Here is a 144,179-nt window from a genome sequence, read left to right as displayed (position 1 = left end):
TCACCATCTCCCGGAGTTCACTCAAATTCATGTCCGTCGAGTTGGTGATGGCATCCAGCCATCTTATCCTCTGCCGTTCCCTTTTCCTCCTGTCCCCAATCCCTCCCAGCATCAGAGTTTTTTCCAATGAGTCAACTCTTCGCATGAGGTGGCCAAAGTACTGGAGTTTCAGCTTTAGCATCAGTACTTCCAAAGAACACCCAGGACTGATTTCCCTTAGAATGGACTGGTTGGCTCTCCTTGCAGTCCAAGGGACTCTCAAGAGTCTTCTCCAACACCACAGTTCAAAAGCATCAATTCTTCAGTGCTCAGCTTTCTTCACAGTCCAACTCTCACATCCATACATGACCACTGGAGAAACCATAGCCTTGACTAGATGGACCTTTGTTGGGAAAGTAATGTCTCTGCTTTTCAATATGCTATCTAGGTTGGTCATAACTTTTCTTCCAAGGAGTAAGCATCTTTTAATTTCATGGCTGCAGTCACCATCTGCAGTGATTTTGGAGCCCAAAAAGATAAAGTCTGACACTGTTTCCACTGTTTCCCATCTATTTCCCATGAAGTGATGGGACCAGATGCCATCATCTTCGTTTTTTGAATGTTGAGCTTTAAGCCAACATTTTCACTCTCCTCTTTCACTTTTATCAAGAGGCTTTTTAGTTCCTCTTCACTTTCTGCCATACAGGTGGTATCATCTGCATATCTGAGGTTATTGCTATTTCTCCCAGCAATCTTGATTCCAGCTTGTGCTTCTTCCAGCCCAGTGTTTCTCATGATGTACTCTGCAAATAAGTTAAATAAGCAGGGTGATAATATACAGCCTTGATGTAGTCCTTTTCCTATTTGGAACCAGTCTGTTGTTCCATGTCCAGTTCTAACTGTTGCTTCCTGACCTGCATATAGGTTTCTCAAGAGGCATGGTCTGGTATTCCCATCTCTTTCAGAATTTTCCATAGTTTATTGTGATCCACACAGTCAAAGGCTTTGGCATAGTCAATAAAGCAGAAATAGATGTTTTTCTGGAACTCTCTTGCTTTTTCGACGATCCAGTGGATGTTGACAATTTGATCTCTGGTTCCTCTGCCTTTTCTAAAACCAGCTTGAACATCTGGAAGTTCATGGTTCACGTATTGCTAAAGCCTGGCTTGGAGAATTTTGTGCATTACTTTACTAGCATGTGAGATGAGTGCAATTGTGCAGTAGTTTGAGCATTCTTTGGCATTGCCTTTCTTTGGGATTAGAATGAAAACTGACCTTTTCCAGTCCTGTGGCCACTGCTGAGTTTTCCAAATTTGCTGGCAGATTGAGCACTTTCACAGCATCATCTTTCAGGATTTGAAAGAGCTCAACACCTCATGCGAAGAGTTGACTCATTGGAAAAGACTCTGGTGCTGGGAGGGATTGGGGTCAGGAGGAGAAGGGGATGACAGAGGATGAGATGGCTGGATGGCATCACTGACTCGATGGACGTGAATCTGAGTGAACTCTAGGAGTTGGTGATGGACAGGGAGGCCTGGTGTGCTGTGATTCATGGGGTCGCAAAGAGTTGGACACGACTGAGCGACTGAACTGAACTGAACTGGAATTCCATCACCTCCACTAGCTTTGTTCGTAGTGGTGGTTTCTAAGGCCCACTTGACTTCACATTCCAGGATGTCTGGCTCTAGATGAGTGATTATACCATCATGATTATCTTGGTCATGAAGATCTTTTCTGTACAGTTCTTCTGTGTATTCTTGCCACCTCTGCTTCTGTTAGGTGCATACCATTTCTGTCCTTTATCAAGCTTATCTTTGCATGAAATGTTCCCTTGCTTTCTCTAATTTGGCTTCATCTAAATCTAATTACCTTCTTACTCATCTCCAAATGCCATTACATTCAGGATTAGAGCTTCAGTATACCAGGGCTTCCCTGGTGGCTCAGCTGGTAAAGAATCTGCCTGCAATGCATGAGACCTGGGTCTGATCCCTGGGTTTGGAAGATCTCCTGGAGAAAGGAACAGCTACTCACTCCAGTATTCTGGCCTGGAGAACTCCATCGACTGTATGATCCATGGAGTCGCAAAGAATTGGACACAACTGAGCAACTTTCAATTTCATATGAATTTTCAGGGAACACAATTTAGTTCATAGCAGAAATATATATCTTGCTAGGATGTACTTTTCCAAACTCATCAAAAGCTCAGCTTTGTCTTGACTCTTTGTGACCCCATGGACTGTAGCTTACCATGCTCCATCCATGGGATTTTCCAGGCAAGAGTACTGGAGTGGGTTGCCATTTCCTTCTGCAGAGGATCTTCCCAACCCAGGGATCAAACCTGGGTCTGCCACATTTTAGGCAGACGGTTTACCATCTGAGCCACCAGGGAAGCATATACTTAATACATATGTACTTAACCAATAATAAACTTCAATATGACAAAATTATATATTCAACATTCGTATATATGCATTCACAATTATATGTGCACATATATACATTCCAAATTATACATTCAGCATTAAATTTCTGTAAAATATATGTATTCAGCATCCACATAAGATATAGTCAATGAATAAACAGAATAAAACTCTATAGCTGAAAGAAGTCACTTATCTTTATTTTGAAAAAACAACAACAACAACAACAACAACAACAAAACACCAAATGTAAACAGAATGGGCTAAATTAGCCTATACATCTACATGTATCTTGACCGTAGTTCAAAATTATAAGGGCAAGGAGACAATTCTAAAAGTTCCCAAAGAAAATCAGATTGACATCAGACATATTGACAAAGCTGCTGCTGCTGCTGCTGCTGCTGCTAAGTCGCTTCAGTCGTGTCCGACTCTGTGCTACCCCATAGACGGCAGCCCAACAGGCTCCTCTGTCCCTGGGATTCTCCAGGCAAGAACACTGGAGTGGGTTGCCATTTCCTTCTCCAATGCAGGAAAGTGAAAAGTGAAAGTGAAGTCACTCAGTCGTGTCAGACTCTTAGCGACCCCATGGACTGCAGCCTACCAGGCTTTTCCACCCATGGGACTTTCCAAGCAAGAGTACTCGAGTGGGGTGCCATTGCCTTCTCTGATTAACAATGCTAGATAGTGGTAAAGCTAGAATTCTAATCCTAGACAAACTAACATTCAAGTGTGTATGAAGAATAAAAATACTCTGAGATGTCCAAGGATTTGTAAATTTTACCATCCACAAACTAATTCTAAAAGGATTATTCAGGGTAATCTGCTGCACAAAAGTAAACACATTAACAACAACAACAACAAAGAGCGCACAAAAAGCCAAGACCTAGAAAGGCTACCTAGAAAGTGTAAGGAGAAAAGTAAAACCCAGAAATACTTGTTAATGTAAGTGGTTGGTTGTATATCTGGAAAATCAAAGGAAGTCCTTAAGAGCATTCAATATAAGGCTGATAACAATGTCGATATCCAACAAAGCCAATGCTTTTCTTACATATCAGCAATAACCACCTAGAAAACAAAATGAAGAATACTCTTTTTACAATGAAAACAGCAAATACATAGAAATAAACTTAAAACATGTACAGAGATTATATGAGGAAAACTGTAATGCAACTGAGGATCATGAATAATAACTTGAATAAATAGAAACATCATTTTCTTGTATAAGAAGAATCAACATTATCAGAATGCACCTGTACCCTAAATTAACCAATAAGTTCTACAATTTTAAAATAAAAATCCCAGTGACATAATGTTTTGGAAACTTGACTAATTTGTCCTGATACTCATATGGCAAAATAAGCATAGGCTGTGTAGAAAAATTCTTCAGAAGAATAAGTTAGCAAAATGACTTACCCCATCAAATATTAGAATAAAAAACTATAGTCATTGAAAGAGTGTACTTTTGCTAAGGAGATAGGCATGCTAGTCAAAGGAACAAGACTTGTTTATTATAAATTGCTTGATGTCATGAATTTTGTGTCCCTAGAAAATTCATATGTTGAAATATTTACTACCCTCCAGCACCTCAGAATGTGACCTTATTTGGAAATAGGGTCATTGCATATATAATTAGTTAAGATGAGATCATATTGCAGAGGTGCACCCATGGATTTACATACAGGATATTTGTTTCTAATTTTGAAAATTAGGAATCACCAGAATAAGGAACAACATTTATTGCATTAAAATATGCTATGTCCAAGGGCAAAATACTATGCAGCCAAAAATATAATGTAGAAAATACTATATACTGAATGATTGCAATTTGTGGGAAAACATATATACATGTACAAATACTTAGAAAAATTGACAAGCAAATAACAGAATGTTATGTTTTTATTTCTGAAATATAGAGTCACATTATTGATATTTCTTTATAATTCTTTATAATTTGTATATAATACAATTAAAATATATATAGTATGGGTAGACTTTTGCTATTATTCTCAAACAATGAGTCACACATACAATCTATATGTATTATGGAAAAACACAAATTTGAGATAAATTTTTCTTTTTTTCTTCCCTTGTCAAACCCATCTTCCTTTTGCCACATGTTGCTCATCTTGAAGCAGTCCTTTCTGGTGCTCCTTTACCCAGAGCTCAGTAAGAAGGCTCTGTACACAACAGGAATCAAAGTGTACCATCTGGGAGACAGATAACCCTTTCCGAGAAAAGCTCTATTTTCATCCTTCCTTGCCCCTCCCCCTGCTCTTGTTCTGATACTTTTGGAGATTAGAGATTTTAACTGTATGACTTGTGAAATGCCATTTTTCTTCCAACAGCTGTGTTTATGATATATAATCTATTAGCTGCCCATATGCCAGCATTTAAAAGCATTCTGATGGATAATACTCAGCAAGGGATTAATCTTTTCCAGCATCACCCTCTTGACCTGCAAATGTACATTAGTGGGGGGTATAATGCCTGCTCTGACATTTGTTTGCAATGTATCCAAATACATTCTGGAATGCACGTTCAGGTTTCCTGGCATTGAGACAGACAGGCGAGTCAGCACTGAGACATATAGTTCCCATATGCCAGGGTTAAGGGAACTAGGACTTGTTGAGTCTTTTCACTGAGCTTTGCACTGTGTACTTTCATGGCGTCCTCCCTTCAGTTTTACTCTGCTGCACATTAACCATGCCAGCTAAAGTACAATGAGGTCATGTGGCAAAAAAGATGCATTACCGGGTTTGGGCCTTCTTATGTGTTCTCGGTGGATCATGTGACCAGGAAACCCTGCAATATAGGCCTTTGGAGACCTCCCTACTTTTCCACCAGCTTCTCTTGTGAGATCTGAAATTCAGTTTCACATCCTGGTTTTGCCATCTGCTATCTGTGTGAACTTGAGTTAGATTACCTAGTGTTTCAAGGCTCTGTGATGGGAATAATATTATCTATATCACAGAGGTTGGGAGAAAATAGAATAAATCATGTAGGTGAACCAGTGTAGACCTGAAACATATGAATTATGTATTACATGTTTGTGAAAACAAAATAACATTTTATGTTTTAAGACTGATTATTTTGAGTCATAAAGTAACATGTTGTTGTTCATGATTTCTCTATTGAGATAAAACTCTTTTTAGGAGAAGTAGTACTATATGCTGGAAATAGTTAACAATTCAGGTTAATTGACAGCTTCTTGAAACTAATAAGACCCACTGGAGAAGGATCACAAAATTAATTTTGAGGGGATCAAAGGAGCAAAGTCTTTAGTTAGTGGATCTGGTCTTCTGCCATCAGTTAATATCTTTATTTTGAGTAATTTCCCTTCTAAAGTTTCTGCTATATATAAGCAATGAGTTTTCTCTGAAAAAACAGCTTATATAATCTTATTTACATGGATCTAGTATTACATCTTGAGTATTTTTCACTTCCTTTTATTAAACAATTCAAAAGGAGAATATCATTTGAATATTTAATATTCAAATATTATAATATAATATTGAAATGTAAATATTAATAAAATTGTAGGTTGAGCCATAATAATATTTCCTACTCTTAGTCAGCTTTGAAGTTTGAACTTGACTTTCCTAGTTATGAAACAGAAAAGGAGAGTAGAATTATCATAAACCTTGAGATTATTCATTATATTGGGTGATAATTTGGGGCAAACTGCCTGATTTCTCCAGTCTCAATTTCCCTGTTAAGTGGGATAATAATATCTATTTTTGAAGGTTGTAATAGGGTTTGATGAGATCAGATATGGGGAAACACATCTATCACAGAGTTTGATGTGTTGGCAAGCAAAACTGGTAGCATTATAATTATTTTATTATTTTGCTAGTTACTATCACATTGTTCATATTCTCGACTGAAATGCTTTGAGAGGGACAAGAGACCAATATGGGTTAGAGTGTGAGGACAACTCTGAAATTGTGGTCTGTTTCAAAGTTTTAATTGGTTTACTGGATGGACTAAAGTGAGATTACAATTGTAAATAATTACAAATGGTTTAAATAAATATTATTTTTCTGGTTAGGGAGAATTTCAAGTTTTGATTCATTTTTGAGACGGACCATTAAACCCAATTACTGCAATATGTCAATTCCCTCAAGCCAAGGAGTAGAAGCACACCTCTCATTAAACATGGTTCCGTTTATTGGCTTATTACAATGAGGGAGAACACACTATGGACCTCTAAGAATGAAGGTGTTAGGCACGACTTCTGGGATTTTCCTGGAGAAGGGAATGGCAACCCACTCCGGTACTCTTGCCTGGAAAATCCCACGGATGGAGAAGCCTGATAGGCTATAGTCCATGGGGTCACAAAGAGTCGGACAGGACTGAGAGACTTCACTTTCACTTTCTGGGCTTTAAGCTTGTGGTAGACCTGGGACAGGCTTAAGGAAGTGAAGCTTTGCATGGGATTGAATGCTCTTAGGAAGCATGGGTAAATCTATGCTGGAGTATTTTCATAAATCTTAGCTGGATGATGGACAGAATAAAGCGAGGCTAAAGGAACAGTCACTCACATCAGCCAGAATGGGGATATTCTTGGTCATTTCTGTGGGTTTAGTCTTTTGTCTTGATCCATTGTGGTCACAGAATGGCTGGCCTTTTCCCATGCTGGTATTTTGTGAAATTGTTTATGTTCAATTTCTGTTTATACCCCTGCCTGCCTAAGAGTGCCAGGCCAGTTCCCAGTTTTCAGTTCCTTTCTAAGTTTCCTATTTTCAAAGAATAACATTTACAGGTCAAGGAGGCATCCCTAACTATTTATTTTGAGTTTAAGTTCTGACAAAAATGAACCAACACCAAGGTTTCCCCAGTTTTATCCAGTACCATATTATATAATTATCACTCAGTATTGTTAACCAGTTCCATTGCAAATTAAATGAATATTTTACAAAGAAACTTTATGTCATTTCTGTAAATAGGCATTAATATTTAGTGACTCGTAATAAGAGCTAAATATAAAAGAAAATACAATGTAATAAATTCTAGCTGGATGATTTTTCCCGCTAAAGATTTTGAGGCTAAAGCCTGCTCTCATTTCATTAAAAAAATTTTTTTTGAACTTGAAGAGAGGTTTAAAATTATCAGCATATTGAGATTTTTCACTTGGTATGATTTTAAGAATTGAAAAATAAGCACAAATTAAACTTATTACTATGATCATCATCAGTATTTGATACCAAGTTTGAATGCTATCTAAAACAATCATACCCATTCTTATTTTTACCGTGTTTGTATGCCTCTCACGTATTAAAAAAAACACTCACCTATACATTCTATATATATGTTTAGCTTTCTGAGTCTGAAATATCCAGAAGATAATTTTTGCATTTGGTGATCTATTACAGCTGTTTTATTGAAAACAGAGTGCTTCCATAAGAAAGAAAATTGCTCTAATTCATTTTATTAACTCTTTGACATAGCTTGTTTTGCCCGTAGAAGGAAAGTCTTTGTACACTGCATAGGGATTTACATAGGATCTAATTTCCAGTACACACCATCTGCAAGTGCTCTTTCTTTGTTTACAGTTATCCTCGCTTCCATTAATTTTTAAGCAGCAAGATGAAATAGCACATAAGAAAGAAAACTAAGCCAAACCACAGGACACTTGGGCCTCCTTCTTTCAAAAGCTATCACTATAACATTGGGCATATCACTTGCTTCATTTTTCTCATCTCTGAAGTCTTAACCCAATTCATGTATTTGTCGTAAGAATGAAATGAAGTGATAAGCTGAATGATAATATGACTATTTACTAATAAGAAGCAAAATTCTTCTACTTAGGCAGCTTGTGTTGTACCCATAGGTTTACAGCCTTAGCAAGCTTTTTTTTCAGTGAAAGACTTCACATAGCAGTTTTGATCACAGAGGGTTAATCTTAAGCCTGTAACTTTTCATGATCATCTAAACTTTAGTTGTGGATTGAATGCTAAGTTGTTTTCGTTTCTTTTGAACTTGGAAGGCCTTCTTCCAGATGGTGTCATGCGGCACAGTGTTCGTGTTGTAGTTCCTGATGACTTTGAAAGCTCATTCCATCAGAGATGCCTCACCACCTCACTAGGGACCCAGAATAGCCAGCCTTACCATATGTTTCTCCATCCCTGCCCTCCAAGTTCTTTTGCTGCTTTGCCTGCATGACAAATATAAATATGGCTCTGGACCTAGATTTCTCCCAGATGAGCAGACTTCAAAGTAAGTGTGAGGTCTCCAGGAGAAGACTTTTCCTTTGTCCATCTGTGTGCCCATTGCCAACTACGTGTCTGGTTTTCTTAGCGATAGAGTGATTAAAGGAGGTGACAAAAGTAGGGAGACAGAAAAGAGCCCAAAGTGGTTTGTGATTATCCAGAGCTGGAAGTGAATGGGGGAAATCAGATAAAATTAAATTTTCCATCTGGAACAACACATTACATTGAGAATGACAAATTTAGTGCAAGTAGCAGGTTAGCAGTGACATGGCATCAACACATACACTGTAACTTTGCATGTCATTATTTAACATGCTAATATATCACTATTATATGCTCATTACTGGCAGCAGCATCACGCTGCCCAAGAGATCATTATTTACTCGAGGGCCATGTCAGTGACTGATGAGGATCGTATAATGCAGCAGCTACCCTAGGTTTTTCATAATGGAAATGAAATAAGACTTGTGGGTAAGTCAAACTACAGATATGGTGGAGTGAAGTAGAATGGCCTTCCAGTTCTTTCTGGGGACTTGACTATCATTCCCAATCTGAGTATATAACGTTCATCTGCAAACTCTTAGACTAACACTTTTTCACTTTTTCTTTCTGCTTTCTTTTCTTTATCTTTCTCTTCTTTTGAAAGTGTTTGCCATGTTTTGCTTTCTTGCTTCTTTATCTTTTGCAGTCTCTTCCTCTTGGGCCGAGGAATAGTTCCCTATAAATGCTGTATTTCTTTCTATTCTTAACGTACAAGTATTTATGGAGTAGGCTCTCAGTGCTTCCCAGTTGTGAGGTTCTGTTCATAGTTGTTGAACTTCACTTCCTTCCTCTCAGAGCACTGCATATTATGAAATCATGGAATGCCTGGCTTGCTTTAATATAATGGTGCCTCTTGGCAGGAGGTATGACAAAGGCCAAAACGTTGGTACCAGTACAAGAAAATGTTCATCAGACTATGAACTTACATGCAGGGGACATTAGATCTTTCATATTGTACCATGTTGTGGGCAAGATGCCTGACATACTGGAAATACTCAGTAAATAATGCTTTCAGAAAAAGAGACATTCATCTTCATGGTGGATGTTGACTAACGTTTTACAGAATGAATAGATGAATAGAGTGAATAAATGAATGCTGTTTATTCAGTTTTATTTTCCTACCCTTGTTTAAATCTAGATAGCTTTTTCATCACATTAGGTAATTGTGAAAAGAGTTAAGGAAATTTGGTATTAATTATTTCAATGCATTTTTCTCTTACTACAAACCCTTATGGGGCTCTTTTATCGCGTTTGAGGAGTGAAATGACTAAGGATAATATTTTAGTAATAATTTAATTATCACCACAATCTTGGGAAATTTCATCATCCCCTTTTTGATTCTTCATCTTTTTTTACATTTTTAATTTTTTAATATAAATTTATTTATTTTAATTGGAGGTTAATTACTTTATAATATTGAATATTATATACTGAATATATTATAATATATTATATATATTATAAAGTAATATTATATTACTTTATAATATTGAATATTGAACCTGGACTGGCAATTTGTTTCACACATGATATTATACATGTTTCAGTGTCATTCTCCCAAATCATCCCACCCTCTCCCTCTCTCACAGAGTCCAAAAGACTGTTCTATACATCTGTGTCTCTTTTGCTGTCTCACATACAGGGTTATCATTACCATCTTTCTAAATTCCACATATATGCATTAGTATACTGTATTGGTGTTTTTCTGGCTTACTTCACTCTGTATAATAGGCTCCAGTTTCATCCACCTCATTAGAACTGATTCAAATGTATTCTTTTTAATGGCTGAGTAATACTCCATTGTGTATATGTACCACAGCTTTCTTATCCATTCATCTGCTGATGGACATCTAGGTTGTTTCCATGTCCTGGCTATTATAAACAGTGCTGCAATGAACACTGGGATACACATGTCTCCTTCAATTCTGGTTTCCTCGGTGTGTATGCCCAGCAGTGGGATTGCCAGGTCATAAGGCAGTTCTATTTCCAGTTTTTTAAGGAATCTCCACACTTTCTCCATAGTGGCTGTACTAGTTTGCATTCCCAGCAACAGTGTAAGAGGGTTCCCTTTTCTCCACACCCTCTCCAGCATTTATTGCTTGCAGAGTTTTGGATTGCAGCCATTCTGACTGGTGTGAAATGGTAACTCATTGTGGTTTTGATTTGCATTTCTCTGATAATGAGTGATGTTGAGTATATTTTCATGTGTTTGTTGGCCATCTGTATGTCTTCTTTGGAGAAATGTCTATTAGGTTCTTTGGCCCGTTTTTTGATAGGGTCGTTTATTTTTCTGGAAGTGAGCTGCAGGAGTTGCTTGTATATTTTTGAGATTAGTTGTTTGTCAGTTGCTTCATTTGCTATTATTTTCTCCCATTCTGAAGGCTATCTTTTCACCTTGCTTATAGTTTCCTTTGTTGTGCAGAAGCTTTTAAGTTTAATTAGGTCCCATTTGTTTATTTTTGCTTTTATTTCCAATATTCTGGGAGGTGGATCATAGAGGATCCTGCTGTGATGTGTGTCGGAGAGTGTTTTGCCTATGTTCTCCTCTAGGAGTTTTATAGTTTCTGGTCTTATGTTTAGATCTTTAATCCATTTTGAGTTTATTTTTGTGTATGGTGTTAGAAAGTGTTCTAGTTTCATTCTTTTACAAGTGGTTGACCAGTTTTCCATTCTTCATCTTCTTTACCATAATCAGTGATGAGAAAAATAGACCTGTCTAGAAAAACATATTTTCCAGGACAATATTTCTTTTTCCAGTTCTCATATTATCACAGATTTGCTGCTTGAACCAAAGTCCTGGTAGGGCTGGTTATAGGACCACCAGGACCATTTGGGGATATATGCTCAAAATCAAAATCTAGGAAATCCCTTGTCAATCTTTATCTAATAATTCCTGTTAGATCATTTAATTTCAGAATTTGCTTTAAGAAACTCCCCTAGAAAAATTAAATATGACACAGAAAGTTGACATCAACATGAAATATTAACTGCTTTATAATTTTTCCTTTTGTTGATCATTTTCCTTTAATGTATTTGCAATTTAATTTTGATGTGTAACCATTTCTTTATTGCTTATTTTTCTGACCTCATTATCAAGCTCATCCCCATAGTAAGATTTTTCAGTATTCATTAAATGTTTATTGATATTATTGCTATCAAATCTTAAAGGAAAAATTTTGTTGTCATTTGAAAAAGCAATGCATCAAAAAGCAGATGACTAATGATTTTTCAAAAGGTTAAAGAAATACATTGTTCATTTTGAAAAATGTAAATCTTAAATCATTTTCTATGAATGTACTAACAAAACTTCCTCCTAAAAATTGTAGTACTGGAATAAAAACATTTTCTGTTGTTCTTAGGAACTTGGTAAACATTTTTTTATATTGAAAATAACTATACTTATTAAAAATAAAATATAAAACTCATTTTCACTAAGTGATGAAGCAATATGCATTTCTTAAGCTACCTGGCCAAACAAGGTAGCTTCATTAACAAGGACATGTTAATTCATATCACGATACATAGACACACCAAGAACAGAGCCAAAGTTTAATGCTGCCAGCAGTAATGTAGCCCTGCTAGTGAGGTAGACTTCATGCCTCTGCTGTGGACTCCTTGCCAGTAGACTGTATCTGATAGATGATCTACACTGCTCATTACTTGGTTTATTCTTTTCAAGGATGATGGGAAGAATAAGTCTATAGTAGCCATGTTTTTCCTTCATTTCTCAGACTGTCTGAAATGTAAAGAGAACACAGTCCATACATTTTTGTTTTTATTTACCCTTCATTCATCTATATACTATTTTGTAAATATAAGTTAATAACCAGAAACTTGTTGGAGTCTTCATTTCTAAATATAGAAGAAATCCCCCTTTGTCACAAATAAACTAACTTGTCGCTAGGGAGTTTAGTTTTTATTCCAAATTAAAAAATAAAAATTATAACAGGTTACAACTATAGAAGGACTTTATTATAATATTTCAATATATAACAAGTACTAAAAAGAGATCATCTATCAGATAGATGCAAAGCACCAGGCAAAGATGACTTGGTTAATGTAAGTACCTTAGAGCTCTCTCTGTAGGTAAATATGCATATGTATATGTATGAGTGTGTAGTCTGTTGCCAAAAAAAAGGGTCGTTGCTCAGGCAACTCATATAGCTCTCACAAGCAAATCAGAAACATCGGAGCTCCTTCCCTCATCCTCCTGTCTTAAAACCCTTCCTTGTGCATCTGGGTGCTTATGCTCAGTTGTGTTTGACTATTTGCGACCTATGGACTGTAGCCTGCCAGGCTCCTCTCCTCTAGGCAAGAATGCTGGAGTGGGTAGCCATTTCCTACTCCAGGGGATCTTCCTGACCCATGGATCAAAACTGCATCTCCTGCTTCTCCGGCATTGGCAGATGGATTCTTTACCACTGCACCACCCAGGAAACTCATCTTAAGTGCCTCTTATTAACAAAATTAACAAGAAATACAGTTTGTAGAGTCCCAGTCACAGCCACAAAAAGCAGAGGAGAGAATTGGGGCTGAAAATAGAATAACTGAAACAGAAAGCAAGCATCCAAACAGCCTCAGCTGTAGATCCACTTTGTACTGCAAATAACCACTCTTCATGAATGTCTTATGTTAATTTATTTGTTTTAATACAATGTTTTGTTAGAGCCTCACAAAAGCTACTATCTTAGGGGTAAGCACAGAACCCTAACTCCATGTAACTGCCTTTTGTTCCCTTGCTGTTTCCTGCAGACTCTTCTCATCCAAGACATACATTCCTATTAGCACATAGCTCCTAGTTTGATCATAGAAATAAAAGCACAGTGTTAGCCAAACTCATTCTCAGTAAGATTCAAACGTATTTTCAGCCCTCAGTAGCTGAAGCATGAGCTAAGAAATGCAAAGCTTGGGCTTCCCAACAAAATCTGGTCCTTTAGGATTTTCAGTAACTTACAAAGCATGGTTTGCCAACCTGGATGCCCCATGGTGTTAGCTGAGAGGCATCTCAACGTTCATCATATTCTCCCTCCTCAGCCTCTGAGTGTTTTGAGAAGTGCTTCATTTGTTCTGAAATGAATGCCTTGCCACTTCTTTCCTGTATGTTTGCATGATATTTTACATATACTTAATCCATTTTATGTATTTAGTTAGATAAAATAAATTTGCCTTGTAAATAGTTAAAGGTTCCTCAAGATAATAAAAATATCAAATTCTGATCTGGTAAATGTATGTTCTTTGGAAGTGAAAATTTACAGATATGAGGGCAAAATGATAGGTTAAAAATTGAAGTGCACAGAGAATATGGCAAATGCTGCAAGTGAATCATGAGGGTAGATGGTTAGGCTTGAAAAAAAAAAGATTTTTGAAAATAGTATGCTCAAGTAGAAACCCTAATTCTGGCACTAATTGGCCATAAGCTCTTGGTCAAGATTCTTGACCTAACTGGGACTCAGTTTCCTCATTAGGAATACTGTTAGTATTTCTGTTATTGTTGTTCAGTTGCTTAGTCATGTCTGACTCTTTGTACCCCATGGACTGCAGCACCTCAGGCTTCCCTGTCCTTCACCATCTCCCGGAGCTTGCTCAAACTCATGTCCATTGAGTTGGTGATGCCATCCAACCATCTCATCCTCTGTTGTCCCCTTCTTCTCCTGCCTTCAATCTTTCCCAGCATCAGGGTATTTTCTAAGGAGTCAGCTTTTTGCATCAGGTGGCCATAAATACTGCTAGTATTTACTTCATAAAATTATTGTGAAGTTGGAATGAGATTGTCTATGTAAAGAATTTAATCTAGAACCTGGAATGCAGTAAATACTCAAAAAATGCTTGAGGGTGAGAAAAATTCCAGGCCCATGTAAATATAGTTTTTTAAATTAAATGTGATGAAATTCCTCGTTTCTTCCTTTCAGTCTATGTAAAACATGTAAGAACTAAAATTCAGACTTGTTTCTGCTATGTTTACAAACTGATTGCTCTTATTCCTTACAAATTTGTCTTTTTATTTTTAATGCTTTTAAAATTATTTTAAAGGCATTTTAGAGAATATTACTGTCTCTATATTTGTCCCTTTTAACAGAAGTTTAGGAGAGATTGATGCTGGCAAGAGAGAAATATGGAAGACAGTGGGCTAAAATCCCCAGGGCCCTTTTGGCTTCTCTATGCCTATCCATATTACATGATATCCAACATGCATCCTCTGATCACAATGCAGTGAGATACTGGGTAAGAACAAACCCAGTTGACTTCAGGAGGCCAGATGCAATTTAGTCTAACCTACCTGTCCCCTTACTTGTTCACTGAACAACAAGTCATTCTGGATACTGTAAAAACAGATGAAAACACACTGCCATTAATATTTCTTGCTTTATCCTCCTCTTTGTTCCTTTTGGAAACGGAAGGTTTTTGTTGGCTGCTAAGATTTAAAAGTTAGGATATGATCTAAAAGTTGGCTGATTTGGAATTTTGTGTGATCTCTGTTCCAGTTGTATTTCTCCGGGTATAATCAAGTAGAGGCTGATGCAGAAGAGCCTCACCTTCTCATAGGTCCATGGAACTGTGTACAACCATCAGTTGCACCCTCAGCAATTTTTAAGCCATTCTTTTAAATTCTGCTCAAAAGTCTCCCAGGATTGTAACCCCGATGCCTCTCCTCATGTGTAGATCTGTCTCACGTTCATGGGACCACTTCTTTCCTGTCTGCTTCCTTACTAGACCATAATCAACCTGAACTCAGGACTAAGCCTTATTGAATTTGCACTTCTGGACCTAACTGTACCTTGCACATAGTGGGCATTCAATAAAATATAAATATTAATAAATATATATTAATATGTATTCAATACAGGATATGCTAATAAATTGATGAACACAGTTCAGTAAAGGTTACATTAATAAATAGATGAGGATATTTCAAATGGCTGAATGTGGCGTAAAGTCTGAGAAGGAATTGGCAAATGGGGATAACATGGAGTATCGAAACTGACAAGGATATTACTTGACTGGATAAAAAGAGCCATAAATCTAAGTGGGGTTTAAATGGAGATAGAGATGAGAACACTTGTGAAGATAAGTTAATAGACTTTCTGTTTTTATTTATAAACATATTATTCTGGTTATAGTAACATTTGGTGCTCAAATAAAGGTCAAGGTAATTACTGAATTATTCTAATAGATCATGAAGGAAGTAGAATGTTATTCAGAGTGGTAATTAAGTAACTTCCAAGTTTGACCACACTTTGCTGATTAAACTCTCTTCGAAAATAGCAGTGAAGTAAATAAAAGCATAAATGAATCATATGTTGTGCACCTGAAACTAATATGATGTTGTATGTCAATTATAACTCTAAAAATAAAAAAAAATACTTTTAAAAAGTACACATTTATATCATATGCAACTTATAAAGTACTTGTAGCATCAGAAGATTTAGTGTGTTGAATATAGTGATGGAATTGTCAAAGCTTTATATATGGAATGAAGCAGTTTGGAAAAGAAATTTTTTATAAAATTTCACATTGGTTTTAGGAATGCAAAGTCCTTTGCAATGTGCCTATTCCAACCTCAACCCTATGTATCTCTACAACCTCATTTCTTCCCAGTTTCTTCCAGACCTCAGTGGAAGTGTCACCATTCAATTCTAGTCTTTTGCATACGTGTCTTCCTCCATTCCATCCTTTAGAATCTGCTCAAATTCCAGCTGTTCTTTGGAGTCTACCCCGACTCCATCAGTTTGGGCAATTCCAGCGTCTGTGCTTCAGCAGTTAACTATATCACTTAACTTACGCCTCTGTCTCCGCCACGCCAGAGGGTGTGTCCTGAAAATCAGGGGCCATGTTATATTTGTATTTATGCTTTTACCACCTAGCACCCTGCCTGCTATAGAGTGTCCTTGTCATTGTTTAGTTGTTAAGTCATGTCTGACTTGTTTGCAACCCCATGGACTGTCGACCACCACGTTTCTCTATCCATGGGATTTCCCAGGCAAGAATACTGGAGTGGGTCACCATTTCCTTCTCCAGGGATCTTCCTGACCCAGGGATTGAACCCATGTCTCCTGCATTGGCAGGCGGATTCTTTGCCAGTGAGCCACCTGGGAAGCTCGTTATAGAGTGTGTATGTGATGAATAAATCAATGCTAAGTGAGACTTTAGGACCTCATGATTTATTTATTTATTTTTCTCTTTGGCCAGGCGGGGTCCTTATTGCTGCCCGGGCTTTTCTCCAGTGGTGCATGAGCTTCTCATTGCGGTAGCTTCTCTTACTGCAGAGCACGGGCTCTAGGGCGTATGGGCTTCAGTACTTGCAGCACATGGCTCAGTAGTACTCCCAGGCTCCAGAGTACAGGTTCAGTGTTTGGCTCATGGGCTTAGTTGTTCCATGGCGTGTAGAGTCTCCCCAGATCAGGGACTGAACCTGTGTCTCCTGTAATGGAAGGCAGGTTATTTACCACTGAGCCACCAGGGAAGCCCTCAGGAATTTGGAATGAAAAAAAAAAAAATCTAATTGAATTAAGTGAAGAGTTGACTCATTGGAAAAGACCCTGATGCTGGGAGGGATTGGGGGCAGGAGGAGAAGGGACAACAGAGGATGAGATGGCTGGATGGCATCACCGACTTGATGGGCATGAGTTTACATGAACTCCGGGAGTTGGTGATGGACAGGGAGGCCTGGCATGCAGCAATTCATGGGGCTGCAAAGAGTTGGACACGACTGAGCGACTGAACTGAACTGAACTGAACTGATGATAATGCTTCTATATTTGGATGTGATGTGTTATATTAATTGTGGGGAAAAGTAATTTGGGAAAAAAGGAGAGGAAAAAAATAGGCCCAGCAAATAGCTGGAGCCTCAGAATCAGAGGGCAGGCCTGGGCTACACTGCAGTTTTTGCCACAGTATAAATCTTACTTGGTTTTAAACCCAAGAAGATGTACAGCCGAGCTTTCACAAATCAACATTTTCTAGGTATATGAAAGATCCATTTGGAGTTCAGGCCTACCAGTTCAATACCTTTTCCCTCAATGACCATAGCAAGCAGAAGGTATTTAACTTCATGAATTATAAAATGACAAGAAACATTTCTGTATTGGTTGTGGATTCAATCCCACAACAGGTTCAAAAGTTCAGAAGCAGCTAATACCTGAATTTATCATAGTAAAGGTTACTACATGAGCAGCACTTTTAAATAATATATACTTTAAATTATTGAAGGTAAGCAGCAACAGGTAAGAACATAGTCTTTTTAAGTATCTCTTGTTTCCTAAAATGCTTCAGTGCTTTTCCAGTATTCCTTAGGGTAATAAATTATAGAACTATGTACATTTTATTATTAGCAGAAAACTGCTTAGAATATTTTATTATAAATAGATATTTTAAGTCTCATTTTCTCCAGATGTACTAATTATAATGGAACACGTATTGAATGTTCTGTGCCTGGCACTACAAAAACATTTCATAGACATTAACTCATTTAACAATCTTATAAAGTGATTTCTATTATCAACCCCATTGTACAGATGAAAAAACTATAGCTGAGAGAGCACCAGAAACAATCTTTTCTTACTTTTATCTCCAAAGTTTTGCTAATTCTATTGCCTTTGCCCAGAAAGTTTCCTCTCTCTCAATCCTCTATTCTAGTTTCTCTTCAAGGCTAATTTAAAATTTCTTTCATGCACTTTCCTTCAATCTTCCCAAAGTTTTCTGGACTACTGTGGCTTCCTTTATACAATTATTCATTAATTCATTCATCCATCCATTGTCCATCCACCCATCCATTCACTTTTATTAGATATTATTGTGGGAAAGGTGTGGGAATTCTCTGGTGATCCTGCATTCATTTATATGTTGACTTGTGCTTTTGCTTCGCATGGTAGGCTTGTCTCCCTAATGAGGTCAGAAACTGCTGGAGGGCAAGCATATCTGAAGCTTCTTTTAAATGAACTCAGAACCTGCATACTTTGTGTTAGGAGGTTCAAAAGAAACCAGAGTAGGAGAAAGAAGTGGTCAGAGAATGTGCAGAACCAGGAGAATGTTCAGTACTATTTAGATCTTCAGAGTGGTTTATAAAGATGACAAACAACCAAAAAGACAACTGTGTTTAGATATAGTTGGGGGCAAAGTTTCTATTCTTGACACTCAGTGCTTCTACTACTTGAAAAGAGACCCTTGGTGCCTAGAAAGTGGTGTTAGTCTTGGGGCTGAGAGCCAGATATCAGAGAATTTAGGAGGTTAATGAGGAAGTGAAGAAAGTAGCTTTAGGTCTCTCATTCAAGTATTTGACAGAAAATGGAAAGCAAATGAAATTCTAATTATGAAAAGGCCAAAGAATGAGAATTTTAACATACAAGAACCTATACCTGCTAGAAAGCAAACACTTACAGAGAAATGGTTGAAGAATTTCCATGACTGACATGAAATTGTCCCCCACCCCTTCTAAGGGAAAAGAGAAGATAATCCAGTTCATTCCTCTGACCCTTGCAAGTGCCAGCTAACCCTCTGGGCTATTGAGATCTGTCCTTCATTCCTAACTGTCAGACAGAGCAGTTCCTTTCCCTGCCTAAAAGGCTGTCTGACAGATATTGACCAAATATAGCTGCTTTTTTCTTTCATCACCATTCAATTTGCTTAAATAAAAAGTCCAATGAAAAATGACTTCCTCGAATATATCTATACTGCATCCATCCTCTCCCGTTATTTTTGGATGTCTCTCTGGAGTGATTTGGTTATATGCATGTAACTCCCCATTCACCAAGTCTAATATGCAAGTCTTAAATTTTTAAAATTGCCTGGGCGGTCTATGGACAGTACAGAAACAGTGCAGGTCGTCCGTTTGTGACTTGAAATCTGATACTCTGAATCCAAAGGAATTACCTACCATATCCATCTCTATTGCATTTCGTGTCTCCTTTTCCTCCCCGTCGTTCACCAGACAGTAATGTTCTCAGATCAAATATCCTCTATAAATTGAGAGGACATTTAGCTGATTTATGGGGCTTTTAGCTATTATATACTTACCTATTCAATAAAAGTAAGTACTTACATCACATGACACATATGCTACCTTCACAATGTAAGATCTTTCCTTCAAGGGATTCAGGCATCAAATTGTAATGAGATTTCTTGTAGCTAATACATCACTTAAGGGCAAACTGACATTCTGAATCTATTTCTTTCTTTCTTTTTTTTTTCTCAATGGAATTCTGAACACAGCATTCTTCATAAGATCCTTAACATTATTAAAATTTTTATTTTCTTTTTTAAACAGAATGTAAACCTGTTGCATAAAGAAACTAGGAGCAGGAATATTGGTTTTGCACATAAAATCAGAAAAGGAATATTGCCTTGGTCTTTTATATAACATTGCCAATTTCCAGAGCCAGAAGCAGAGTAAATGCTGTCTTAGCATCTACGCTGTAGGAAAACCTTGAGGGTAAATACATCTATGTGGGATCTTATTTCAGTGTATCAATCAACCCATCAACAAGAAATGAACAAATATTTACTCCACAAAGTATCTGAGTATATAAAGAAGCGTAAGACATATCCCAATAGAGTAAATTGCTTGAAAGTCACTGTAAATTCAGGCTTTCTCAGCATTGGCTCTATTGACATTTTGGGCCAGATGGCACTTTGTCGTGGGTGGCCATCCTGTGCATTGTAGATAGTTTAGCAAAAATCTACCAGCTGGAAGCTAGTAGCACCCCTCCCCCAATTGTGAAAACTAAAAAAAAAAAGTCTCGAGACCTTGCTAGTGGTCTCCTGGAGGACAACATCACCCTCAGTTGAAAAACTCTGCTCTGACCATACCTACCAAGTGAATATGATTATTGCAAAATTCCAGTCTGTTTGGATTTACTACTGCAAAACCATGTTATGACTCTGGGAATATTGGAAATGTTACCTCTTTTATTCCCCGTTATTATGCTTCTTGGTGCTGTGAATGTTAATTAATTAGTAAATGTGATGGGCTTTCCTGGAGGCTCACTAAAGAATCCACCTGCCAAGCAGGAGATGTGGGTTCAATTCCTGGGTTGGGAAGATCCCCTAGAGAAGGAAATGGCAACCCACTCCCCAATATTCTTGCCTGGGAAATCCCCTGCACAGAAGAGCCTGGCAGACCACAGTCCATGGGGTCACAAAAGAGTCAGGCATGGCTTAGCAACTAAACAACAACAAGCATGGTGATAAACACTTTCAAGAGACAGGTTTTAGTAAACCTGTTTGCTATATTGTGGTTTAGGGAGGCTCAGAAATTAAAGCAGATCTGAATCACAATTATGGAGTAAGAGAAGGTGGTTGCTGGTACTCATCCCATAGTATTGTTCATTGGAGTGACCTAAAACCTACTTCTGGCTAGAGATTCCTCTATTTCAGACCTACGCAATATTCGTTACTCATCATCTCATTGTAACTCAAACTGATATTGCCTAAAAGTGAATTTAACATCCTGCTGTATGCTGAAGGTTGATTTCCCTCCCAAACTTGCAGGTCACAACAAGAAGATGGCCATTTATGAACAAGAAAATGGGTTCTTATTAGACACTAAATCTGCCAACAACTTGATCTTGGACTTCCCAGTTTCCAAAACTGTGAGTAATAAATTTCTGTTGTTTATAGGCCACCTCATTTATGATATTCTGTTATAGCATCCTGAACAGACTAAAACAAATCCCGTTGCAAAAATTAGTCTGCTTCCCAATCAGCCTATTTCTGTTTATGGGGTCAGTATTCTCTAAAGGTCTTATCCAACCTGTCCATATCCTTCCCCATATTCCAGAAGCTTCCAGGTCCTACTGGATCTTCCTCTTCAGTGTCATTTCAGTTGAACACTAACCTCTCTTGTTTCTGAGGATCAGCATCCTCACAGTCACCTGGCTGAGTCATTGCCACACTTCCAAGGGCTCCTAGCCTCAATGTCCCCCTTCCTCAGACCCTCTTGCATGTGCTCTCAGACTTTAAATACCATCTGCCACCCACTTCAGGGAACTGTATCATGTAACTCTAACTTTTTGAAACAAATACAGATTTCTTAGCATGCTGTTCTGAGTTGTTCCTCTGTTTATTTCATTTTTCCATCTCAACAGTTTTTGTTTGTTTTGTTTTGTTTGCAGGTCTGACTAGATCTTCCCAATTCATATTCACATTCTAATCACCCCAATCTCTGTAGTTTATGTTTCCTAATCCAGTATGTTCTTTCCTCCCTGCTGCTAACCCAACTTTATACTTGGAATAAAGATAATTACTATTTATTGAAAACCTAAGTCTAAACAGGTACAGGGCTAAGTGTTTACCTATGTTACATCAGGTACTCTTAGCCCTACTTGTCAAGCTCTGAGAAGTTAAGTACTGTGTCCAACTTCACACAGCTAGGATATGGCAGGATAAGTATTTGAATCTCATTCCATCTGGCTGCCACACCCAAGTTCTTAACCATTAAGTGCAGTGTGTTACACAATCCCTTATGGGTTTACATGTTTGGTGTTAAGTGAAAGATGGGTAAACACAGAATAAGAAGAGTTTCTTTCCTGAAATGACCTGTCTTCCAAGGAGGATCTCTGGAAGTTTACTCTTTTCAGGAGTAAGTCTGACAATCCATGGGCTCTTCAGTTGTAAAGAGAAACAATAGACTTTGACGAAAGAGTAGCTGGAAATTTGCATGCTGTGGAACTAAGATTATAAAACCCATGCATGACAGCATTTGGCTAGTAAATACACCCAGTGGGCACCTTAGGTATCCACCACTAGTCAGTTAGGTCAAGAATATAACTCAAGAAGAAGGCAAAAAATAAAAAGGAGTGGAAGAAAGTAGATTAGATCTAACACTGAGAATCTAAGAGTGACTGGAAGAGGGAAATCTTTTTCTAGTGAGGAAAAATTTATGATAGAATGAGCTCTCTACCTATATTAGAGAGAATTAATTGGGTATATACATTTTCTTTACTTGAGTTTAATAAATTTTAATAGGAAAAATTATTTGTTATATTGGTTCATCTAAGCTAAACTTGTTTCTATTTAATTAAAATCTATGGTCTTATTTAAGGTATTGTACAATTGTAATGTAAGAGAATATAAGCATTTGAAAGGTATTATCTAAATGTACAAGATAGGATTCCTTTTGATTGATTCTTTTAGGTTATCTGTTACATAATAAGCTCTTACACAGTCTCAAAAGAGGACAGAGTTTGCTTATTGTCTAATTAATAATATTATATTAGGCACCTTGGGTAAACCAAAAATTATTATAACACAATTCCCAGTCACCAAGGAACTTAAAATCTAGCAGGGTAATTAAGACAAACTCACAAAGAGGTATAACATAATGCAGAAGGTAATACATGCTATAAATATTCTAAAACAGACTTCAGAGATTTCTGGAAAAGGAAACATTTGAGGTGGTTCTTAAAGGCATGGTTTGGAAGATATAAAAAGGAGATGAAGGAAAAGAAGGGGTTTTACATACAGGAAATCTTATGATTCACTCATATCACATCACATAAAGATTTGAGGGTAAGGGTGGGTGCTGGGGTCTTGTTCCATCAACAGCTATAGGTAGTATGAGAAATTTCAACTAATTTTCCTGAACAGTACTTGTATTCCCGGCAAGCTGGATAAAGCCCAGGTCTGATCTTATGGACTGGAAGAAGCCACTTGAGTATATAACTTGGGGAACTTTGAATCTGACATTAGAGACAAATTTGTACAATACACAGTCTTTTAACATTTTAGATAGGAACCCATTTGCAATATGTAAAAAGAAATTACTTTTTACACAGATCTCATAGGCAGATGAATATAGGAACCTAGTCAGGTTTATGAGATTATTATATGCTCCAGGAATAAGATAATGCAAGAATGGAAAACAGACTTATAAATGAGAATTATAACAAGAGAGGTGATCAAAATTTAGCAATTGATTTGTTGAAATGCATGTGTTGGCAACAATTTATCTCTTGCAGTGTCACAAACTAAGTTTATTTGCTCTTCTAAACATGGGAAAATCTGATTAAATAATTTTTATTACTGTGTATATATACAATTAAAAAAGAGTTGATGAGAACTTCAATGAGTGTATTAATATTTTGAGAGTAGTTTGGCTAGTTTTATCTTTGGCTTCAGAAGAGATCTGAAGAATTAAAAAATTTCTCAAAATTCAAAAAAATTTTTGAAGGTGATAGATTTTTTAAAGGTCAGAAACAAAATTAAGACCAAAAAAGAAAAGGAAATTCAAAAGCCTGGTTTATCTAGACTAGCTACATTCCAGAAATTGAGTTGGTAGTATTGATAAAATTTATCTTCAACATCCCCATCTTTACTTTAAACAGGACTTAATAAAAAACAATAAACAGCTATGACTTTTTAAAACTAAAACTGAAATATTATAAAGGGAAAATTAGCTTGGGATTTACCCAAGGGATTTACCCTGGCATATCACATCCGTTGATTGTAAGTATCAAGGCATTTTTATTTTTTCTTCTAACGGTATAAAAATAAACAAAAGCTGCATTCTTAATAGCTACATTTAAAAAATGGGAAGGACAGCACTCATGATGCCAATACAAATACTGCATCAATACACTACAAGCATACAACATGCCAGCCAGCTTGGCAAAAAATCCTTTCAGTAGTGTTCTCAAGCCCACTGCCATCTCAACCCCTATTGGAGCTAAGGTTGAAAGGATAAAAACACACCCTTGTCTACAATTCTGTCTGTCAGGGTCAAAGGGAACAAGAATTGAATTAACACTCTGAAAGGTTTCCTATTGCAGGTGATAAACCCAAAAGGTATATATAAAATCACCGCAAAGGAGAAATCTGTTGTCACTTGTTTTGTCTGGTGATACAAATGGGAAACTAAGAGGCTGCTAGTTTCTAAATAACATCTCTTCGCAGATAAGATAGATGCTGCCTAAAGAATCGGTCAACCCAGGGAAACAACTGATCTTACCTGAGCTTGGGATCATGTAGATTAAATAGTGGGTAGACTTTTCTCCCTAGATTTTATCTGGTTTGTATAGTGTACTATAGTCTAGTGAAAACATCATTGGGCCATGACCAAATCATATTCAGCAGTCAGAGTGATGTCTAGGAGAATGTTGGAGGTGTCTACCCATGAAAACAGTGTCTATCCATGAAAACTTGAATTTGGTCTAAAGTCTTTTCCTTGTTCTTAGTGGATCTTCATCTGGGCAACATAAGAAACTTACCTGAATATTCGTTTTGATTTCTTTTTCTTTTCTTTACTGGGAGGAATAGTTATAAAGCCAGTGTCATTTTATTTTTAACAGAAAATTTTCTAAGGGAGATTCCTAGAGGCACAATATAACACTTAATGTTAGATTTGTGTTAGAGAATTAAATGCAGATCTCAGATTTATAATTGCAAAATAAAGGCATAGAAAACTTTGGATTTTGAGAATCTCACCATGTGTTAGAATAAAAGGACCCATGGTGGTCCTTCTGTAGAATAGTTTGGTTAAAAGCACACAAATGAAAACATGACAATAATCATTTTTAGAAACTTGAAAATAAATTTTGACTGATGAGCTAAACTATTTCTCCCTCCTCTGGAGACAGAAAAAAGATGAAATGTTTTTACTCTAAGTGAGAGAAATTAAAGTAAGCTATAATAAACTTCTGGACCAGAACTATCCAGTAAAACTTTCTTCAGTGAAATAGAACTGCATCTGTGCTATCCAGTATGTTAGCCACTTGCCATATGTTGCTAATGGATATTTGAAATGGGGCTGATGTGACTAAGGAACTAAAATTTTAATAAATACTCACATGCGGGTAGTGGCTCCTGGATTGGACCAGGTGGGTCCAGAAAAAGGGAGTTGTTAAACATCAGACATGAGGACCTCAGTGAAGTAGGAGAGTATCAGCAATTTCACAAGGCCCTTTGCTGGTCTCCTTTTACTTCAAGTTGGGCCCCCTCTACCACAGCCTGACTTTGTCTCATTTATCTAATGAGGATTCCAAAAGTTAGAATAAATCCTGAATTTGAAAATCTGAAATAGCTGAATAGAGGCCTCATTTTTAAAACATTTAATTATTTATTTGTCTGCTCCTGGTCTTAGTTGTGGCCTGTGGGATCTAGTTCCCTGACCAGGGATTGAACTCAGGCCAGCTGCTGGGAGCATGGAGTCTTGGCCACTGAACTACCAGAGAAGTCCTGAGACCTCATTTTTAAATATTAAGAAGCATAAGTTATATTTAAAAGGCCATGAAGATACTCAGTTATCATTTGGCTAGGGGAAGAGCTTAAGATATATTATTATTCAAAATATATCTCTTGAGAAGACCACAGATGGTAATATGATATACTATCCATGTTACAGATGATGTCCAATATAAAATGAGTTTGTGTTTCAAAAGTTCATGTGTATATATAGTAAAATAGAATGTGTAAGTAGCAAACAGAACTCAGAATGTATTTTCCCACTGAAAACTTAAAATTAGATTACAAAGTAACCAAAGTAGAAAACAAATCACTCAATAGTATTACAGCATAATACCAGGGCTGCTATTCAGTGGTATGAACTGACATAGCTTTACTAATAACTACAACCTTGCAGTATTTTTATATACTTGTTAAATAGCTGCTACTTTATTCTACCCCTTCACAACCACAACCCCTTAAGACTCTCTGACCTTCCTCAATCCAGACTTAGGAGCTGAAGCCTGGATCAGCAAGGGGACTCCTGGACCCTCCTGCAGTTGGCAGTTTTTTACAATCAGTCAGTGTCTAAGCTGTAGTAGTTGCTGAATAATTTCCCTGCCATCTTCAGCATGTTCTTCCTAGAGTACTTCTATAACACATGGTACTGTGATTTCTGGGCTTCCTAGGTGGCTCAGTGGTAAAGAATCCGCCTGACAATACAGGAGACTTGAGTTTGATCCCTGGGTTGGGAAGATGCCCCAGAGAAGGGAATGGGAACCCACTCCAGTATTCTTGCCTGGGAAATCCCATCAACAGAGGAGCCTGAAGGGCTACAGTCCATGGGGTCACAAAGGCAACTAAACAACAAAAACAAAACTGTGATTTCTGGAAAATCGCATGCTTTTAAAACTGAGTATTGAGGGCTTGGACTGTATGGAAATTATCTGTTTCCTCACAGATTCTAAGTCCTGTGCAGAAGCATACCTAACTGCCATGTTTTGTGTTCAGGCACAGGTGTATGCTGTCTAAAGCCCTTCTTCGCATTGCTGTCACCCACCAATAAGTCTCTTTGCCTACTATCTGTGGGTAGGGTGGAATCCCTCTCCAGCTATGTTCCTATTTGGTAGAGCTTGCCACTGGGAAGAGCCTAAGGTGCAGTGAATCATGAAGAACAATTTAAAAATGGAACAGTATATTCTCTTGAGACCTGCTTTCTAAGTAGCATTTTTTTGGTATGGTATTAAATACTTTGGATAGTTACTTGAAGATGAAAATGTTTTTAAAATTTTTAATTCTGAAGAACTGGGGAAAGGGTAATCATTGAGAAGAAAATGAATCCATTCAAAGCATTTTTTCCCCTTCCTTCAATGCCCTTGCATATTTCTTTCTTTCTTTTTTTTATTTCACCAAATTCGAAAATTCTTAGTAGTGTGTGAATAAGCCAACTATAACATTATTTCTGAATAAGCCTATGATCAGTGACTTGAAAAAGTCATGAAACCTCTGCCTCACTTCTGATAATTATAAATTAGGAACTGTATTCCCTGTTCTTAATTACTTTTCAAGGGTATTTATATAAATTAGATCATCCAACTAAAATGTTTTGAGAATTTAAGCTACTCCTTTGTTCTTCTGCTCCCTTGAAAACTATAAAGCAATCATATTTTGTAATTTCATTTTAACATTTTATATATTTATGACATATATTTACTTGACAACTGTTTATCTAGAATTTCACCACTACAGAAAGGGTTAGGAGTTAATATAGTTTATATATTAAATGGGCTTTCCTGGTAGCTCAGATATTAAATAGCTGTTGTCTCAAGAAATGAATGGTGTTCACATTTTCCATTATAGTTAATGCTTTCACTTGTCTCAAGAGCCCATGTAGATTCTGAGAGTCTGGTTTAAAATTAATTACTATGATTTCAATAAATATTTTCAAAGGAAAAATAATGAACACCACTATTAACACCCAAACCACTATTGGAGGGGTTTCCACTGGGATACTATGGAATTTTATTTTTTGGCCCTAAAAAGATGTATTTTTTTTTCAATTCAAAAGAAATTTGGAGTCCTAAGTAAACAGGGAGGATACTGGATACAATATCTATCTTTTTCTTTTCTTTCCTTCTTACTTTCAAGTAATTACTTTGCTTTATGCTCTTGCCAGCTGGACCAGAACCAAGCTTCTTACACAGTCAGTCAAAACTAATCCATCTTGTCTATTGGAAAGGGTGATAGACTGCCCCCATCCAATACTCTTTCAGAAGGCAAACACATACGGAAAAGCCTCTTTCAAAAGACCACCAGTTAGAAAACTGGTACCTCTCAAAGAGCCATTCCATTTAATACCACTCATCTAAAAGAATAGGTCAATTTTCATTACCTGTTGTCAGTGGTCTATAACACAGCCACTACTGCAACACAAGAGATTATTCCCTTGCTTCACATTTGTGAACAAAACCAGCAGACAGCAAATATATGGCAAAGCAGAACTTCTCAGCACATCAAATTCCTAACATACATGTTGACTATCCTCTATCAGACACAAAGACATTTTGAAAATAAAACAGAATTAACAAAACTGTCTCATTGCTTGGAATTCTTTAGGTAAATGTTGCATCTCCAAGCTTAGGAAGACCACCTGAAGTTGTAATAGCAATCACACAAAGTGTGGACTGAAGTTTGGTAGAAACTGAATTTGGAGGTTCCAAATGGGAAGACATCATGGAATTAAAGGCCCTGGATTTTAGGTCCACAGTCATCACTAACTAGAAGCAAGAGGTAAGCGTTTCATTTCCTTAAGTCTAACTTTCTGTATCTGCTAAAAAGAACAAGAATATCACTTACTCATCCATATAAAGGCTATTATGAAGTCTGGAGGAATTTTTGCAGCTGCCTGACCCTCAAATGGGCTCCCCATCCTTCTGGGAAGCATATAGCAGTGGTGACAGGTCCTTAAAACCACAGAATAAAAACACTGCATCTTCCCAGGGCATCAGTTTTGTTATAAGATTTTGTAGAATAGGTTAACTTGTTTTGATTTGGACCTTTAATTAAAATAAACACAGTTATGTCATGAATTTTTGCATGAACTTTTGAGATGAAATGTAAGATTTCAAAGAATTTTCTTACTTTTGAGGACCTACTTTGGTCTGTACTCCTGGATCTTCAGTGTTAACCATTAATTTTTGTCTGCTGTTTATGCTTCTTTACTAAAAAAGTTTGATAATCCCAGTGAAGGAAAGCATCTTTCACAACTTAAAAGCTCTCTATTAATGCATGCTCTTGGTTGTTGTCTCTTTAGTAACCATGTCAAGGAAGGGAGTATTCTCAAAAACATTTTTTTACTTTTTAATATAAACTATCTTTGTTTTTATTTAAATTTTTTCATTGAAGAATAGTTGATTTACAATATTATATTAGTTTCAGGTGTATGTACAATGGAGTAATTCAATATTCTTACAGATTATCTCCATTCAAAGTTATTATAAAATAATGGCTATATTTCTCTGAACTGAACAATATTTCCTAGTTGCTTATTTATTTTATACATAGTAATTAGAATCTCTTAGTCCCCTAATGCTATCTTGTCCTCCACCCTTCCCTCTCTCCACTGGTAACCATTAGTTTGTTCTCTGCTTCTATGTGTGTTTTCCTGTCTTATTAAACACCTTCGATTTATTTTTTAGATTCCACATATAAATGATAACGTACAGTGTTTGTCTTTCCCTGTCTGACATATTTCACTAAGCATAATACCTTCTAAGTCCATTTACATCATTGCAAACAGCAAAAATTCCATTCCTTTACGGTTGAATAAGAAAGAGTCGGACATGAACTGAAGCCATTTGGCACACATTCACACAACGTTACACTGTAGGCTTCCCAGGTGGGACTGGTGGTAAAGAACCTGCTTGCTAATGCAGGAGACCTGAGAGATGTGGGTTTGATCCCTGGGTCAGGAAGATCCCCTGGAGAAGGGAATGGCAACCCACTCCAGTATTGTTGCCTGGAGAATTCCATGGGTGGAGGAGCCTGATGGGCTACAGTCCACGGGGTCGCAAAGAGTTGGACATGACTGAATTCTCCCAGCCAGGCTTCAGCAATACGTGAACTGTGAACTTCCTGATGTTCAAGCTGGTTTTAGAAAAGGCAGAGGAACCAGAGATCAAATTGCCAACATCCACTGTATCATGGAAAAAGCAAGAGTTCCAGAAGAACATCTATTTCTGCTTTATTGATTATGCCAAAGCCTTTGACTGTGTGGATCACAATAAACTGTGGAAAATTCTGAAAGAGATGGGAATACCAGACCGCCTGCCTGCCTCTTGAGAAATCTGTATGCAGGCCAGGAAGCAACAGTTAGAACTGTACATGGAACAACAGACTGGTTCCAAATAGGAAAAGGAGTACGTCAAGGCTGTATACTGTCACCCTGCTTATTTAACTTAAATGCAGAGTACATCATGAGAAATGCTGGACTGGAAGAAACACAAGCTAGAATCAAGATTGCCAGGAGAAATATCAATAACCTCAGATATGCAGATGACACCACCCTTATGGCAGAAAGTGAAGAGGAACTAAAAGCCTCTTGATGAAAGTGAAAGAGGAGAGCGACAAAATTGGCTTAAAACTCAACATTCAGAAAATGAAGATCATGGCATCTGGTTCCATCGCTTCATGGGAAATAGATGGGAAACAGTGGAAACAGTGTCAGACTTTATTTTTGGGGGCTCCAAAATCACTGCAGATGGTGATTGCAGCCATGAAATTAAAAGACGCTTACTCCTTGGAAGAAAAGTTATGACCAACCTAGATAGTATATTCAAAAGCAGAGACATTACTTTGCCGACTAAGGTCCGTCTAGTCAAGGCTATGGTTTTTCCAGTAGTCATGTATGGATGTGAGAACTGGACTGTGAAGAAGGCTGAGCACCGAAGAATTGATGCTTTTGAACTGTGGTGTTGGAGAAGACTCTTGAGAGTCCCTTGGACTGTAAGGAGATCCAACCAGTCCATTCTGAAGGAGATTAGTCCTGGGATTTCTTTGAAAGGAATGATGCTAAAGCTGAAACTCCAGTACTTTGGCCACCTCATGCGAAGAATTGACTCATTGGAAAAGACTCTGATGCTGGGAGGGATTGGGGGCAGGAGAAGAAAGGGACGACAGAGGATGAGATGGCTGGATGGCATCACTGACTCGATGGACGCGAGTCTGAGTGAACTCCGGGAGTTAGTGATGGACAGGGAGGCCTGGCGTGCTGCGATTCATGGGGTTGCAGAGTCGGACATGACTGAGTGACTGAACTGAACTGAACTGAAGTGACTTAGCATGCAAGCATACACAGTATTGTGTGTGTGTGTGTGTGTGTGTGTGTGTGTGTATGTGTGGTATCACATATTCTTTATCCAGTCATCTGTTGATAGATGCTTAGGTTGCTTCCATATCTTGGCTATTGTAAATAATGTTGCTATGAACATTGGGGGTGCATGTATCTTTTTGAATTAGTTTTTATTTTTTAGAGTGGCTATTTTCCATAGCAACTGTACTAGTTTATAGTCCCAGCAATATGTACAAGGGTTCCCTTTTCTCCATATCCTCCCCAATACTTATTTGTAGACTCAAAATTATTTTCATCTGACTTCTACTCTCTTTTACACAGAAGTGACCTTTTTTACTCTGTTTGGAATGTTGACTTTATCATCATCTATATCTACTTACTTTTTAAAAATTAGGCTCATTGCCCAGTGAACAAGTAGATCTGAGAAACCAAACTAAGCAGTCCTTGGAAATGAAAGAACTGACCAATAAATGCTGGCCACACTGGCCCTCATGTCCATGGGGCAGAGCTGAGCAGAAGATGGGGGTGTACGCTTTCCAGCTAGCCAAGCTCCATCTCCTCTCCCTGTTTCTGGCCATCTCAGACTGCAACTGTTCTACATGCAGTCTCATTTTTCTAAAGGATGCAGAATATTTTTAATTAAGCATTATAAAATTTTAACCAAATAGAAAGTCTGTAGACTATATTCTGTGTCAGAAGGTAGTGATATTTGCTTTGGAGCTTCCAATATGAAAACAAACTCTAGTGATACTGAACATACGAGAGGCAAGAATAACTCTGGGTAGCTCAAATCTAGCTGCCTTGTTCCATTGTAATGCAAGCTCAAAATAAAACCTGTGGTCCTCCTCTAGCCAGCATAGAAAGAAAGCTTTCCAAAAAGCACGCCATAAATTAATTTCGCTTTTTGTTTTGTTTATGTCTTTTTACTCTGATTTTTTCTTTACCCCAATTTCATCGTCATTCGAAGTATTTACTTTGTTGTGTGTGTGGGCATGCATGTGCGTGTGTGTGTACTTGGTACCAACCTTGAATAGTGTAGCCCTCTGTGTTTGTGACTTCCACATCTGCAGATTCAACCAACTGTGGATTGGAAATATTCAGAAAAAAAAAATTCCTGCAAGCTCCAAAAAGCAAAACTTGAATTTGCCAGACTGGCAACTATTTACATAGCATTTACATCGTATTTACAACTATTTACATAACATTTACATTGTTTAGGTATTATAAGTAATCTAGAGATGATTTAAAGTATACATAGGATGTATATAGGTTATATGTAAATACTATGCCATTTTGTATAAGGGAAATGAATATTTTCAAATTTGCATATCCCACGGGTCCTAGAACAGACACCCTACTGGTACCTGAAGGATGATTGTATAAGTAAATATTGTATTTTTCTTTTTTTTTTCACTCTTTTGCTTGTACAGTCTGTAACATGATTGGAGAAGATGAGGAACAATGGTACTGTGAAATTATTTATAGCAAGCTTTTCCATGTCATATATGTGTGTGTTGGTCTCTCAGTCATGTCCAACTCTTTGCGACCCCATGGATTGTAGTGCACCAGGCTCCTCTGTCCATGGGATTCTCCAGGCAAGAATATTGGGGTGGGTTGCCTTTCTCTTCTCCAGAAGATCTTCCTGACCCTGGGATAGAACCCAGGTCTCCTGCATTATAGGCAGATTCTTTATCGTCTGAGATACAGGGAAGGCCTAAAATATGACAGAGTTCTTATGTTTTAGCCTTCTTTTTTCCATGTCTACATTACACACTCACACATGATTAGAAGTTACTGAAGGGCTTTCCTGGTGTCTCAGTGGTAAAGAATCTGTCTGCCAATATAGGAGATGAGTGTTCGATCCCTGGGTTGGGAAGATCCCCTGGAGGAGGGCATAGCAAACCACTCCAGTATTCCTGCCTGGGAAATTCCATGGACAGAGGAGGCTGGCAGGTTATGTATGGCCCAGGGGCTCTCAAAGAGTCAGACACAGCTTAGCAACTTAACGACAACAGAATTTACTGAAACTGAGTCTCCCTAAAATTGAGTTGCTCCGCAAAGTTCATGATTAACCACTCTATTCAAAACGTTATTCCCTTTCTCATCCCATACCTGTTCTCCCTCAAGATTGAGGAGTATCAAAACATGGGGGATTGTAACCAAGCAGGACCCCATGACGCCTTCCTGGACAGATCCCTCCATGTCCTCTGCATGCCTCTTGTTTGTAGAAAAACTGTACCCTCCTAGACCTTTTGCAATCCCAAAGAGCAAATTTAATCACAGAAGTGAGGAAATACAGACACAAAGGAAAAGAGTCAAGCAAGACAAAATAGTAATAGTTTAGCCATTCAACAAAGTCAAGCATTTTAGTTCTTCCTCAAAGACTATAGATAATATCCTGAGCCATACCCTTGAGCTGTTTTGCAGATACTAAAAGCCTCACCAGGTGGGAGAAATTAAACATATGAGGTTGATGATGTTGACTCCCAATTACTTCATCTCCAGCCAATCAGAAGGATGTTGATTAGCTGATCACATACCTTGAAACCCTCTCCCTCATCCTGTCTTTAAAAACCTGAAACCTGTTGGGGAGTTTGAGTCTTTTGAGCATGAGCTGCGCTTACTGCTTGCCGGGCCTTGTACTAAACGCTACACCTTCCTTCACCACAGCCTTCAATAAATTGGCTTCACTGCGTGCCAGTGAGTGGACCCAAGCTTGGTTTGGTTACATTACCTTGTAGAAAACCTTGCTGCAATACTTTTATTGGTCTGCTAAGTACTACGATGAAACAGGAATTGTACTAGGTATTTTTACTTAGGGTCTTCCCTGGTAGCTCAGACGGTCGATTATTTTGTGGAATTCTTGTGTAGTCTTTGGTAGTCTTCGGTGCCTGCGTGTTTCTTAGCATCTCATTCCCTGATGCTCCCCTCTCCCCAGCCCGTCCTCCAGTGTCCTGTGCCCCTGTCCTCACCCAGCCCACGCATTTGAGGTCTCCTTCAACCACCAAAGGTGAGTCACATGACCAGAGCTTTGGGGGAGTGAGAGACTGTCGGGAGGTGCGGGAGAATGTGAGGAGAGGGATGTTGGGGTGGGAGAGGGTAGAGGGGTCAGAAAATAGGGTAAATGGAGCTGACAGTCTGCTAAATTTTTCTTGTTTGGGGTTTTAATGTTGTTTAATGTATTTTTTAGTGTAATTATTATATATACTTTCTCTTCAAATTGTTCCTTTTTGTTAACAAGGGGAGGATGGGGATGGAGGACATAAATATCTAACCCCAGGAACTTGCAGGACAGGAGTGGGTTGATGCCTTCTAAGGACATTTTTTACCTTGTTTAAACTTTTTACAAAGAACAGACAATGTGGGTCTCTCTCTCACACAAACAAAAGTGCAACTTTTTTTTTTTTAAATTTAAGGTGCTTTATCTTCAGTCTTAAAACAATAACATCTTCAAAGTTATATTCAATTCAGTTCAGTTCAGTCGCTCAGTTGTGTCCGACTCTTTGCGACCCCATGACTCACAGCACGCCACGCCTCCCTGTCCATCACCAACTCCCGGAGTTCACTCAGACTCTCATCCATCGAGTCAGTGATGCCATCCAGCCATCTCATCCTCTGTTGTCCCCTTCTCCTCCTGCCCCCGATCCCTCCCAGCATCAGAGTCTTTTCCAATGAGTCAACTCTTTGCGTGAGGTGGCCAAAGTACTGGAGTTTCAGCTTTAGCATCATTCCTTCCAAAGAACACCTAGGGCTGATCTCCTTTAGAATGGACTGGTTGGATCTCCTTGCAGTCCCAGGGACTCAAAGTTATATGGGGGTGGGGGTGGAAAATAGTGATATAGGCATAGATTCTAAAGAAATGGAAGCATTCAAAAGGTTCCAGGTAAGGAGGCACATAGGCAGGAACAGCTGAAAGTGGACCCCAGGAATGTTCCCAGCTGTAGACATTTGGGTCATCAGTGGCCTCTGGAAACCAAATAAAGGATTTCCTTCTCCTCTGACCCTCTCAGCTACTTGGTGGAGGGGCTGGTGCTGATAAATATCAACCCCAATGGCAAAGGTTGGATCTGCTGGGCTGCCACCAAGGTGAGTGTGGTCTAACTCTTCAGCTAGGGAAGGGTGTGGGGCCATTCTCATGAGGGAGCAGGGGCTGCTGGGCTGGGCATCTCTAGGAGCTCTCTTCATTTTAGAGAAAAGAAAATGGAATTGCTTTCACTTTAAGGCCCCTTAGTTACAGTCAGAATTCTCTGAAGCACTGTATTGTCACCAGAAAATTTTAAAAAAATGCCATTTTAAGACTAATATCAATAACAGTCCTTCTTGACTACATGCCAGCAGCAGGCATAGCGCTGGTCTTGCCAGAGCTGCTATTTTACTTAATCCTTTCAGCAGACTTTGAGATGGGGCTTACTCATTTTATAGCTGAAGATTCTTGGGTAAAATAAGGTTCTATGACTTCCCTAAGACCACCCAACTACTAAACATTAGAACCAAATTGATACCAGGCCTGCCTGTTCTATTGCCAGGGACAACATTGTTTAGTTATAGCTGCTAACTGTTCACTGTCCATAGGTTGCGGGCAGGGTGTCACTCTGAGCACTGATTTCCTAAGTTATTTTCCTGGTTGGAAATGAGTTTCCTAAGATATATCCTGCCCCCATGATGAAAGAAAAAAAAAAAACAAAAAAACAATAATTCAAAATAAGAGAGAAGAAGAAATAGAGAGTATAAATGAATTTAAAAGAAGGAATTTGGCTGGGAAACTTGGCTGGGATTCCTGTTTGTTGGTTGATAACTCACCTTTGTGAAGTGACCATATGTTCTGTCCTTACTAACTGGCAATAATGAGAAGAGCATGCTGCTCCCATGCCTCTTGGCTGGGGTGCTTCTCATTGCAGTCCTCTTCAGTCTAGAGGCATCACTTACTTAACAGCTGTAATCATGCTATTAAAAGCAGTATATATAGTTTAAAAAACAAAATCCTAGATACATGTATCTACTGTCATTGCTGGCTCATACAGCTCAATGTTGTGTTGAGAGGAGCCATATTGGCTGGGGAAAAAAGTTGCTCTCTACCACTGCAGTTTCTGCAGCCCATCATTATATACATGTCTACCAAGGCAATGGCACCCCACTCCAGTACTCTTGCCTGCACAATCCCATGGATTTTGGGATTTGGGGATCCCATAAAAAAATCTCAGTCATGTCCCACTCTTTGTGACCCCATGGACTGTAGCCTACCAGGCTCCTCCGTCCATGGGATCGCTAGGAGTCGGACTCGACTGAGCGACTTCACTTTCACTTTTCACTTTCATGCATTGGAGAAGGAAATGGCAACCCACTCCAGTGTTCTTGCCTGGAGAATCCCAAGGATGGGGGAGCCTGGTGGGCTGCCGTCTATGGGGTCACACAGAGTTGGACACGACTGAAGCGACTTAGCAGCAGCAGCAGCAGCAGCACCATCCCAGGTGGCTCAGATGGTAATGAATCTGCCCGCAATGCGGGAAACCTGGGTTTGATCCCTGGGTTGGGAAGATCCCCTTGAGGAGGGCATGGCAACCCATTCCAGTATTCTTGCCTGGAGAGCCCATGGACAGAGGCGCCTGGCAGGCACAGTCCATGGGGTCACAAAGAGTGGGACATGACTGAGATTGTTTCATACACACATACATACCATTGAATGTAGACAAAAGGACTGGTGAGCAGCTGTGAGCAAGAATCTGAGTTACTTGGGATTTCAAACTCTGGCGATCCCTGTGATCTTAGCCCATCCTTAGTGTGTGCAGTGTGAGGAATCCTTATGTCTGTAGGGGATTTGTGCATTCCCACTGGTTGGTTATTTCTGATATTACTTTGAATTCTGCTCTTCAGTTTTAGTGTATTATCCTTTATCTTTCCTCTTCGCTAGCAGTAGTTAACCTAACATGTCCTGACTTAACCCACCAGGCAAAGTGAGAGCTGGGAAATGAGGATTTGCTTGTAGAACAGACCACTTTTAATCAGTTCGAAATCATCCAAGAATAAAGAACTGAGGTAAGAGTATTTTCACAACTTTACCGCATTCAGATATTTACCATGGCTTAACTAGAACAAATGTATGTACCAAATTTCTCTGTAAAGAGAAGTTCCAGTGAGTAGAATGAGGTATTAGACCTGAATCACGCAGGTTTTCCTTGTCTTATTTTCCATTTGTTTCCCATGTCTTTTCTCATCAGTAAGTTTGGAGGTAAGTGGAAGGTAGGGGCTGTTATTTACTATCCACCATCCATGGGACTTTGAGATAGCTTAATAAACTTTTCTGAATTGAGGTATAATTGAAATATTATACATTAGTTTTAAAGTGAAGTCGCTCAGTCATGTCCGACTCTGTGCAACCCCATGGACAGTAGCCTACCAGGCTCTGCCATCCATGGGATTTTCCAGGCAAGAATACTGGAGCGGGCTGCCATTTAGGTGCATATTATATTAGGTATATATACATGTATTGATTCACTATTTGCATATATTGTGAAATAATACCATAATAAATCTAGTTAACATCCATGATAAATCTAGTTAACATCCAACACCATGCATAGTTAGAAAAATTTTTTTTCTGGAGGTGAGAATGTTTAAGATCTATTCTCATAGCAACTGTGAAATACACAATACAAGTTTTATTGAGTATAGTCAGCATGCTGTATTTGCACCTCCTGACTTATTACATCTCCCTGAGAAAGATCAGTCTCCATTATCAATGAGCTCTATTGTTGTGGGAGTGGTGGTGATGATTGTGACTTGTGTTTTAGATCCCACCCATAAGTGAGATCATACAATATTTGTCTTTCTCTGTCTGTTTCATTTAGCATAATTCCCTCAAGTTTTATCCATGTTGCTGTAAATGGCAAGATTTCTTGCTTTATTATGGCTGAATAATAAATGTGTGTATCCCCCATTTTCTTTATCCATTCCTGCATTCATAGACACATGTGGCTTCCATATCTTGTCTATCATAAATAACGGTGCAGTGAATGTAGGGGTGCATATCTTTTTGAGCTAGTATTTTCATTTTCTTTGGCTAAATATCCAGAAGTTGATCATACAGTAGTTCTATTTTTATTTTCTGAGGAATTTCCATATTGTTTTCCATAGTGGCTGCATCAGTTTACATTTCTACCAGTGCTTGAGGGTTCCCTTCCTGGCACATCCTTGCCAACATGTGTTATTACTTGACTTTTTGATAATAACCATTCTAGGTTGTAAGGTGATATCTCACCATGGTTTTGATTTGCATTTCCCTGGTGATGTTGAGCATCTTTTCATGTACATTTTGGCCATCTGTATATCTTCTTGGGAAAAATGCCAATTCAGATCCTGTGTCCATTTTTTAACTGGATTGTTTCTGCTATTGAGTTGTACACATTACATTTTGGATATTAAACTCTCATCAGATATAAGATTTGCAAATATTCTCTCCCATTCCATATTTACCTTTTCATTTTGTTGATGGTTTTGTTTTCTGTGAAGAACTTTTTAATTTGAAGTTGTCCCACTTATCTACTTTTGCATTTGTTGTCTTTGATGTCAAACCTAAAATATCCTTGCAGAAACCAATGTCAAGAAGCTTACCACTTTTGTTTTCTTCTAGGAATTTTATGATTTCAGGTTTTACACTCAAGTCTTTAATCCACTTTTTGTATATATTTGGTGTGAGGTAGTAGTGAAGTTTCATTTCTTGTATGTAGTTGTCCAATATTCCCAGCTTTAATTGGAGATGCTGTCCTTTCTGCATTTTATGTTTTTGATTCCTTTGTTATAAACTGATTATGTGTGTGGGGGGGTTATTTCTGAATATATTCTTAATAAAAAGTTAAATTTTTATTTAACATTTAAGTTAAGCTTTTAAATTTCAAACTCCCTAAGTACGGATAGTTCTTAAAACAGCTTGTAAGTATGGTTCTTAGGAAGTGCTATGCCTGCTTTACAAAAAAGTAGACACAGCAAATGTCTGGGCTTCTGAAACTTTTATCTGCAGATCATATTTAATATCAAGTTTCATTACATAATCAACAGTAGGAAGTTCTAAAATCAGTAACCAAATTGTGCTTTTTGTTCTTTTGACAAGGTACAGAAAGTGCTGCAAGCTGAATAAAAAATTGGTGGAGGGTGGTGCCCAGTAATCAGGCAGAATTGTATCTGAGTCCTGGAGTGTGTATGCCTTTGCTCTCCCTGCAGAGTCCGCCATACTACCTGGTGAGGTCTGGCTATCTGGTTTCTTCTTTTAGTCCTGATCTCACTGCACTCTGGCTCTACTATGGCCTAAATGTTTTTCTCTCCCCCAGAGTCATAAGTTGAAATCCTGAAGTCCAATGGGATGATATTAAAAGGTGGGTCCTTTGAGAGGTTCTTCAATCATGAGAGTGGATCCCTCCTGAAGTGGGATTATTGCTTTTATAAGGAGACCCCATGTCACTCCCATCCCTATTTTTCCCACATGAGGTCACAGAGAAGTTGAGAAGTTGGTAGTATGCAACCTGGAAAAGGGCCTTCACCAGAATATGACTATGCTGGAAATCTGATGTAGACTTCCAGCCTCCAGAACTATGGGAAATAAATTTCTGTTGTTCATAAACCACCCAGACTGTAGCATTTGGGTGTAGCAGCCTGAACAGAATTAAAAAGTCTCACAATTCTAGCCATCCCCAGTTTAGATAGCTGCCAATCTTGACACTCAGTTACTGGGCTCTTGGGCACAGGCTTTCCAAGTGTTAACCTGTATCTGTTCTCAGCTGGAACAAATGCATTCCTCTCCTATCAATACAAGCTAAGACACTTAAGTAGGCAACAAGGCAAATCTTGTATAAAGCAATACTAACTGGTCATTTTATTCTATTATAATACATTTAAAATTCTAAAAGTTTGGAAATTGTAAAAGTCTGAAGGAGTCGACTTTAGAATCAGAACCATTTAACATCACTGTTACCTAAAATGCAACTTCTTTGAGCACAGAGACTATGGATATTCTGCAAGGTATGTATAGAAACATAAATTAACTGGAACTTATAAGTGTTTTTTAATGCTTATGATAATATATGATCAAGAGCTGAGTAGTAAATTTCAAAACTAGTAACTAGAAAGTAAAAAATTAAAGATTTGCATTTATAGCTTAAAAATATATATCAAAGGAAAAAGAATGAAATCTTTAAGCCTCTGAGGTCTTCACTTCTAGTATTTATATGGGATTTTAGTCATACATTTCCTTAACTGTGTCCCCTATTAAAAAAGTTAATGAGAGTGTGGATTTGTGTCATATTTGTATCTGTATTGCTAGAACATAGTGCAGCATCTAGAACACCAAAAGCGAGATTAAAAATAAAGCCATAAAAATGAAAGTATGTATGGATTAAAGAATCGGTCAGTCAATAAACATATTACTAAGAAATAGGAAAGCTCAGGATGGAGATGAGTAACCAATAGTGATCTCCTTCTGTGTTCATTGCTCAGCCATGTCCAATCCTTTGTGACCCCATGGACTGCAACATGCCAGGCTTCCCTGTCCCTCACCATCACCTGGAGCTTTCTCAAAACTAATGTGCATTGAGTCGGTCTTGCCGTCCAACCATCTCATCCTCTGTTATTCCCTTCTCTTCCTGCTATCGATCTTTCCCAGCATCAGGGTCATTTCCAATGAGTTGGTTCTTTGCATCTGGGTTAGCCAAAATATTGGAGTTTCAACTTCATCATCAGTCCTTCCAATGAATATTCAGGACTGATTCCCTTTAGGACTGACTGGTTTGATCTCCTTGAAATCCAAAGGAGTCTCAAGAGTCTTCTCCAACACCACAGTTTGAAAGCATCAGTTGTTGGGTGCTCAGCCTTCTTTATGGTCCAACTCTCACATCCATACATGATTACTGGAAAAACTATAGCTTTGACTGTGTGGATGTCTGTTGGCAAAGTAATGTCTCTGCTTTTTAATACACTGTCTAGGTTTGTCATAGCTTTTCTTCCAAGGAGCAAGCATCTTTTTTCATGGCTGCAGTCACCATCCACAGTGATTTTGGAGCCTAAGAAAATAAAGTTTGTCACTGTTTCCACTTTTTCCTCTTCTATTTGCTATAAAGTGATAGGACCAGATGCCATGATCTTAGATTTTTGAATGTTGAGTTTTAAACCAGAATTTTCACTCTCCTCTATCACTTTTATCAAGAGGCTTTTTAGTTCCTCTTCACTTTCTGCCATAAGCATGGTATTATCTGCATATCTGAGGTTGATATTTCTCCTGGCAATCTTGATTCCAACTTGTGCTTCATCCATTCCAGTATTTCACATGATGTACTCTGCATATAAGTTAAATAAGCAGGGTGACAGTATACAGCCTTGACATACTCCTTTCCCAATTTGGAACCAGTCTATTGTTCCATTTTTGGTTCTAACTGTTGCTTCTTGACCTACATACTGGTTTCTCAGGAGACAGGTAAGGTGGTCTGGTATTCCCATCTCTTTTAAGAATTTTCCACAGTTTGTTGCAATCCACACAGTCAAAGGCTTTAAAGTAGTCAATGAAGCAGATGTTTTTCTGTAATTATCTTTCTTTTTTATGATCCAGCGGATGTTGGCAATTTGACCTCTGGCTCCTCTGCCTTTTCTAAATCCAGCTTGTACATTTGGAAATGCCCGGTTCATGTACTTAAGCCTAACTTGGGTTTTGAGCATAACCTTGCTAGCATGAGAAATGAATGCAATTGTTTGGTAGTTTGAACATTCTTTGTCATTGCTCCCTAATTAATCTTAAATTTGTCCTGTACATCTGTAAGCTGGTTGTCCATAACATGCCATAATGACCTACACCAATTCTAACTTGCTTTCTCATTGGTTAGCATAAAACTTATTGGCCTCAACAAAGATAATTATTTAGATATCAGATCTAGGTTTTAGGAGAATATTTTTTAGTGCAGGTAGAATTGATGTACAATATTATGTAAATTTGAAGTGTACAACATAGTGATTCCCAATATTTAAACATTATACTCCATTTATAGTTATAAAATATTGGTATGTTCCTTGTACCTTATAATATATTCATGCAGTTTATTTTATATGTAGTGAAAGTGAGTGAAGTCACTCAGTCGTGTCCAACTCTTTGCGACCCGTGCACTGTAGCCCACCAAGCTCCTCCATCCACTGGATTCTCCAGGCAAGAATACTGGAGTGGGTTGCCATTTCCTTCTCCAGGGGATCTTGCTGACCCAGGGATTGATCCCAGGTCTCCCACATTGCAGGCAGACACTTTAACCTCTGCACCACCAGGGAAGCCTACTACTTTGTATGTAGTTCAGTTCAATTTAGTCACTCAGTCGTGTCCGACTCTTTGCGACCCCATGGACCAGAGCACACCAGGTTTCCCTGTCCATCACCAACTCCCGGAGTTTACTCAAACTCATGTCCATTAAGTCAGTGATGCCATCCAACCATCTCATCCTCTGTCATCCCCTTCTCCTCCTGCCTTCAATCTTTCCCAGCATCAGGGTCTTTTCAAATGAATCAGTTCTTTGCATCAGGTGGCCAAAGTATTGGAGTTTCAGATTCAACGTAAGTTCTTCCAGTGAATATTTAGGACTGATTTCCTTTAAGATGGACTGGTTGGATCTCCTTGCAAAGAGTCTTCTCCAACACAACAGTTCAAAAGCATCAATTCTTCGGCGTTCAGCTTTCTTTATAGTCCAACTCTCACATCCATACATGACTACTGGAAATACCATAGCCTTGACTAGACAGACCTTTGTTGGCAAAGTAACATCTCTGCTCTTTAATATGCTGTCTAGGTTGGTCATAACTTTTCTTCCAAGGAGCAAGCATCTTTTAATTTCCTGGCTGCAGTCACCATCTGCAGTGAGTTTATACTATAATCTCTTGTCCCTATCTTGCCTATCTCTTGTTCTCTATATCTGTGAGTCTGTTTCTTTCTGTGAAGTTTGCTAGTTTAATTTTTTTAGTTCCACATGTGATATCATGCAGTGTTTTTCTCTGTCTGACTCATTTCACTAAGCATAATACCTTCTGAGTCAATTAATGTCTTTGTAACTATTAATTTTATTCTATTTTATGTCTGAGTAGTATTTCAATTATTATTATTTCAATTCCAATTATTAAGGAATCAGATCTAGGTCTTAGAAAAATTTTAAAAAGCTATACAATCAGTAATATCCTTTTCTAAAAGTGCTTTTAGTATGTATACCAGAACTCATAACATTGAAAAATAGCATTGCAACAGAACTAAATATACATTATGATTTTAGTTACTATATACTATAAATTAAATCTGTAAGATTTAACCAAAAGAAATTATGTAATGTATAGTTGTTCCCTAGCTGTGTGCTGTGCTTAATCGCTCAGTCATGTCCAACTCTTTGCGACCCCGTGGATTGTATCCCGCCAGGCTCCTCTGTCCCTGGGAATTTTCCAGGAAAGACTACTAGACTGGGTTGCCATGCCCTCCTCCAGGGAATCTTCCAAATCCATGGATCAAATCCAGGTCCCCTGCATAGCAGGCAGATTCTTTACCATCTGAGCCACCAGGGATGTCCAGGGTAGCCTATCCCTTTTCCAGAGGATCTTCCTGACCCAGGATTTGATAGAATTGAGTATATACAAAAACTTAATGCACATATATAGGAAAGTAAAAGAAAAAACAATACACTAAGCTACTAACAGTGATTGCTCTGAGATGATGGAGTTATGGATAATTTCTAGGCTTTCAACACTAAGCATATATTCTTCATAATCAGTTTAAAACTTAATTTTAAGAAAAATTTTGAAAATGCAATGTTACATAAAGTTCTGATTAGCCTGGTGTCTGCTGACCACAGGAAAACTGGCTTCGAAAATAAAGCAAGGATGAAAATGATAGATTTTAGTCTGCACAAATGAGAGACTTCTAGTGGAAGTGAGTTCATGCCTAAATGAGAAGGCAAGAGGGCCCTTCAGTATGCACCAGAGTTCCTGGCTAGATTCACTCCCTTGACTTATGGTCATGCTGGTATGTGTATTTGCTCTGTATAACATGGACCAGTTCAAGCAAGTTATTTGAATTTGGTCTCACATTTCAAGCTTGTGAGATGCCATACAGAAAATAAAAATCACGTTTCTTGTTTCTCTTGAAAATCGAATACATTGCAATACTTAATCCATATTTGTGCATGGCAATAACTTTGAGCTCTTATGTAACATGAGTTGCTCACTCTTTCTTCATTTTGGTTTTCCCTCTTCATCTAGCTCACTTCACCCTTTTATTTAGCCTGCCTGAGGCCTGGAGAGGTATCTGAGGATATGACTTTATTCTACTTCTTTTTCCTTTTCAAATGAAAAAACTAAACTTTGGGGAAAAATATAGATTGATTTTGCCTTTCTTTCTTTATATGGTTTCTTTTCTGAGTTTTATGTGAAGACTGGGAATGAGAAGAGAGGATGTTGATCTTTAAGATTTAATCAAAATATGTATAGTTGTTTCCTTAAAATTGAGTATGTATAAAAACTTGAAATTCCACATCATAGACTTTGTAAGTGGCTGAAATTTTAGCAAAGAGATAATTTTTTTGAAACTAATTCCAAATTTGCCTTTTTTGGAAATTAATGTTCTAAAGCAAAAGTGACAAATTTGAGGGATGATTTCTGAAATGACTGATTGTATTTAGAGGTCCTTTTGGGCCAAGATGGGTTAAATATGACTGTTAAAGACAGACATTTAAATTATGTCAGATTAGAAAATTGAGGCATCCTTCTCAATGGAAAAGATGAATTTACCAGGGAGTAATCTGAACTTTACCTGGGCACACTCAAAAATAACTCTCTCTCCAGGAGAGTGGGAGTGGAGGAGGAGAGGGAAAAGACTGAGCAAAATTAATGGCCTCTGGAGCTCCCAGATGTGTATGACTCAGTTTTCTTTAATATTTGGAGAAGGACAAATACAGGTGAGATGAAAATAGCCAACATATGTGCCTCTTCTCTCTGAGGGTATTCTTCTCTCATGACCCTCCAAAGATGCTGGCACTGCTCATGTGCAGCTGGAGCCCCTGCCTGAGTTGCCGTGAGAATCTAACTCAAACCTTATGATGGGTGTTTCTGATCAAAAGCAAGGTAGCTACATTCTAACTGGCCTCCATCCTCAAACACAGTGATAGAGAAAAGTAAAATCTTTTCTTATTTTTAACATCATGTAATGTTCAAAGGGTTTTTTCTTTCCATTTTCCAATTATGTTTAACTCGCATTTTATTTTTTTCTTATCTCCTTAGTCTATGTCATGATCATTAGGTCTCCTCCCATGTATAAATCTGACACATCAGACCGCAATTTGCACTGTCAGCTCCTATGAGTGAAATCTATTGCCCTTGCCGAGCTGTCCCGCTTTTGCCTTTGTAGCAACTTTTAGACCACAATAACCATCATCAGTTTAAAGCAAGCAGATCCATTACATTTCCTCTGTTCCTACAGCCCCACATTAAGCTAATATTATCTATTTCCCAAGTGAAAAGAGTCCTTCCAGTCGTATCAATTATTAATTCCTTGCTTGCAGCTAATGTTTTCTTTGAATTATTTAAATGCATCTTCATTTATCAATAAACATAAAATGTTAAACAAAGAATACTGATGAAGGGCATTATTTAAGCTATAACATTTTATGAGATTATTTCAAGCGCCTTTTCTGATTTATTAACACAATATGTTTTATAATTATTTTTCCATTTCTTAAAAAATTGTTCTGGGTATTATCCAGAGATTTGGAAATTTTGTGAGTGCTCTCTTCAACTTCTATTGTGATTTTGACAAGTTTCTTTTAAAATATTCTCAGTGTATATATGTGTCTGTGTGCCTCTCTCTCTCTCTATATATATATATGTACATATATATACACACACCACATACAAATGTGTATATGTAGAAGTACAGGAGTATTTTTGTTTACTAATATGCAAGTTCATTATCCCTGATATTGTTCTCAAAGTAGTAGAGACACCATTATGTCTAAATATTCTGTTGTGAATTCCTATAGCATTATATTCAGCAAAGCATATTTACAGCTTTTACCAGAACATACACACATACATGTATTAGGCAAGTAGACAAAGAACAATGGCTTTTTAAAGATAAAACCTTAGGTATGAAACAAAAAACCTTAGGTAGGACAACAAAATTGCCTATTTTATTGGCTATTATTTTTCTTTTAAAATCTTGGCAGTAACACCCAAATGTGCACACACACACAAAAATCAATCCTATTTACCAATGTTCTTTTTCTTTTCCAAAATTTGTAACCCAAAATAAATTGCAGGCTATTGAGAAATCCAGCTTTAATAGGAATATACTTTATTCTGTCATCTTCTGAGATAGAGTAAAACTGAGTATTCTGAAGTAAATATTCCAAGTACAACAAGCTAAAAAATATTTTCTATTTTTCAGTGTGTATACTTGAAAAATAAAAAAAAAAGCAATTAATGTAACTATAATATAATCCAATCCATACCACTCTTTGGCCCTTCTCACTGACATTTATTTTTAAAAAAATGATATTCTTCAGACTTTATGGAGGTGGTATCAGTGGATCCAGTCTTTCTCCAATTTTGAGAGCTCAGAATTTTCTGCTGATACAAATTATCCAAAAAAGAAAATATCTCCATAAGCTTGTAATAATGCTCTGTGATAAAACACAGATGTATTTTAATGATCGTTATAAAATTAAATATTCAACAATATGCTTCAAAATATCCAAGATTAATTCATAATCCTCAAGAATTCAAATAATTCATCATATATTATCCCAGCAATTCATTTTGAAAGCAGAAAAAGATCTTGGAAGTCATATAATCCAAGCCTTGCTCTATAAAAATGAAGAAACAGAGATCTAGAAATGTTATGGACTTGCCCATAGTCGTAAACCTAGTTACACTCAACTGCTGAAGTTCAGAGATACATGTTAAGTTTTAAAGAAAAACTGTATATTTCAAATGGCGTTTATGGTCTATCAAATTTGTTTTAGGTTGAGAGTCATACATTTTTTAAAAAAGTTGATGGCAAGAATTACCTCTCAATAGATAAGGTTGTAATTTTGTGAACAAATACTTGCCTAGGAAAGGGTATGAAAGTTCAGGTATTGTTGCCAAATCATGGACTTCATTGTGATCATTCACAAGTTTTAAAATTGTATGTAGCATAAGGGTCTATAAATTATTAAGGGACATAAACTCAGAATGAGCCCTAGGCAGAATGTGAACTAAAGAATGTACAGTAGTTCTTTTATGCCCTAGTCTCTTTTTAAATAGTGACAGGTCTCTAAGGCAATCGCTGATGATTGTTTACACTTGTTACCTCGCATTTAAGGTATTTTAAAAACTAGATATCATTTACTATCCTAGACACTTTAAATACAATGTTATAATTACTTATAACAATCATTTCAGCCAGACATTATGTCTGCTCTACAGATGGGAGAACCCATACTCAAAGAAGTGAAAGTGATTTAGCTGGTAGGAAAACCTTAAAGCCCATTTTTTTCCCCCACTAAAAACCTTGCATTTTATCACATGAGAAGTATGGAGAGCCATTGGAGAGGTTTTTGTAATTTTTTTGAACGGCTTTATTAAGGTTATTAGTGACTTGTAAAGAAGTGAAGTGAAAGTCACTCAGTCGTGTCCAACTCTGCGGCCCTGTGGACTACACAGGCCATGGAATTCTCCAGGCCGGAAGGCTGGAGTGGGTAGCCTATCCCTTCTCCAGGCGATCTTCTTGACCCAGAAATTGGACTGGAGTCTCCTGCATTGCAGGTAGATTCTTTACCAGCTGAGCTACCAGGGAAGCCCTTGTAAAGAAGTTTCACAAATTTAAAGTGTATATTTTGACAGATGCATGTTCATGACGTGGGTATCCTTGTCAAAGGCAAGTTAGAATAGTCATGACTGTCTAGATAATCTGTGGATCAGTTTGGGGAGATTTGATATCTTGGTGAGATTACATTTTCCTATCCATAAGCAAGGTAAATTTCTCTAATTAATTACATCACCTTTACTTTCTGTCAGTGACATTTTATAATTTTCAGGCTACAGATTGTGCACATTTTTGGTTGAATTATCCTTACATATTTTATATTTTTGATGCTATTGTAAATGGTAGTTTACAAAATTTAATTTCCAATTGTTTGTTCTTAATACCTAAAAATAAAATTGATACTTGAATATTGATCTTGTAAACTATCACTTTGCTCTACTCAATGGTTCTAGTAGCCTTCTTATAGATTCCAGTGGATTTTTTACATAGGAAATCATGTCATCTGTGAATAAAGCCAGTGTTACTGCTCCCTTTCCAATCTAGATGCCTTTTCTTTCCTTGTTATATTAGCTAGAACCTCTAAGAGAATGTTGAATAAAGTTGAAAAAGACATTCTCGTCTTGTTCCTAAGTTAAGTGGGAAAGCACAGTTTCCTACCACTAAGTGGTATGTTGGTGGTAGCAGTGAAGTGAAAGTCGCTACGTCATGTCTGACTCTTTGTCACCCTATGGACTATACAGTCCATGGAATTCTCCAGGACAGAATACTGGAGTGGGTAGTCTTTCCCTTCTCCAGAGGATCTTCCCAACTCAGGGATCGAACCTAGGTTTCCCACATTGCAGGCAGATTCTTTACCAGCTGAGCCACAAGGGAAATTTTTTTCAATGCTTTTTCTATGCCTAATAAGAAGATCATAGTAGTTTTTCACGTTTAGCCTGTTAATACAGTAGATTATGTTGATATTTTTTTTGAGTGTTAAACCACACTTGCATTCCTGAAATAAACCCTGCCTTTCATGATTCATTTTATCCCCTTTATACTTTTTTTGGATTTGAATTGCTTAATTTGTGTTTAGAATATTTTTATATCTTTGTAATTTTCAGTTCAGTTCAGTCACTCAGTCTTGTCCGACTCTTTGCGACCCCATGAATCAGAGCATGCCAGGCCTCCCTGTCCATCACCAACTCCCAGAGTTCACTCAGACTCACATCCATCGAGTCAGTGATGCCATCCAGCCATCTCATCCTCTGTCGTCCCCTTCTCCTGCCCCCAATCCCTCCCAGCATCAGAGTCTTTTCCAATGAGTCAACTCTTCACATGAGGTGGCAAAGTACTGGAGTTTCAGCTTTAGCATCAGTCCTTCCAAAGAACACACAGGGCTAATCTCCTTTAGAATGCACTGGTTGGATCTCCTTGCAGTCCAAGGGACTCTCAAGAGTCTTCTGCAACACCACAGTTCAAAAGCATCAATTCTTCAGTGGTCAGCCGCCTTCACAGTCCAAGTCTTGCATCCATACATGACCACTGGAAAAACCATAGCCTTGACTAGATGGACCTTTGTTAGCAAAGTAATGTCTCTGCTTTTCAATATGCTGTCTAGGTTGGTCATAACTTTTCTTCCAAGGAGTAAGCATCTTTGTAATTTTAGATCTATGTAATTTTAAACATACCTTTATGTAAATGAAATTATAGTTTTCTTTTCTCATACTGTTTCTTTCTGGTTTTGATAGACTCATAAAATAAGCTTGGAAGCATTCCTTCAATATTCTTGAAGAATTTGTGTAGAAATGGTATTTTTCTCTCACTTAGATATTTGATAGAATTCATCAGTGAAGCCATCTGGGCCTGAAATTTTCTTGAGAAAAAAATATTTTAAACAGAAAAATCAATTTCTTAATGGATATACAGGTGTTCAGGTTATCTATTTCTTCTTGTATGAGCTTTGGTAGTTTGTACTTTTCAAATAATTTGTTCATTTCCTCTGAATTATTGAATTTATTGGCATAGAATTATTCACAACCTTTCCTTTGTATCACTTTAATGTCTAATATGTAGTGAAGATCATTCTCTCATTCTTGATATGGTCATTTGTGCTTCTCTCTTTTACTCCTGTTGACTCAAAGTTTATCACTTTTGTTGATCCCACAGAAAGAGAATTTGGTTTCATTGATGTTTTTGTTTTCTATTTAATTGATTTATGTTCTGATCTCTATTATCACTTATCTCCTCTTTGGTTTAACTTTGTTTTTATTTTAATGTTTTTTTAACTGAATAAAAGATTCTTTAAATTCTATAATGCTTTACAGTTTTCAAAAGTTTCACATAGATGATTTCATGTAATCTCATAATAACTTTTTTTCCCCCTAATCCTATACTGCCCCTTCTTTCTTCTCCCCACTGATAACCATGTTTGTCCTTTACATCTGTAACTTGGCTTTTTCTTCATTTTATTCTCTAGTTTGTTGTATTTTTTTAAATTCCTCTAGCTCTGTTCTTCATCAAGATTGTTTTGACTTTTCTAGGCCTTTTGTGTTTCTCTTTTTATAATTTATTAAAGATGCAATCATTAATTTGAGAGTGTTCTTTTTTTAGAATATAGGTATTTATGTTATATGTTTTCCCTCAGTAATGTTTAAATGACATCCTACAAATTGTTAATATTGTGTTTTTATTTTCATTCAGTTTGAAATACTTTCTAATTAGAAGAAATCATATAGTGTTTCATCTGATATGTATGTATAGTCATCCCTCTACATCCATATAGGATTGGCTCCAAGACCCCTCAAATACCAAAATGTGTTGATGCTCAAGTCCCTTAAATAAAATAGCATAGTATTTGCATATAGCCTACACACATCCTCCTGTATACTTTAAATCATCTCTAGATTACTTATACCTAATACGATGTAAATGATATATAAATAGTTGTAAATACACTGTAAATACTATGTAAATCGTTGCCCAGCTGGCAAATTCAAGTTTTGCTTTTTGGAACTTTCTGGACTTTTATCTGAATGTTTTATATCTGTGGTTGAGTCTTGGACGTGGAACCCAGCAATACTGAGGGTTTACTGTAATTAGGTCTCAACTAATGGTGATGGTGAAAATGAAAGTGATTAGAGATTCAGTAGGATTCACTGACTTGCTTTGAAAAAAGCCTTGGAAAAGTAAAAAAATTAAGTAAATGAGAATAGAGTTTGTTTCGATGGAATGATAGTTTTGGTTTTAATATGTGAGTTTCAATGTCAGCGAACACTTAGAAATAGTTTCAGCATCCATTTGGAAATTTGAACTGGTATTTAGAAGAGCTATCAGAGATAAAATGTCTTAAGACAAAATACTGGATTAGGTACCTAAAGAATACAGTGACAGAAGTGTTGACTTACCCATATATGGAACTAACTATGTGCCAGGCATTATTGTAAGGCCTTTGCATACATGAACTAATTTAGCACACAGCCTCATGAAGAAGGTGCTGTTATTATTTGTATTTTATAAGTAGATGAATAAAGACACAGATAAGCTAGTTAAGTAATAAAACAGGAATTTGAATCTAAAGCACTGGCTCCAGAGTTCATGTTTAAACTATTACACTGGACAGCCATTCCCCCTCACATGATATACACCATAATATCTAAAACAAGTGTATAGACATTATGGCAAGATATGTTTTTAAGATATGAACTTGTGCTTTCACAGTTGAGAGGAATAAGAAAGAATAAGCGCTCTCAAACATCTATTCCCTTTTACCTATTCTCATTTAAAGAAAGTAGCTAAGGCCTCTGTGTTTGCTTGCTTCATTCAGAGATTGCGTTCTGGGTCTAAAGCAGAAGTCAGCTGAACAAAACTTGACTCTTGCTTGTTTTTTCTTTTTCTGAAAGTGTCAGTTCATTAAGTCTATGAAAGGGTTATGTTGAGGGGAGTGGTAGAGGCAAGTTCTAGCTTGACTGGGGAGGAGATGGGCTGTGAAAGTAGGTAGAGAGCGTGTATATTCCCCAAGAACAAGTGTTCTGCAGGGACAGAAACTCAGAGGGGATGACCAAGTCCTGCATACAGTGCCTGACTCCAGGTACTAGATTTCTCAGCCTCAGGAAAGTTGCCCTGCTGAGGCTTGACACAATTTAGCAGGATGACCTGTCCACAGGAACATGTAGGTTGAACAGTGGAAAAACCTAAGGCAGCCATAACAGAGTTTAAAAAAAGAGTTTTTATTCTGTTTGCCAACTTTCGTGCACCTCATAAAATTTGTAGATTTGAGGACTTCCAAAATGACAAAATTAAATTTATTGTCAGTCCAGTAGGATGGAGACTTGGAGGAAGATTTAATATGATCAAAAATTGGTTTAGAAATGTAATAAATGAAATTTATGTGTCTTTTACATCTGAATTTTCAGAGAAAGATATTAACTTCATACCTTCATTTTAGAAACACACTCATTCAATCATACTTACCTTAAAGTATGTTTAAAGCTCTTAGGCGCCATATGTTTATATAAGGTATGGGATTCCAAATGTTTGTAAGATGTTCTCCTTGACATTGAAAATGGCACAGTTTGGTAATTACAATTGCAATTGAATAAGCAATAAGACAGATTTATGTGTGAAGCATCAAGAGAGAAAAGAAAATGAAGCAAATTTCATAAAAATAATTATATGAAATATAGGTGCTAAAAGCTAAATATAAACAGATTAACAGGTAGAATAGGAAGAGATATTACAGAAAGAAGAAAATCCCCTTGGAAAGAGCATACAAGTGCAGACAAAAAGCACTTCTGAGGAACGCCAGTCAGCCTGGTATCGCGGATAGATGGTGGAGGCAGGGGGGTCTCAGGTCGAATGCCGCCTCAATCATTTAGGAAACATGGATTGGAACTCTTCTGGGCCATGGTTTGTTGCTGTTGCTGTTTCATTTTTAAAATAGAAGTTATTAGCCTCTTCGTGGAGTTCTTGTAGAATAGGAGGAGACAACACACACAAGACCCAGCATAACCCTTGGCTCTTTACAAATACTTAATTCCTGCCTTCCCAGACCATCCTCAGTATAAACTTTTGTTATTTGTTGTTGTTTAGTCACTGAGTCATGCCTGACTCTTCCGTGACCCCATGGACTATAGCCTTCCGCTATAGCCTATCTTTATGTTCATGGGATTTTTCCAGGCAAGAATACTGGAGTGGGTTTCCATTTCCTTCTCCATGGGTTCTTCCCCACCCAGAGGTCAAACTTTGTCTCCTGTACTGGCAGGCAGATTCTTTACCACTGAGCCAGTATAAACTTCTGAAATTCCAAGTGTGACCAGAGGAAAGAGAATGAGTTTCAATGCCATGATATGAACTTGGAAGTGTGTTTGGGGGATGGATTGGAAAAGACCATGAGTATTACCCTAAGGACTTCAGAGTTTATCCTATACTGAGCTTAAAGGTCCTAAGCAGGGGCATGATGTAATTAAATAACTGTTTTTAAGTGGGGAGGACATGAAAGAGGGAGGGGAGCCTGGGAGGCAGGGCTAGTTCAGGAGCTACTGCATAAGGTGAATGACAAATGAGAAGACAGAGGCCCTGGAGGTGGGAAAGGAAGGAAATATTCAAAAGGGATTTTGAAAGTGGAAGTGATAGCACTCCAGATGCGCACACTTAGGAACTGAAAGGAGGCCATGATGGACTGAGACCTCTAGCCTTCCATCACTGAGACAGTGCCACCATGAGTGGCTTTCGTAGGGAACAGAGCAAAGTGTGTGAGGATCTCCAGTTTTTTAGAGGTGTCAAATTTGAGGAGCCTAAAGAGGATCCATGAAATTATAAACTTGTGGGAAGTTACACACACAAATAACTGAAAATTAGGAGCACACTGACCCAAAGGAGAAAAATATTTTATCCCTCTCTTTTATCCCTCCTTCTATTTTGTTCCAGAATATATCAAAATCCATCAGAGGTATGAAAAAGGAAGAGGCCTGATGTTTGTTTAGTAGTGTGACTTTATAGCAACACCTCTGGTCTGTCACACCATGTCACAAGACTTAGTTCTAATTATTATTAGTTTTTCAGTTTTGTAGATGGAGAAATATATTAAATCAGGAAGAAACATAAGATTTTTTCTCCCAAACATAACCATCAGAAGAAAAGATGAAATTTGGAAAAGATGAAGTGAATAGTAGTGTAACCTTACACTGGGCTGTGGAGACTTGTCTGAATTAGAAAAGGGGTGACATTAGGGATTACTAAGAAAAAAAGATGAAGAAATTGTAAACCAGTCAACAGATTGAAGACGTATGCTGGAAAATATTATGCGAGCTCTTACTGATGTGCCTGGTATGACATAAATCTTAAAGTGAAAGATTTATGTTCAAACATATTGTTAACATACTTGTTCATGTATTCAAGTAATTTGCTCATTTAACATTTTTGAGTTCTCTCCTGTGTGGCAGGTGTTCAGTTAAGTGCTGAGGTTAGAAAGAATAAATAAGAAATACACCGAAGTGTTGAGTAATTCATGTTTAGGGGAAGAATGGAAAAATGGTCATTTGAACTATGTAGTGAGACATTCCAATAAACGTGCACCCAGAAATTTCAGCAAGCATAGAACTGAGTCAGGGGAAGGAAGTAGCAGAGAAGACTTCCTGGAGGGAGGGATGCTGGACTGGAATTTTAAAATAGGAGGAGGAAGCTAGTCTGTGGATGGGAAGGAAGGGGGTTCTAGGCAGAGAAGTTGGCATGAATAAAGCAAGGTCTCGAGAAACAATGTGATTCATGTGAGGAGTCCTTAGCTGCTCCTTTAATGCAAGCAGTAAGAGATAAGTGAGGTGAGTCAGTTTGTGTTGGACCTTATTCGCTTCTACCGCCCCGAGTGTTTGCCAGATCACCCAGCTGTTGAGTTTTTCCAATAAGATGGTGGCCTGCCCTAGGGCTAAGACAGCAGGAATGGACATTGATCACGTTTTCCTTGATTTCTGAAGCACTGACTCAATTGAATTGAGATGGTTTTTACCTTTTCAGAAGTGAATCCTATTAGACATTTGAAGAGACTGCACTAAAGTCATTCCAGAAAAGGTTCTTAAATTCAAAACTGGAAGTCAGGCTTTATTGCCCTACTTGTTCATCCCCCTCGAACTCCTTTCAAGAAATGACAGGCACCATTAGGGATTAGATTCTATTCCGAGAAACCTGACTGGGCTGCGACTGCTGCCCCAGCAGTCAGCAATACGTATTTCCTGGAAGAACATTTCAGTGTCAGAAGTGCTGACTGACTCCGACAACCCTTATGCCAACCAGAAAATTTATGAGTGAACCCTCAGTATAATTCCCCCTGGTTCCAGACTCAGGTCGAGAGCGTGTCAGATGTTTCCTTCTTCCCTTAAAATCTTTAAAAAGCACTTGTTAGGTAACTAAGTTAGAAAACAAAATCTATACTGTGTTTCTATTCTGGAGTGAAATTCTTGTTGAAGCCTGTATTACAGTCACATTAATATCACATTAGCTCTTCATGATTAATATTAGTGCCGTGAATGAATTAATAATGATTAGCCACTAAGGTTTTCCTTCTTCCCACCATGACATGAAGAGGATCCAGGGCATTGATTATCACAAATATAATGGATTGATTTATCATTTATGGGAAAAGAGCTTCTCTTCCCATAAAGCTTATTTTTTGCTCCCTCATTCCCCTGTCTCCTGGAAATATGTCTTTGGCAGCAACTCAAAACCATCCACAGATTATTCACTACAGCCAACAGTTATAATTAAAAATGGTGATTTGAATACAAGCTTTGAATGAGTAACTGGGTCTTACACAAATGAACTGTCCTATAGAAGTGCAAACCAGAAGGGGGCTCCTTTCCTCTCCTCCATCTCCCCCTGAATAGTAACCTTTGGATAGCACGGTTGTCTTCTTAATAGGATAAGCAGTTAGTTACCCTGTTGGCCTAATTTTAAGGGAAATACTATCTACTGTATTGCCTACTGGAAACCTCAAAACCTATTTAGGAGGTAGTATCTTTACGTACTTGCTTCGATGGCTACTCATCTTTTTAGCAGGTGTGCATTTACTGAATTAACTGTCCGATTTATTCCTTGAGTTTTTTCTTGGGCTTGATATACAACATCCCTGTTGGAAAGAGTTATTATGCTTTTGTCCTCCTAATAGAAAAACATTTCTCTACCACAATCTCTTGTGATTAAAAGCATAGCCTTCAGGATTGTCCTCATACTAGGACCTTTGGATAGGATGATACAGACTGAAATTTTCACTGTTATCTAACTTGAGCTCACTGCAGCAATTTGACACAGTTACATCTTTAATTGCATTTTAAAGATATTGGTGCATTCTTTCTTATTGATATTTTATCCATATATTAAAATCCAGCAATAACCTCAAAATTTCTATACCTCGGCTATGCATTAAGATGATGTCTGTATATTGCCACACTTCACATTGTATTGTTGCCTTTTACATAAACTCCAGTTTACTAATAAGCATTTATGGTTTCATAAAGAAATGGTCCATATTTTTCCCTAGGACTTTGGGCAATTGGTCTACAAAAGTGGCTGTGTTTTATACATGCATAAATGTGAAACAGCAAAAATTCAATGTGAGCACACACTACTTCATTTTGACAAGCATCTATAGAGGGCCTACTGTGTGCTAGGCTCTACATTGTTCAGGGCATTGAGATTTACAAAAACAAAAGACAACCTCCCATTTTTTTTAGAGAAAGCAGACATATAAAATCATTTCAGTGCCATATGGCATATTGAATAATGAATATTTTTATACATATGATATAGAACCAAAGTAGGGTCAAAAAGGAGGTGATAGCTGAAGAAGCTTTAGGCCAGGAGGGACCCACAATAATCCTCATTTTCTTTCTGCTCTGGAAATAAAGAAGCTGGTAGAAATTATACTACCACCAAGTACCAGCAGGCTTTAGTTTTGTTTATCTAGGGTTTTGTGAGTTGTGTAAAGGCATTAGGCCTTAATGATTTATTAGAGTCCTTTTATTTAATATATACCCCTACCAAAAAAATCCACATGGTATATATCTTAGTTTTATGACATCATAAACTCATCCATTATTGTCTGTGAGCTAGTCATAGTCCTAAACTTGAAAAATTAAAATAATTGACAAGAGAAAACATTGTGAAAGGTAGCCTTCCTACGTTGATAGTCTCTAAAGATGTAGTAAGAATTGAGATAGAGCACCCCTTGTTTTGGGATTTTCGTAATTCAGAAGTGGCCTACTCATTAGAGATTAAAACAAAGCACATAGATTTGTGTTGAAGAGCAAGTTTATGATTAAGTCAAGGAAAAGAGTTTGTTAGTAATTACATGGTGTGCTACAGAAGAATTACTACTTATGTCATCTGGCTTTTATAACCTAGAGTTGGAGTCATGATTCTGATTTTTGTTTATAAACTTATTTTTAGATTCACCAATATATAATGATATCTCGTTCCACATAATGCTCTTAAAGAACTGATGGAAAAAATTTATTCCATAGTACTTGGAACATGCAAAGCATGACAGTTTGTATGTCATTTTTAAAATGTAAAAATCACTCTCATATTAATAAGTATATACATTTTCTTTGGCAGAAATATTGAAAGTAAAGACAGTGATATTGATTATTACTACCACCCCTGTGGTAGAGAAAGAATTTTTCATTTATGATACAGAGCTAAAGGTTTTTGAAACTTGAAAGAGAGAGGGAGAGAGATGATTTGAAGGCCAAGGATATATATAATTTCACTCTTTCTGTTGTTTGATCTGTCTGCTTACTATTGATTTGTTTTTGAAAGGAAAAAAGTTGAGGCTGATGTACCTCTGCTCTGTGATTTCTAGCTATATTACATCTCTGAAATTCAACATTTCTAACCTACATCTTCGTTAAAAACCCCTAATTTAAATTTTCCTTATTTTTCTTATGTTCCTCTACCTCTTCTTTCCTTATAACAGTCTCTCCTTCACTCTCCGGTCAGATAGACTTTCTAAAGTTTATATCTAATTATGTAATTCCCCATTGCTTATCAAATTAAATGCAGTTTCCTTACCCAACCCTTTGAATCCAAGCAGACTGGATTCCTACTAAACTTTCCCTCATATAGCTGACAATCCTCTCTTATTGGACAATTCATTTTTCCCCTGATGCCCCATAGCCTTATCCTGGGACCTTGTGTTCATTCTCTTTTCTCTGCATAGAACATTCTCCCCACTTTCCAATCTCCACTAATGGAAATTCTACCCATTTTGAAACCTATCCTCAAGTGTCATCTGTCACATGAGAGTTTTCTTGATCATTGTTCATTATCCCTCTTATTTGAACTCCGGTGGTATATGGTACATCTCCCGTGGTGTTTATTTCCATACACATATTGATGTAATCTAACTAGAAAGAAGTGTGCCAAGCAGTGAGAAATTAAGGGTAAGTAAAAAGATTCTGACACAGTTCCCTGGAAAAGGCTGGGAACACACATAATTGTTCTCAATACAGTGTTGATAAGTATTGTGGTGAGTCCAGAGCCCTGAAGGAGAAAGAAAGAATAAAGAAAGAAAACAAAACCCTCAGACTAAATGATTTGGGGAAGACATACCGAAGCAAATGGTATGACAGTGAGAGTGAAGGTGGCTCAGTTCTGTCTGATTCTTTGCGACCCCATGGACTGTAGCCTGCCAGGCTCCTCTGTGGTGGGATTCTCCAGGCCAGAATACTGGAGTGGGTAGCTGTTCCCTTCTCCTGGGGATCTTCCAACCCAGATATTGAACAAGGTCTCCCACATGGCTGATGGATTCTTTACCATCTGAGACACCAGGGAAGCATGGGGGTGGGTGAGGGGGGCGCAGGGAGGAGCTTAACATTTGTATAGAAATTATCCAGGCTGGAAGGAAAAGGGAGTTTTAAGCTATGTCAGTGCAGAAGGCATAGAGGTGGGAACAGTAGGATGCTGAGCTGGGCTGTGCAGCCTCACAAGAGTTACTGTGAAATAGTCAGGAACTTTAAGAGCTTCTTGTTCAACTGTTGATTGTTTGAAAGCCATGCTGGGAGTATGTATATCATGGATATTGACAAACATTAAAAACTAGAGGTTTTTAATTTGTTTTCAGAAAGCAAGTTAACCAGGGCACCCCTGGTAGTAAGAGAACATGCAAGGTTCAGAGAATTGCAAGTAATTTAAATTTTACTCTAGTTGGAAATTTGCACACAAAAAAATAACCCTTGGATTAGATTCGAAGCTTCCAGAAGGAAGGAATGTTTCCGTATTCATCTTAAAATCCTCTTATTGTGCCTCTGATAAAAGTAGGTAGGTAGTCAACATAGTCCATCGATTTATTCTAGCTTAGAGAAGAATGAATCACTTCAGACAAAAATGTGCTTCTTAAATTTTAGTTAAATGCATTTGCCTTTTACTGCCTTTACTTTCTCTCTCAGTGAAAATAAACAGCTCTTAAAGTATTGGGTTTAGAAGCAGTTATCTGCCAGAAAGGACACTAGGGAATTATAGTGGTATTTATACAAAAGGTTTAGTTTTTACTTGTATCTATTTAGCAGGATTTCCTAATAATCCTTTTCTTAAAACATTTTGCTTAAAGTTGAGAAATTATCAGTTGTCCAGATTAATAAACGTTATGACATTGAGAAAGGAGCTTTTAGAAAAGATAATTTCAAGGAGAACAGAAAGTTCTCTTACATTCAGTTCAAGTTTTCATTTATGTTCATGCCTCTGCCAACAGTTGGCCCAGTTGACTGTAAGAACAAGCTGTAATGTTTGTTAAATGGATGGATAAATTATTTTTAAAATAACCAATATTTATCAAGTATTTTCTTGGTGTCTGGTACTGTTCTAAACCTTTGCATAATTATCTCGTAAGACCTAATTTCCTTTTACAAATTAGGAAACTGAGACTATCACATTTGGTAGGTCTTAAAGAGCTTTAAAGATCCTTAAAGCAAGGATCTCCCTGGTGGCTCAGATGGTAAAGCGTCTGCCTGCCCGTGCAGGAGACCCCGGTTTGATCCCTGGGTTGGGAAGATCCACTGGTGAAGGAAATGGCAACCCACTCCAGTAATCTTGCCTGGAAAATCCTATGGACTGAGGAGCCTGGTGGGCTACAATCCATGGGGTCGCAGAGAGTCTGACACAACTGAGCAACTTCACTTCACTTCAAAGAAGTTTCTAATAATGAAAGACCAAATATCTGATGTAAATAATAAATTCTCTCACACTTGTATGAATATATGCTAACCTCTTTCTGTTAGGATTTAAGAACATAAAATTAGATTAACTAGAAATTCAGAGAACAGAATTGTTGTTTAGTCACTAAGTTATGTCCAACTCCTGTAACCCCAAGGACTGGAGCCCACCAGGTTCCCTCTCTCCATGGGATTTCCCTGGCAAGAATACTGGAGTGCATTGCCATTTCCTTTCCCAGGGGATCATCCTGACTCAGAGATTGAACCCGCTTTTCCTGTGGCGCCTGCATTGGCAGGCAGGCTCTTTACCACTGAGCCACCAGGGAAGCCCGAGGGAAGAGTAGCTTATTGCATTTTCTGATTAACTGTTAAAACTAATGCTTAAAAATAATTCCTAGAGAGATGGTATGGGGAGGGAGGTGGGAGGGGGTTCAGGATTGGGAACACGTGTGCACCCGTGGCAGATTCATGTTGATGTATGGCAAAACCAATACAGTATTGTAAAGTAAAATAAAGTAAAAAAATAAATAAAATATTGACCTTGAAATGAAGTTGCTCAGTCGTGTCCGACTCTTTGCGACCCCATGGATTGTAGCCCACCAGGCCCCTCAGTCCATGGAATTTTCCAGGCAATATTACTGGAGTGGGTTGCCATTTCCTTCTCCAGCGGATCTTCCCAACCCAGGGATCGAACCCGGGTCTCCCTCACAGCAGGCAGATGCTTTACCGTCTGAGCCATGACCTTATAAGCATCCAAAAAAAAAAAAAAAAAAATCCTAAAAAGTGGCATCAAATTTTCTGAAGTAGATCCGCATCTAAATTCCTCTTTTATAGTAATATAGATTATACATATGGTTACTGGGGAATTTTCATTTCTTTCTATTGCCCCCCCACCCCGCACCTAGGTCACCACCATCTAGTGTAGTGTAGATGGAGGGAATTTAGGGGAATTTCTAATAAACTAAGACAACATGCCAATTCCTTTAATATATTTTATTATTTGCTTTTTTAAACCTGAAATTTAGGCAGAGTAAAATATGTTTATTCAATATTTCAACTCATTCGGTTATAGCTAATTAAGTCTTTATTATATATTTTGTTCTTTTAATATTAGCCTAGCCTAGACTGTGGAGTCCATATCACTCAACCTGACTAGGTTAAGTCAGTGGTCTGACTTGGTGACTGGAACTTGTCTGAGCTTACCTGAACTTTCTTTACTCTCAGAAGTATCCTTTGAATGACATAATTTCTAATATCAAGAAAGACTGACTTGTAGATTCATCAGATATTTTCTTTGTTTTAAAGTATTTTTTTAAGTTGTTCCTAATATCTTGGTTGTTTATTTGCCCATTTCTATCCCCATAGATTGTTTTGAAATTAGTGTGTCCAGTTGTTAAAGTCAAGATGATTCTTGTTCACACCCAGAGTTTCCATTGTGGTAGATTGTGTTGCTACTCCCAATACTCTCTCCTCCTTGGGAAAGCATTACTCATCCCTGTCCACTGCTGTGTGATCCTTAGTACCTGCTGTGAAGATGCCGCTGTATGTCGACTAAATAAGACACACAACATGACGGTTTTGAGTTAAGTTTTATTGGGGGCAAAATGAGGCCTGCAGCCCGGGAGACAGCACCTCAGTTAGTTCTAAGAGACTGCTCCAAAGAGGCAGTGGGGGAAGGTCATTATATATGAGATTTTGGTGAAGGGGGAGTTCAGTACAATTAGCTGCTCATTTTACAAAAGGTTTTCTGCCAGCCATGAGGAGCTGATGTCATCATGAAGGGATTTAGTGCTTTTCTAGATATGAAGAGAAGCAAGGATTGGGATTATGATATCAGTTCCTGAAAATATCTATCTAAAGGCAGGTCCCACCAGATTCCCTGGAGCACAGAGTGCCTCAGTCCATCCTGAACTCCCTCAGGAGGTGTTGAAGGTGAACACCTGCAGCAGAACAAGGTTCAGCCTCCATCCAGGCAGATGGCAAACGCCCTTGTTGTTCAGCTTCTGGCAAGTCTCTTGACAAGTGCCAATTTGTAGTTGACATGTATGACTCACTTGGGCAAGGAAACGAAAGCAGAGGCCTAAGAGCCACCACAGGGTTCTGCGAGCCCTCTGCAACAAGAAGGCTTACCTCCGACAGAAACGGCTCTTTCAGCACAGACCCAGAAAGAAGATACTTCTCTGACTAGAGTTGCTGAGCAGAGATAGTCAGCTATCTCCAGCCAACATCTGACCTAAGCAGTCACTGTTTTGTTGGTATAAATCTCTGATATTTGAGAGGTTTGTTACTTCAGTGTAAGTACTGAAAAGCTGAGTTGTACATCGTGTAACATGTCAAGAAAAGCAACGTGAAATTAATCAAGGAGAGCAGGTTGACTTCTCTCTTTGCTATTTGCCATGTATACTTGGTCACATTGAGCCATAATGAGAGTTTATGATTCTTTCCTGGTATGAACTTCTACTGAAAGGACTTTAGTCGTACTTCCCATCTCCTGATGAAAATGATCCTGGGGCACTGGCATGAAACTGTTTCTGTGATCCTTTTGCTGATTCTTTGCAAATATGTTCTCCTATAAGTTCCACAATGATGGTAGAAAATATTCCATGTCCCTGGGAATAGATGGAATTGTCTCAAAGTCCTTAGGGCATAAGCTTTCTCATGAAATCTTCGTTTTTCCTTCAGAGACCTCGTTGCACACACCCCAAGAAGGCCGTGATTCCTCCTTTTGTCTCATTTCCAGAAGAGTCCCTTAGTAATATATTGGCCTTAATTTCATGAGTATAGACTTCTTGCTTCTACTGACTCTAGATCTAGTTACTGCGTCTACTCCCTGAGATATTTACCCCTTAAGACTATTTTCCTGTTTGGAAATTATTGCTATAAACTGATTAAGGAAGCCACCCTCTCCTTTCTTAAAGATAGGCTTAGTTATTACTTCAGAAGCAATGTGATTACACAAGATTAGTTAGATTAATCAATGCTTTACAAGGTTAGTGAGCTCTCCTAAATTGGATAGTGCCTTAGCCACTTCCTCATTTTGACCACTGCCAAGATAATTCAAATGTTTTGCTTTTTTTTTTTCCTCCTAAGAGGATCCAATTCTCATTACTAAATGTGACATCCCACCCCCCAACCCCACCACCAGTGCAACTTGTGAATGAGAAGGTTGATATTTTCCCCGTTATGTCCTGAAAGAATTGGTGATGTAGTTATTCTGTCAGAAGAATGAATGCCATTCCTTAAAGCTTGGGGCTTTCTTTTGGTCTTTGGAAGACTTTTTGTTTTGGTTTGCCAGTCACTGAACTTTCAGTCACAATCCAAGCTGAGAGGTCTCAGGCAGAGTCAATACTACAGCTTGTTAATGATACTCCATCTATTGACCTATGAGGGGGTACCAGAGTAAACTGTGCTCTGTGAGGCAAATTTTGATTACCCTTGAACTTAAGAAGGGTCAGAAACTGCCAGAATAATAAACAAAATGACATCCACTTTCAGCTTTGGTCTTCCTCACCCCCTACCCCAAGCATCTGACTCAGGAGTCACTTTTTACTAGTAGGATTTTCTCATACATTTGCCCTTGAATACACATTGTACTTTACTTATAATTGTGGATAACTGTGATCTGCTTCACGAAGCCACTTGTAAAAACCTGTTACAATATGTTGCCTATATAAAGACACATTTTATTTGATAGCAGTATTGCTTAATTTTTAAGAGCAGGTTTCTTTCTTTCTTTTTTTAAGACATTTATCTTTTATTTGTATTTATTCTATAAACCAGGCAACTGATTTTGGGAAATACCAGCAAAGCTGGATTTTGGAATCCTATTCCTTCACATATGGTATTAATATATGTCTGTCTTTGCATTCATGAAACACAGCAACAGATGTCTAACATTTCTGGTTTTTAATAGGCATCTGATCTTGGGAAGGTCCTTTTTTGGAATAGGCAATTGTATATGTTTTTAAAGCTACAGATCATTTACAAGATTGTGTTTTATAGAATTTGTTTTTACTAATGATATAGATTTCACCCTCATTCTGAAATTTTCATTAAACATATAAGCCAGCAGCAAATTTGCTTGGTGTGCAGATGAATACTTGCATCATTAATATCCTTAAAAGGAAAGATTGGCTTTAACTCTACCTGGAAGTAGAATACGGTGACCTGTGGTCATGCGCCTTTAATTGATACAGCCTATTTTAACTTTTCACAGATGTGCTATTGGTGTAGCTCTTTCACATACATTCTGACAGCTTTGGTCAAATAGTTCTGGTTTAGAATCTGTAGAGGAGATAGTGGAGGGGTAGAGACGTTTTTAGTGAAAAGCTGAATTTCATTTTCACCATGGGACGTCACAGTAAAGACTGTCACTAATTTATTTATTTATTTTTATTATAGCATTTCAGACCTGGTTGAAAAGATTATGAACCATGCAGGGAGATTTTAGTTCACATGTAGTCTGAAGGGTTAGTCTATAAGGGGCAATATCTTCATTTCTATTAGTAAATGCTATAAGGAGCTTTATAAGCCTGATGATAATTTTATGGTGATATACTGTTGAGTTTAGCTTTCTATGATTATACTGGGTTGATCAAAAAGTTTGTTTGGTTTTTCCATACCATCCTCCAGAAAAGAAACAGACAAACCTTTTGGCCAACCCAGTATCATATTAAAACAACAACAAAAAATGCTAGCAGTACTGGAAAACTTTCTGATTAACCAATACAATATTCAAATTTGAGATTATTTTATAGTTGTATTCAAAGTGTCAACTACAGAGAACAAACGAGAATACACTTGAAATTCACCATAATGGCAAGTGGGATAAGTTTACTGGCACCTGTAATTTCTATATGAGGATGGATTGAAAAAATTTTAAGATTGAAAAAATCTAATCAATGCCTCATACTCAAAACATTTTAGGGGAAAGACTAGTTTTTCAGAAATATACTCTTTTAGACTATTTATTCAATGTTCCTTAGTTTTCCAGTTTTTAATTAAGAGAAGCAATCAAATTTAAGTGTTTTGCACTTAATATTTCAATGCCTACTTTAAATATGAAATTACTAGTTTAATAGAATGCTAAATTTTAGACATTGAGGGAAAAAGAGTGAGTGTGTGAGTGTGTGTGTGTGTATTCTCCACTATTCACCTCAAAACAGGAATACTATAGGTAAATCAGCATAATAATTTCTTATTGCAGAAAATCGTGAGTGTAGGGGGTATAGAATATTTGTATTTTGTTCAGGAGAAAAAACGCTTAATCGAGGATCAAACAGCATAGAGCTAAAAGAATAGCCAGATTCAATCTGTTCTAATTTTTAGACCTCCTATCATCAACCAAGATTTTTAAAAAATGAATTAAATAAGACTATAAGGAGATAATTATATCAATCTACCTTGGTGCAGAAAGCAATAAAATAACCTCACAAAGTTTATATGTTGGTTTGTAAAATTCTATTTGCCTTTATTAACAAGTGCTTAAGGCTAATTTCTCAGCCTAGATCATAATTTTATCCATTTCTCATGCTGTGCTTTCATCAGGGTTACAGTGAGAGGCTGAGAAACCTCATTCTTGGGAAGGCTATAAGGAGGCTGCTATTTTGATTGTTTTTGATCGACTGCCTTAATTAGGTCACCAAAAAAAAGTGTATTTTAATAACCTTTGTCATTATCACACAAAAGGGATTTAAATTCTACTCTAAAGAGCTTTCTTTAGTGTCAAACATCTGTTCTAAAACTTATCATGGCAATATAGTCACTGAATTGCATGAACAAATTTGATTAGCATCAACTTCTGGGAATGGTTTCTAGCTGATTGACCTGGGGACCCTATCTTTAAATATTGGCATTGTATGGATTAACCAAAATCCAAGAGAATGTCAGATATTAAGACACATAATTGCAGGTTAATTGGAAGATAAAGATACTTAATCTAATGTTGAGCTGGGGAAATATTGATGGTATTAACTTATTAGCTTGGCTGAGGAGAATAATCTTATTACCATAAGGAGAACTAAGGTAGCATTGTCTTTGTGTAAATGTTTCTTTCCTGAAATTTCTGTAATAAACAATTTGGGATTCTGACCCTAAGTGATTGTTTCATTTGTTTTTTTAACTGATGCTCCCTACCACATAGTAACCAGCTATATGAATAAAGAAATTTCAGATAAATTAGAATTTCTTAATTTTTAGAGAAACACAAATAGTGGTGCCTGTACAATGTAATAGCTCCCTTTCTAGTTGGTATTTAAGGAACATAGTATTTATTACAATGTCTAAGGAAAATATTTTGGATATATTCACAAATTTATTGAATCCCAAATGGCAGAAAGATTCCAGTTTAGGGAAATGGGAAGAGACAAGGAGATAAAACAGTAACTCTTGAAATGTAGGGGAAGATGTTCAGTGTTTTAAATCTTCTGCTATGTTTTTGATGCTTTAGTTTTAAACTGCCTTCAAAAAGCTGCATCCAAAGCTAAGATTTATTTATACAAGACTGTTGCTCAGGGCTAAAGGGAGGGTTCCCGGGGCTTCCTAGGTGGCTCAGCGGTGAAGAATCTGCCTGTCCATGCAGGAGGTGTAGGAGACATGAGTTCTATCCTTGTGTTAGGAAGATCCCTGGAGACGGAAATGGCAACCCACTTTAGTGTTCTTGCCTAGAAAATTCCATGGATAGAGGAGCCTGGCCAGGCTACAGGCCTTGGGACCTCAAAGAGTCAGACACAACTGAGTGAGTGAGCATAAAGGGAGGGTTAAGAGAAAAAATTGGAGAAGGCAATGGCAACCCACGCCAGTACTCTTGCCTGGAAAATCCCATGGATGGAGGAGCCTGGTAGGCTGCCTTCTATGGGGTTGCACAGAGTTGGACACAACTGAAGCAACTTAGCAGAAGCAGCAGCAGCAAGAGAAAAAATTAGCTTTTTCTAAGCACCTGATAGAGTAGCCACTTTATGACTTGGGTGGGTGAGGAGTGGAGTGTCATTAAAGATCTTTTCAGGCTTTCAAGTTTCTTTCAAGTCAGGTAACTCCCTTGAGGTCACACAAATGTAAATGTGAAAGTGATATGGAACCCAGGGTTTCCTGATTTGAGAATTCATGATTCCACTTATTATGTTACAACTTTATGTGTAAGAATAAGTTACTTATGTGTCTAAGACACATCATCTCCAAATTCCTTTCTCTATCAGCTCTGTTCACTCTTGGGGGCTTCTGTGTGAAGTCGCTCAGTCATGTCAACTCTTTGCAATCCCATGGACTGTAGCCTACCAGGCTCCTCTGTCCATGGGATTTTCCAAGCAATAGTACTGAAGTGGATTGCCATTTCCTTCTCCAGGGGATCTTCCCAACCTAGGGATGGAACCCAGGTCTCCCGCATTGTAGACAGACGCTTTACCATCTAAGCCACCAGGGAAGTCCCTTGGGGGGCTTCTATTGGGACATAAATGACAAAACAGAATAAGTGGTGCTGGTAAAGTGATGATCAAGGAAGCCTTATATGTAATGGCCCCAAGTGAGGAAGGCAATTCTATTTCAGTTTTAATAGGTTTTTCTTATGATTATGGCTCTGATGTGAACTGGTGATGTGAAGTTAGACAAATGTAACCTTATTTCATGTCCTGTAAAATTGTGGAGTTCATAATGGGATGGGCAGTGGGCTTTACTGTAATCAGAGGAGAGTGCTAGAATTGGGAGGATGGTTCTCTACCAAACTGGCCAAGTCCTCAGCTGATGCTGAGGCACCAGTAGTTTACGCAACAGTTAAGAAGGATAATTTCCTAGATTAGCTCCAGTTCTCAATGTTAAATCATAATTCTAGTTTTCATTTTTTTGTAACAAAATTCTTTGTACCAGATTCATTGCATCAGTTCAGTTCTGGCTCCTGTCAGTCTTAAATCCATGGCAAGGCCCCATTGGTAAGTGGAGGAAGGAGATACAAAGGGGATATTCTGGTTTTATAATACTTCAAAATCTGACATTTTTATAGCTAAACCATTTTTTAAATGCTGGAAACTCAATGTACCTAACTAATCATATAGGCTTTTATTTAAACAAAGCTCTGAACACAAGGTGTGCTTTTTGCTACCAGTTACTACCAGGACTCTTGGTGAACAGAACTAGGAAATATATGTGTGTATACACACATATACATATGTATATCACATATCCACCTATACAACCCTTTCTCTCCTTATGTGTGTGCAAATCCATACACACACATCTATTTCTCTATCAATCTGTATATAGTAGATAAGCACATATGTAGATTGATAGAGAACTAGATATGTATGGATAAACATGTGAAAATGTAGTCACACAGTTGTATCCGACTCTTTGTGATCCCATGGACTATAGCCTGCCAGGCTCCTCTGTCCATAGAATTCTGGATACTGGAGTGGATCGCCATTCCCTTCTCCAGGGGATCTTCCCAACCCAGGAATTGAACCTGAGTCTCCTGCATTGCAGGCAGATTTTTTACCAGCTGAGCCACCAGGGAAGCCCCACGGATATGCATGGACATATATACTTCATGTATATGCACAAGTACGTATTATATGTATATACACACATATAATCATGAATTCATTCATATAACTCTAGTCTCAACCCAATTCTGCTGGGTTTATCCTAGCTTCTCCCCTTTCCATATATATTTTTTCCCTTGGACAATGAGCAATCTGTCTTTCATTGTCCACAGTATATTTACTTATTTTACTAAATCCTAGATTACATAGAAAGTAATTTCAAAATCACTTATTCATAACTCTGTAGGAGAAAAGAAGATTACCAAAAGGGTTTAACATTTTTTTATAATTCTTTTGTCTTTAGCTTGAGGGCATATAACCCAAATACTATTGCAGAAATACATATGTCCCCCCTTCCCCTTCGCTGTAGTTATACTATTAACCTGAGACTGAGTTTGGTCCATTTGGTTCTGTTTAGTTTTCATTTTGGAGCTTTCTCCCTTATCCTTTCAGGTTATATACATTTTTGTTAGTTATATTTGTAATGTGATTGCAAAAATAAGAACTATGCAAAAATGTATACTCAGAGAAATGTCTATCTGCCTATTCTATCCATCTCATGTAGGTCATCTGTATCTTTAGTTTTTAATTCACCCCTCAATTTTGCATATATGAGCAGACATAGGCATATTTTCTTATTCCACATTTTTTCTTACATATCTTCTTTCCTTTATTATGTTTTTTCTTATCATAGCATTATAAAGTAACACAGGTATTTCTCATTCTTTTACACAGTTGCATAATACTCTCAAGAAACAAAATACAATCATGTTTATTCAGCAACTATCATATATAGGCAATCACATTGTTTATAATCCTTTGAAATTGCGAATAATGCTCAATAAAGAGCTTTGTACATGCGAGTTTGTGTGTGTGTGTGTGTGTGTGTTTAGCAATGTATCTTTAGGCTGAATCCCAGAATTGGCACTAGTATATTAAAGTTAAATAGTTTTGGTGGTAGTGATGGTGGTTTAGTTGCTAAATCGTGTCCAACTCTTGTGAACACATGGACTGCAGCCTGCCAGAATCCCTTTCCATGGGATTCTCCACACAAGAATACTGGAGTGGGTTGCCAGTTTCTTTTCCGGGAGATCTTCCAACCCAGGAATTGAACCTGGGTCTCCTGCATTGCAGGCAGATTCTTCACCAACTGAGCTACAAGGGAAGCCCAGATAGTTTTGGTAGATATTGCCAAATCTTCTATAAGAAAACTTGATCTTTTCACTAGCAAATTATGAGTGCCTGTTTCTCCACAGCCTTTCTCTAAAAGAGTGTATTTTCATACTTTGAAATTTTTGCTAATCTGATTGTTTCCTTGTGATTTTAATTTACTTTCTCTTGTGAGGGTGTTTGTTTATCTTTTCATATGCTGAAGAACTACTTTAGTAGCTTTTAAAATATTATCTTGTTTATATCTTTGGGAAATTGGTCTATTAGGGTTTTTAGTTCTATTTTCTTCTATTTTAAAGATTTCTTAAAATATTAGAGATCAATCCTTTACCTATAAGATATATTACAAATATTTTTATTTTTAGTGTCTTTGTTTATAGTAATTTTGACATGAAGATAGCTTCTAAAATTATGAATCCAGCTTTACAATTGTTTCTTGTATCTGTGTTTTGAGCGATTAGGTATGGAATGTTCTTTTAAGGCTTTTGTGTGTCCTTTGAATGTCCCTTGGTGGTCCTCCTCTATTCCAAATCCTCTCAACCATGAAATAATTACTATTCCTTTTTGGGGGGGTTAATGTAATCATTTTCTGTGATTTTTACCACACATATTACTAACCTAAACAAGGTATTATTTATTGTTGTGTATTTTTGAACTTAGGATAACTGTAAACACACTATATCATGTATATCTTGATCAATCATATTTTGTGGCTTACTGTCATTCAATACTATCCTGCTGAATTATTCATCTTGTTTCCCATAGCTTCGCTGCTGTATAGTGTTCTATTGCATAAATATGATATGGCATTTGAGTCATTTCTAGGCTTTATTTTCCTACTATAAAGGAATATGAATTATATGAATGTTTCTTAACACATACAGAAGTTTCTCTAAATTCCTATATCTCGATATTCCTATATCTATATTCTATATCTATTCCTTTATCTAGGAATAGAATTTCTAAGTCACAGGTGAGAGTGGTTTTCAATTCCAGTATATATATGCCAAAGTGCTTTTTATTATAAAATTGCTAGTACCCATTTATACTCCCACCAGCAGTGTATAGAAATTTCTCCTCAGTCACATCAGAAACAATATTTTCTAGTTATTTATGAATTTGTTTATTTTTTTTAAAGCATGTTGGCTTTTTTGCCTTTCCTTTTTAGGGAAGTGTCTGTCAAAGTCTTTTGCCTTTTGGGGACTGCCTTTTTTCTTAATGATTCACTAAAGTTCTAGATCTGAATCATTTGTTTGTTTTGTGCTATTAATACAAGTATTTCCTCCAAGTCTACTCACTTTTTAGTATACTTTGAACTAGAAGGTTTTAATTTTCATGTTGTTGAAAATAACACTTTTCCCTTGCCTTGAACACTTCTTGTATCTTGCTCAAAATATACATCCCCACCTTGAGGACAGAAAAACATTCTCTTATTGTTTCCTAAAATTTTCATCAATTTTGCATTCACAATTTAAGCTTTAATTCACCTGGAGTTGATTTTTAGTTATGCAATGACATAATCAAGTTTCTTTTCATTTGTATAACCAAGTGTCTCTCAAGTTATTTATTGAAAAATGTATGTATCTCATATTTACCTGCAATACCAACTCTGCCATAAGTCAAATATTCATAGCTCTACTCTATTTCAAGATTTTTTTGTTCTGTTTAATTGCTATATCCCTGAAAAAGTACCACATTGTCTGAAATAGTACAGTATTATTTTAAGGTTGGATGTCTGCTAAGACAATTCCCCTAAAAGTCATCATGTCCAGTAACAATGTTATTTTTGTCCCTTTATGCTTCCTCATAAATTTTAGATCAGTTTTCAAGAATTTCCCAGACTCATTCTCTCTCTCCTCTCCCACACATACACACCCTATTGGCATTTTGATTGGATCAACTTGAATCCATAGATTAATTTGGGGAAAATTAACATTTTCCCAATATTAAGTGATGTAATTTTATAATATATCTCTATTTTTAGAACTTCTTACAGTAAAATTTATATTTTTCCCATAATGGGTTTGCACATTTTAAAAATATTTATCCTTTTTTATCTTTTATAAATACTTGCTATTTTGTGAATTAATTTTTTGCATTTTGTAAACAAAAATGAAATTGATTTGATATCTAAGAAATTTGTTACATATAAATTTTAATTTTAACAAATTACCTATTGATTTCTTTGGGACAGTGTTGACAATCAAATTATTTGTCAATAATACACATTTTCTTCTTTTCCAGTACTTATATCTTTTATACTTCTTTATTTTCTGCATCATTTGTTCTAGTTTCATAAAATATGGTGGAAGTTTTCTTCTTTTTCTATATTCCTTAATTGTGTGTATAATTTTAGAATTATTTGTTCCTTCACTACTAGATAGACTTAGAAAAATCTGAGCCTAGTGTTTTCTTTTTTGGGAGGGCTTTTTGTTGTTGTTTATTTTTGTTTTACTAGCATTTACATATATGCTAAATTTGACCTCAGTCGTAATATTTGGTTAAAAGTCACTATTCAGCTTCTTCCTCAACCTCTGGAAACCTCAGAAGACAAATACTACTTTGATAAGAAATGTGCAACTAGAATTTATGCATGATCAGTGATCATGTGGCCAGCCAGGCAGCATTTCCATGCATCTAATGAGGAACAACTGTCTCAATACAGACAAGCTGATATTCAATTTACTATTAAAGTACAAATCTTCATGTAGATAAGCATTCTAGAAGTAGTATATATTTCTTCCTTATATGTTAGCTATTTTTTCCTCAATATATCTATTTGAACATTTATATTAATGATGAATGCTAAAACTTTTAGACCCATCCTAGCATTCACCATCAATATAAACATTCAAATAGTTAAGAACTAATGTATATTAAGAAAAGCCACTATATGAATTTAATAAGACTATTTTATTATTTTGAGCCAAATTATGCTTCTAAAAAGTTAAGTATTGATATAAGGGGGAACAGTGGATATTGGATTATATTTCAATCCGAAACTTGGAAAGTTATTTATTTTATCATAATTCCCATAAACAAATGGATTGTGAATAATATAAATATTATCAGCTATAAACAGTATGAAAAATTAAACTTCAATATAACACAAAATTTAATCTATGAGTCACTAAATGTACATATATATAAACATAAATAATATGAAGAAAATAATATGCTAGAGAAATTTTATTCTTGCTAAGAAAACTTGGCTTGGATGTAATTTAAGATGATTCTTAGGGTTTTTATGGAGTCTATAAATGTAAAAGAAAATACCTATAAAAGTGACAGCCATGGATTCATAACAAATTTTAGTAGCTGAAAGTATAAGAACTTCTTTAAAAAAATTTTATCCAATTTTTAAAATTCCACATGTGAATTTACTACTAGAAAATATTTTTGAAGAACTTTTTCCTCTATTTTATTTAGTCAGCTATAAAGAAGTTTGTTATGTTTTTAAATATGCCAGTTGAAAAAAGAGTGTATTTGGTATCACTATAGCTTGGCTACATGACAACTGACCCTAAAAAGAAATTACTGTTCTTTAGCCAATTATGAAAGTTTGACACTATAATTGCTATCAGAAAAAAATATTTCAAATAAATTTTAGATTTACTACTGTATTCCAGAAATTTATTCTGTGATAATTTTATTTGAATTTGGCCTTGGCTTTGGTTGAATATTTGTTTAATATTTGGCAATAGCATATGACCGAAGTGAACTTTTAGTACAACTCTAATTATATAATTCCTCAGATTTTCTATTTCCTCATTAGATTTTCTAAAAATCAATTTCATCTATGTTCTCAAGTGTATTGCTAAAAAGTTATATTTAATGTTCACATTTTCTCTTTTAAATACTTACATCATCTAAGTTGTATACTCTTTTATCTTAAAATTGTTTTATTCTCTCATTTTTCTTGGTCAATCTACTTTAATGCTTGTATATTTCATTAGTCTATTTAGAAAAACCTAACTTGTGGCTTTACTGTCTCTCTTCTAGATTCCTTTTTTAAATAAAGTTTTATTGGAATATAGTTGCTTTGCAATGTTGTTTTAGTTTCTACTGTACAGCAAAATGAATCAGCCATACATGTACATATATCCCCTCCCGTTTGGACTTCTTTCCGTTCAGGTCACCACAGTGGACAGAGTTCCCTGTGCTATACAGTATGTTCTCATTAGTTACCTGTTTCATCCATAGTATCAGTAGTGTATATGTCTCAGTCTGAAATTACTTTTCATTGTTTTCTTAAGCCTTTCTGTTGAGGAATAGCATGTATACTGTAAAGTGCACAAGTCTAAAATATGCAGTCAAATGAATTTTACAAACGAATATACCTGTGAAACCACCATCCAGGTCAAGAGACAGAACATTTCAGAGAGTTCAGTTCCCTTGTGCCCCTTTCCAGTTATTCTCCTCAGAGAAAATTTCTGTCATTTTCATCACCGCTGATTCATTTTGTCTGCTCTTGAACTTCATGGAATAAAATCATACAGTACATAACCTTTTGCACCTGGTTGCTATTAATCGACATTATATCTATGAGAAACATCCAGATTGTTGTGAAGTAATAGTAAGTAGTTTGTTCTCTTTTTTATTGCCATGTATTATTCCTTCTTTTAATCCCCACCCCCACTTCTTTTCCTAAGATATAAAATGTAAGTAATTAGCTCACTGATTGAGACTTTCTTTTCTTTTATTAGAAAGGTACTAATTTTGCTGTGTTTCGTTAATTATAATATTAAGTATTTTCACTTTTCCATTCTGAATTTTTTAAAAAATCCTGTGATCTAACTCATGAGAAATTTAGGAAGGCACTCATTAATTTTCAAAAGTATAGTGTGGGTTTTGTTTTATTAGTATTGTTTTCTTATTAGTTCTAATTTCCTTGCAGTATGGTCAAACAAATTTGTTAAGATTTCTCTAAGGCTATGTTTATAATCAGTTTTCATAAATGTTTTGTGTGCTTAGAAGGAATATCTGTTACCGGTGTAGTATATAATTTTCTTCTATTTTTCTTTTTTAGTGTATAATTTTCTATGTGTCTATAAAATCAGGGTTGCTTGTTTCTTCAGATTCTCTTTATTTCTGATTTTTTGGCCTATTTTATCCATAAATTATGAAGAAATATGTATTAAAATATCCAACTATGATGGTGAATTAATCAGATTCTCTCTGTAGTTTTGTCAGTTTTTACATTATATGATTTGCTTCATAAAACTTAGAATTCTTATACATTTTTAATAAAGTGAATTTTTATCATTTGCCTCTGCCTTAAAGTTGGAGAAGGCAATGGCAACCCACTCCAGTACTCTTGCCTGGAAAATCCCATGGATGGAGGAGGCTGGTAGGCTGCAGTCCATGGGGTCGCAGAGTCGGACATGACTGAGCGACTTCACTTTCACTTTTCACTTTCATGCACTGGAGAAGGAAATGGCAACCCACTCTAGTTTTCTTGCCTGGAGAATCCCAGGGACGGAGGAGCCTGGTAGGCTGCAGTCTATGGGGTCACACAGAGTTGGACACGACTGAAGCGACTTAGCAGCAGCAGCAGCTGCTGCCTTAGTTTCTTTTGTCTGATACAACATATCTATGAGGAGTTTATTTGGATAATTATGTGTCTTCTATGGTCTTTAATGGGCTTCCCTGGTGGCTCAGATGGTAAAGCGCCTGCCTGCAATACGGGAGACCCGGGTTCGATTCCTGGGTCGGGGAGATCCCCTGGAGAAGGAAATGGCAATCCACTCCAGCACTCTTGGAAAATCCCATGGACCGAGAAGCCTGATAGGTTACAGTCCATGGGGTCGTAAAGAGTCAGACACGACTGAGCGACTTCACTTTCACTTTCATGCTCTTTAACACTTTCATTATTTAAATTAATTTTTATTGAGAATAGTTGATTTATAATGTTTTTCTGTTGTACAGCAAAGTGAATCAGTTATATATATAGATGTATCCACTTTTTTATAAATTCTTTTCCCATGTAGGTTATTACAGAGCATCAAATAGAGTTCTCTGTGCTATAGAGTAGATTCTTATTAGTTATTTATCTCATATTTAGTAGTGTGAATATGTCAGTCCCAATCTCTGAATTTACCCCTCCCCCCTTTTCCCCCTTGGTATGCATAAGTTGGTTTTCTACATTTGTGACTTTTTCTTTTTGTTAGTTTTAAACACTTTTATATAAAAGCTTTTTGTATAGATTGCCCTTCTGTAAATATCATATAGCTTTTTATTTTGTCAGTCCTGTTAGACTTTGTATATTCAGGAATTTTGTATCCTTATATTTTAGACTGACCTCTATAAATATCATATATTTTTTAATATTTTCATTTCTGTTAGACTTTAGATATTAAAATAAATAATCCTTATGATAAATATTATAGTACTATAATAAATAATTAAAGCTCTTTAAATATTTAAATGTAATCACATATTTTATATGACAGATATTTTTATTTTGTGCATTCTATTTGATCCACTGTTTTTATTTTCTCCTTACCTTTTGATGAATAGATCAAATACATTATATCATTCCATTTTTAAAATCCTCTAATTTTAGTATACTGATTTATACCATCAAATTTCTATGTTTTAGAATGCATTAAGTCAAGGTTTACATATTTCCTGCACAATACAAGGACCTTAAAACATTTTATCTCCATTTAAGATGGCCTGATTGTTAACAGTATTTTAATTTCTCTCATATGTATTTTTTATTGAGCTATAATTAACTTATTGTTAGTTTTAGATATACAACGTAATAATTTAGTATTTTTATCTATTGTAAAATGGCCACCACAATAGATCTAGTTAACATCCATCACAATACAAAACTATCAGTTCAGTTCAGTCACTCAGTTGTGTCCGACCCTTTGTGACCCCATGAATCGCAGCACACCAGGCCTCCCTGTCCATCACCAACTCCCAGAGTTCACTCAGACTCACGTCCATAGAGTCAGTGATGCCATCCAGCCATCTCATCCTCTGTCATCCCCTTCTCCTCCTGCCCCCAATCCCTCCCAGCATCAGAGTCTTTTCCAGTGAGTCAACTCTTCGCATCAGGTGGCCAAAGTACTGGAGTTTCAGCTTTAGCATCATTCCTTCCAAAGAATCCCAGGGCCGATCTCCTTCAGAATGGACTGGTTGGATCTCCTTGCAGTCCAAGGGACTCTCAAGAGTCTTCTCCAACACCACAGTTCAAAGGCATCAATTCTTCAGTGCTCAGCTTTCTTTACAGTCCAACTCTCACATCCATACATGACCACTGGAAAAATCATAGCCTTGACTAGATGGACCTTTGTTGGCAAAGTAATGTCTCTGCTTTTTAATATGCTCTCTAGGTTGGCCATAACTTTTCTTCCAAGGAGTAAGCATCTTTTAATTTCATGGCTGCAGTCACCATCTGCAGTGATTTTGGAGCCCAAAAAGATAAAGTTTGACACTGTTTCCACTGTTTCCCCATCTATTTCCCATGAAGTGATGGGACCAGTTGCCATGATCTTCGTTTTCTGAATGTTGAGCTTTAAGCCAACTTTTTCACTCTCCTCTTTGACTTTCATCAAGAGGCTTTTTAGTTGCTCTTCACATTCTGCGTAAGAGTGGTGTCATCTTCATATCTGAGGTGATTGATGTTTCTCCCGGCAATCCTGATTCCAGCTTGTGCTTCTTCCAGCCTCGCACTTCTCATGATGTACTCTGCATAGAAGTTACATAAGCAGGGTGGCAATATACAACCTTCATGTACTTTTTTTCCTATTTGGAACCAGTCTGTTGTTTCCTGTCCAGTTCTAACCATTGCTTCCTGACCTGCATATAGGTTTCTCAAGAGGCAGGTCAGGTGGTCTGGTATTCCCATCTCTTTCAGAATTTTCCACAGTTTATTGTGATCCACACAGTCAAAGGGCTTTGGCATAGTCAATAAAGCAGAAATAGATGTTTTTCTGGAACTCTCTTGCTTTTTCCATGATCCAGCGGATGTTGGCAATTTGATCTCTGGTTCCTCTGCCTTTTCCAAAACCAGCTTGGACATCTGGAAGTTCACGGTTCACATTTTCTGAAGCCTGGCCTGGAGAATTTTGAGCATTACTTTACATACAAAATTATAAAATGTGTTTATTCTTGTTATGAGAGCTTTTAAGTTCTAATCTCCTAGCAACCTTCAAATATACAATAAAATATTGTTAGCTCTAGTCACTATGTTGTGCATTAAATCCCCATGCCTTATTTTATAATTGAAAGATAGCGGTTTTTAACTCCCTTCACACTTTTCAGAAACCACAAACCCCTGCCTCTGGCAACCACCTATCTGATTCTCTGTCTCCAAGAGTTAATTTAATTTTTATTCTAGATATAAATGAAATCATGTAGTATTTGCCTTTTTCTGTCTGATTTATTTCATTTAGAATAATGCCCTGAAGTTCCATCCAAATTGTTGCAATTAGCAATATATATTTCTTATGGCTGAAAAATAATCCATGGTATATATAAACCATAATTTATTTATCCATTCATCTGTTGATGGATACTTAGGTTGAATCCATATCTTTGCTATTGTAAATAATTCTGCAATGAATATGGGGATATGTATATATTTTTGAGTTAGAATATTTATTTTCTTCAGATATATACCCAAAAGTCAAATTTCAGAATCATACGGAGGTTCCATTTTTAACTTTTTGAGGACCCTTCATACAATTTTCATGAAAGCTACCCCAATCTACATTCCTACTGTCAACTACAAATTGGCACTTACCAAGAGCATTGCCCACAACTGAACAACAAAGGTATTTGCCATCTGCCTCTATGGAGATTGAACCCCATGCTGCTATAGCTGTGACCTTCAACAATCCCTGAGGGAGTTCAGGGTGGAGTGAGGCACTCTGTGCTGCAGGGAATCTTTAGATAGTTGCATGTTTTTAGGAACAGATTCTATGATCTCAACCCTTGCATCTCCTCATGTCTAGAGAAGTACTTATATTGACTTCCCCCCACTGCTGCTTAGGAGCAGTCTCTCAGAGGTATCTGAGATGCTGCCTTCTGGGCTGCAGTCCTCATTTTGCCCCAGATAAAACTTAACTCGCAACTCTCAAGCTATACATCTTTTCTTTTAGTCAAAACTACCAATAGTACAGAGAGTTTCCTTTTCTGTAGATTCCTACAAACACTTGTTATTTCTTATATTTTTTGATGATGGCCATTCTAACAGATGGGAGGTGATACCTTACTGTGGCCTTGATTTCCATTTCCCTGATGATTTGTGATGCTAAGCACCTTTTCATGTACCCTTTAGCCATCTGTATGTCGTCTTTTGAAAACATCTATTCAAATCTGCACATTTTGAAATTAGATGATTTATTTCTTGCTAATGAGTTATATGAGTTATTTATATAGATTTGAAGTTAAACCCTTATCAGATATATAATTTGCAAATATTTTCTGCCATTCAGTAGACTCTTATCATTTTTCTTGATGGTTTCTTTTGTTGTGCAGAAGCTTTTAAGTTCAATGTAATCCCACTTGTTCATTTTTGCTTTTGTGACTTTCCTCTGGTGTCAGATACCAAAAAAGTCATCACCAAGACCAATGAGAAGAGTTTACTACCCTGTTTTCTTCCAGGAGTTTTATGGTTTCAGATCTTATATTTAGGTTTTAAATCCATTTTAAATTAATTTTTCTGTATGGTGAAACATAGTGTTTCAGTTTCAGTCTTTTTCTTGTAGCTGTCCTGTTTTCCAAATATTGCTGATTGATAACAGATTGTTACTTATAACAAATATTATTGAGTAAACATTTCTTTACCTATTGTATATTCTTAACTCCTTTGTCATAAATTAATGGATCATATATGTGCGGGTTTATTTTGGACCTCTATATTCTATTCCATTGATTTCAGTGTCTGTTTTTATGCCAGTCTTATACTGTTTTGATTTCTATAGCTTCGTGATAGAGTTTGAAATCAAGGACCATGATGCTTCCAACTTTGTTATTCTACATCAACATTGCCTTGATTATTCAGGTTGTTTTATGGTTCCATAAAAACTGTAGGATTATTTGTTCTATATTTGTTAAGTATTGCTGAAATGTTGATAGGGATTGCATTGAATCAATCGATTGCTTTGGGAAGTATGGACGTTTTAAGACTATTCTTCCAATCCATGAACACAAACTATCTTTCCATTTATTTATTTCTTCAGTTTCTTTTATAAATCTCTTATGGTTTTCAGTGTACATGTCTTTCATCTCCTTGGATAAATTTATTCCCATGTACTTTATTATTTTTGATGCAACTGTAACTGTGATTGCTTTCTAAAATTCTCTGATAGTTTGTTATTATATAAAAATACAACAGATTTTATATATTGATTTTGTATCCTGTAATTTTTTGGAATTTGTTGATTAGTTCTTACAATTTTGAGTGAAGCCTTTAGGGTTTTGAATATATAACATCATGTCATTTTAAATATTGATTGTTTCATTTCTTCCTTTCCAATTTGGATGGCTTTTATTTCTTTTTCTTCCCTGTTACTCCTTCTAGGACTTCTAATACTATGTTGAATAGAAGTGGTGAGAATGGGCATCCTCATCTTGTTTTTGTTCTTAGGGGAAAAGCTTCCAGTTTTACATCATTGGGTATGATGTTAGCTGTGGCCATATGACATATGGCTTTTACTTTGTTAAGAATTTTTTTGTACATGAATATCAAATTTTGTCGATGCTTTATTTGCACCTGTTGAGATTATATGATTTCTACCCTTCATTTTGTTAATGGGGTATATAAAATTAATTGATTTTGCAAATATTGAGCTTTCCTTGAATCCCTGAAATGAATCCCACTTGATCATAGTGTATGATTTTCTAATACTTTATCATATTCATTTTGAGGATTTTTGTCTCTATTTCCACTGGGGATATTGGGCTGCAGTCTGGTTGTGTGTGGGTGTGTGTGATCCTTGTCTGGTTGTTGTATCAAGAAAATGCTGGCCCAGTGAAATGATTTTGGACTGTTCCTTCTTTTATATTTTGGAAGAGTTTGAGGATAACTGGTATTGATTCTTCTTTAAATATTTGGTAGAATTTACCATTGATTCACATCCTTGACTTTTTGTTGATATTGGGAGGTTTCTGATTATCAATTCAATCTCCTAATCAATTTGTTTACATTTTCTATTCATCATTTGGTCTGGGTATATTGTATTTTTCTAGTAATTTGTCTCTTTTTTCAAAGTTGTACAGTTTGTTAGTATATAATTGTTCCTACTAGTCTCTTACAATTATTTGTATTCTGTGGTTTCAGGTGTAATGTTCATTTTTTTAATTTTAAATTTGTATGATTCTTCACTGTTTTCTTGGTGAGTCTAACTAAAGATTTGTCAACTTTACTTATCTTTTCAAAGAACTGCCTCTTAGTCTTTGACCTTTTCTTTTGTCTTTTTAATCTCTATTATATTTATTTCTGCTCTGATCTTTGTTATTTCCTTCCATTAACTTTGGTTTTTATATCTTACTTTTTTACTGGTTCTTTGAGATGTCAGTTTAGGTTTCTTATTTGAGATTTGTCTTGTTTCTGGCGGTATTAAATAGACATTCATTATTATGTTTGTCTTGCAATTACTTTTACTGCTTCCCACGTGTTTTGATAAATTGTATTTCCATGTTTCCAAATTTTTAAATTTCTCTTGATTTCTTCTTTGACCTGTTGATTGTTCAGTAGTATGTTTGAAGCTCTACAAATTGGTGAATTTTCCAGTTTTCTTCTTGTAATTGATATCTGCTACTGCTAAGTCACTTCAGTTGTGTCCGACTCTGTGCGACCCCATAGACGGCAGCCCACGAGGCTCCCCCGTCCCTGGGATTCTCCAGGCAAAAACACTGGAGTGAGTTGCCATTTCCTTCTCCAATGCATGAAAGTGAAAAGTGAAAGTGAAGTCGCTCAGTCATGTCTGACTCTTCGCGACCCCATGGACTGCAGCCCACCAGGCTCCTCCATCCATGGGATTTCCCAGGCAAGAGTACTGGAGTGGGGTGCCATTGCCTTCTTCGAATTGATATCTAGTTTCATACTATTGTGGTTGGAAAAGATACTTGATATGATTAGAATCACCTTTAATATATTAAGACTTTTATAAGTGACCTAATATATAATCTATATTAGAGAATGCTCCATGATTGCCTGAGAAGAATGTGTATACGTTGTTTTGGGATGAAATGTTCTTTATATATCTGTAAAGTTCTTCTAGTCTGATATGTTGTTTAAGGCCAATGTTTTCTCAACTAATATCTATGTGACTGAACTACCTATTGATAAAAATGGAGTATTACCCTACTATAATTGTATTGCTGTCTATTTCTCCCTTTAGGTCTGTTAGTATTTGCTGCATGTAGTTAGGTGCTCCTTTGTTGGATACACAAATACTGTAAGATCTTATATCTTCTTGTTTGTTTGCTTCCTTTATCATAATGTTATAACTTCTTTGTCTCTTATAACACTCTTTGTTTCAAAATCTCTTTGTCTGATATCAGTATAGCTTCTTCAGCTGTCTTTGGTGTCCGTTTTCATGGAATATCATTTCCCATCCTTTCACTTTCAGTCCCTGTGTTTTTACATTTGAAGTGAACCTTTTGTAGGCAACATAAATATGACTTAGATGTATCCTTGGTAGCAGCTACAATATCAGGGTGCTAGATGGGATCCATGCTTCTTTCTTGGAGGTACCAGAGAGTTGCAGTACATCTGAGGAAAAGTACAAAGGTGGCACCTGCCAGCCTTCATCCCCAGAGAGAACCACAATTTGTTTTGTTAAATTAGATGCAGTCTAGTGTTTTGTTAAATTAGATGCCTGGCTCTCAGGATGGTCCTTTAGGATAAGCAAATACCCTTCTTTCACATACAGTCTTGATGCTTTTTAAAACACTCTGTAGTGGGCCCTGGGATAGATGAATCCATGTATGAGCCTTTTAAGAATGATTTCTCAATTCACCATGACCTTTTAAATCTTCGAGATTCAAGCCCATTGGCTTTCAGAGCTAAATGTTTTAGGGGCTCATCTCTCAAGTGCAGTTCTTAAAAGATGAAGTGCCCAAAGTGGGACTGAAACCTTTCACTCCTCAGGGAGAAGCTCTGTGATCTGAGTTCCTTCTTGTAGTGGTCACTGCACAGGGGGTAGCCTTATAGCAAGATTTTCTCTTTGCCTCTCCTATGCACTTTGATGTGGACTTTTCCCCTCATTTTCCTGATGTGTAGGAGTCACTTACATAGTCTTTAGGTTGTTTTCAGAGGGAAACCATTCATTTCCCTAGTATTTTGTATAACACATATTTTTATGGTTAGTTATCATTTAATTTTAAGTTAAAGAATACCAAGGTAGAATTGTTACTGATTAGAAAAGCAAAAGCATTCTCCAGAATGAATCTAACAAATTTGGACTTTAGACCTCTTTTTATTTTAAGGAGAGGGTTAGTATGATTGTTTATGATACAAGGGCTAGCTGTATTATATAAAATGAGAACATGTTGCTTTCACTATTATTTGAAAGGTAATTAAAAGCAGTTTGAGTGTGGAATCTGCATACCTGAAGGGCTTGGCACTTAACTATCCTTTCCAACTTTTTAATAATGTGTATTCACTGGTGATGGTAAAGGAAGGCAGTTTATTTCCCATCATCCCTTACATTGAACATATACCTTGCAAGGGCTTAGACCTATGTACTCATCTGAAACAAGCTTTGGTTACCATCTTTCAGGTCCTTTGAAGGCCTGAAAACTAAAGCTCAAGATGACCCAGGTTTAGTAAGACCCAGAGTAAAAGTAGGCTTCTGTCTTCTGCCTGCCTCTCTTGGTTCATATTTCCATTTTCACCTTTGGGAATTCTTGCGAGCTGATCAATACATTAAAGTAGCAAAACTGTCCATATGTTTAGGTGACAAGCAGTAGAACGGTAGTTCCAGACCATTTGGTTTGTCAGGTGGTAGTAGGGAGCCTGTGAATGGTAAATATTTTGGTCTTTGTGTGGGTGAAATATATATGTGTGTGTATCTATGTGGGCTTCCTCAGTGGCTCAGCCGTAAAGAATCAGCCTGAAGTGCAGGAGTTGCAGGAGACACAGATTCAATCCCTGGGTTGGGAAGATCCCTTGGAGGAGGGCATGGCAACCCAGTCCAGTATTCTTGCCTGGAGAATCCCGTGGACAGAGGAGCCTAGCAGGCTACAATCCGTAGAGTCACAAAGAGTCGGACATGACTGAAGCAACTTAGCATGAATGCACATGTATGTATATATATATACATAGAGAGAGAGGAGAGAAACACCTGACAAAGCCACAGCTGAGCCAGGAAGTGCCAGTTTGTATGGTGTTGACTAGGGGTTCTCTGCCACCCTGCCCTCTACTTCAACTTCCTAATAAATAATCTAAGAGAAAGAAGTCAGTACTGCTGTGCTGGACACTGTCTATGGTGCTTCAAGAAGTGTCTGACTCAAGTCTCCCTATGGAATAATGGGCTTTGAGGAGAACACTTTTACTGATGTTACCAAGGTTGTGTTTTTTTTCTATAAGCCTATGCCTCTGTATCATATCTCGCTAGTGCTATACACTCATGGCCTTTGCATGCAATATTTTCCTTCTATAATATTGAATAATTAGTACCCTCAGAATTTTGATATCCTTTCATTATCATCTGATCTCTATTACATTTTACTTTTTACAGAAATATAGTTGATTTACAATGTTGTGTTAGTTTTATGTATATATATATATATATATATATGAGTTACTTTGCTATGTATGTATGTATATGCATTAACACATACAGATTCTTTTTAAATTCTTTTCCATTATAGGTTATTAAAAGGTATTGAATATAATTCTCTATGCTGAACAGTAGGTCCTTGTGGGTTATCTATTTTATAAATAATAGTGTATATATTTTACTCCCAAATGCCTAATTCATCCCTTCCCACCTTTCATCTCTGGTAACCATAAATTTTTTTTCTATATCTATGAGTCTATTTCATAAATAAGCTCATTGGTATAATTTTCTTTAGATTTCACATACATGCAATGTCATATGATATTTGTCTTTATTATGTTTAATGAAAAGTTTTCTGTTAGTTCAAATACCTTTCCTTTGTAGGGTATCAACCCTTTCTGTCTTGTTGATGCTGTTCACTAAGTCGTATCTGACTCTTTGCAACCCAATGAACAGCAGCATGCCAGGCCTCCCTGTCCTTCACCGTCTCCTGGAGCTTGGTCAGACTCATGTCCATTGAGTCAGTGATGCCATCCATTCATCTCATCCTCTCTCAACCCCTTCTCCTCTTGCCCTCAATCTGGTGGCTTCTAAAATAATTTTGTCTATTCTGCAATTTAACTTTGCTATTCCAGAGTGGTTTATTTTTAATTATCTACTTATATTTACCCTGCTTATTACTTTGAATCCACTTTCGATGTTAGGACAGTTGGTAAATTCTCATTTCTTCACTAATTTCCTCTGTGCCATTTGCTCTGCTGTCTTCTTCTGAAACTATAATGTGATAGAAATTAGGACTGCACACTCACAATCTGTCCTCCATGGCTTTCCTATCTTCTACCCCCACCTGCCCTCCTGTTTGTTGTTATCTTGCGTGCTGCGTTCTGGGTGAATTTCTCATTTAATTCACTAATTTTTTCCAGTGCCAAGTTACTACATCACTTAGTGTTTGATTAGGAAGGCTGCATAACTCTTTTCTAGCATTTTTAGTAGAATTTGTTTCCTATTTTGTTGATTGCTTCATGTCTGCCTTTTTGTTTGTTTCATGTTGTTGCTTTTTATAGAAATTATACTTCAATGTGGACACTAAACATTTATTTTAAAGATTTTCAGACTGTTTCATCATATTAACTTCTTGAGACAATATAGGTTTCTTCAGCCGATATTTGTGGCTTGATCTTCTCAGCATCCACCTTAGTTTGTATTCTCCATAGAGAAGACCTTGACAAGAAAACCAAAACAAAACTGAATGCAACTAGTTTATTTGGAAAGCGAAGTCACACCAATAGACAGAAGAATAATGGAGAAGGGAGACAGGGAAGGAAATAGGCAATAGAAGTCAGGACCCCTGTGTGTAACTAGAGGTCACTTCTACTAGGAAAATTTTGGGACTGAGTGTGCAAGAGACCTCTCAGTTATCTTACTCGTATTGTGAGAACATTTATGCACACATTTCCTTTAGTCAGTGTAAAGATGTGCCTAGAAGGCATTAGCTTTATACCACTTTTAGTTTATCAGACCAATGCGCAAAGCAGGCTTCAGAGACAACAGGGAAACTGAAATAATAAAATGCAGGGGTTCGCTGGTGGTCCAGTGGTTAGGACTGCATGCTTTCACTGCTGAGGGTGTAGGTTTGATCTCTCATCAGGGAACTAAGATCCTGCAAGCTGGCAGGGCAAAAGGAAAAAAAAAAATGCAAGTGTTGAAAAGTCATACCAATGGACACTCAAGCAGTGAGAGGATGGAGATAGAGGCAAAGCACCAAGGGCACCTATTGCTGGATTAGGTCTTTTCCTGTTTGGGAATTTGGTTTGTGAGAGAAATTTCACTCGTATTTTGTTCTGTCCCTTTATCTATGCTGCAGATGTTTTAGCATAGCATTTACCCAGCCTTCCATCCTCAGCCCATATGTGGCCAAGAGTATGGGATGACCTTATGGGGCTCCTATCTCACTCACTGAGGATAATACAGTTTCAGTCAATAGGCTGGTATCTAGGCTTCTCTGACCACTGCCTTGTTGCAAGAATGTATCTACCTTTTCACTCCCAGCCTGCCTTGTTAAAAAGCCTTAGCTCTAGCTAATGTCCAGCAACTTTTTTTCAGTCCTATTTTATCCAGAAAGCCTTGTCTCTAAGGAGTCTTGTTTACAACGCAGAATGTTAGAGTGCTCATCATCACCTGCTTCTTACCTTGGAGCAGAGCAAGACTGGGAGTTCAGACTCTCATTGATTTGCATTTTTTAAGCTTTTACTTTGCAAAGTTATTTTCCTATTTAACCTGGCTGTGTATTTTGGTGCTCTATGTTTATATTTTATTGATCATTTATATATGTATTTGGGCAGAGAAATACTACAAAATGTAATTTTACTGTGCTATAGTGGCTAGATGCTTACTGCTTTTTATTTTAGATAAAATCATATAATTTTTAAAATTTAGATGATGTGTTCTTGAATTCTTATCTAAATTAAAGGAATGGTGTCTAGTGGAAAATGGTAGTTACACAATCTCGTGGAAACCATTTTCTGACACTTTGTGTGTTTTTAATTAATTTTTTCTGTATGTGGGTTTTTTTGTGGGGGGGAGAAGGGACGATCTGCTTTTTTGTACCCTCTTGTGGCTCAGTCAGTAAAGAATCTGCCTGCAGTGCAGGAGACCCGGGTTCGATCCCTGGGTCGGGAAGATCCCCTGGAGAAGGGAATGGCAACCCACTCCAGTATCCTTGCCTGGAAAATCTCATAGACACAGGAGCCTGGTGGTCTGCAGTCCATGAGGTCTCAAAGAGCTGGGCACGACTGAATGACTAACACTTACTTACATACTTAAGAATACTAAATTGCAATGAGAGAGTCTCAGTTTGGAGTTTTCAAATTCATTTAGAAAAAGTTATAACTGTAATCTTTTCTGTGTCCTAAATATGTCCTCCTAAAAATAAATCAAAGCTTCTGAGAGTCACTGTTGACTTAGATGTGCTAAAAATAATAACTTCCCCAATATTTAAGGAATAGATAACTTAGAAATGGTCCCAATAGAGTAAATGAGACCAGTAAAAGTTTGAGGAATTAAATATCCAAGAATGGAGAATTAAGAATTGCACAGAATAATTCAAAGGGACTTTACCACTTTCTACAACTACATCAACATCTGTAGTGTGAGCAGAAAGACCCTACCTCAGTTCCTCTCTCCAGTCTTGCCCACACCCACACCCCTCAGTACTTACTCCAGAGTCTTCAGGGTTGGGACAATTCCTGACCTCACACGGGACAAGAGTTCCTCATGACTGCTGTGTATTACATGTATGAAAAAAGGACAGAGGAAACTACCCAGACTTCCCAGGATTGGGGATGATAGCTATAAGAACAAAAGAAAATATCCTGGACAAAAGAATTTCATAGTAAGACCAAATTAAATTTTTTAAAAATTTATTTATTTTGTGTGTGTGTGCATGTATGCTAAGTTGCTTCAGTTATGTCTGACTCTGTGACCCTATGGACTGTATCCATCAGGCTTCTCTTTCTGTGGAATTCTCCAAGCAAGAATACTGGGATGGGTTGCCATTCCCTTCTCCAGGGGATCTTCCCAACCCAGGGATTGAACCTGAGTCTCTTATGTCTCCTGAATTGGCAGATGGGGTCTTTACCACTAGCACCACCTGGCAAACCCATTTATGTTTTATTGATGTCTAATTGACATGTTATATTGAGCATTCTTTGGCATTGCCTTTCTTTGGGATTAGAATGAAAACTGACCTTTTCCAGTCCTGTGGCCACTGCTGACTTTTCCATATTTGCTGGCATATTGCGTGTAGCACTTTCACAGCATCATCTTTCATCATGAACTATGAACTTCCAGATGTTCAAGCTGGTTTTAGAAAAGGCAGAGGAACCAGAGATCAAATTGCCAACATCCACTGGATCATCAAAAAAGCAAGAGTTCCAGAAAAACATCTCTTTCTGCTTTATTGACTATGCCAAAGCCTTTGACTGTGTGGATCACAATAAACTGTGGAAAATTCTGAAAGAGATGGGAATACCAGACCACCTGACCTGCCTCTTGAGAAACCTGTATGCAGGTCAGGAAGCAACAGTTAGAACTGGACATGGAACAACAGACTGGTTCCAAATAGGAAAAGGAGTACGTCAAGGCTATATATTGTCATCCTGCTTATTTAACTTCTATGCAGAGTACATCATGAGAAACGCTGGGCTGGAAGAAGCAGAAGCTGAAATCAGGATTGCCGGGAGAAATATAATAACCTCAGATATGCAGATGACACCACCCTTATAGCAGAAAGTGAAGAGGAACTAAAAAGCCTCTTGATGAAAGTGAAAGAGGAGAGTGAAAAAGTTGGCTTAAAGCTCAACATTCAGAAAATGAAGAACATGGCATCTAGTCCCATCACTTTATGGGAAATAGATGGGGAAACAGTGGAAACAGTGTTAGACTTTATCTTTTTGGGCTCCAAAATCACTGCAGATGGTGATTGCAGCCATGAAATTAAAAGATGCTTACTCCTTGGAAGAAAAGTTATGACCAACCTAGATAGCATATTGAAAAGCAGAGACACTACTTTGCCAACAAAGGTCCGTTTAGTCAAGGCTATGGTTTTTCCAGTAGTCATGTATGGATGTGAGAGTTGGACTGTGAAGAAAGCTGAGCGCCAAAGAATTGATGCTTTTGAACTGTGGTGTTGGAGAAGACTCTTGAGAGTCCCTTGGACTGCAAGGAGATCCAACCAGTCCATTCTGAAGGAGATCAGCCCTGGGTGTTCTTTTGGAAGGACTGATGCTAAAGCTGAAACTCCAGTACTTTGGCCACCTCATGCGAAGAGTTGACTCATTGAAAAAGACTCTGATGCTGGGAGGGATTGGGGGCAGGAGGAAAAGGGGACGACAGAGGATGAGATGGCTGGATGGCATCACCGACTCAATGGACATGAGTCTGAGTGAACTCCGGGAGTTGGTGATGGACAGGGAGGCCTGGCGTACTGCGATTCATGGGGTTGCAAAGAGTTGGACACGACTGAGCGACTGAACTGAACTGACATATTAGTTCCAGATGTAGAACGCAATGACTAGACATTTGTGTATGTTGGTGTATGTTTGTTGAGCTCTTTTCAGGGAGGGGAAAAGACCTGAGGGGAGCTGAGAGAGCATGCAGAGCTGGGCTCCCCTGGCCCCGGCGTGCACCTGTGCAGGCCCCAAGCTGTGCACCAAACCAGAAGCCTTTTCTCAAGCCAAAGCTCTTGGACAAGCAAAAGGCCTCTTTTGCAAAACTACTGAGGATGTGTTTCAGTGTGCTGTCTGTGCAGGGCCCCAGGACTGATAGCTGGCTGAGGCTTGCTCTCTAATTGTTACAGCCCCCTGGGATGCAGGAAGGCAAGCTTACCTAGAGGCATGTAGAACACCCTCCAGAGATATCAGATATAGTTTCTTTGGATCCCAGCAGAGGAAGATGCAAAAAACAAATCAAAACAAATCACTTGCACTTGGAGATTTCTCCAAAGGATTAAGTCAGCCAAAGTCAAGTGGAAGTCGGTCAGAAACATCGGACCCTTTGTGATCCCACAGATGCAGCCCACCAGGCTCCTCTGACCATGGAATTCTCCAGGCAAGAATACTTGAGTTAGTTGCTATTTCATTCTCCAGGGAATCTTACCAACCCAGAAACTGCACCCAGGTCTCCTGCATTGCAAGCAGACTCTACCATCTGAGCCAACAGGGAAGTCCCACCTGTGTTTAATCAGAAGCCTGCTACTATGGAGATAAGCTATTATAAGTCCTTTCACAGAGAGACTAGGGTCCTGAGTCTGTTTCCTCCTGGGGTGCTCTGAGGGTAGTCATCACTTCAGAATCTTTCTCTGTTGGTTATTCTCCTGTGGGACCCACGAGCATAGTCTCCACTGGCGGTCAGAACCAAGTGGGCTAGAGGTATCACCAGTGGAAGACACAAAAGTTGGGCACCAGAGGAGGGCAGAAGCTCCTTTCTGGTGGTACTGGTGAGCAAAGAGGACAAAAATGGTGCCTGCCAGCCTCCGTCCCCAGTGGGTACCCCAGGGGGCCCCTAGGTGTTTGCTGGATTAGTTGCCTGCCCACCAGGTCAATGCTCTGTGATAAGCAAATAGGCCTCTGACACAAGTCTGGGTACCTCTCAATAGGCTGCTCCTGTGCTGAGCTCTGCAGGAGAGACCACACGGCCCCTTTAACAGTCATTTCTCCAGTTCCCTATAGCCTTGGGTCTGATGACTATGAGCTCCTTTGGTTTTCAAAGCTGGATGTTTGGGGATCTCATCTCTCAGGTGCAGGTCTTAAAAGTTGGGGTGCCCAGTGTGGGTTTCAAATCCCTCCTCAGAAGGAAGCTCTGGGTAGGAGCTTCTTAGCTGGTTTTTGTAGTTTTATTTTTTTCCCCAGAGAAACATTTTCCACATGTAGCTCTGGATTCAGTGTGTCTATAGGAGGAAGTAGGTTCAGGATCTTTCTACATCGCATCCCGACCTGGAGCCCCTACATCGAGTTAATGTTGAAATACACTTCTTTTACCCATTCCCAATTTATACTCACACACGACGGTAACTGGATTAAGAGGTGTTCTAATTCAGGGTATCCTGGTGCATTCCAAATGAGAGAAATGCTGACTTTCTTAACATAATACAATGATTTCTTTCACATGATGTATATTGTTGTATTGGATGGAACAAAAGACTATGATATAAAATTAATTAAACACTGGTAGGAACTACTACCAGTGGAGAAATCACAAAATCCCCAAATTCCCATTCTTAGAGAATTTTCCGAAATAATATTAAGACCCAAATAGTCTTCCTGAAGACTAAGATGGAAGCTAATACCGTGGAACTCCCATTGCCACTTTGTGCCAGACAGTGTGTTACAGAGGGGTGTATGTGTGTGTGAGAATATATGATGTTTGTGTGCGTGTGCTCAATCTTTAAGCATTACTTAGAACTTGCCAGCCAAATATTAGTTTAGAAAGAAACATATTCAGAGAGCCAGAAAGGAACTGAGCCAGCATTCAAATCATTTCCATCTCATTTAAAACCTTCTACTCTATGCTACAGTGTGGTGGTACAGTGTGAGGGCTGGACATACTGTATGCATATTTAGCACATAGTAACGTGAAATAAATGTGAGCCATCGTGACTTGTTACACACTTCCTCCAAATGGATTAGCACAGGTCCTGTGCTACTTTTTGCATTGGTCGCTGAGGAAGGCTTTCTTATCTCTCCTTGCTGTTCTTTGGAACTCTGCATTCAGCTGCTTATATCTTCCCTTTTCTCCTTTGCTTTTCGCTTCTCTTCTTTTCGGAGCTATTTGTAAGGCCTCCTCAGACAGCCATTTTACTTTTTTGCGTTTCTTTTCCATGGGGATGGTCTTGATCCCTGTCTCCTGCACAATGTCACAAACCTCTGTCCATAGTTCATCAGGCACTCTATCAGATCTAGGCCCTTAAATCTATTTCTCACTTCCACTGTATAATTGTAAGGGATTTGATTTAGGTCATGCCTGAATGGTCTAGTGGTTTTCCCTACTTTCTTCAATTTAAGTCTGAATTTGGTAATAAGGAGTTCATGATCTGAGCCACAGTCAGCTCCTGGTCTTGTTTTTGCTGACTGTATAGAGCTTCTCCTTCTTTGGCTGCAAAGAATATAATCAATCTGATTTCAGTGTTGACTATCTGGTGATATCCATGTGTAAGGTCTTCTCTTGTGTTGTTGGAAGAGGGTGTTTGCTATGACCAGTGCATTTTCTTGCCAAAACTCCATTAGTCTTTGCCCTGCTTCATTCTGCATTCCAAGGCCAAATTTGCCTGTTACTCCAGGTGTTTCTTGACTTCTACTTTTGCATTCCAGTCCCCTATAGTGAAAAGGATATCTTTTTGGGTATTAGTTCTAAAAGGTCTTGTAGGTCTTCATAGAACCTTTCAACTTCAGCTTCTTCAGCATTACTGGTTGGGGCATAGACTTGGATTATGTGATATTGAATGGTTTGCCTTGGAAACGAACAGAGATCATTCTGTCGTTTTTGAGATTGCATCCAAGTACTGCATTTCAGACTCTCTTGTTGACCATGATGACTACTCCATTTCTTCTGAGGTATTCCTGCCCGCAGTAGTAGATATTATGGTCGTCTGAGTTAAATTCACCCATTCCAGTCCATTTTAGTTAGCTGATTCCTAGAATATCGATGTTCACTCTTGCTATCTCTTGTTTGACCACTTCTAATTTGCCTTGATTCATGGACCTAACATTCCAGGTTTCTATGCAATACTGCTCTTTACAGCATCAGGCCTTGCTTCTATCACCAGTCACATCCACAACTGGGTATTGTTGTTGCCTTGGCTCCATCCCTTCATTCCTTCTGGAGTTATTTCTCCTCTGATCTCCAGCAGCATATTGGGCACCTACCGACCTGGGGAGTTCCTCTTTCAGTATCCTATCATTTTGCCTTTTCATACTGTTCATGGGAAATAGATGGGGAAACAGTGTCAGACTTTATATTTTTGGGCTCCAAAATCACTGCAGATGGTGATTGCAGCCATGAAATTAAAAGACGCTTACTCCTTAGAAGAAAAGTTATGACCAACCTAGATAGCATGTTGAAAAGCTGAGACATTACTTTGCCAACAAAGGTCCATTTAGTCAAGGCTATGGTTTTTCCAGTAGTCACGTATGGATGTGAGAGTTGGACTGTGAAGAAGGCTGAGAGCCAAAGAATTGATGCTTTTGAACTGTGATGTTGGATAAGACTCTTAAGAGTCCCTTGGACTGCAAGGAGATCCAACCAGTCCATTCTGAAGGAGATCAGCCCTGGGTGTTCCTTGGAAGGACTGTTGCTAAAGCTGAAACTCCAGTACTTTGGCCACCTCATTTGAAGAGTTGACTCATTGGAAAAGATTCTGATGCTGGGAGAGATTGAGGGCTGGAGGAGAAGGGGATGACAGAGGATGAGATGACTGGATGGCATCACCGACTCAGTGGACGTGAGTCTGAGTGAACTCCGGGAGTTGGTGATGAAGAGGGAGGCCTGGCGTGCTGCAATTCATGGGGTCACAGAGTTGGACACGACTGAGCGACTGAACTGAACTGTGCTACTTTTATAGAGGCATTTTACAGAATGTTTGCTTCCCACTTTTAGAACACATTGTGGCCACTAACTACTTGAATACGAAATAGTCATTGTTCAGTCGTTCAGTCATGTGTGACTCTGAGGCTTCATGGACTGCAACATTCCAGGCTTCCCTGTCCTTCACCATCTCCTGGAGCTTGCTCAAACTCATGTCCTTTGAGTCCATGATGCCATCCAACTATCTCATCTTCTGTTGACCCCTTCTCCTCCTACGTCCAATCTTTCCCAGCATCAGGGTCTTTTCGATTGAGTTGGCTCTTTGCATCAGGTGGCCAAAGTATTGGAGCTTCAGCTTCAGCATCAGTAGTTCCAATGAATAGTCAGGAATTTCACTTGGGATTTTCTCTGACTTGAAGCGGTTGTGAAGAGGCTTGGCAAAATTGAAGGAGAGACTATTCCACAGAGAACCTTCTCCCTCTCTTTGTCAGCCTTTTCCTTTCTTTTCAGCTACTCTTACCTGCCTATCCCTTGCCACAGAGTATTTTATTCCTTTCACTTTTTTTTTTTTTTTTAACAGAAGACCAGAGGACCTAGTTGCATAGTAAACTCAATGAAATAGCTAGGATTGACTGGTTTGATCTCCTTGCAGTCCAAAGGACTCGCAACAGTCTTCTCCAACACCGCAGTACAAAAGCATCAGTTCTTCAATATCAGACTTTATGTCCAACTCTCAGATCCATACATGACTACTGGAGAAACCATAGCTTTGAGTATATGGATTTTTGTCAGGCAAAGTATTTTGCATATTTGTATGCAAAATAGAGACAGCCTAATTTGCTAGCACATTCCGAGAAAGTTATCCCTCCAGAGACTCAAAACCCCTGACCCACTCCTCACAGCTATATACAGTGAAGCTTAGAAGCTGTGATTGGGTCTCCTGGTTAGACTCTCAATGTTGAATTTGACACTGTCAGCTCTTCAAGTTTACTCAGTATTGGAGAAGTGCCAGGGAAAAGTGCTTCTCTGATGGCTCAGATGGTAAAGAATCTACCTGCAATATAGGAGGCCCAGGTTCAATCCCTGGATGAGGAAGATCCCTTGGAGAAGGGAATGGCCACCCGCTCCAGTATTCTTGCCTGGAGAATCCCATGCACAGAGGAGCCTGGCAGGCTACAGTCCATGAGGTTGAGAAGTAAGGGGAGAAAGGATCATTTAGCTATTTGGGAGAATGAAATGCCAAATGAATCACCACAGAGTAGAGAAGTATCTGCTTAGGATTCCCTGGGGCTTTCTGAATAAACAACCAAGGGCTGAAAAATGCACTTGGGATTTTCTCTGACTTGAAGTGCTTGGAAAGAGGCTTGGTGAATTTGGAAGGAGTGACTGTTCCACAGGGAACTTTCTCCCTCTCTTTGTCAGCCTTTTCCTCTCTTTTCAGCTGCTCTTAGCTGCCCATCCCTCACCACAGAGTATTTTGTTCCTTTTGTTTTTTTCTTTATAGACCCGAGGCCCTACTTGCATAGTAAACCCAATGAAATAGCTACATTTTAATTAAATTTACACAGCTTTTATGACACCAGTGGGTAGCCCTCAGTGGTACCCAGAGAAACCCCAGAGCCATCAGATATACTTCATATGTAATTAATCTCTAATGTTCGATTTTGTAAGATATGTAATAATGCTGCCTGGATAGAAATGAGAGCTTCAGAGAAAAGTCATATTAAAGATGAAGAGAGAAGCTTTAGGAGGAATTGGTTTTCAAGAGAGCAACTAAGTGTGAACTTTATTAAAAGGAAAAGAAATAATGGGGATATCTCGCATTAAGTAAAAATGCTTGACATCTTCAATTTTTCTGTTTCTTTTATTTTGCCCCAGACAAATGTTTCAGAGTTTGTTTTTATAATGTATACCATGTGTAATGTTACTTTCATAGCTTCATAGATTTAATATTTGAGCAAAGGAAAGATTTGCTGTATTCAGAAATTGCAGAGAGAAAACCCCCACGGTGACTAAAGCTTCGATAGAATTTAAATCCCTTTCCCTGCAAATGTTTTGAGAAGTTTTCAATCAAGTCTTTCTTTAAAAAAATTTTTAAAGCTTTTTATTTTGTACTGAGGTATTGTTGTTGTTCAGTTGCTAAGTGGTGTCTGACTCTGTGACGCCATGGACTGAGGCACACCAGGGTTCCCTGCGCTTCACCATCTCCCCAAGTTTGCTCAAACTCATGTCCATTGAGTCGATGATGCCATCCAGCCATCTTGTCCTCCGATTCCCCTTTCTCCTCTTGCCCTCAATCTTTCCCAGCATCAGGGTCTTTTCCAGTGAGTCAGCTCTTCACTGGCCAAAGTATTAGAGCTTCAGTTTCAGCATCAGTCCTTCCAATAAATATTTCGAGTTGTTTTCCTTTAGGATTGATCTCCTTGCTGTCCAAGGGACTCTCAGGATTCTTCTCCAGCACCACAGTTCAAAAGCATCAATTTTTGCCACTCAGCTTTTTTGATGGTCCAACTCTCATATCTGTACATGACTATAGGAAAATCCATAGTTTTGACTATATGAACCTTTGTTGGCAAAGCACTGGGCTATAGCAGATTTACAAACAATATTGTAATAATTTCAGGTGAATAGCAAAGGGGTTCAGCCATACATATACATGTATCCGTTCTCCCCCAACTCTCCTCCCATCTAGTCTGCCACATAACATTGAGCAGAGTTCCATGTGTTTCAAGTATTTGTTTTTAATTATCAAACAAATGACAAAATATTATCTAAATCAGTTGTTCTACACCTTGTCTCTATCAGTACATGCTCAGATGTGTCCGATTCTTTTCTACAACTTGTAGTTTTCACTAAAAGTTCACCATCTCACTTAATCCTCACACACAGTGGGAGAAGGGACGAGATAGCATTTTTACTCTTTCCGTAAATTACAAAAAAAAATCTGCTTGTGGAGATCAAATTACTTTCCCAAGGTCAACCAAGTGGCTGAGGAAGACTATGAGTTCTGATTTACAATCTAATGGCTTTTCAATTCTACCATCCCTATCTTTTAAAATCATTATGTATATCCCAATATAAACTTCATATTAAAGTGGTTATAATGATGCTTAAGCTTAGGGGATAAATTACCTAGAAGAGATCATTCCATCACTTTCTCAACAACACCTCTGCTGTAACATGTGTAGCTTCCGTGACACAAGACCTCTTTCTGGTACCTCCTTTGCCAGCTCACCCTTTTCTTGGATTCTCCATGTGGGCAAATAGTATCTCTATCCAATCTGGAGGCCATGCTTCACTTTTCTTGACTCTCTTTACTCACTCACCCTATTTAGTTACCAAGTTCTTTAATCCTGCCTTCAAAATGATCCCAAATAGCCTTCATTCTGCTCATTTCCACTGTCACTGCTAAGATTTAAATTCTTATCTCTTTTCTGAAATTTGCCTATTAATCATGATTCTAATTTTTCCTCGCTCTATCCTCCTTACTGTGACTAGAATTATTGGAAAATTTTGCTTCAGTCATGATTCTTCCCCACCTAGAAACCTCTATTGACTCTATTTACAGGCAGAGTAACATGCAAATATGCTGTTATGTGAGACTCGCCATATCTACACTCAACATCTCTTTCTGCTCACTTCCTTCCCATTATTCACTTTATGCTGTACCCCCAGTGGACAAGTCCCTGACTTACCATTCTTTGACTGTTTCATGATGTCCAAATGCCTGTGCCCTTGTTTGTGGCCAACTTCTTTCCCTTTACAAGCTCAGACCCATCTATAAAGTCCTAATCAATTTCTGGGACTCAGTTCAAATGAAAGTTTCCCTGACAGCTCCCACAACCTCAAGGAATTTCTCACCAGCCTCTCTCTGCTTCCCATCATGTTAAACATTCCTTTATTTCAGCCCTTTCAAATTACATTTTAATTATTCATTTTTTTATTAATAACTGGTAGTTGGGAAACAGATTAAATGGGCTTTGTGGGAAGAGTCAGGTCCCCATGAATTAACCCTAAATTATTTGATTAAATGTAATAGAATGAAAACTTGCATAGCCCACACTCTGAATTAGTAACATTTAGACTACTTTCCTTACCTTTCAAAAAATACCTTCTAAGCCTCAAAGGGTGAAAGGGCAAACTTAATTATGACTTCATGGACTGTAGCCCACCAGGCTCCTCTATCCATGGAATTCTCCAGATAAGAATATTGAAGTCATTATCCATTCCCTTCTCCAAGCAATCTTTCCTACCCAGGGATTAAACCCAGATCTCCTGCATTGCAGGCAGGTTCTTTACCGTCTGAGATACCAGGGAACCCCTTTTAAAAAGGCAAGAGGGAGTAAAAGGAACCAGTCCAGTTCTATTTATATCCAGCAGAGCTTAGGTGCTGGTGTCTCATTTACAGTCACTCAAGTAGACAAGGTAGAGTAATAAAGGGTTAACCTGAGTGATATAGAATTACTTATGTTTTGGCGAGCCATTCCAAACTCTAGCTGCTCTCCCACTGTTCTAAGAGCAGTGTGTGTTATGCATGAATCTCATATTCTCCTTGAGTAGTCCAGCTAGTCTGTCCTTTTCCATTAACTGATAGTGTTAATAGAGGATGAATATTCGCCTCAACACCTGAAAATACTTGTACACAGAAAAACCCTATTGGATGCATCCTTAGGCACCTTTTCAGACTCTCTAAGCTTCAACTATATCTAGTTTCAGCCACTCCTGTGGTGACCAACAGTGAGTAGGCTCCAGTCATATTCCCCCCCGAAACAATTGTATTGTTCTGTGGTTGGAGAACACGTCCTTTATAATTTTAATTCTCAGATTTTTTTGAAGACTTGTTTCATAGCCCAGAATACTATCCATTTTGGTAAAAAAAAAAATTCCATGTGCACTTGAAAAGAATGAATACCCTGCTATTGTTCACGAATGCGTTATGGGTGTCAGTAAGGTTAATTTTGTTATTTTTTATTTTCTATTTTCACATGAATTGTTTCTTGCTTGTTGTGGCATGTTTTCGGTTACTGATAGTCTTCTAATAGGATTGCAAATTTTTCTATTTCTTCTTTTGTTTTTTGCCCTATATATTTTGAAATTGTATTATCAAGATACATAAAAACTTAGAATATGTACTTCTTATAAGTCAAACTCTTAATCACTATAAAATATTCCTGCTTTTATTTTACTGTTGAATCTTGCCTAAATATTTGGGAGCTACATTATTAGGTACATAAAAATTTAGAATTGTTATGTTTTTCTTATAGGTTTAGCTATTTTTTTAAACAATAGGTTTAACTTAATCATGAAGTATTCCCCTTTAATTTTGACATTGAATCTTACCTAGGATATTTGTTTGATTCAGCTTTCTTTTGGATATTGTTTTCATGATATTCTTGTTTTCAACACCCTACTTTCATCCTTGTATTTAAGATGCACCTCTCACATGGGGCATATATTTTTTAAATTAAATCTACTTTACCATTTATTGTCCAGTTACATTTGATGTAGTTATTAATTTTTTAATCTATCATCTTATATTAGTTTTCTGCTTATCTTACCTGATTTGTAAATTAGTGATTTTTAGCCACTTTTCAGGTAATGCGAAAACCTTTAGGGTACTCCTCTCATCGCTTTTTTGTGTCATGCCCTTCAATTCTATTATAAATACATCTCAAATCTCACAAGACATCGTTATAATTGTTTTGCAGTCATTATACCACATTTTAATCATATCTGTTTATCACCATCCCTTCCTGCATCTTGGAGTTTTAATATAGGAACATTTTTTCCTTTTACTTCAAGAATTTCCTTTAGTGTTTACTTCAGCTGGGATATATTGGAGATAAGCGCTCTCTGTACATGTGTGCCTAGAAGTCTATTTTTGTCTTCCTACTGAAGATTATCATCACCAGATATAAAGTCCTAAACTTGAAGTTTTAATTTGTTCTAGTACTTTGAAGATAGTACTCTGTTGTCTTCTGTATCACATCATTCCTGTTGAGAAACTGGCTATAAGTCTTAATGTTGCTCTTCTGAAGGCATTGTGCATTTTTCCCTCTAACTGCAGTTAAATCTTGTGGCTCAGCTGGTAAAGAATCCGCCTGCAGTGTGGGAGACCTGGGTTCAATCCCTGGGTTGGGAAGATCCCCTGGAGAAGGGAAAGGCTACCCACTCCAGTACTGTGGCCTGGAGAATTCCATGAACTGTATAGCCCATGGGCTTGCAAAGAGTCAGACGACGTGATTGAATGACTTTCATATATATCTATATCTATCTATATCTATCTATCTATATATATGGTCATGGACTTCTGAATCTTTCGCATAATGACTTCTGTTAGGTCTGGAAAATTCTTGCCCATTCGCTTTAAAGATTGATTCGGCCCATTTTCTGTCTCCTACATTTTGGGGACTATAATTGCATATATTGATAAGTTAGACCTTTTCTTACATGCTCCATCTATCTCTATTGATACTTTCTGTACCTTCCTTCTATTTTACTCTTGATGTGTGAGTTTGGATACTTTATACCGATCTCTTTTTCTTTGTCCAATCTGATATTTAAGCCAAATGTTAAATTTGTAGTTTCAGTGACTGCATTTTTCAGTTTCTGAATTTTCACTGAAATATGTTTATGGATTCTATATATACAAATATATATAGTGAAATTCTTCATCATTTTATCCACTTTTCATTGAACGAATTAACCACAGTCATTTTCAACTAGTGTCTCAGTTAGTTGTAGGCCTGTTTCTATAGTCAGTGTTTTCTTTGGGGCCTCTTTACTGGTATGTTAGGTAATCTTTGTTGAATGACAGACTTTGTATTTGAGAAATTACAGATGGGTGTTATTGATTACAATGGGTGTTCTCTCTCAGTACAGAAGATTCCCTTTTTTTCCTGGTAAGCAACTAGAGTAGCCATCTAAACACAGTGGGAAAATGATCTGATTTCAGACTGAGTCTCAGAGCTCCTAATATCAATCCTACCTCTATTTCACCTCAACTCCTAGGGCGAAGGCTCCCAGGGACCCCAAATGAGATTCTAGAGTGTTTATTAGGGCCTTTCATATTTGCCGGGTCCTGAACTCACGTTTTTCTCTTTGAAGCACCGAGAGCAATCACAAGTTTTGTTGAGTTTTTTTGGTTGCCTTTTGTATCACACAACTAAGAATTATCAAGTTATTCAAAAGGGAAACTAGCATGCAGTGTCAAGCTTGTTTCCTTATACCTCTCTTTTCTCCGAGATGCTAGTCACTCAAATCCTGATTATCTTAAATCCTAATTCTAATTTTTGTCTCCTTAATGTCATGAGGTCATCAAAACTTTGCTTATACTTCTCCTCTTAGCAGTTCCTTTTTTTCTGGGTTCTCAGCCTTCTGTCCTATACTGCTTAAGAACTGTCATATGTCTCGAGGACAAAAGTAGTAATCAGACTGTTGGGATCACTTCAGTGAACTCTAAAATTTTGGTCCCTCAAGTTGTGAACTCCCTGGAAGCTCCCTGCTGGCTTCAAACAATTTTTCCCCCCAAATTTTACTCAGATTTTCTAGTTACTAGCTGACGTAGAAATACATTGCTGCTGCTGCTAAGTCACTTCAGTCATGTCTGACTCTGTGCGACCCCATAGATGGCAGCCCACCAGGCTCCGCCATCCCTGGGATTCTCCAGGCATGAACACTGGAGTGGGTTGCCATTTCCTGCTCCAATGCATGAAAGTGAAAAGTGAAAGTGAAGTCGCTCAGTCGTGTCCAAATCCTAGTGACCCCATGGACTGCAGCCTACCAGGCTCCTCCATCCATGGGATTTTCCAGGCAAGAGAACTGGAGTGGGGTCCCATTGCCTTCTCCGAGAAATACATTAACTTTACCAATCACAGCTTTTTGCATTATTTCTCTTTCCACTCTCAAATGAAGCTGTCTCTTATAAGAAAGACTATGGTTTTGAAGGAATAATATAGGTGTGTAAACTCATTTACTTATGCACATTTACTGAGTGTCCCATTACTATTCTGATGCTCTGCTAGTTGCTAAAAATAGAGTAGTAGCACAATCTTCATCCTCAAGGATTCCCAGTTCGGTTGGGTGATAAGAAGGCAAACACATGATGAGTACAGGTGTTAAGTGCGGTCTTAAGACAGGTGCACAGGATTCTCCCATAAGCAGGACAAGGAGACTCATTTAGTCAGACAGCTGGGGAGGGAAACAAATCTTGTCACTTTGGCACATTCTGATTTTCTCCATTTAAAATGTCCCTACTGCTATATAGGATCAAAGAGTACAGCTCCCCAGGTAACACAGAGATGGGTCAAAGTATTTTTAGCTCTTCACTGTCCACTCCAGATTGGTTTCAAAAACACTGTGCGAAAGAAAGGAATGTAACCTATATATCAGCTGGGGATTTCAGGATATAAATTGACCTGGAATCCAGAAAATTTCCACAGCTTACATTATCTGCTAATTTGGAAAATTTATAATCTCAAGGCCCCATGACTTCTGCCTGCTACAACCTTGTACTGTGTATAGTTTTACTCTAAACATATGTCAGTTTGGGATCTTTATGTTGCAAATAATGAGAATTCCAACTCAAACTATAAGAGGCTTAAATATTAAAGGTGATTTCCTGAATTACCTATCTGGAAAACTAAATTGAGGAGTGAAGGTTAGTTAACCCAACATCCCGACATCATTACCTCTGTGCTCTGCTATTCAAGTATAAGCTTCATCTAAACCTGACTCCCTCAGGGTCTTAGGACACAACCAGAGCTGCATTATAATTTGTTCAAGCCCAAGTGAGAGGATTTTCCTCTTAGAATTCCAGCAAAGTTCCTAACCCTCATTCTGACTGCGCCAGATAAGGTTAGGAGGAGGAGGAGGAGCGCATGCTCAGTTGTGTCTGACTCGTAGCAACCCCACGGACTAGCCCACCAGGCTCCACTGTCCATGGAATGTTCCAAGCAAGCATACTGGAGTGGGTTGCCATTTTCTACTCCAGGGGATCTTCCAGAACCAGGGATCGAAACCACGTCTCTTGTATCTTCTGCCTCAGCAGGTGGATTCTTTGTCTCTAGTGCCGCCAAGATTACATGCCCGCTCTTGAAGCGTGTCCACATCTATGGGCAGGAAAACAGAATGTGCCGTCTGGAGTTATTCTTCCACAAGCACAGGAACTATGATTGAAGGATGGACGCCAGAATGAAATCTGGATTTTGTTAAGAAAGGAGAACAAAAGACTACTGATTTTTGGTACATAAGCAAAAACATCCATTATATCCACTGACAGAAAAGTCAGTTCCCACTGGAGTTCCTTCCAAAGGAACTAGCTACACACAAATCCTACTGAAAAATGTAGGTGTTACCAAAGAGTTTCTGAGCGACAGAGTTAGCTGTGTAATATGCATATATCACAGTGCATAATTTATTTAAAAATGTCCATCTTAGCTATGGTTGCCTTCCTTTCCCAATTTTCTTTTCAGCCATCCCTTATCTGGTGTTTCAAATGTCCCTTACCTGTCCCTCACCTTCTTCCCAGAGAAAGTGTCCAGATTCTCTGATTTCTTTTCTTTAGGGGAAGTCTTGATACCAGGCAGCAGTGGATTTAAAGTAGGAAGTTTGAACAGACCTCTACCCTAACTCTTATTCACATGTCTCTCAAAAACTACAGTCTCCTTAAAAGGAATTAATGGAGAATAAAAATGTGACCATCTTATCACACTATTAAATGCTCCTTCGTATTAATAAAAGGGAAATATTTCCACACAATTATTTGTATCCAAAGATAGCAGTATTATTCGTTATAGCTAAAAAGTGGGAACTTTCTAAATGTCAATCTATGAGTGAAAGGATACACAAAATGTAAAGTATTAGTACAGTAGAACACTGCTCGTCAATAAAAAGGAACAGTTACTAATACACATCATGTTGTGAATGCACTTTAAAAACATTATACTAACTGAAAACAAGCCGGATGAAAAAGGCCATTTATTTTATTCTATTTATCTTTAATGCCAAGAGAAAGAAAATCTGTGGAGACTGAAAGGAGACCATTGGTTGCCTGGGCCTAGAGTAGGAATGGAGAATTGGCAAGTGAATGTGCAGAATCTTTGGGGGATGAGAAATATGTTCTAAAATGGGATTGAGGTAAAGGGCATGCAGCTCTGTAAACTTACTAAAAATCACTGAATGCTTAAAATGGGTAAGTTTTATGGTATATCAATTATACCATAATAAGCCTCTTAAAAAAAAAAAGTAGGTATGATGTGTGCTTTGCTCACCAAAACGTGAGTAAATTGAACATGTCACTTTAAGGCAAAACACTGACAGCCTGCACACGAGTCTTATCAACTCTTTCCTCTGATTCAGTAACCATGGGGGTAAATGTTTCAGTAGAGCTTCCCTCAGCCCTGCCCTGCTCTCTGTGTGATGACAAAGAGCAGAGCCCCCACCACGCCATGGTGAACATGGCCATGAGCAGGAAACAGACCCTTGTTTGATAAAGCCACTGTAGTTTAAAGATACACACACACACACACACACACACACACACACACACACACACATACATATATATTAAAAATACACAGTAAAAATGAGAGATGTTAATAACACCGCAATGCTTTTCATTAAAAACTCAGATTTTTTGGTACCATATAAACAGTATATTGTTGGACATGGAATGGCTTTAGACTGCTCCTCCTATGCCACCAGTTAATTAAGGCTTTGAGGATTCCAGGAATAGGGGGGAAACGCCTATTTTGCCTCATAAATGCCACAAACCCAGGATGTGAGACGTAAGTTTCACCTGCTTCCTTGATTTTTCCAATCTCCGAGTCTCATGGCAATGAGAGCGAGCGAGCCATGCAATACTTTGAGCTTCGAAAAATAATTAGAAGCTGCAAGGTGTCTGTGTCTCACTCTAAAGTCAAAATGATTTATGCTACTTATTATTTAATGACCGATGCTTTGACATCCTCGTTTCACAACTGCAATTGAAAAATATCACATTGTAATATTTATGTTGTTGAAGGCAAGCATTTTTGTTTTTATACTTTGTATTTAATTCATTCAACATCCTTTTCACTTCATTGCTCCCTCTCTCCCTTGGCAAGAACACACTCATGTACAGAGCTCAGATCAGCTGTCAGTATCTGTGAGCTCTGAGAGGGCCCTAAATTTGGCAGGATATCCTCCCCTTTGCAAGAGATATTCCAAATGAACCAGCCAAATGCTGGGCTTTCCTCTGCTTGCAACCCACATTTTTCAAAAGTCTTTAAACTCCTTCCTTCTCCCTTCAACTCTCAAGGGGAATTGCACTGATAAGGTTTCTGTTCATCAAAAGAATGGAATGGCAGTGGCTCTGCTATTCCCAGGACACCTCCTTCTGGAAAAGGGCTGCTTCTCCCCTGAGAAGCTATTATAAAGAACAGGAGTTCTCCAGCTCCCATCATGAATGTATCACTCCACTTCAGTTATTGTTTCTGTGGATTCCTTTTTCCTCCTGTCTCTCTCCCCCACCCTCAAGCAGTTTTTAAAATCCATTACCTAGGGAGTTTCAAATTGTATCTGACCTATTGATTCCATGAGATGGCCGTGTCCAATGGGCATGCAATGCAATATACAGCTTGGAGCCTAGGAAAAGGCAACTCACTGATGAAATAAGGAATACAAAACAGTAAACCACAATTTGGAATTTCTAGGGAAATGAAAGAAATATTTATTAAGTATCCTGAGATGGAGTTGGGAAATGAAATGGTATATGTAATGAATCTATGGAAAGCACTATGCAAAGATAAGATGTTGCCTTTATTAATTGCTAGAAAATCTAATCTTAGTTCATTAGGGGCTACATGTGCTTCATCCACATCTCTCTTCTGGATTTTAGGATATTTTGTTGCTGGCATACACCTGTAATCAGATGATGCTTAAAAGGGAGGGAGGCATTATATTAAAAGTTGTCAGTTTTCACCCTTTTGCAAATTGAGGGAAAGTTTTGTGGGAGGTAACAACACCTCAGAAACAAACACTGGTTAAACGACCCTGTGATGCAGGGCATCTATCAAAAGAAGGGTCTGCTAGAAATCTGCCTCTTTTGCTCTCATAGTAGATATGACTGTCTGGTCTGAGATAATTGCTATGCCATGGACCAAGATATTGGATAATTCAGTCTGTTTAATTCAACCAAATCTTTATTTTGTGCTAACCTGTGACCCAACTGCTGTGTTCATCTCTCTGGGGATATTAAAAATATGTAAGACATGGCCCATAACCTCAAGGAGTTAAGATTATAATTGAAGGAACTTAACGATCAAATTGGTTTTAAAATGGAGGAGGCATTACAAATGGTTAAGATTGATTCTTCATTTTCTTTCTCTAACATATTAGCTTGAACAATCAAGAAATAGTCATGCTTTGGAGGAAAAATGAACATATTCAAATAAAATGGAAACACGAGCTTTTTATATTGTGCCTCAAGTAACAAAGCTTCCCTTTTTTCATTCAGCAGAATGAGTGGAGGGACCTACAGGATTAGATATATAATGTGTGGCCACTCTTCAGTAACCACTATTGAACTTCAAAATGAGTTTAGTCATTAGCTTTGACAAATGAGGAGTCTGTTATTGATTTTTACACATGTCTATCATGGGATCTATTTAAAAAGATCAGTCAATTCCAAGAAAGATTATGTTAATCTTACTGGTTTGATTTCCTAATGGGAGGAGGCAGAGCAGGAAGTCAAAGGAGAGCTCCAGAAACTGGCAGTATCTGTATCATTTTCTTAAATCAATTCAAAAAAAGAAATTGGAAAAAAAAAATCAAGTGTCTCTGTCTTATATAAAAAAGTGAAGAACTTATTGATAAATCATTCCAGACAATGTTAACCAACAGCTTGAGAAGTTCACAAAAAGGGACAATGACAGGAGGGATACAATTACTAATTTATTTGTCTTTTTATGGTTCAGTTAAGAGTATCTTAGGTAGTTGAGCACATGGCAGCCCGTCAGACTTCACAGGGTAGCTGTCAGAGTTTTGACTGATGTACAAACACTACTTGCTCGGTTTGCCCTTCCTTTCAGTGGAGTGCACTGAAGACAGCTTGTTGGTAATTTTTATTTAATGCTCCCAGGATCTTGGCTGCACTTTGATCGAAAGTTCTAACAATAAAACACCACTCCCTGAAATTTCCAAGGTTTCTGCTATAAGCACTTCTCCACTTAAACAAGATCTTCCTTTGGGATGAGACAACCGTTTAGGGTCTTTTCTGATGCTTTCTGATGTCGGAAACAGTTGTTTAGCATGTTGGAGAGCATTTTATTTTGTTTGTTTTTGATGAGCTACCTAAGAAAGTCTAAAAGAAAAATAAAACGCAAGGAATTAGCAGTGCAAAGACTCAGCAGGGCTGTAGGAGGCCTTCATAATTCTGAATTGGCAAATGACAAGGTGCACCCACTCCGACAATTTTCAACCTTCTTATCCCCTCTCCTCATTCCTCACCATCAGTCTAATCTACTCATTATGGGAAACTGTTGATATCATAACAGTCTGTGATGTACATCTAGAATTTTATCTTAGTTTTCTCAAAATTGAGTCTTCTGGTCCAAAACCTCTTTCAAACAGTCGTGGACTGTTTGGTATTTGATCTGCTGCTGCTGCTAAGTCGCTTCAGTCGTGTCTGACTCTGTGCGAACCCATAGACGACAGCCCACCAGGCTTCACCGTCCCTGGGATTCTCCAGGTATTTGATCTGAAGCCTTTTAATTATATGGGAATTACAGACCAGTTTTTATACCATTTAAAATCCTTGAGCACATGTTTGAAGGTAGTCAATTGTAATATGGCCTTGAAATCCTTTTACATAATAAGGCAGCCACCTGGTACACATCATCTGATAACCTCTTCCATCCATAGAAGATCCTCTCAGTGAGATATTCAGAGACTGTGTTGCTAAAGCTATCATGATTCTCAATACAAAACCAAATTGAGTTGTATTCTCATAGAGAAACTCTGAAGTGCTATGACATAGGCTTAATGAGCAAATCTTTTGAAGGCATACTTTGGCAGTAACTGGGATTAATCTCTCCTAAACTGGCAGTCATATGGTATATTTTAATTGTATTTATTTAACTTTTTGGATTAATATTTGCATAAGTCCAACATTTTGGAATCCTACCCCTAACAGAGTGATAATCACTTCATATAGGAAATGATATTTTATCATAGAAAAAAAATGTAGGAAGAATATAAACTCAGAATAAAGTCCAGTTCTTTAAACTGAACAAATTTAGCTTTATGAAAATATCATTTCATTGTTATATCAGTTAAGTTTGATTATTCTGTAGAAAAAAATCCTAAAACCTTAGAGCCCTTAAAATGCATTCCTTGATCAAGCCATATATACACTGGGTCTTTTTTTGAGGGATCTCTACATTTTTCCATAATGTGAGAAGCATGGAAAAAGTAAGAGAGTGAGAGGCAACCTACAGGCTGAAACTTAACATTTCTGCAAGGAAGAAATAATATGATCTCCATTCATATTTTATTGTCCAAACAAACCACATGGGTTCAGCCCTGACTCAACGAGGTAGAAGTGCATACATACTTTTGCATGGAGTGACTCTGGAAACTCATGGGTATTATGTAGTCTATACTTTTCACCTTGAAGAAGCCCCAGTTATTTCTCACCTCTTTATCCTAAATGCCTATCACTCCATCTGACCCACAGGATTAGTAATTGATTCAAAACTTAAACCCAGGTGTTTTGACTCAATTTCTTCCCCACCTCAAGACCTGTTCCACAATAGCTGATACTGTTAAACATGTACAAAGATAAAGACCATGTTTATAGAGAAGTCCTGAGGAATGCTCGTCATTATATTTTTGTTTCAGAACAATCCCCCAAGATAATTATGACAGCTGTTTTAATCCTGATTATGGATTTAAGGAAACTGAGGTTTAGAGGGAAGGAAAATGGCTGACCCAAGATCCTATAATAAATGGTGGAGTGAGGGCTCAAGGCAAGATTCCTGCCTGAATCGCTGAATCCTACTGAGTTGGCAGGGATAATGTGTATCAGCAGCCCGGTGGCAGCAAGCCCCGGGATTAGAAGTGCCCCTGTGACATCTGTTGCCCTGCATCTGTTTCAAGGTCAGTTCTCCCCAAACTTTAGCTTTGTAAATTTCTTTTCATTGAGTTCTGATTCCATTTGAATGGAAAACTCTAGCCTTGGTTTCTACAGATGTGCTGAATCAGTCCTTTGCTCTGGCATCTCTCCCTAGACTCCTTTGGCAGGCAGAGAATACCCATCCCTGTGGGGAGGTGAAAGTGAAAGTCACTCAGTTGTGTCCGACTCTTTATGGCCCCATGGACTGTTACAGCTCATGGAATTCTCCAGGCCAGAATACTGGGATGGGTAGTCGTTCCCTTCTCCAGGGCATCTTCCCAGCCCAGGGATCAAATGCAGATCTCCGGCATTGTAGGATTCTTTACCAGCTGAGCCACCAGGGAAGCCGCATGGTGAGACACTAGAGCTGAAATGTAGTACACATGTTTCCCTTAGGATATGAGCCTGAGACTACAGTGTAGGCAAAACAGCATAAGATGACAAGTTGCTTGCGGAAAAAGGCCTCCACAAAATCTGCTTTCAAACTTTTTGAGATTTATTTACAAAAATGTTTCAAAATATTATTTCTGATAATAACAATCAAATACTGGATAATTATAGTGATTTTTTTGTTTTAGTAATTCTTTGATTTTTTAAAAAAAATCATACACTTTTTTCATTTGTTCCTGTCATATTACTGCATACTTTCTATGTTTTACTGACTGAGGAAATTTCAAAATTATCTCCCTTTTACTGTGAGACGCCAGGAAGATACAAGAGAATACTGTTTGTAACTCTCAACTGAAAAGAAACCTATTCTATTTTCTAAATTTTCATTGATATTCAGTTCAGTCGCTCAGTCATGTCCGACTCTTTGCGACCCCATGAATTGCAGCATGCCAGGCCTCCTTGTCTATCACCAACTCCCAGAGTTCACTCAAACTCATGTCCATCGAGTCGGTGATGCCATCCAGCCATCTCATCCTATGTTTTCCCCTTCTCTTCCTGCCCCCAATCCCTCCCAGCATCAGAGTCTTTTCCAGTGAGTCAATTCTCCCCATGAGGTGGCCAAAGTACTGGAGTTTCAGCTTTAGCATCAGTCCTTCCAATGAACACCCAGGACTAATCTCCTTTAGAATGGACTGGTTGGATCTCCTTGCAGTCCAAGGGACTCTCAAGAGTCTTCTCCAACACCACAGTTCAAAAGCATCAATTCTTCGGTGCTCAGCTTTCTTCACAGTCCAACTCTCACATCCATACATGACTACTGGAAAAACTATAGCCTTGACTAGATGGACCTTTGTTGGCAAAGTAATGTCTCTGTTTTCCAATATGCTATCTAGGTTGGTCATAACTTTTCTTCCAAGGAGTAAGCGTCTTTTAATTTCATGGCTGCAATCACCATCTGCAGTGACTGATATTCAGCTACATTTATATGCTACCAAAAGATTGTCTCTCTTGTGAGCCTATTCTCCCTGAGATTCTATCTCTAGGTTGAAGCAATTTTGACTCTTCAGAGAATGTTTGCCTCAACCTTCCACAAAAGTATATAAAGATCAAATAGCTACACTAAGAGCAAGGCTGATATGTTTGTATTTTAATTGTAGTTACAGAAAGAAACATTTTCTTAGAAAATTATTTTACTCTAAAGGGAATGTGGTTGGTTTAGGTGTTGAAGGACTATTCCTTTCCCTGTGGTTTCTGGGAAGTTCAAATGTTTTCAAGATGGCATTATGTATGAAAACTGTATATTTAGGAAGATCCAACCTCTTATACTTTCTCTGGAAGTAAATAAGTTTAACATTTTGATGTTCTTACGTGAATATAGAAATTAATATAATGAGATTTTGCAATGTCTTAGAAATTAAATATCATTTCAGTTATGTCCATATAATCTCTTTAAAGTTATTATAATATGCCAGTAAATCTCACTTAACATATATTTAGGGACTAATGTGATAATCAAAATGTCAATTTATTGAATGAAAATTTTAAAAAAAAGTCAAAATTGATTTGTTCTGAGACTATTATGAAGTCCTCTCAATATTTAGAAAAATAGAGTATTTACTTTAAAATGAGATAAAATTTGTGTTTTTCTTGTTTGTAAAGTGGGGTGACAATACCTTTCAAACTAATATGAATATTAGATATATTAGCATTTAAAGTGAAAGTGGCTCAGTCATGTCCAACTCTTTGTGACCCCCATGGACTATATGGTCCATGGAATTCTCCAGGCCAGAATACTGGGGTGGGTTGCCATTCCCTTCTACAGGGGATCTTCCCAACCAAGGGATCGAAACTAGGTCTCCCTCATTGCAGGCAGATTCTTTACCAGTGGAGTTATGAGGGAAACTTTTAAGACAGTGGCAATTTTACAGACATTGGTTTAGAAATATTTTTCAGCAGTAACTTTATAAATCAAGTGCTTACATATTTGCAAGTCTCTCTGGACTCGATTCGGTCCCATTGGTCTGTTTATCCTTGTACCAATTGTTGTTGTTCAGTCACTCCTTTGTGTCCAACTCTTTGTGACACCATGGACTGCAGAATGCCAGGCTTCCCTGTCCTTCGCTAATTCCCAGAGTTTGCTGAAACTCATGTCCATTGAGTTGGAGATGCCATCCAATCATCTTGTCCTCTGTCGCCCCTTTCTCCTCCTGCCTGCAATCTTTCCCAGCATCAGGGTCTTTTCAAATGAGTCAGTTCTTCACATCACGTGGCCAAAGTATTGGAGCTTCAGCTTCAGTCCTTCCAATGAATATTTAGGGTTTATTTCCTTTATGATTGATTGGTTTCATCTCCTTCCTATACAAGGGACTCTCAAGAGTCTTCTCCAGCACCACAGTTCAAAGACATCAGTTCTCTGGTGCTCAGCAATTTTTATTGTCCAGTTCTCATATTCATACATGACTCCCGGAAAAACCATAGCTTTGACTAGACAGACCTTTGTTGGCAAAGTAATATGCTGTCTACGTTTGCCAGATTTTTTCTTCCAAGGAGCAAGTATCTTTTAACTTCATGGCTGCAGTCACTGTCCACAGTGATTTTAGAGCCCAGGAAAATAAAATCTGTCGCTGTTCTGATTGCTTCCCCGTCTATTTGCCATGAAGTGATAGGGCTGGATGCCAGGATCTTAGTTTTTTGAATGTTGAGTTTTAAGCCAGATTTTTCACTCTTCTCTTTCACCTTCATCGAGAGACTCTTTAATTCTCCTGTGCTTTCTGCCGTAAGGGTGGTGTCATCTGCATATCTGAAGTTATTGATATTTCTCCCAGAAATCTTGATTCCAGCTTGTGCTTCATCCAGCTTGGCATTTAGCATGATGTACTCTGTATATAAATTAAATAAGCACAGTGACAATGTACAGCCTTGACATACTCCTTTCCCAGTTTTGAACCAGTCCTTTGTTCCATGTCCGGTTCTAACTGTTGCTTCTTGACCTACATACAGGTTTCTCAGGAGGCAGGTGAGGTGGTCTGATAGTCCCATCTCCTTAAGAATTTTCCACACTTTTTTGTGATTCATGCAGTCAAAGCCTTTACATAGAGAATGAAGCAGAAGTAAATGTTTTTCTGGAATTCTTTTGATTTTTCTACGATCTAACAGGCAATTTGATCTCTGGTTCTTCTGCCTTTTCTAAATTCTTTTCTATATCTGGAAGTTCTTGGTTACATACTGTTGAAGCCTAGCTTGGAGAATTTTGAACTTTGCTTTGCTAGCATGTGAAATGAGTGCAATTGTGTGGTAGTTTGAACATTCTTTGTCATTGCCTTTCTTTGGGATTGGAATGAAAACTGATGTTTTCCAGTCCTATGGCCATTGCTGAGTTTTCCAAATTTACTGGCATATTGAGTGCAGCCCTTTACCAGCATAACCTTTTAGGATTTGAAATAGCTCAGCTGGAATTCTATCACCTCCACTAGCTTTGTTTGTAGTAACCTCCAAAGACTCACTTGACTCCACATGCCAGGATATCTGACTCTAGGTATGTGATCACATCATTGTGGTTATCCAGCTCATGAAGATCTTTTTTGTGTAGTCCTTCTGTGTATTCTTGTCACCACTTCTTAATATCTTCTGCTTCTGTTAGGTCTTTCTGATAGCTCAGTTGGTGAAGAATCTGCCTGCAATGCAGGAGACCTGGGTTTGATCCCTGGATTGGGAAGATCCCCTGGAGAAGGGAAAGGTTACCCACTCCAGTATTCTGGCCTAGAGAATTTCATAGACTGTATAGTCCATGGGGTCGCAAAGAGTAGGATACGACTGAGCGATTTTCACTTTCACTTTTCACCTTCTGTTAGGTCTAAACTGTTTCTGTCCTTTATTGTGTCCATCTTTGCAAGAAATGTTCCCTTGGTATCTCTAATTTTCTTGATGAGATCTCTAGTCTTTCCCATTCTACTTTTCCCCCCTATTTCTTTGCCTTGTTCGCTTAGGCTGTCTTATCCATCGTTGCTATTTGGAACTCTGCTTTCAGATGGGTATATCTTTCCTTTTCTCCTTTGCCTTTTATTTCTCTTCTTTTCCCAGCTATTTGTAAGGCCTCCTCAGACAACTTTTGCCTTTTTGCATTTCTTTGTCTTAGGGATGGTTTTGATCACCACCTCCTATACAATGTTACGAACTTCATCCAGAGTTCTTCAGGCAGTCTATCAGATGTAATCCCTTGAATCTATTTGTCAGTTCCACTGCATAATCACAACAGATTTGATTTAGGTCATACCTAATGGCCTAGTAATTTTCTCTGCTTTCTTCAATTTAAGTCTGAATTTTGCAATATGGAGATCATGATCAGAGCCACATTTAGCTCCTGGTCTAATTATTGCTGCCTGTATATAGCTTCTCCATCTTTGGCTACAAAGAATATATTAATCTGATTTTGGTATTGACCATCTAGTGAACCTTCTAATTTATGTAGATTTAGAAGTCTTATATGTGGTAGTATAAGTTGTAATGCAAATCTTCTGAATATGTTCTTGAGTTTTATTTTGGTCCTTTGTGCTTCCATACAAATTTTGGAATGTCAATATCCACAAAGAAAAATTTCCTAAGATTATGATTGGGTATCAGTTTTCCCAAAATATAATCTCCATCTATAAATGCATCATATTTCCCACTTGTTTAGTTCTCTTTAATTTTTCTAAGAAATTTTTTTATCATCTTCTGTACAGAAGGCTTTCATGTCTTTTTACTTTCATGTTCTTCCTGTGGATTTATTCCTAGTATTTTATTTTATGCTCTTGTGAGCAGTGATGCTTTTAAATTCCATTTTCTAAATGTCTGCAACTGGTACATAAGAGAAATGTACCTCGTGGCCAGGGATCTTGGTAAATTCACTTGATAATCCTGTTGGTTTTAGTGTTTTGTTTTGTTTTCATTTTCAGGAAAACAAACATTTTTTTTATGTGTGAATAATTCTGTTTTATTTCCACATGTCCATTCCATATCCCTTTATTTTTTTTCCAGCTTCACTGAGATGTAAGTGACATATGACACTGTATAAGTTTAAGGTGTTCAGCATGATTTGATATCTTTATATGTTGTGAAATGATCATGGCGGTAGGGTTAGTAACACCTATATCACCTTCAGTTCAGTTCAGTTCAGTTCAGTCACATCCGACTCTTTGTGACCCCATGAATCGCAGCACGCCAGGCCTCCCTGTCCATCACCAACTCCCGGAGTTCACTCAGACTCACATCCATCGAGTCAGTGATGCCATCCAGCCATCTCATCCTCTGTCGTCCCCTTCTCCTCCTGCCCCCAATCCATCCCAGCATCAGCCTTTTCCAGCGAGTCAACTCTTTGCATGAGGTGGCCAAAGTACTGGAGTTTCAGCTTTAGCATCAGTCCTTCCAAAAGAAATCCCAGGGCTGATCTCCTTTAGAATGGACTGCTTGGATCTCCTTGCAGTCCAAGGGACTCTCAAGAGTCTTCTCTAACACCACAGTTCAAAAGCATCAATTCTTCGGTGCTCAGCTTTCTTCACAGTCCAAGTCTTGCATCCATACATGACCACTGGAAAAACCATAGCCTTGACTAGATGGACCTTTGTTGGCAAAGTAATGTCTCTGCTTTTCAATATGCTATCTAGGTTGGTCATAACTTTTCTTCAAAGGAGTAAGTGTCTTTTAATTTCATGGCTGCAGTCACATCTGCAGTGATTTTGGAGCCCCCCCAAAATAAAGTCTGACACTGTTTCCACTGTTTCCCCATCTATTTTCCATAAAGTGATGGGAACAGATGCCATGATCTTCATTTTCTGAATGTTGAGCTTTAAGCCAACTTTTTCACTCTCCACTTTCACTTTCATCAAGAGGCTTTTTAGTTCTTCACTTTCTGCCATAAGGGTGGTATCATCTGCATATCTGAGGTTATTGATATTTCTCCCGGCAATCTTGATTCCAGCTTGTGTTTCTTCCAGTCCAGTGTTTCTCATGATGTACTCTGCATATAAGTTAAATAAGCAGGGTGACAATATGTAGCCTTGACGTACTCCTTTTTCTATTTGGAACCAGTCTGTTGTTCCATGTCCAGTTCTAACTGTTGCTTCCTGGCCTGCATATAGGTTTCTCAAGAGGCAGGTCTGGTATTCCCATCTCTTTTAGAATTTTCCACAGTTTACTGTGATCCACACAGTCAAAGGCTTTGGCATAGTCAATAAAGCAGAAATAGATGTTTTTCTGGAACTCTCTTGCTTTTTCCATGATCCAGCAGATGTTGACAATTTGATCTATGTATTTTTTCTGTGATGAGAACATTTAAGATCTACTTTCTTAGCAATACATTACTGTTATATTGCAACTCAAACTTTTAAATGAAAGTTTTGCCTTCCCTGTACTTTCAGTTTCTATTTCTTGACTAGGACCTCTAGTATAGCATTTAATAGAAGCATTATGCTTCTAGGCTTTTTTTTTTTTTTTAGTGTAAAAGAAGTTCCATATGATTTCTTAGTTTGCTAAGTTGGTTGATGTGTGTGTGTTTAAATCATGAAGGGCTCTTGGATTTTATCACAAACTTTTCTAGATGTATTGAAATTGTAGGATTTTTTCTTGTAATATGTTAACATGATTATATGCAAGTTATTTAATGTTCTGTCAGGTTTTGGATACCCCGTTATACTATTCTCATGAGTTGGAAAGCATTCTTTTTCTATCCTTGGGAAGAGTTGTGTTTGATTGGTGCTATTTTTTCTTTAGATATTTGAAATTATTTATCTGTGAAGATATTTGGGTCCATTTTCCTTGTGGAAAGATTGTAAATTCAATATTCTGTTTCTTTAAAAGATATCAAACTATGAGGTTTTCTCATTTTATCTTTTGTCCATTTTGGCAATATGTTTTTTGGGGAATTAGTCATCTAATTTTTCAAATTTATTGATAAGTTGTTCATCATATCCTTGAATAATCTTTGTAATGTCTGTACCTCAAGAGGAATACCCTATTTTCCTTTCTTATTAAAGCTATTTGTACTTTTTCCCCTTTGCAATAAAGCCTGTATTTCAGATGATTATTACTTTTATTCATCTTTCAAAAAAACTTTTTTAAAAATTTCTTCATTATTGCATGCTTTTTTTTAAACAAAATATTTTGGTTATTTTGACATTGACATTTTGCAACTGATTATAATTATGGTCAAAGAATATGCTTTATATAATTTGAATATTTTGTATTGGTATATGTTCTGTTTACTCCTGAAAATAATGTGTATCTTGTTAGCTATTGGATATAGGATTCTATATCTATCAATTAGAACAAATCTTGGTATTCAGAATTTGTATTTATTTTCTCCTTTCATGTTCTATCACTTATTGAGAGAGATGTTTTAAAATTTCCTATTAAGATTGTGGATTGTTTTTTTCTTATCAATTTTTGCTTTTTAAGTCTATATTATTTGTGTATAAATCCAGAATTATATCATCCTAGATTATCTAGGACCCCTCATTATTATTAAATGCTCCTCTTATACTATATCTTGTCTTCCATTCTACTTAGAATGATACTAAATTGTGTAGTTATACCAACTTTCCAGAAGAAAATGTTTGGTAATTTTTTTATCCTTTTAACTTTCCTCTATGTTAAAATTTAAGGTATGTTTCTTGTGATTAGCATATTATTAACTTGCAGTCTGACAGGATTTGGTTTTCGAGTGTAATCTTTAGTATTTACATGAAAGGCAATTGGTAATATTTGTGAATTGAATTCGATTATCTAACTATATTTATTATTTTTTCCTGTTTTAATTAAATCTCGTAGCAACACCATACTGTACATTATATCCCCGTGACTTATTTTACAACAGGAAGTTTATACCTTTTGATCTCCTTTATTCATTTCACCAAATCTACAGTCTGCCCCCACTCTGTCCCTCCAAACCACCAATCTGTTCTGTTTCTATGAGTTTTCTTTTCAAAATTGACATAAAATTAAGATCATATGGCATATGTCCTTCCCTGACTTAATTTTACTTACCATACTCTCAATTCATCCATGTTGTCACAGTTGTCAACTTTTTCTTCTTTTTATGGCCAAATAATATTCTACTACATGAATATGCCACACTTTTGCTTTTCCTGTTTATTCATTGACAGGCTTTAGGTTATTTCCATACATTGCCTATTGTAAATAATTCTACAATGAACATAGGTGAGCATAAGGCTTTTTGAGTAAGTGTTTTTCATTTTCTTTGAATAAGCATCCAGGAGTGGAATTGCTAGATTAAGTTGTTGTTGTTTGGTTACTAAGTCATGTCCAAATCTTGGCAACTCCATGAACTACAACATTCCAGGCTTCCCTGTCCTTCACTATCTCCCAGAGTTTGCTCAAATTTATGTCCTTTGAGTTGGTGATGCTATCTAACCATCTTATCCTCTGCCACTCTCTTCTCCTTTTGCCTTCAATATTTCCCAGCATCAGGGTCTTTTGCAATGAGTTGGCCACTGAGGTGGCCAAAGCATTGGAGCTTCAGCTTCAGCATCAGTCCTTCCTCTGAATATTCAGGGCTGATTTCCTTTAGGATTGACTGGTTTGATCTCTTGCAGTGCAAGGGACTCTTGAATCTTCTCCAGGACCACAGTTCAAAAGCATCAATTCTCCAGCCCTCAGCCTTTTTATAGTCCAACTCTCACATCCATACAAGACTACTGGGAAAATCATAACTGTTACTATACAGACCTTTATTGGCAAAGTAATATCTCTGCCTTTTAATATGCTGTCTACGTTTGTCACAGATTTCCTTCCAAGGAGCAAGCATCTTTTAATTTCATGGCTGCAATCACCATCCATGGTGATTTTGGAGCCCAGGAAAAGAAAATTTGTCACTGCTTCTCCTTTTTCTCCTTCTATTTGCCATGATCTTAGTTCCCCCCCCCCTTTTATTGAGTTTCAAGCCAGCTTTTTCACGCTCTTCTTTCACCCTTATCAAGAGGCTCTTTAGTTTCTCTTCACTTTCTGCCATAAGAGTGATATTGTCTGCATGTCTGAGGTTGTTGATGTTCTTTCTCCTGATAATCTTGATTCCAGCTTGTGATTTATCCATCCCAGCATTTTGCATGATGTATTCTGCATATAAGTTAAATAAACAGGGTGAGAATATACAGCCTTGTTGTACTCTTTTCTCATTTTTGAACCAGTTCGTTGTTCCATGTAAGGTTCTAACTGTTGTTTCTTGACCTGCATGCAGGTTTCTCAGGAAATATAAAAGGTGGTCTGGTGTTCCCATCTCTTAATAGTTTACCACAGTTGTTGTGATCCACAAAGTCAAATGCTTTCACATAATCAATGAAGCTGGAATCCCCTTGCTTTCTTATGATCCAACAGATGTTGCCAATTTAATCTCTGGTTCCTTTGCCTTTTCTAAAACCCAGCTTGTACATCTGGAAGTTCTTGGTTCACATACAGCTGAAGCCAAGCTTGGAGTATTTTGAGCATAACTTTGCTGGTATGTGAAATGAGTGAAATTGTATGGTAGTTTGAACAGTTTTTGACACTATCCTTATTTGCGATTGGAATGAAACCCTACCTTTTAAAGTCCTATAGCCACTGCTGAGTATTCCAAATTTGCTGACATTATGAGTGGAACACTTTCACAGCATCATCTTTTAGGATTTGAAATAGCTCAGCTAGAATTCTATCACCTCCATTAGCTTCTCTGCAGTAATGATCCTAAGGCCCACCTGACTCCACAGTCCAGGATGTTTGGCTCTAGGTGACTGACTACACCCTTGTGAATACCTCAGTCATTAAGACCTTTTAGGTATACTTCTGTTGAATTATATAGTAGTTCTATTTTTAATTTTTTGAGGAACATCCAACTGTTTTCCATTGTGGCTGCACCAACTTACAGTCCCACAAACAGTGCATAAGGGTTTCCTTTTCTTGCCAACACATGGTTCAGTTCAGTTCATTTGCGAAGTCATGTCTGACTCCTTGTGACCCCATGAACAGCAGCACGCCAGGCCTCCCTGTCCATCACCAACTCCTGGAGTCTACCCAAATTCATGTCAGTTGAGTCAGTGATGTCATCTAACCATCTCATCTACTGTTGTCCCCTTCTCCTCCTGCCTTCAATCTTTCCCAACATCAGGGTTTTTTCAAATAGATCAGCTCTTCACATCAGGTGGCCAACGTATTGGAGTTTCAGCTTCAGCATCAGTCCTTCCAAAGGACGTTCAGGACTGATTTCCTTAGGGTGGACTGGTTGGATCTCCTTGGAATCCAAGGGACTCTCAAGAGTCTTCTCCAACACCAGAGTTCAAAAGCATCAATTCTTCGGTGCTCAGCTTTCTTTATAGTCCAACTCTCACATCCATACATGACCGCTGGTAAAACCATAGCCTTGACTAGACGGACCTTTGTTGACAAAGTAATGTCTCTGCTTTTTAATATGCTGTCTAGGTTGATCATAAGCTTCCTGCCAAGGAGTAAGCGTCTTTTAATTTCTTGGCTGCAGTCACCATCTGCAGTGATTTTGGAGCCCCCCAAATAAAGTCAGCCACTGTTTCCACTCTTTCCCCATCAATTTGCCATGAAGTGATGGGGCTAGATGCCATGATCTTCGTTTTCTGAATGTTGAGCTTTAAGCCAACTTTTTCACTCCCTCTTTCACTTTCATCAAGAGGCTCTTTAGTTCTTCCTGACTTTCTGCCATAAGGGTGATGTCATCTCCATGTCAGAGGTTACTGATATTTATCCCAGCAATCTTGACTCTAGCTTGTCCTTCATTCAGCCCCGCACTTCTCATGATGTACTCTGCATATAAGTTAAATAAGCAGGGTGACAGTATACAGCCTTGACGCAATCCTTTTCCTATTTGGAACCAGTCTGCTGTTCCATGTCCAGTTCTAACTGTTGCTTCCTGACCTGCATACAGGTTTCTTAAGAGGCAAGTCAGGTGGTCTGGTATTCTCATCTCTTTCAGAATTTTCCACAGTATATTGTGATCCACACAGTCAAAGGCTTTGGCATAATCAATAAAGCAGAAAGAGATGTTTTTCTGGAACTCTCTTGCTTTTTTGATGATCCAGCGAATGTTGGCAATTTGATCTCTGGTTCCTCTGCCTTTTCTAAAACCAGCTTGAATCTGAAAGTTCACAGTTCATGTATTGCTGAAGCCTGCTTTGGAGAATTTTGAGCATTATTCTACTAGCGTGTGAGATGAGTGCAATTGTGCAGTAGTTTGAGCATTCTTTGGCATTGCCTTTCTTTGGGATTGGAATGAAAACTGACCTTTTCCAGTTCTGTGGCCACTGCTGAGTTTTCCCAATTTGCTGATGTATTGAGTGCAGCACTTTCACAGCATCATCTTTCAGCATTTGAAATAGCTCAACTGGAATTCCATAACCTCCACTAGCTTTGTTTGTAGTGATACTTCCTAAGGCTTGCTTGACACTTCGTATTTTTCTCTTTTTCATCATAGTCTAGTTCTAGTAGATATGACGTGAGACATGTTACTGTGGGTTTGCTTTGCACTTCCTGCATGATTAGTGATGTTTAGAATCTTTTCAAGTAACTATTGGCATCTGGACATTTACTTTATAAAAATTTCCATTTAGACTCTCTGCTCACTTTTTATTTTATTTTACTGACATATAGCTGATTTACAGTATTGCGGTAATTTCTAACATACAGCAAAGCAATTCAGTTATTCATTGCACTTCAGTTGCTCAGTCGTGTCCGACTCTTTTGACTCCCTTGGACTGCAGTACACCAGGCCTCCTTGTCCATCACCAACTCCCGAAGTTTACTCAAACTCATGTCCACTGAGTTGGTGTTGCCATCCAACCATCTCATCCTCTGATGGCCCCTTCTCCTCCTGCCTTCAGTCTTTCCCAGCTTCAGGGTCTTTTCAAATGAGTCAGTTCTTCACATCAGGTGGCCAAAGTATTGGAGTTTCAGCTTCAACATCAGTCCTTCCAATAAACATTCAGGACTGATTTCCTTTAAGATGGACTGGTTGGATCGCCTTGCAGTCCAAATGACTCTCAAGAGTCTTCTCCAACACCAGAGTTCAAAAGCATCAATTCTTCAGTGCTCAGCTTTCTTTATAGTCCAACTCTAACATCCATACATGACTGCTAGTAAAACCATAGCCTTGACTATCTGGACCTTTGTTGGCAAAGTAATGTCTCTGCTTTTTAATATGCTGTCTAGGTTGATCATAACTTTCCTGCCAAGGAGTAAGTGTCTTTCAATTTCATGGCTGCAATCACCATCTGCAGTGGTTTTGGAGCCCCCCAAAATAAAGTCAGCCACTGTTTCCCTATCTATTTCCTATGAAGTGATGGGACCGGATGCCATGATCTTCGTTTTCTGAATGTTGAGCTTTAAGCCAACTTTTTCACTCTCCACTTTCACTTTCATCAAGAGGCTCTTTAGTTCCTCTTCTTTCTGCCATAATGGTGGTGTCATCTGCATATCTGAGTTTATTGATATTTCTCCCAGCTATCTTGATTCCAGCATGTGCTTTCTCCATCCCAGCGTTTCTCATGATGTACTCTGCATATAAGGTAAATAAGCAGGGTGACAATATACAGCCTTGATGTACTCCTTTTCCTATTTGAAACCAGTCTGTTGTTCCATGTCCAGTTCTAACTGTGGCTTCCTGACCTGCATACAGATTTCTGAAGAGGCAGGTCAGGTGGTCTGGTATTCCCATCTCTTTGAGAATTTTCCACAGTTTATGTGATCCACATAGTCAAAGTCTTTGGCATAGTCAATAAAGCAGAAATCGATGTTTTTCTGGAACTCTCTTGCTTTTTTGATGGTATGATAGATGTTGGCAATTTGATCTCTGGTTCCTTTGCCTTCTCTAAATCCAGCTTGAACATCTGAAAGTTTGTGGTTCACATACTGTTGAAGCCTGGATTGGAGAATTTTGACAATTACTTTGCTAGTGTGTGAGATGAGCGCAATTGTGTGGTAGTTTGAACATTCTTTGCCATTGCCTTTCTTTAGGATTGGAATGAAAGCTCACCTTTTCCAGTCCTGTGGCCACTGCTGAGTTTTCCAGATTTGCTGGCATATTGAGTGCAGCACTTTAATAGCATCATCTTTTAGAATTTGAAATAGCTCCACTGGAATGCCATCACCTCCACTGGCTTTGTTCATAGTGATACTTCCTAAGGCCCACTTGACTTTACATTCCATACATTTTTTTTGGTATTCTTTTCCATTATGGTTTATCACAGGATATGAAACATAGCTCCATATGCTATGCAGTAGGAACTTCTTGTTTATCCATTTTGTATATAATAGTTTGCATCTGCTACCCAAACTCCCATACCTTCCCTCCTCCACCCCTCTCCCCCTTGGCAACTACCAGTTGATTCTCTATGAGTCTGTTTCTATTTTTTAGATAAATTCATTTTTGTCATATTTTAGATTCCAAATATAAGTGGTATCATATGGTATTTGTCTTTTTCTGACTAATTTCACTTAGTTTGATAATCTCTAGGTCCATCCATGTTGCTGCAAATGACATTATTTTTTTCTTAATGGCTAAGTAGTAATATTGTGCCATTGTATATGTGTGTGTGTGTATAACCACATCAATTTTTATCCATTCCTCAGTTGATAAACATTTAGATTGTTTCTATGTCTTGGTTATTGTAAACAGTGCTGGTATGAATGTGAAAAGTGAAAGTATTAGTCACTGAGTTGTGTCCAACTCTGCAACTCCATAGATTATAGCCCACCAGATTCCTCTGTCTATGGAATTTTCCAGGCAAGAATACTGGAATGGGTAGCCATTCTTTTATCCAGGGGACATTCCCAACCCAGGGATCAAACCCAGGTCTCCTGCATTGCAGGTAGATTCTTTACTATCTGAGCCACCAGGGAAGTGCATATATCTTTTCAAATTTGAGTTTTCTCCAGATACAACTGGAAGTGAGATTGCTGGGTCATATGACAACTCTGTATTTTTTTTAAGGAACATCCATACTCTTTTCTATACTTGCTGCACCAATTTTCGTTCCCACCAGTGCTTGGGTTCTCTTTTCCCCATACCCTCTCCAACATTTGTTATTTGTACACTTTTAATGATGGCCATTCTGTCCAGTGTTAGGAGTTACTTCATTGTTTTGATTTTCTGCCCCCTTTTTAAACTGTTTTCTTAGTATTCATTTCTATCAGTCTGTTACATATTTTGCATAGTAACTCTTTATCAGATATATGATTTGCAAGTATTTTCACCCATTCAGGAGTTTCCCTTTTCATTGTTGATAGTTCCTTTTGCTGTGCAAGTTTTTAGTTTGTTATAGTCCTACTTGTTTATTTTGCCTTTTTTTGCCTTTTGGTGTCAAATTCATAAAATCATTCTCAAGATCAATGTCAGGAAGCTTACCACCTATTTTTCTTCTAGGAATTTTATGGTTTCAGAAGCATTTCAGTGCATTTTGTATTGATTTTTGTGTAATGATATAAGGCAATGGTCTAGTTTCATTCCTTTGTACATGGTTGTCCAATTTTCCAAACACCATTAATTGAAGAGACTCTTTTTCCCCACTTTATATTCCTGGCTGATTTTAACAATATTAAACCTTCAATCCATGAACTCAGAATATCTTCTCATTTTTTTCCTATAATTTCTTCTTACAATTTTTGGTGTGTAGATCTTACACCTCCTTGGCTAAATTATTCTTATATATTATTTTTGATGCAATTAGCTTTAATTTCTTTCCGATAATTCATTTTTAGTATATAGACATACCACAGATTTCCACATATTGCTTTTATATCCTATGAATTTAATGTGTTGATTAGTTCTAACAGTTATTTTGGTGAAGCCTTCAGGGTTTTGAATACATAATATCATGTCATCTGCAAAATCAACAGTTTTGCTTCTTCATTTCTAACTTGGATGCTTTTGTTTTTTTTTCCCCTAGCCTAATTGCTCCAGCTAGTACTTTTAACATTAAGTTGAATGGAAGTGGTGAGAGTTGGCATCCTTGTCTTGATTCTAATTTTGGAGGACACCTTTTTAGCTTTTCATAGTTGAGTATGATGTTAGCTGGGGGCTTATCATATATGGGCTTTATTATGTTAAGTTACATTCCCTCCATACACACTTTGTTGAGAGGTTTTATCATAAATGGATGTTGAACTTTGTTGAATGCTTTTTCTGCATCTATTGAGATGACCATGTAATTTTTATCCTTCATTTCGTTAATGGGGTAAATAACATTGATTAATTCATGGATGTTGAACCATTCTTTCATCCCTGGGATAAATCCTGCTTGATAATGGTGTTCAGTTCAGTTCCGTTACTCAGTTGTGTCCGACTCTTTGCAACCCCATGAATCGCAGCACGCCAGGCCTCCCTGTCCATCACCATCTCCCAGAGTTCACTCAGACTCACATCCATCGAGTCAGTGATGCCATCCAGCCATCTCATCCTCTGTCGTCCCCTTCTCCTCCTGCCCCCAATCCCTCCCAGCATCAGAGTCTTTTCCAATGAGTCAACTCTTTGCATGAGGTGGCCAAAGTACTGGAGTTTCAGCTTTAGCATCATTCCTTCCAAAGAAATCCCAGGGCTGATCTCCTTCAGAATGGACAGGTTGGATGTCCTTGCAGTCCAAGGGACTCTCAAGAGTCTTCTCCAACACCACAGTTCAAAAGCATCAATTCTTCGGTGCTTAGCTTATGGTTATTATGGTGTATGATCTTTTAAATGTATTACTGAATTGATCTGCTAATACTTGTTGAGGATTTTTTCCCCTATACTTCACAGGGATATTGGCCTATAATTTGTGTGTGTGTTTCATCCTTGTCTGGTTTTGGTATCAGGGTAATCTGGTCTTGTAAAATGAGGTTGAAAGTGTTCTTTTCCTCTTACATTTTTTGGAAGAATTTGAAGAGACTCTGTATTAATTCTGTTTGAATTCTACCAAACATTTAACCAGTGAAGTCATCTGTTCCTGAGCTTTCATTTGCTGGGAAGTTTTTTTAAAAAAATTGATTAAATCTTCTTGTTGGTAATCAGTCTGTTCATATTTTTTTTCTTTCTTGATAATTCAATCTTGCCTGGTTGTATGCATCTAGAAATTTAGCCATTTCTTGTAGATTGTCCAAATTGTTGGTGTATAATTATTTATTCTCTCTCATCCTTTGTATTTCTGTGGTTTTGGTGTAGTATCTCTTTTCATTTCTGATTCTGAGTCCTTTATTTTGTTTGGTGAGTGTAGTTAATTGTGTCAATTTTGATGCTCATTTCAAAGAAACAGCTCTTAGTTTCATTGATCTTTTTAATGTCTTCTCAGTCTCTATTTACTTCCATTCTAATCTTTATTATTTCCTTCCTTCTATTAACCTTGCACTTAATTTGTTCTTGTTTCACTAGTTCTTGAGTCATTAAGTTATATTATTTGATATGTTTCTTATTTCTTAATGAAGGCATTTATCACTATGAACTTCCCTCTTAGAATTGCTTTTTCTTTGAATCCCATATGCTTTGGTATGTTGTACTTTTATTTTTGTTTGTCTTAAGGTATTTCTTGATTTGTCTTTTAATTCTTTGACCCAGCAGTTATCAGTGAATTTTAATCTCCATATATTTGTATATTTTCCAGTTTTCACCTCATAATTTATTTCTTGTTTCATACTGTTATGGTTGGGAAAAGAGGCCTGATATAATTTCAATATTCTTAAATTTATGTTTTATGGTCATAAATATGATCTACCTTAAGGACTGTTCCATGTGCATTTGAAAAGAATGCATTCTATTGCTTTGGGATGAAATGGTCTATATATGTAAATAAACATATATTTACATATATAGAGAAAAGTTAAAAACTTAATATTAAGCTGTTCAATTCTTACCATTTGTTTCTTACCACTTATTCAACAAATCCAATGATTATTTTTCTCAATTCTTAAGCCTGACTTTTTAAAGAATGTTTGACACTGCTTACCATCTATTTCTTGAAGATTCCTCTTAAACTACTGCAAGAATGAACTAATCTACTATCGTTCTCACAATCCTGATTCTTCATATTCTTCTCAAATTTCTCTTTCCTCCCCACATACGATGTACCTAATTGATTTTTCCCACTTTTCATTTTCTTTCTATATTGTCTTAGCAATCTTATTTATTCTAATTGCAGCAATTATTTGTAAAACTACATTTATAATTTTCTGTTGCCTGTTGGATATTCTATTGTAGAAGATATCTGAACTTCCAACCTTAATTGTCCAAAGAATTATCATCATTCTCACTACTAAATTCTAAAGCAAAACACCTGTGGTTTTTCACAGTTCTGTCACTGTTAATCAAGGACAACATTCTCATAATTATCCAAGTTTGAAATTTTAGTTATTCTTTGATTGCACAAACTTTCAGCATGACAGTGTTCAATAAATTACTAACTTAATGTTCTAACTCTAAACTCTGATGAATTCATCTTGAACTCATTGTCTTTTTACCTTATCTATAAATTCATTTTTTCACCTAAACTTGGACTATCGAATAGGCCCCTAAATGACCTCTTGCTTTCAGTTTTTCCCTTTGCCAGCTATCCATCAAGTCACTTCTATACTAACCATCTGATCATTCTGTCCTATTGCTTAGGGGAAAACAAGTAAACAATTAGAGGAAGAAAAAATGCTTTTATACTGCCTAGAGACCAAAGCCTGAAATTTCTCACCTGCTTTATTGATCCATCTTTTCTTTAGTCCTCATTTTCTTATTCTTTAATCTATTTTTTAATGTATATCTTGTACTATTATACACATACTTCAAGTTCTGACTGGAAAATTTAATCCGTATTTTCTGAATATGACCTGAAATCTTGCACCTTAATTTTGTATGTAGCAGTAGTACAGGGCTGAGTGAGTTTTAACCACCTCCTTAACCATGTCCTCTGGCCAATTAGTCACCTGAAGTTTTCTAACCCAAGTGAAAATACGGAACTGGTACTGAAAAGATAATTTCAAGACAAGACTCTATCATTGAGCCTCCTAACAACCACATGTTGCTGCTAAGTCTGTCCTGTGTAGAAATATTAAAACAACCACTCTGTTGAAACCTTCCCATCCTATTAAATCTAAACTCAGATTTTAACATATCCATTCCTTTTTTTCTTTTATGTGTTAAGTTGGAAGAATTTCTCCTGGCACTTACTTTAGCATTTTCTTTAACTTTTCTAATGAGCTATTGGAGGTGGTTAAAACTCCCTCAACCCTGTACTACTGCTACAGACACATAGTGCTAAGTAAATGTTCAATGCCTGAATGTTTAGTAAATTGATTTCTTTTTTGAAGACTCAAAATATGGAACATTGATTCGTAATTTGCATATTACAGAAATTTTTTTTTTGTCTTTCTGTGGTAACTAAAAATGCAACTGCCTTTCACTTAATTAAGTGTGACTTCCAAGTCATATATATGGCAGGAGAAAAAAAATTAAACGTTTTTGGGAGGGAGACAACATTTCTCCTCAAACTCAAACTGAGGAGTCTGTAGAATGCCATATATAGTTATGAATTTGGAGTTATTCTGAAACTGGCAAACATCTGCATCTTCCACATCTGGGACAGCATCTGTTCTGTATTGATAGAAGAAAAAAAAGACAAGAAAATTGGGGTAAACACCACAGCACGATATCAAATTTTACAGATCTAACAAATATATTTATTTATTGTTGATCAAGTGGCCAAGAAGTGGTGTGAGGCCCCTACTAACATGCTTGATAATTGCATTTCTCAACTCCCTTTAGAAAGCGCCATACTCTAGGCCTGGAAATAACAAGCTTTTGCATAACAGCACAGGGGCCTATAAATAAGAAACTCATTAAGCTACCTGTAGCAGGCCTCTACCCCAGCCCTGCACTGGCTTGGGGAGCTTAATGAGGTGATAATGAGGAGAAAATGGTTTAGCTCCTTTTGGCCTGGTTTGCGATGGTTAGGGAAATCCCAGTCTTCAGTGAAACAGCCACCATAGAGCCCAATTCATCATTCAGGGTCAGTCTATACCAGAAAAATAATTTGCTTCTAGGCCCTGAAGTTATTTGGCTTCCCTGTCTATGGAAACAAAGCAAGCTATTCATTCACATTTGAAGGGACTGTCCGAATAACACCAATAAAGGATGTTAAACTAGCTGGTCATTAGCATTTGAAGGGAATGGCCAAATAACACCAACAAAGGGTGTTAAACCAATCCACATTGGGGTGGGTGGAGCACTGTGCAATTCTAAGTGGATTAATGCCAGCATTATTTTCTCAGTATGAGTCCAGCCTCCCAAGATTTCATATTCATTCATGGCTGGACCAAACCTTCTTGGCCAATCTCACCCCTTCTTTTTTCCTATAAAAAAACTAAAGCAGTGCACTGGGATTGAGAATATAACATTTAGCATATTAGAAATGAGACAGATCAGATCACCAAACTGTTGGTCATCCAGGCCACAATGCCAAATTCAGTAGATATTGTATGGCAGTCCCGAAGACAGGTCCAAAAAAAATAGATGAATGATCAGTTTCATTTGATAAAAGCTTTTCTAAATTATGTTAAATGCTGCTGTTGATAATCCTCGAAGAAAAAAGAAAGGTGGATTCATAATCTCAAGAGGAAAGTATCTCAGTGTTCCAAATTCTCTATCTTGTGTCCCTGAGGGAAGGACATTCAATCTCTAATTGAAAGCAGCACAGAAAATTCAGAAAATCATATAGCTGATAAATGTCAAGGTATCATCATACTGTTCTGTTCAGTCGCTCAGTCATGTCCTACTCTTTGCAACCCCATGAATCGCAGCACGCCAGGCCTCCCTGTCCATCACCAACTCCCGGAGTTCACTCAAACTCACGTCCATCGAGTCAGTGACGCCATCCAGCCATCTCATCCTCTGTCGTCCCCTTCTCCTCCTGCCTCCAATCTCTCCCAGCATCAGAGTATTTTCCAATGAGTCAACTCTTCGCATGAGGTGGCCAAAGTACTGGAGTTTCAGCTTTAGCATCATTCCTTCCAAAGAACAGCCAGGGCTGATCTCCTTCAGAATGGACTGGTTGGATCTCCTTACAGTCCAAGGGATTCTCAAGAGTCTTCTCCAAAAGCATCAATTCTTTGGCGCTCAGCTTTCTTCACAGTCCAACCCTCACATCCATACATGACCACTGGAAAAACCATAGCCTTGACTAGACAGACCTTAGTCGGCAAAATAATATCTCTGCTTTTGAATATGCTATCTAGGTTGGTCATAACTTTCCTTCCAAGGAGTAAGCGTCTTTTAATTTCATGGCTACAGTCACCATCTGCAGTGATTTTGGAGCCCCCCAAAATAAAGTAAGCCACTGTTTCCACTGTTTCCCCATCTATTTCCCATGAAGTGATGGGACCAGACGCCATGATCTTTATTTTCTGAATGTTGAGCTTTAAGCCAACTTTTTTACTCTCCTCTTTCACTTTCATCAAGAGGCTTTTAGTTCCTCTTCAATTTCTGCCATACTGTAGGTGCTACTACTACTCTACCTGGTAGAAATGGGAAGATAATACACATATGCTACAGAGCTCAGTAATTTTATTTATGTTATTTGTTCTTTAAATATTTTTGTGGGTTATATAATAAGAGCCTCATTTAGTAGATAAGCTATTTAATTTCTTAGCTGACATGCTCTTATCTTGCCTAAAATAACTAGTAAGAACTAGAGCTAAAATTTGCACACAGAAACCACTGTTTGCAGTAATCGCACAAAATTGGGGCCCAGAGAACCTAATGACCTCAGCTGATAGGCTAGTGATAATTCAGATATAATTTTCAAGTAGAGGTTTCAAGGAAATTATGGCCTGTTAGACATGAATTTATCTTAACCCTTTACCATATCAACAACAAAGGATAAAAAATATTGCCAGCTAATGGGAGAGAAAAAGATAGCGTTTGAGAATGATGCACAGCATATAACAAAGCAAAACATTATAAAGTTGAACTCTTATTATCCACTAGGGATGAGGGAAGGCAAGGTCAATGAGAAGCAAGTCAATTCATGCTGCAAAATGGGGTTGGGTATGTGGGAGTTTGGGAGTAGGAAGAGGCAACAGAGTTGTGAGCTAAGATACAAGACAAGGCCAAAACAAGAAGACTGATTTAATAACTGTTCAGCTCCCTGACACTCTCCCATCCCCAGGTTAGAAAGCTTAGCAAATGTCCCTTCTTACAACCTTCATCTCCACAATTTGTGGTCTATTGGTCAGACTGATTCATAATGTCTACTTATAACCTTGAAACTCAGTAGGACCCCAAACTTCATTTTCCTCTTAAAACTAATTTCCCTTCTGAAATTTAACATTTTGGTGAATTTTACCATCATTATTCTATTGGGATATCTTATTAATTTGTAGTAGATTTTGTGATATACTGATATGAATCCTCGATTATGTATTCTCCCAGTTTGTGGTTTATCTTTTCATGCTTGTATTTTAATAAGCAAATTTAAAATCAAAGTATATTTACCAATATTTATTTTTTAGTTAGCATCTGTGTGTATTTTTCTGAAGAGAAAACCTTTGTAATCTAAGTCTTTAAAGATATTCTCCTAAAGTTTATCCTAAAACTATAAAGTTTTGAATTGCACATTTAATTCTAATCTACTTGGAGCTTCTTTTATTTTACTGTGTAAGCCTGTATGTTGCTATTTCTACATGGATTAACAATTGTCACAGCACCATTTAATAGAGTTGCTCATTTCCCCATGATCTGTAAAATCACCTTTGTGGTACATGTTTCCGCAGATGCATATATCTGTTTATGGCTGTTCTTCTCTCACATTTATCCTGTTCCTGCACTAGTACCATACTGCCCTGATTGCCACCACTTTATGATGGCTTTTGGTATCAGGCAGAGTAAGCTTTCATTATTTCTTCAGGAGGAGTTTCCCTTTTTCAGTCTTAGTCCTTTCCTATACATTTTAGTATCTGTTTGTCACTATCCTATTACAAAATATCTGTTGGGGTTATGATCAAAATCACAAACTTTTTTAGTAATTTTGAGTTTTTATAAACCATGAATATGGTACTACCCTTATTTTTTTCAGCTTTTGTTTAATCAATGAAGCAGAAGTAGATGTTTTTCTGGAATTCTCTTGCTTTCTCTATGATCTGGAGAATGTTGGCAATCTGATCACTGATTCCGCTGCTTCTCTTATTTTTCTTTTTTTTTCCCCCTTGGAGGATAATTGCTTTACAATATTGTGCTGGCCTCTGTCATACATAAACATGAATCAGCCACAGATACATATATATATATATACACACACACACACACACACACACACACATACATATATGTCCTCTCCTTCCTAGACCCCTTTCCCATCCCATCCCCTCCAGAGCTGGGTTGAGCTCCCTGTGTCACACAGCAAATTCCCACTTGCTATCTGTTTTACATATGGTAATGTATGTTTCCATGTTATTATCTCAGTTTGTCCCACCCTCTTCTTCCCCCACTGTGTCCACTAGTCTGTTCCTTATGTCTGCATCTCCATTGCTGCCCTGCAAATAAGTTCATCAGTACCATCTTTCTAGATTCCATACACACGCATTAATAACAATATGTCTTTTTCTGACTTGCTCCACTTTGTGTAATAGGCTCTAGGTTCATCCACCTCATTAGGACAGACTCAAATGCATTCTTTTTATAGTTGAGTAATATTCCATTGCACATATATGCCACAATTTGTGTATCCCTTCATCTGTCAATGAACATCTAGGTTGCGTCTGTGCCCTAGCTGTTGTAAAAAGTGCTGTGAAGAACGCTGGGGTACATATCTCTCTTTCAACTATGATTTTCTCAGGGTTTATGCCCAGTAGTGGGATTGTTGGGTCATATACTAGTTCTATTCCTAGTTTTCTAAGGCATTTCCATACTGTTTTCCATAGCAGCTGTATCTTATTTACATTCCCACCAATAGTACCCTTTATTATTGAGATTTTCTGTGTGATTTTTCATAAGTCATCCATTTTTAAGACTTCTAGTTACCATCTGTTTTTTGTTGTACTTTGTAACTATTCTTTTTGCTATTGTGTACAAACTTACCAAGTTTTTATATAATCTTATATCTAGCAACCTTATTAATCCATCTAATCTTCCAAAAATTGTTTTGTTTTGCATATCCTCTGTAGTTGTCTATATTGAGAAACTTTTATCAGTTGTTTATTGACTGTTCTGTTTTTTCTTCTCCAAACCTTGTAACTTTTTTTCCACCTCTTATTATGTGGGCCAGAAACTCTAGGACAATGTTGGTAAAAATCAATGTTAGTGTTTGTCCATTCTCATAGTAAGTTATGATTATGTTTCACCATTAAGGTATTATTTGCCTAGTTTGCTAAAAGATTTTATTGAACTATTAATATTGAATTTCATAAGCTTCATTTTACCAACTAATAAAATCATTTTCTCAGAATCAATCCCCAGACAAGATGGCAAAGTAGAAGTACTTGAATTCATCCTCTCATGCAAAATCACAATTAACTGAACAACTGAACCACTATTGACAGAAAACCTACTGAAGGACAATACTTCCAAAGACAAAGAAGCCACAAGATGGTAGAAAGGACACATTCACAATACAATAAAATCCCATACATACCGAGTGGGTGTCTCACAAACTGAAAAGTAATTTTATCACAGAGGTTCTCTTACAGGAGTGAGAGCTCTGAGCCCTATGTCAGGATCCCCGAGTCTGGGGGTTTGGCATCAGGGAGAGGGGCCTCCAGAGCATTTGGCTTTGAAAGCCATTGGAGCTTGATCTCAGTAACTCCACAGGACTGTGGGAAACAGAAATGCCACTCTTGGATGGTGAATATAAGATCTGATACAGTTACTTCATGTGAACCTGGGCGAAACCTACCTTCTGGTCTTGGAGGTTGTCCTGGGGAGGTGAGGGTGGCTGTGGCTCACTGCAGGGACAAGCACACTGGTGGTAGACATTCCGGGAAGTGCTCATTGGTGTGAGCTGTCCTGGAAACTGCCATTTTGACATCACACCAACACCTGGCCCCAGCCAACAACCCAAACGTTCTAGTGCTGTGAAACCTCAGGCAAGACAACCAGCAGGGTGGAAACACCTGCCCCCCATCAGCAAACAGACAGACTGTTTCAAGTATTTCTGAGCCCACAGCCATCTCTAAACACAGTCCTGACCACCAGGGGCCAGGCACCAGAAGCAAGAAGAACTATAATCTTGAGCATATTCAGGGCCACAAACACAGAAAGTTAGAAAAAATGAGATGGCAGTGAAGTATGTTCCAGAGGAAGGAACAACATAAAACCCCAGAACTGAGTGAAGTGGATGGAGATAGGCAATCTCCCTGAAAAATAATTCAGACAAATGATACTAAGATTTCAGAAAAACAATGAAGATAAAGACCAAGAAGATACAAGAAATATTTAACAAAGAGATAGAAGATTTAAAGAACAGAGATGAACTCTACAATAACTGAAATGAAAAATAAACTAGAAGGGATCAGTAGCAGAATAACTGAGGCAGAAGAACAAATAAGTAACCTGAAAACAGAATGGTGGACATCATTGCCACAGAACAGAATAAGGAAAAAAGGCATAGTAACCAAAGCAGTACAGTACGGGCACAAAGCAGAAATATAGATCAATGAAACTGTATAGAAAGCCTAGAAATAAACCCATACACCTATGGTCAATTTATGACAAGGGAGGCAAGAATATATGATGGAGAAAAGAAAATCTCTTTTCTGTACACCTGGCTGCCTCAGTTATTCTTTCTATGGATGAATGAATGGATAAAGATGGGATATATATATACCATTTGCATCAAAATGGATGGATCAAGAGATTATCATAGTAAGTTAGATAGAGACAATATGATATCATTTATATGTGGAATCTAAAAAAAGATACAAATGAACTTATTTACAAAACAAACAGATTCACACTCTTGGCAAACACACTTATGGTTAACTTACGGCTACTAAAGGGTAGTGATGGGGGGATAAATTAAGAGATTGAGATTAATATATACACACTTCTAAATATGTACAATAGATAATCAACATGGACCTACTGATGAGCACAGGGAGCTCTATTTAATGTTCTATAATAACCTATCTGAAAAAGAATAGATTTATGTATGTGTATAATTTGGAGAAGGAAATGGCATCCCACTCCAATATTCTTGCCTGGGAAATCCCATGGACAGAGGAGCCTGGTGGGCTACAGTGCATGGGGTCACAAAAGAGTCAGACAAGTCTTAGCAACTAAACAACAGCAACAATATGTATAACTGAATCACTTTTCTGGAATGTCAGGTCCATGAATCAAGGAAAATTGGAAGTGGTCAAACAAGAGATAGCAAGAGTGAACGTTGACATTCTAGGAATCAGCGAACTGAAATGGACTGAAATGGGTGAATTTAACTCAGATGACCATTATGTCTACTACTGTGGGCAAGAATCCCTCAGAAGAAATGGAGTAGCTATCATGGTCAGCAAAAGAGTCTGAAATACAGTACTTGGATGCAATCTCAAAAACGACAGAATGATCTCTGTTCGTTTCCAAGGCAAACCATTCAATATCACAGTTATCCAAGTCTATGCCCCAACCAGTAATGCTGAAGAAGCTGAAATTGAACGATTTTATGAAGACCTACAAGACCTTTTAGAACTAAGACCCGAAAAAGATGTCCTTTTCATTATAGGGGACTGGAATGCAAAAGTAGGAAGTCAAGAAACTCCTGGAGTAACAGGCAAATTTGGCCTTGGAATGCAGAATGAAGCACGGCAAAGGCTAATAGAGTTTTGGCAAGAAAATGCACTGGTCATAGCAAACACCCTCTTCCAACAACACAAGAGAAGACTCTATACATGGACATCACCAGATGGTCAACACTGAAATCAGATTGATTATATTCTTTGCAGCCAAGATGGAGAAGCTCTATACAGTTAGCAAAAACAAGACCGGGAGCTGACTGTGGCTCAGATCATGAACTCCTTATTGCCAAATTCAGACTTAAATTGAAGAAAGTAGGGAAAACCGCTAGACCATTTAGGTATGACCTCATCAAATCCCTTATGATTATACAGTGGAAGTGAGAAATAGATTTAAGGGCCTGGATCTGATAGATAGAGTGCCTGATGAACTATGGAATGAGGTTTGTGACATTGTACAGGAGACAGGGATCAAGACCATCTCCATGGAAAAAAAATGCAAAAAAACAAAATGGCTGTCTGGGGAGGCCTTACAAATAGCTGTGAAAAGAGAAGAGAAAAGCAAAGCAGAAAAGGAAAGATATAGGCATCTGAATGCAGAGTTCCAAAGAATAGCAAGGAGAGATAAGAAAGCCTTCTTCAGCCATCAATGCAAAGAAATAGAGGAAAACAACAGAATGGGAAAGACTAGAGATCTCTTCAAGAAAATTAGAGATACCAAGGGAACATTTCATGCAAAGATGGGCTCAATAAAAGACAGAAATGGTATCGACCTAACAGAGGCAGAAGTTATTAAGAAGAGGTGGCAAGAATACACAGAACAACTGTACAAAAAAGATCTTCATGACCCAGATAATCACGATGGTGTGATCACTCACCTAGAGCCAGACATCCTGGAATGTGAAGTCAAGTGGGCCTTAGAAGGTATCACTACGAACAAAGCTAGTGGAGGTGATGGAATTCCAGTTGAGCTATTTCAAATCCTGAAAGATGATACTGTGAAAGTACTGCACTCAATATGCCAGCAACTGTGGAAAACTCAGCAGTGGCCACAGGACTGGAAAAGGTCACTTTTCATTCCAATCCCAAAGAAAGGCAATGCCAAAGAATGCTCAAACTGCTGAAAAACTGCACTCATCTCACACGCTAGTAAAGTAATGCTCAAAATTCTCCAAGCCAGGCTTCAACCATATGTCAACCGTGAACTTCCTGATGTTCAAGCTGGTTTTAGAAAAGGCAGAGGAACCAGAGATCAAATTGCCAACATCTGCTGGATCACGGAAAAAGCAACAGAGTTCCAGAAAAACATCTATTTCTGCTTTATTGACTATGCCAAAGCCTTTGACTGTGTGGATCGCAATAAACTGTGGAAAATTCTGAGAGAGATGGGAATACCAGACCACCTGACCTGCCTCTTGAGAAAGGAAGCCACAGTTAGAACTGGACATGGAACAACAGACTGGTTCCAAACAGGAAAAGGAGTACGTCAAGGCTGTATATTGTCACCCTGCTTATTTAACTTATATGCAGAGTACATCATGAGAAACACGGGACTGGAAGAAACACAAGCTGGAATCAAGATTGCTGGGAGAAATATCAATAACCTCAGACATGCAGATGACACCACCCTTATGGCAGAAAGTGAAGAGGAACTAAAAGCCTCTTGATGAAAGTCAAAGAGGAAAGCGAAAAAGTTGGCTTAAAGCTCATCAGAAAACGAAGGTCATGGCATCTGGTCCCATCACTTCATGGGAAATAGATGGGGAAACAGTGGAAACAGTGTCAGACTTTATTTTGGGGGGCTCCAAAATCACTGCAGATGATGACTGCAGCCATGAAATTAAAAGACGCTTACTCCTTGGAAGAAAAGTTATGACCAACCTAGACAGCATATTCAAAACCAGAGACACTACTTTGCCAACAAAGGTCCATCTAGTCAAGGCTATGGTTTTTCCAGTGGTCATGTATGGATGTGAGAGTTGGACTGTGATGAAGGCTGAGTGCCGAAGAATTGATGCTTTTGAACTGTGGTGTTGGAGAAGACTCTTGAGAGTCCCTTGGACTGCAAGGAGATCCAACCAGTCCATTCTGAAGGAGATCAACCCTGGGATTTCTTTAGGAGGAATGATGCTAAAGCTGAAACTCCAATACTTTGGCCACCTCATGCAAAGAGTTGACTCATTGGAAAAGACTCTGATGCTGGGAGGGATTGGGGGCGGGAGGAGAAGGGGAGGACAGAGGATGAGATGGCTGGATGGCATCACAGACTCGATGGACGTGAGTCTGAGTGAACTCCGGGAGTTGGTGATGGACAGGGAGGCCTGGCGAGCTGTGATTCATGGGGTCGCAAAGAGTCAGACACGCCTGAGGGACTGAACCGATCTGAACTGAAAACTAACAACATTGTAATTCAAATATACTCCAATATAAAATAAATAAACCTTTTTCCTTTTATCTGCCTATATGGTAAGTTATAGTTGTAAATTTAATAGCATTAAATCACACTGAAATTCCTGTAATAAATGTAATCACACCTTTTTCTCTTACGTTTTTGTGGAAATTTTCATATAAACCCATGAATGAAACTGACTTTTGATTTTCCTACTTTGAACACCCTTTTTTATTTCAGAGTTATACTAGTCTTATATTGTGATTTATAGTGCCCTTTATTTTTATGTCCTCTGAAAAATTTATATAAGATTGAAATGGTATGTTTCTTCAATGGTAGAATTTCCAGGAAAATCATCTGGTTCTGGTTTTCACATCTTTTAATGAACATATAATAAGTTGTTTTTCAATGTCTTTTCAAGTAATTTGTAATAAGTTAGATTTTTCTAGAAATGTATCACTTTTCTAATTTTCACATTTATTGTTATTAAGAAACTCACAGTTCTTGGTTACATTTAAATTTTAATCTATTAAATTTAGTATTTTGCATTTTATAACTATTTATGCATCATCTCCATTTTCCTATTTTTAAAATCAATTTCACATTAGGTTTTCTTTAAAGAAGCATTCCTTTGTAGATAGTCTTTTGCACTTAGTTTTTTAAAAATTTTATTTGTATTATTTCATGGGCCTAAGGCATAGTTTCCTTTTCTTATTCCAGTACTAATATTAGCATTTACCCCACAGGTAGAATTTACTTTCTTATTGCTTTTATCTTGCCAGTCTTATTTCACTTTCAGATCACTGTTCTTTTATGTGTTTATTGGTTTCTAGGAAAGTTTCGGTTTCTTACACATGACTTTGGCAATTCATTAAAGCATAATTGTGCTACTGTATCCAGAATGCAGTTAGTGTCTAATAGTGAAGCCGTGGTTAATACCTAGTAAACTCTAAGAATCTTCTCCAACTACACGTTGGCAATTTTTACTCACAAAATGAAATGAAAATATAGGGCATTCCAAAGCCTGGAATGTTGTCCTATATTTTCACCTATTTAGAATACTCAACTCTATGGTTCCCCAGGGAGAAGGCGATGGCACCCCACTCCAGTACTCTTGCCTGGAAAATTGCATGGACGGAGGAGCCTGGTAGGCTGCAGTCCATGGGGTCGCGAAGAGTCAGACACGACTGAACAACTTCACTTTCACTTTTCACTTCCCCACTCCGGTGTTCTTGCCTGGAGAATCCCAGGGACGGGAGAGCCTGGTGGGCTGCCGTCTATGGGGTCGCACAGAGTCGGACACGACTGAAGAGACTTAGCAGCAGCAGCAGCAGCAGCATGGTTCCCCGGTCGCATGCCAAGGAAAGATAGAATAAGAAACAGAACTAGTAGTCTAAAAAAAGGTTTGCTTTAGATAAGTATGCTTAATTTCAGGCTCACACAATTTCTGGTGTATGTAATTACTTATACTGAGTTAAAAGATTGCCCTCTCTGGCTCTTAGTGAAAAGCAAGTAAATAGAATAGATAATGTCAAATTTCTTGACTATATAAAAAGGTGATTGGAATAGATGTGCTCTAAGATGCCCTTCAGTTCTAAAAAATATTCCTGTGTCTAAAACAATAAGATAGTGTTTCCTGTTAATTATGTACCAGTGAATAATTGAGAGTTAAGTAAACATTGTATTTTCCCTCTGTTAACAGTAGCAACTTCTAAAGTATCTTTTCACCCTGTAGTCCTTACAATCAATCTAATGTTGCCTTCAAGTAACTAATAATTGTTGCTGTATTTACCTGTTGTTTATGAATTGGAGATCTAGCGCAGTGTTTGTTAGTAAATGCAGATGGGTAATCCATCCCTAAAATCAAAGTAATCAAAGTTCAAGTATGTGCCCTTGGAACAGGACTCCGGAGACAGAGCAATAGCTTGTCTCACAGCCCAGAACCAGAGAGTTCAAAATATAAAAATAAAAAAAAAACAGGCTGATTAAACTTAGGCAAATTTGACCCAGTGATATTTATGAACTAAGAAACCAGGAAGAAGAAACCAAGTTTGTAAGAAAATATGAGTGGTTTTGAGAACAACAGTCATGTTCTGTGAAAACAAGTACTAACAGAATATTTATTAAAAATATAGGTAGTATGTATATGTGAAAGTGAAAGTGTTAGTCACTCAGTCATGTCTGACTTTTTGTGACCCAATGGACTGTAGCCCACCAGACTCCTCTGTCCATGGGATTCTCCAGGCAAGAATATTGGAGTGGGTAGCCATTCTCTTCTCCAGGAGATCATCCTGACCCAGAGATCGAATGAAGTTCTCCTGCATTGCAGGCAGGTTCTTTTACTGTCTGAGCTACCAGGGAAGCCCACATGAATTCACACAGACACACACAAATGAAATAAGCTTTTAAGAATATACCATTACTTCCTCTGTAAAAGTGCTCAAAAATGAGACTTTATTTTACTCAGAATAATTTGGATTTAACTCAAGTACTGAAATACAAGAGTCCTTAATGATCTTTGTGGGGTCTATAAATAAAACTTTAGAAAATACAATTTGAAAATGTTCATTCCTGAGATCAGATTCATAGGAAATCTGTACATGTATTGGCTTTAATTGTTACACAATAATATAATGTAAAAACAATAAATATTACTATGCAGAATGGAGATTAATCACATAGGCAATAATTTCACTTTATAAAGGATTCAAGATTGATAGACTTGTATGAATCATACTACTGTAAAGTATAAAATTTAACATTTTTCAGCTTGAAAGGTTGACAGTTGAAATATTTGTGAAGGAATGACTAAGCAGCATAAGGAATTAAATTAGATATCTCAATAAGTCAAAATCAATCTCTGCCATTAATTTTTTGGAAGTAAATTAACTTAGTGTCTTTTTACTTTTTCAGGGTTGAAATTCCTGCTTATTCTCTAGTTTTCAAGTCTAAAAGATGAAAAATAATGTGTAATTCATCTTATAGTATTAATGGATAAAAGAGAAGCCTCTACATAAGAAGCAACTCATTCAAAAATGGATTGGAATGTTCTCCTCTCAGTCTCAGAATTTTCTTCTTGTGTATCAATTTTCTTATAAGAAGTGAACATAGAGTAACAGCAGCATTGTTTGTCAATATCTTCATGTAATTATTAGCAATACATCCTTGCACACATTGTTTCAGACAAAAAATTAGTATTTTGCATTAGAAGTGGATAATTAGGCAATAAGATACAAAAGCGAGTGTGGTTATCATGAGATAAACACACACATGGGGTGTTATGAGGCACAGCCAAGTGTCTGTAATCCCTCTAGGGTATGATTAGCTCGTGATAACCACACACCCTGGAGTTGCCTTATTGCTATTATAAAATATCTTTATTATAGGAAGAAATGTGCATTTTTGTGCAGAAAGGAGATGGAGCTGGCAATTTAGAATGCTGAACAGCAGTTTCAGCTGAGCTATGTGGTTTACATAGATTAATCTATCCCATTGGAATGTTTCCCCAGCCAAAAAAATGTTCCCTAAATCCAAGCAGTCATAATCTGTAGTGATGTGCAGGTATTTGGAGCATTTGAGAAATTCCCTGCCTGGTTCTTAAGTTGTTGGTTTGATGGTTGCATTAGGTGAATGCTGAGATGCACAATGACAAGAGAATCTATACAGTGTTCTGAGAACCCAAATTGTGATTCAGGGAACTGTCAAAATTCTGGACCATAGTTTTATCTGGTTTCTTGATCTGAATAAATGGCTTAAATTTCTTGAGGAAACAGCATCTGATAACAGAAACATTGGTAAGAGAGAGAAATCACTAGGGTGGAAACATGAAGACTGAAATGAACTCAAAATTGTGAGAAAGAATTAATGAATGTCCCATAAGACATTACAAACTTGAGGTCAATAGACTAAAGAAACCTAGGGCTTTAAGCCTAAAGAAAGTCAAGGGAAAGAATGTTATACATCCATAAATACCTGCATTATAATCATCTGGACTGCATTCATTCTGTATGGCTCCAGAGACAGAATTAACTAAAAAAATCAAAGGGGAATTTCATTTTCCCATAAGAACCCACTTCTAAAATTTGAATGTACCTGTTTTTCCTTAAAAAAAAAATTCAGCAAAAACTGAGTGTTATATTGAGAGATTGCTCCATTAGAGATTTCCCGTATCTCAAAAATTGATTCTATAATTAAAAAAAGTTATGGATATATATAAATAAATCTGAGAAGATTCAGCATCACCTAATATGTAAAACTGAAAAGAGACTGAATCTAAAGTATTTCTTAGATATTTTCTGTTAGGAATAGAAATAGCTAGTTCTTACATGTATCATGAATTTTTAGGTGTACTAAATATATTAAAATAGGATTCAATTGTATTGAGATACTCTTGTGTATAAGTATAGAGGATTGGCTACATATATCCTGTTTGATTTAAAAGTTACAGCTCACTTTTCTATGAATTTGATTGTTAACCTAATATAAAACTGTTGAAATCAGGATGGGCAGTAAACATTTCAATAAATTTCTATTGTTAAATTGTGAGGTAAAACCAGCAATGGACCAATCTGTAAATTGTGTGTAAAATAAAAATCAATATTTATATTCTTGTACAGTCAACCAAATCCTTGGGAAAAATTCTGAGAATTTAGCCCAGTTTTGGTATTTTCACAGTACTAATCAAAATGTGTCAACTCTAATGTAAGACTGTTGCTTAATATGGGATATAATGTTGATGTAATTGATTTGATTGAATTTATTTAGAAACCTAAGAATATATGTCACATTTAAGACAAATGAAGCAAAGCCAATAATTGGTTTAAGTGTAAAAATAAATTGTATCTAGAGATCTCCTACCCAGCCATGGTGATGCTTTATTGGTTTCTGCATTTCACTAACTAATATGCTTTCATGTAAAATCAATACCTCACAATCTAATATATTTTGCATTGTCATGGTGTGGGTTCTATAGGGTAAACTATATTTTTGATGCAGAACTCCAAATCTTTTACAATAAAACTTGCCATAGGGAAAATTTAAAGGGGCATCGTTTGTTTTCTAAATATGCAACAGCATCTTACACAGAAATGCCAATTGTTTCACTATCATTTCTAGTCTAAATCTCATCTTTTAATTTAGCCCTAGGCCATACCTTTCAAAGAAACTGCCATCCACGAAATATCAGATGCTCCAACAGGGCCAGACTTGTGTACCTCCCTAGTAGAGCTGTGTGAAAATTTCACACCTACACTGAAACTGCCAAAATATGCTTCTTCACTCTTTTCAGTACCAGTGGGAAAACATATACTTTTTCCCTTTGGGCAGTTTTGACAGTTTTAATACAAGTGAAAAGCAGGTTTTGCCAGCATTAAAAAAGGGAAAAGGGAGAAATCTTGAAATTATAATGTGAGAACATCAGAGTGTTAGCAGGAGGTGAAGGGGAGAGGAGAGTGAAAATCTAATACTTAGTCTTATCCAAGGCTGACCACATGATTGGCAATGTTCACTGTTTGCTAGGGAGGAGGGGCCAGGCTCCTCGGTCCATGGGATTTTCCAGGAAAGAACACTGGAGTGGGTTGCCGTTTCCTTCTCTAGGGAATCTTCCTGACCCAGAGATCAAACCTGGGTCTCCCACATTGCAGGCAAACTCTTAACCTTCTGGGCCACCAGGAAAGTTGTAAAGCCAATACTAAGTAAAAATAATGGCAATAAAACTTGAGCCTCCTGCAGCATTTTCCCTCAGAGTTTGATCCTAAGTAAAGCCAATTAGTTCTAACAATCTCTTCCACACTGCCCAAGCTTACTTTCCCGGCTCTGGCCCCCTCCCTGTGTACTGTCAAGATTTAGAAATCTTCCTTGGCTTTAAGGAGAGAAATAAAAATATCAAAGTCAACTAATATATCCTTGAGCCATCTTACTACCCTTTGGAAAAATCATTTTCCTTTTCATTTCTTTCTCTTGAAATTTTTGGGGAAGGCTGTAGCTGTATAAAAGAAAGAAGCTTTTTGCTGAAAGGCTTTTAAATAGAAAATTGTCATTTACAATGACCACTTTCCTCAATCACTGCAATCCCAAAACACTCAAAAGGCTTGGAGAAAAAAAATAATAGGTCTAGAAAATTCATATAGATGTAGCTCAGGGAATTCAGCCAAGCAGAGAATTCTTCTGGACCCATGGATTCCTATAGCGTTTTCACACTCTTTAGTCATGCTTTAAAACAACTGAATAAACAATGTAAATATCAAGCCAGTGGAAAATCAAATGTGCTGAACCATTTTGCTTCCACCCAAACTCATCTGTTAGAGTACCGTACTTTTAGAACACGTGGAATGAATTTTAACTTGATTCTTACGTGGAAGTCTGCAGTACATATAGTTCAAATCATTTACATAAAGACGCCTCTCGTCACTTTGAAGATAGGGTTACTGTGGACTGAGAGACAGAAATTGACATTTTATAAATATATGAAGAGGGGACATAGCTCTTGTCTTGTTTGGCTTTTATAACAATTTTAGAAAGGCGATAGTTCTGAGTCCTATATTTGTAATTTAGAGAAAAACTGCTGGTGAATGTATTTGAGGAATGCATTTACCCTATGGGTTATTTTGTATATTGTCCATTAAATAATGAAAATAGTCATGAGTAAATGCTATTATTTCAACTTTTCTGTACCCAACTACTATAGACGGTTGAATTTGTGAAACTAAACACCTAGGCATAAGATAAGCAGAAACTATATCATATGTCAACATTTCTACAGGGAGGTAAACAGAGGTATAAATTTGTTTTACTATTTTTATAGTAAAAACAAACAGGACTTTTCCAATGACCTCACAGTAACTTTTTACTGTTTTTCATGGCTGAGAGTTGACTTTCTTTCCC

General features: G+C 37.6%; 1 long non-coding RNA gene across 1 annotated transcript; it reads left to right on the top strand.

Moving 5' to 3' along the window:
* The first annotated feature begins 33,720 nt into the window (after positions 1–33,720).
* On the top strand, positions 33,721–142,153 carry LOC121819956 (uncharacterized). Its single transcript, XR_006060338.2, has 5 exons — positions 33,721–33,851; positions 34,090–34,161; positions 35,162–35,237; positions 37,098–37,184; positions 140,211–142,153. It is a non-coding gene; the product is annotated as an uncharacterized LOC121819956 (long non-coding RNA).
* The last annotated feature ends 2,026 nt before the right edge of the window (positions 142,154–144,179 follow it).

Source organism: Ovis aries, chromosome 7, assembly GCF_016772045.2.
Source record: "Ovis aries strain OAR_USU_Benz2616 breed Rambouillet chromosome 7, ARS-UI_Ramb_v3.0, whole genome shotgun sequence".
NCBI lineage: Eukaryota > Metazoa > Chordata > Mammalia > Artiodactyla > Bovidae > Ovis > Ovis aries.
The sequence above is the reverse complement of the archived record's forward strand: the minus strand, read 5'-3'. Positions and strand labels throughout refer to the sequence as shown.